This window comes from Nannobrachium achirus, assembly GCF_963921795.1.
Source record: "Nannobrachium achirus genome assembly, chromosome: 3".
In the NCBI taxonomy this organism is placed as follows: Eukaryota; Metazoa; Chordata; class Actinopteri; order Myctophiformes; family Myctophidae; genus Nannobrachium; species Nannobrachium achirus.
In genome coordinates, this window is record NC_137812.1 from 68787704 (window position 1) to 68931882 (window position 144179).

The window sequence follows — 144179 nt, forward strand, 5'->3', positions numbered from 1 at the left end:
AGCCATATTGGAAGGAAATTGGGCCTCTTACTTACTTCCTTCACAGGTCTTACTGTGTCTTATACTAATGAAGGGCCAAGAGGGAAGCACGCACAATCGCACATCTCCATAAACATACAGGTGAAGACCTGCATAGGTTGAAACGTTGTATTCCTAAATAAAGTCGTTGCTGGAGCTCTGGAACAGTGTGAGGACATCCATTTTATATTAATGAAGGCTTCGTTCCAGTCAGGGTGCTGATTATTGTTGCATGTTGGCTCTCTGGAAACACTCTGCTACACGGGTGGGTCTCAAGAGGAACCGAACACACACAGGCTGCGGACAGGGACAGCGCACGTCAAAACAGACGCCCCCATTATTTTTCAATGAACCTACCCACACCGGCGCCATCAGATGCGCGTTCATGCGTCGCCCGCCACTCCGATACACCACGTTTCTATTTTACAGGCGTTGCCGCACGGTGAAAAATGTCCGGCAGCCGGTGTGTGTTCCCTTTCAAAAGTTTACAGATACGAAAAAGTCTACTGGTCTTATCTAAAAAAAACTTCTGAAAATCCAATCTACAAGCTGAAAATGTGTCACGATATGGCACACTGTGAGCTTGTAGATCTGCCATTTTTAAATGTTTTGAACCTTTGTGAAACTATTTGAAGACATTTCAGAAAACTTAAAAAAATAGGGATGCTAGGGTTAAAATTAACCCGACATAGCAGGTTTTTTGGGGGCGGGTTTACAGCCTGTAAGGAAGGGGGGGAAAAAAAAGTTAAGACACAAGAGACGCTTCCTGCCATACTACTGTATTCCATCTTTCAAAAAAGAAAGACCAGATTTTAATATTACTTAACAATATGTTAAAAAGTAGCCAGTCTGGCTTCAGTGTTAATACAATATACACTCTATTATAGATCCACGGTGAGAGTTACTGTTCTTTTTTATCTTTTCCTCAATTTCATTCTGAAAGGATTCTTCTTCTGATACAAGCCGGCTACAAGTCAAAAAGAAAACAAAAATAATAATAATAATATAATATAATAATAATAAACTGTAACTGGTACACTTTTACTCAACATCTTTTTGTTAAAAAGAACTGAAAAAAAAAAAAAAAAAAAAAGAGAACATTGTCAAGTATTATGCTTCTTTCCTTGCGGTGAAGTCAGTTTAAGTTGTGGGAGGATGGGGGGGTGGTAGGGGGGTTTGGGTGACCAGCTGACCCCGTGTCATTTTTCATGGACGAGAAGCCGTGCTCAGTTTGGGGGGAAAACGAACGAACAGGATTGTAAAGCCACAATAACTCAATTATACAGCGGTTTGTTTTTTTCTTCTTCTCCATTTCGTTTTTTTTTTTCATTCTTAGAAAAAAAAAATCATAACATTTGTCTTTTTTTTAATTCATCTTTCTGTCTTTCTTCGGTTTTGTCCAGATCGTCGTCGTCGTCGTTTCCATCGTCGTTTCTTTCCTTCTTCCTCTCGTTTGGATGTTTTCCGACTCCATTCCGATGCATACGAACGTTGTCTTTTTGACTCAAGTGGGGGAAAAGCCAAATGATGGAGAAATAAATCACTTCAGGGACGAGGAGGATCCATTCCTCCTTCAGACACGGAGAGAGAGAGAGAAAGACGACGCAACGACTAGAAACCATGAAGCACACAGCATTAAACAGGAGCGATACATTTGTGTGATTTTTTCTTTTTTGTCCCAACGTGTGACGTGTCTGTGTGTGATATTTATTTAGATATTTATTCATTAATTTATCCATTTATTCATTAATTTATTCATTTTCTCATAGATTCAGCGAGAAGGGTTCGTCTCATTCAGTCCTTGGGTTGTGAAGGAACCGTACAGCGACGGTGGGGCAAAAGCAAGGCATCATGGGAAGGATTGTAGGGCACAGCAGAGTAGTGGTGGGTGCATCATGACGTTTATAGGTGGCTGTAGGTCGCATTAAAGTGGGGGTCCGGGGACCCCCAGAGGAGAGGGGGGCCTTCAGGGGGTCCCCCCCCCCAGCTTAAATATATGATTGATTAGTTAGGAAACCAAAATGGACCCTTTACAGGTCTGTAACTCCCAGAGTGTAATAATACACAAATTGGAACCAAGTGGACACACTTATACGGGTCTGTAACTGTAGCGCAAACAAACAGACCCTTTACGGGTACATTTGGTTCCATTTGTACGTTCTCAAAGAGTCATGGGGGTCCGTATATAGCCTGATGCATTCCAAACTGGGGGTCTTTGAAATGTGAAAAGGTTTTTTTTAGATCCATTGGTGTAAGGTGGAGGTGGTCTTGGGGGCACAGAGCAGGAGAACACAGGGATTAAGGAAGAGGAGATTGACAACATTGTTTTGGGGATGATGGATTTGTCAGATTCGGGGGCGCTGATTGATTGATTGCATCCTGCCGCGCTCAGTCAGTCCGTCCGTCCGTCCGTCCGTCACGCCATTAGACCCCGTTAGCCCCACTCTTCAATGTGCAGCGAAGGTGGCTTTCTTCAGGCTGAAGTTGGACCAGTTGATGGACAGTCGCTGGCGGGTCTGCCGGGCCGAGTCCAAGCAGAATCTGACAACGAGAGACAAGACAAAAAGCTCACATTGATGACGTATTATAAAGCCTGAGCCGTAGGGCTGTCACAATTATGACATTTTACATGACGATTATTTGTCCCTCAAATAATTGCGATTAACGATTTAATTGTGTTTTTGTCAATGACAATTACATTTCTGTTTGGCTTATAGGCTTTGAAGTTGCACATGGTAGATATGACACATAACCTAAATATACAGAGAAATTGCTGCCATATTTGACAACTTTATACTTAAAAAAGAACATTGATAGTGGAAATAGCCGATCTACAAGCTCACAACGCATATCGATGCGACGCGTTGTGAGCTTGTAGATTTGCCATTTCCACTATTTTTGACTCTTTTTTTAAATATATGAACGTTTTTCAACATGGAAACGATTATGACGATTATGAAAAATAATCACGATTATGTCAAATAATCACGATTAGACGATTATGTAATAATTGTGACAGCCCTAATTCATGGGTTGCATTTGTAGTCCTAGAGTGGCCGTGTTGAGGACCAACACAGGTGTTCTGATTGGCGTAGAACATTTGTTATATGTTCCAATCAGACACATTGAAACACCTGGCAGTGTAGGACTACAAATGAAACCCATGAATTAGATCGGTCTCAGCCTAATGGCTCTGTCAGGTGAAAACTGCTACTTTTCAGGACAAAACCAAATAACAATACTTTGAGTTTACCAGTAACTGCAGTAGTAACTTTAGACTTAGAGGAAACAAATCTTGCCATAACTTCAGTAGTAACCATAGCATTAACTTTAGTAGTATCTTTAGTTTGGAGGAATCTCTAGCCATAACTCCAGTAGTAAGCATAGCAGTAAGTCTAGTGGTAACATAAGTTCAGTAGTAAGCATAGCAGTAAGTCTAGTAGTAACAGTCAGTTGCTTCACTAAACCACATGCTGTGTGGGAGTGAGTCACCAGGAACCATGAAGTTCACATCCGCTATCCTCTGCCCTCCATTTCCTGTCTCTACCCTCTACAGTCTAAATAAAGAATAAACTGACACAAGATCATCTCTAGAAGATTAAACAAACTTTTCAGGAAATGAAAAAACAAAAAACTAACTACACTTGGGATCCAAGTTAGTCATGACTTAATAACATTCACAAGCTTTTGTTAATCCTTTCTATTGATTAACTATTTATAAAGCCTACAGATGGACTTTGAGTTTTACAATGTACAAGCTGTGGGCCAATATTTGTTAATTTTGTGGGACACTGTTGTGCAGTGAAGAGAAACACAGAGATACTACGATATCGTCAGCAACAATATTCATGTCATCTTCGCTGTATCCATAACGAGCCCATTAAAAGCTCTAGCAGTCTAGCTATTGAAAAATAGCAGATCTGCGTGCTGCAAGCTTGTAGATCTGCTATTTTCAATAGTTAAAGCACAACATAATGCATTCCCATTCATGGGGGGCCCGCAGTGAATCCTTGTACCCAGGGCCCAGAATTTGGTGTGACACCGCTGCTAGTTAAACATTCCCTGCCATTTGTAAATACCTTCGTACTCTCATATGCCCCTGTCTCCATAGACTTCCATGTAATTCATAGTGCACGGATCATGCACACCCATGCCTAGATCAGGCATTGACACTAAGGCTGGCCCACCTGCCCCCGGCAGGTAAATAAAACGTTCGGGCAGGTGAAGTTTGCTTTCAGGTTGCTCAACCGGGCAAGTGCTCATTTGAGAGGGGACGCAACCATCACAAACACAACACCAGATATCTATCTAAACACCAGAGGCTGTCTTCTGGTCTGTGGAATGTAAAATAAGAGCACTGTTTACCTATAATGTTCTGTTTTTACTGTTGCTAAAAATATGAAATAACTGTGTGAAACCACAGCCTATTCATAGCTATGTTGTACTTGTAGGTATTTGGTATTTGGAGGTATTGAGGTATGAATTTCTTTTGATCGCACAGCCGAGAAAGTAAAGAAATAAGTGTTAAATTGAGCAGTAATTAAAATCTTTCCTATGATTTTATAATGGACGATTTACTTTTCGGGCAAGTGGGCATGACCTTTGGGCAAGTAGAACATGTTCTGTACTTGCCCGACGGGCAAGTGCCTCTGATACCTTAGTGTCAACCCCTGCTAGATCATGCACCACGTGTATGTACATTGCTCACAGCTTTCAAACAAAAAAATCCGAATGGAAATCCGTTCAGGCATTCATGAACTAGCAGCCATTATGTTTTCCTAAAATGTAAACAAAGATGGCTGCCATGTTTGAAAGATGGGGTTGCTATGGGGGTTAAACATGCAATTTTGCGATTGCTATCATGCATACTACATTTTTTGGGGTAAAAAGAAAATGTTGAAAAAAATGTTATTTATTTATTTTTTCAAAAACGGGAAATTCTCGGGACTATCGGGCCTGGCAGGGAATGAGTTAAGGTTAGGGCCTGTCCTGGTGACAACACACATACTGTACTGTACATACCTTTTGAAATATTCCACTTCTCTTTCAGTCTCGTCCATCTCAGTGCTGTCCAGATCAATGTCTTTGGGAAGGAACACGTCATCTGCAAGCAAACGTGGAACATTATGTGAATACAAATGGCATGTTTTTATTTAGCATAGTCTTTAACAGTTGTTCCTGTTAACTATGGGGCTTTTAAGCCGTGACATCATTTTGTAGACCTCCAAGCAGATTTATTATCAATATCTGTCCCTCACTATTTCAACAGATCCGAGACAAAAATAATGACTAAAGTATAATTCTACCACTTTCCTTTCAACAACAAAGAGAAGAAAAATTAGTAAATAGTAAAAATATTCACAGGCGCTGGGGCCTTTTGGCCCCAGAAGTTCTCCTCTGCCTACAAAATGATGTCAGACTTAACAGCCCCATAGTTAATGTGCTGATATTAATATCCTACGGTGCATCTTTCTGTATTCCTATGTTTGTTTAAAGCCTGTGCATGTACTGTATGTATTGGTTTTGTATTTTTTATCGACTTGTTTCTGTGAGAAGTTACTGTAGAATTATTTGTGGGACACTTCCGGAGAACAGCAGACATACAAGCATACGTCACGTCGCAGATGCAACCGGCTGTGAGCTTGTCGATCACTCTTGGCTGCAGCACCGGAAGTGCAGCACACCTTCTGCGCAATGCACGATGGGACGTTGGAAAGTTGTGGATATTCAGACTTTAAATGGGTATGCTTGTATGAGGTGTGTTATTTTGGGGGTGAACTGGTGGGGTGGGGGCGGCTAGCTTTGGGAGAGCTACTGTCTGTCTGCATGGTTCATACATTTTGTGCTAAGGACCCCCTAGAAAACAAGACTATGAATCTCAAGGGGCTTATCCTTCCAATAAGAGGTACTACATCTACAATCCATTGTCATGGTCCAGTCGTAATTATTGTTATTATTTAAATGGGTATGCTTGTATGAGGTGTGTTATTTTGGGGGTGAACTGGTGGGGTGGGGGCGGCTAGCTTTGGGAGAGCTACTGTCTGTCTGCATGGTTCATACATTTTGTGCTAAGGACCCCCTAGAAAACAAGACTATGAATCTCAAGGGGCTTATCCTTCCAATAAGAGGTACTACATCTACAATCCATTGTCATGGTCCAGTCGTAATTATTGTTATTATTTAAATGGGTATGATTGTATGAGGTGTGTTATTTTGGGGGTGAACTGGTGGGGTGGGGGCGGCTAGCTTTGGGAGAGCTACTGTCTGTCTGCATGGTTCATACATTTTGTGCTAAGGACCCCCTAGAAAACAAGACTATGAATCTCAAGGGGCTTATCCTTCCAATAAGAGGTACTACATCTACAATCCATTGTCATGGTCCAGTCGTAATTATTGTTATTATTTAGTATTTAGTATTTAGTAGGCCATTGGTTCTCAAAGTGGATTCCAGGGACTCCATGGGTTCCTAGTGTGATCTAAATTGACCCATACAAGTCTGTAACTCTGACAGTGTACAAATTAGGGATGTGAACATTCCCATATGAAGTCCTGTTAGATATGGGATTAATATTGATGACATCAGGGAACTTCATATATGCCCATATATATGGATTCCGTTAGTGTGACATCACAGTGAAGCCAGAACATGATGTCAGAGCAGCAAACCCGTTCTGTTAAAAACTCATTTAATACCAGCCTATCACCACTAGAGGGCGCCCAGTGACCAGAGAATAATAGAGATATGCTGGTAATGCATGCCCAAGCCCTGGAGCCATGACTTGCCAGAACACTTTCCTTTGTGCATGTACAGGAAGAGGATGAAGTTAGCTTGAAGTTAGCTATTGGCTACCAAGCATTTTAGATTTAGATTTTCGTCAACTTAGCCATGATTAAACCTTGCACACCTCATGCATGGGAGAAAAAACAGAGAAAATGAGCTCTAAAGATCCTGGATTGCATTGGAGTGGATGGTAAATATCAGCAAATATCGTCCTCTGTAAACAGAGGACAAAAAAAAAATCTTTTTTCAATTTTTTTTTTTATTTATTAAAAAGCCGAACTAGTTCGGGATTGGCACTCTGGGATGCGATAATAAAGCCGAACTAGTTCGGGATAGGCACTCAATGAGTTAAGAGTGGTGTCCCTGACATCACAGTGACATCAGAGCATGATGTCAGAGCGCCAAACCCATAGAACCACAGTGTCGGGTGTGACAGACCGACAGAGATACACACATACGGACGGGTGCATCTCTCCACTCCGACATGTCTCCTTTCCGACATGTCTCCATTCCGACACTAACCCTATCTCTACCCCTACCCTAAACCTTAGGCCCATGGGGAGTGTCGCCACTCCGACAATAAGAAGTCCATTTCGGAGTGGCGACATATCGGAATGGAGAGAGCCTCCCCATACGGACAAGCCGTGACCGCTCACATACTAATCTGCGACCTATGGTCGCAACAATAATCTGAATTATTATATCATGTTTAGTTGTGTTTATTTCCATTCAGAGAGAGTTTGAGTGTTGGGCCAGGTGTATGAATGGGCGTAGGCTTTGATCGCCTGATCCGTGGAGTATTCATTCATGTTCAACGTGGGGAATTGATCAGCCCCATGGATTGGTCACTTCTATCGTAGTCTATCTATAACAACTACGTTTTTGTTTAGTTCGTTTACGAACGTTCAGCAAAAACAAGCGATCTACCAGCTGAGCTCACAACTTTTCGCAAGCCTTTAGGTCAGTGTTTCTCAACCACTGTGCCTGGGGACCTTTGGTGTGCCCCTGAGAAGGGTCAAGTGTACCCCTTGAAACTGCTTGAAAGCCAGTATTGTATTTATCATTTTAAAAATGATTTAAACGAGTGAAAACAGCCGATATACAAGCACACAACGCCTCGCGGTGCGAGGCGTTGTGTGCTTGTAGATCTGCTGTTTTCACTACTGTTGTGTGACAGTCTTGTATGATGAAGCAGGGCTTTACTTTGCGAAGAAACATAGAAATTTGAAACTTGGAGATTCTTCGGTCTCTTCCGACAGTGACGATATTTACACCCCCGTATTATGTTTGTGTGCCCATGGATTCTTGGGACATGTAAAGTGTGCCCATGCAGAAAAAAGGTTGAGAAACACTGGTTTAGATTGACTATTCCCTCTTGTGGAGGGAATAGAGGAGGGTGCAAACTCAGACCAGACCCCTGGGGAACTCCATTCGACTAATCATGTTATAATTATATGAGTGGTTAGAAGTCACACTGTAAAAGAAGTGTTATTTGTGATACAATCTCTCACCGGCATATCTTCCAAAACCACCATTCATTCCACATACGTAAGTGAAGTGTGACCACTTCTCCAAACACTATTTTAGTCCTGAGAGTGTACAGTACGCCCCCGAAAACTCCAGCCAGAATGACACAGGCACTGACAGGAACCAGATACAGTATCGTATTATTATTGTTGTGCTTTTTCTTTCATTTGCTATTTTATGTGAGACTAGAAAAGCCACAAAACAAGCACTGAACAATGGAATAACCACTGTGATACCAGAGGCCTCGACAAAAAACACAGTATGAGTTGAATGTAACACTTTCAAACTGTTGTACATTATGGGCAAATCTTTTCAAAGGGGTTCAGAAATGTTAAAGTGTGAACCAATGCTAAAATAAAGCTTGAAGGACCACACAACCCATCTTCATATAATTAGTCCTCACTAATTAGTGCTCATTGTAAGATGGCACCATTCCAATCTACTCGCTCTCAGAGGAGGATGGTTCAGGAACCTGCCCAGTAGTGTTGCGCGGATCGACCCGGTGCCCCCACCCGCCCGCCAACCCGCCCGCATGCGGGTGGGTGGGTCAAGGTTTTCAGACTCCATTGGCGGGCGGCGGGCGGGCGGGTTATCACCACTCTCATGTGCAAAACATAAATAAGAATAATCACCTGTTCTTATTTGCCCTTTATTCTTATATAAGAGTAGGCCTATAAGAATAAGAATACGACGTTTGAATACGAGCACGACGAGCGAGGAGCGAGGTTTCTCCTCCGCTCCTTGGTGCGAGGACCGTCCCAATTCCGCTCCTGTTGGGGCCGCGAACCACAGTTTGCCAACATTTGACACAACGTGAGCACAGCAGAGAAGATGCACAAACAATTCAGCGTGTGTCGCTGATCAGGATTTCACTTATATGTCTCTGTCATCCACACAAGTCCGTTTGTAAATACTTTGTGTCGGTTAAGTTATATAACCAGCCAGTCAACAGATACGATTTGAAACAACTTTCGCAAGTGAGACGGATTTTTTGACTGAATGAACCAACCACGCTCACCTCGAGACTCCAGTCGCTCCCATCTCTCCAATCTGGTGATTAATCAATAACCAACAGGATTTAATATTGTCCGTCTTTTGCTGTCTGTTTAAAGTGCGAGGCGCTGTACCTATAAATATGATTGACATAAAACCTGAAACGCCATTCTTACCCCGACGATACCCCAGAGAGAATGAACGTCTTTGAATGAATGTCTTTTAGGCTAAACCCCAATTTGAACAACACGTTTGTTTATTTAGCCCATGACAATATTGTGCTACGGTAGACCTTTCTGTATATAAAGCGACTTTGGGTACTTAGAGAGCCGTATATAAAGATGAGCTATTGTGGAGATGATATACCATCTTTTTTTTAAATGCGGGTTGCGGGGCGGGCGGATTCGTTGATTTATATATTGTTCTGCGGCGCGGGCGTGGGCGGGTTACGTTTCGTGCGGGCTGTGGGTCGTGCGGGTTATGAAAAAAAGCTGACCCGCGCATCACTACTGCCCAGCAGTGACATGTTTGGTCATTTCAAACAAAATATCAACTTTCTTTTTTCAAGCTGTGTAATAAATTATAATAAGGATGAAAATGGCTCTTTTAACGTGTGTGAAATAAACACATAAAAGCTGAAGAAATAAAACATGCCTCCAGATCCATTTGAAAGGAAAAGACACTGACCTATGGAGGTGTTCAGCTTGTCTCCTTTCTTCTTCTTGTTCTTCTTGGTCTTACTCTTGGGCTGGGGGGACTCCGCCTTGCCGTTCTGCTGCTCCTGCGGCTGGGAGGTGGAGGAGGGTGGAGGGGGTGGAGGTGGAGGAGGAGGTGGGGATGGGGAAGAGGAGGAGGTCACTGCAGGAGGACTCCTCCTCTCCTCCTTCCCCTGGCTGGGATGCTGTCTCTTCCCAGAGGAGACCTGTTGGTGGTGTTGTTGGTGTTGGTGGTGTTGGTGGTGGTGGTGGTGGCTCCCGTTCCTCTCCTCCCTCCTGGGGGGCTCGGGGGCGATGGGGGTGAGCGGGGCCTCGGCGGGCAGCCTGCCTCCGCTCGCTTTGGTGTCCTGCGTGTAGTGCTGTCAGGATTATGACATTTAATTCAGGGGTTAAAGCAAAAAAGAATTCCCAAGACTGTAGGGTTGCAACGGTACTAGGTGCTACCGGTGTTACCGGCGAGCGAGCACAACACTGAGTACCGGTACTTTACCTGCACACCGATAACACCGTTAAATAAAAAGAAACGCATCCGCTGCTCTGCTCTGCCCCGAGGCAGGCTGCAGACAGCGCAGTAGAGATGTGACGTTCGCGAACGATTCTGCTCTTTTGAACGGCTCTTTTAAATGAACGATGGGATTCGGTTCTCAATCGCGGGAGCTGTTCCTTGAGTGAGAGTGTCGAGAACAGATTCAGAATCAACGGATCATCCACAGGAGAGGCACAGCCCATCAGACTGATGCCTCGTCCCCACTCACAGGGCACGTTCCAGGCAGCTAGTTGTGGCTTTATAATGGCACAGCACGCAGTAGGCGGAAAAACAGCGATGAGCCAAACAAGAAAATGCAGTGCCGTTGTAACACTAACAGTGTTGTTGCTTTTTTACAAAGCTGGATTTTTAATATGGCCGGATGGTTGTTGGTAGCAGCTTGAGGTAGCATTGGCTGCTACTGAGTGCTCACAAGATGACAACCACACTGGTGGTTGAAACGGTGTTATTGATAACCGCGGTGCTGACACGGACTATATTTTCAGTGTTAAAAATCTCATACCGTTGCAACCCTACAAGACTGACATTTATTTTCAATATGTGATTTTTGAAACATGGCGCACGACACACACACACACACACACACACACACACACACACACACACACACACACACACACACACACACACACACACACACACACACACACACACACACACACACACACACACACACACACACACACACACACACACACACACACACACACACACACACACACACACCCACCCACCCACCCACACCAATATTTGGGGTGTTTCCCTGAAGTTCTGAACTGCCTTCACTGAATGTGTGTGTGCCAATCCATGCTTCATTTTATACAAGTATCTTCTGAAGTTCTGTTGTATTCTATGCTAGTCTGGCCAATTCAAATACTCATATCTTGAAATTATAACTGCTTTTTAGTTTGGACATCACTTGACTAGCGTTTTGACGACATTCACGCTACACCTCCACCTTATTTTACATTTTTATTTTTTGCCGATCTGCACTGATCTAAAGAATAGCCCGTATGGAATCCTCAAGACTGAAATCAGTCCCCAGGACTGAGAACTTTAACCCCTGCATTTTATGTGACGATTAATTGTCACACACAAATAATTGCGATTAAAGATTTAATTGTGTTTTGGAGCATAATGCATAATATTTACATTTCTGTTTGGCTTTGAAGTTGCACAGGGCAGATATGACAAATAACCTAAATATACAAAGGAACGACTTATCTAAAATGCTTATTTAATAACTTTATACATTTATAGTGGACATAGCTGATCTACAAGCTCACAACGCATCGCATCTGTAGATCAGCTATTTCCACTACCTTTTGAAAGTGTTTGGTACTATATGAACAATTATGAAACAATAATTGCGATTACCTCATTGATTATATGTAATAATTGTGACAGGTGTACCTGTGTGCTGGTGATGGAGGTTCCGTTGACCATCCTCCCCTGCAGCTCTGAACCTCTGAGAGCCTCCGGTGCTCTCTTCACCACCGTGTCGGTGCTGGTGGCCATCCTGGCCGACTGCTTGGCCTTACCTTCAGGGATGAAAAGAAGAATATATAAATAAACTAGAAAAGATGCAATAGGACATTGCAAGTGTGGTTGCCGTGATGTGAGTCACAATGCATTCCGTCCATTAGAATTTTCCCCATTCCAGTCAGTGGGTAAAATGTATTCACTAATAAATCGATTTGACATATGGCACTAGTGGGTGCCGCCTAAACTGTGGGAGGAGTCGCACGGCGAAATAAACTTCATCTGGAAAGATGGAAGGATGGAAGGAATAAAGTCAGACAAGTACTATAACCAGACTAATAATCTGATGACTGAAATGTTTTATTAAGCCAAGGTCCCAATCTGCGATTTGTGCAAAATGGTGTGAAAGAAATCAATAGCACCAGCTGTTTCCTAAGCTATTAGCATTATTTGAACAATTAGGATGGCATATCTGAGATCATTAGTGTTTTATGGAAGACGCTTTTGAGCATGTATATTCTATTGCTTGTGTAACCAATTCAAAAACTCTTTTAATTTCAACATGTATAATTACTGTAGTGACTTGACTCTACCAGCCACACAGTGCAGAGCAGCAGTGTTAAGAGCTACAAAAGCCAAGATGAACAACACATCATGGCCTCAGTCAAATCCAAACCACTGAAATCTGTCTGAAACAGAGGAACTATAATCCTACATACCTTTGAACTCGGGCTGATGTGCCGTCGTCGTGGTGGTGCCGTTGAAGAGGCTGACCGGAGGCTGGAGGAGGTGGTTTGGTGTGGATGTTGAGGTGGGTGGTGTATGGGTGGAGGAGGAGGTGTGTTTCTCCCTGGGGGCTTTGGGGCTGTGCTGCTGCTGCTGCTGCTGAGGCTGCGTGTGGCGCGTCGGCGCCACGGCGACGTCTCCGTTGGTCCGGGGTGGGGGAGGAGGGGGGAGCGGCTCGGGGTTGATGCGGATCAGGGAGTGGAGGAGCTGGGTGGAGGAGGAGTGGTGGTTGGAGGTCCTGCGGTGGAGGTTCTTCTCCAGGACGTTCTGGGCCGTCTGCCTCAGGGGCTGGGGGCTGTTGTTCTGGGGAGGAGGGGGAGGAGGCGCGGGGGGAGGAGCGGCGTTCTCCTTGGAGCTCCGCTCCTTCTTCTTCTTCTTGGCGGAGGCCTGCTGGCGGAGGTGCTGCAGCTCCTGCAGGCGGAGGAGCTCCCGCTGGAGCGCCGCCTCCTCCTCCGCCCGCCTCCGCGCGCGCTCCTCCTCCTCCTGCTGCTGCTGGAGCTCCTCGCGCTCCCGAGCCTCCGCCTCCAGGCGGGCCTTCTCCTCCATCTGGATAAACAGAGAACACGGACAATGACGACATGTTCAACACGCAAAAGCATGCAAAGGCTTAAAGGATAACTCCGCCCTAAATCACTTCTAGGCTCATTTTCATGCTTTTAGTGATCCAAAATGACTGTCCATGGGGTCTTTTAGGCAGAAATGCCCCTGTGGTCCAGCTTCCCCAGCAGAACCCAGCAGCTCTCATAGCATAGAGTGGAGCCTATTAATAAGCCTATCGCTTTTATACTATTTGTTGCGGTCAAAAGTGATTTATTTTTTCATGAATGTGTTACTAGTTGTCATTATAAATACATCCATGCCTTGGTTGTCCCACACAAGCTACCACAGTCAGTCTCATAAATCATGTTTTGGGGTGAGCATTCGGCACGACTGCCAATCAAAGTGACTGTACTGGCCAATCTTTTCCGGGACTTGGAGAAACACATAACAGCCCAACATCTGTTTAGCAGAGTGTGATGGCTTGTGTGGGACAACAATGGTATGGATGTGTTTGTAATGATAACTAGTAATACATTCATGAAAAATATAAACACTTTTTACCACAACAAATAGTATAAAAGTGATAGGCTTATAGGCTCCACTCTATGCTATGACAGTTGCTGGGGAAACTGGACAACAGGGGCATTTCTGCCTAATAGACCCCATGGACAGTAATTTTGGATCAGTACAAGTAGGAAAATTAATTAGCCTAGAAGTGATTTAGGGCGGAGTTATCCTTTAAGAGTGGCACACGACGATGCCATGAGGTTACGTCTCCGTGTTCCTAGGTGGCATAGTGCCAGTCAGTTGTTCACTTCTGATATATGACAGGGGTCAGCAACCTTTTTGAAATGAAGTGCCATGTTTTTATTTTCTAGAAAGTCAGTGTGCCATGTAAACATCCATTTTAATGACACCCCATCAAAATTCAGACATATTTTGATTGTCAGGGCCTTGTTATGACGATCATTGGAGCAATAACCTCCCCGACTCCCACCCCACGAAGTTCCGAATTTTAATGAATGTAGAATTGTGTGCAGGATGTCATTTGCTGCAAATTGGGTGACTAACTAGTTAATGTAATTGACCACGTTTAAAACAATATTTGATTTTAAAATATAAATCCTCTTTCTCAGATTTCTGCCAGTGTGCCAGTAATCACCCTCCCCTGTGCCAATGTTGGCACCCGTGCCCAAGGTTGCCTACCCCTGTGATATGATATAGTACTTTATAGTCAGTTCACACTGAAATTTGTCTTGCGACACAGCAGCCATGTATGCAACAACATAATATATACAAACAATTGACACAAAGGAACAAAAACAAGATTACATACATAAGTATAATACAGACAAGAGCAATGTCCACCGCCTAACATACCTCTGGCCAAACTCTTGATTACCGTAAGCCTTAAAGGGATATTTCACTTTCAAAAAAACCTTTGGTAATTTTATCATCTAATCAGGCTTTTATGAATACTCTGAAAAAAACACGGCCTGCTCGTGTATTAGGGTGGTAGTATGAGTCACCAGAAAAAATAATGTGTGTTTTAACCCATTCTGAGCCCCAGAAATTAACGGAATATAATGTCCAGAGTGCCTCTCGCTGGCTCCATTAACAGCCATTATCTTATTTTGAAGGCCAGAAGTCCACAGCGTAAACACTTCCGGTCTGACGTCATCGCGTCCTTCACCGGAATCGATCATTGTTTACGTGGTGTCATGGCGGATCGGATCGATGCTTTTCAACATGTGTTTTATAAGCGAGCATCTATTGCCATCTTCGCTTCTAAAGTGTTGTTTTGAGATAATGGACATTAAAGATGAGATCCCCCGTCTGCCTCAATGTTATGGGATTACTATTTTGTGCTTGTGGATCCGTGATGATGATAAATCAGCGACGGAGATCGGCTCGAGACCTTCCGCCATTGTACACGGTAGGATAACCGCCGTTACAGTAATATATTACTTTTCGCGAGATATCTCGGGATTGGCACTCGAGATACTCGAGTACATTTCACGAGATATCCCGGGAATGGCACTAAATCGGTTAATGAATCTATCATGGTTAAAATGGAGTTTGAAGTTACAATGGGTGTGTATGTGGAGAGAGGCCCTTCCACTGCTCCCTGTTGAAAGTGGAATATCCCTTTAAGGTTGACTGATGGACAAAGGACATTTTTACTCTGAACTTATTGTAAACTGGAACACTGTATCTCCTTCCTGAAGGCAGCAACTTATATTCTCTATGCAACACATGGCTACTGTTAGAGCCATGTGTTGCATAGAGACTTCTATTGACTGCTGTTGCTGTGCAAACTTGTGATGCACTGTTATGGCAACTGTTATGCCACCTGGAAGTGTCCAACTACAGCATCATAGTGGTGCTAACAAGTTTGACCACTTCACATACTCTTTAATCGTAATATGACTAAAAGACTATCTACATGCTAACGGCACCGGAGGTGCTCACCGTTGTAACCCCATTTTCAGGGCTGCGACCTTTGAAGACAAGCTGACGTCTATGGAATCCAAGTGACTGAAATAAGTGGCAGCGACTGAGAACTTTAATCCATGCGTCTATTCACATGAGGAGTGTTGCATGACCACTAGAACGAAAGTGTGAACCTAACATTTTAATGAAATGAACAAATTGTTCATGATTCTTTCTTGTGAATCACTCATGAACGACAACACTATTGGACAGAGAAAGAGACAACAAGTCCTACCTTCTTCTGTTTGTGTCGGGCCCGTTTGGCAGCCTTGGAGCTGGAGGCAGGCTTGGTCTCCTGGCTGTTGATGAACTGCAGCAGATCCTCCACCCTGCGGTGGTCCTCCACCCCTCCTGGTCCTCCTCCACCTCCTCCTCCGCCCGCCGCTCCGCCCGCCGCTCCGTCTCTGTCCAGCAGGGCGGCAGGCTCCTCCCTCTTGGGCTGCTGCTCCTCCTTCCTCTTGGTGAGGCGGAGGCGGAGCTTCTCCCTCATCTCGGCGTAGTTACGGCTGGTGGGTGCCGCGGGGGGCTAGTTTGAGAAACCAGTTAGATTGGGAAAGGAGCGCTTGTTTTTGTTCACCTGGATGTGGAAGAAGCCTAGCCTAATTTGAGACTCTGCGCTGGAGCTTGAGTCTGACAGATCCATGTTGATGATATGACTGTAGACATACTGTGTACCGATTTGCGTGATTTTAGGGCAAAATCTGTAGGATTAGTGTCCAAAAGTGTGTTTGAAAAATGATGGTGGCGCTATATGGGACAGATCCATGTTGATGACATGAGTGAAAAATCACCAAAACGAGTTGACTGGGTAAAAGTATTCCACCTGACCTGTTGTCTATTTAACAAAAAGAAAAAAGGGCCCAAGGATTGTCCCCTCTACTTATTATTTGTATTCATTTCATTACATTATTATTAATTCCACCAGGGGGAAATGAACCAGCTCAGGTTGTCTTGCTCAGGGCCACTATGACAGATGGACCTGGGCAGGTGGGCTTTGAACCGATGACCTTCTGGTTACCATACGGTACCCTTCTACCCACTGAGCCACTGAGTGGCATTTACTAATGAACGTGGGCGCATGGATGGTGTGACTGCATTACCATTTACAAATGAACGTGGGCGCTGTGCTGTGGTGTGCATGGATGGCGTGACTGCATTACCAGATGTGACACTTTCTCACACCCACCAACAGGAAAGACATTTAAAATAATGTGGTTTCTTTTACATGCTCATCAACAGCCCTTGTCTATTTAGATACATGAATTTTCTCTAAAAGGTACAGTAGCTCTCCAAACAGATTACTACAGACTGTAAAGGTAGCTCTCCACCCAAAAGACTACTACAGATTACAGTACTACTAATGAAGTTGGGAGATCAGATGGTTGGAAGGTGTTAAAAAGGATGTTTCTACTCTAAACAAATGTAAACGTTGTTCCAAAAACGTACAAAAAGATTACTAATTAGAGGGGGGAAAATACTTTAGTAGTGAAGATTTTTCACTAGTTTGGGGTCCTGGTAAAATCATAAAATGTCTCTTTTGAGTCTCGAGCTAAAAGGTTATAATGAACCAGTGGTCTACAACAGTGGTTCTCAAACTTTTCTTTTTTTCTTTTGTTCGCACACTGTCAAAGTTACAGACTTGTCAGGGTACATGTTTCACCCCATAAAGGAACCTAGAGAGTCCATGAAATACACTTTGAGAACCACTGGTCTACGAAAAACTAAAAACCTGAAAACAGGTGAACCAAGAGATCATAATAGTTCTCCTCCTCACCCCTCCATGTCCGAAGAACTCGCAGTAGCAGCAGTCACAGTACTTCCCTTCCTTCTGGTTGGTGGAGGTGGAGGTGGAGGAGCTGTGCTCAGAGCAGCTGTCCTCGTCCTGGCTCTCCTCCCCGTCGTAGGCCTGGTGCTCATAGGAACCACTGCCCTCACAGCGGTGGCCCTCGCAGTCTGGGTCACTGCATGGTACACACACACACAGGGTTGTATTACTGTGCATATAGGGCTGTCACAATTATTACATAATTGTCTAATCGTGATTATTTGACATTATCGCAATTATTTTCTCATAATCGTCATAATCGTGAATGTTGAAAAATGTCAGAAATAGTGGAAATAGCAGATCTACACGCTCACAACGTTGTGAGCTTGTAGATCGGCTATTTCCACTATCAATGTTATTTTTTAAGTAGTAAGTCGTCAAATATGTCAGTAATGTATGTGTGTGTTTAGGTTATGTATCATATCTGCCATATGCAACTTCAAAGCCTAAAAGCCAAACAGAAATGTAATTATCAACGACAAAAACACAATTAAATTGTTAATTGCCAATTATTTGAGTGACTTTAATTAATCGTCATGTAAAATGTCATATCGTGACAGCCCTAACTACTGTGCATACTGTGAGGACCAGGGTCGTCACGATCACACATTTAAAGTTGACAGATTGTGTGATTACCAATTTCGTTGTGTTTTTGGCATTCATAAGGATTCACGACATTGCGCAGGGCAGACCTGACAAACAAGTAGGTTGGGAGTGACTTATTGTCGGTATCAGCCGGTAACATGCGGGAGTCTGTCCCCGTTACAATGCACTAGACCCCTGGGAGATGGAGTCTGTCCCCGTTACAATGCACTAGACCCCTGGGAGATGTAGTCTGTCCCCGTTACAATGCACTAGACCCCTGGGAGATGGAGTCTGTCCCCGTTACAATGCACTAGACCCCTGGGAGATGGACTGCTGAGGTGGAGCGCCACACCTACAGTACCATCAGCTCCCAGTGCTTCCCGCACGACTTGCTGCACCCAAGCCGTGCTACTCATGCTGAGTTGGCGGTGCCAGGGATGACCTTGTGGTCCAAAGGTGAGAGCTCGACGGACTGAGCTACCCAGACACAAATAACTTGAATATATAAAGAAATTACTGACACATTTAATAATATAATTCCAGCTAAGGTTTAGGTCACCAGATCCAAAGACAGGTGTTTTCAAGGGGGTGTATCTGTTAAAATAACTAAATTCTGAGTGAAAACTGTCACAAAAGCTAGAGTAGTCATTAAAATGACCCCAAAACATTTTGAAAGTTTGAGAGTGAACTATGTCTTTAGAAGTAGAACCAACCTGCAGACACTGGGCGGGGCACTGACGGGGCCGTCGACCGAGGAGGGGGCGGGGGGCTCTGTGGGGGGCAGGCACAGACCCTGGTGGGAGGGTGGGACGTCCATGAAGCCCGGGGCCGGGGCGGCCATCTTTGGGAAGGGCTGTGGCGGGGATGGTCCCATGGCGGGGAGGTGGTGTGAGGGGGCTGACGGGGGTGCTGGTGGGGGCAGCGCGGGGCCTGACAGAGGGGGGAGGGAGGCCAACCCTGTGGGGCTGTTCCTGGGGACCCCCGGGACCGCCGAGGGCTGCCGGTGGGGGTCCTCTTTACCTAGGCTGTGAAACACGTCGTCTGGACGGGGACAGAGAGACGAGGATGGATGAGAACTCTGTACCACAGATACTGTCATTATTCAATGTAGTAGAGTTATAATCTTTGGTTAAACCTTTTTGTGAAAGTTATACATTTCAATAGTCAATTTAGAGTCAGTGGAGGTACTCACATTTCAACATTTTTATTGGCACACACCAACAAAGAACGCTACTGATGAAGGCTTATAGGCGAAGTGCGTAAGGGTTCTTTGTTGGTGTGTGCCAACAAAAAAGTGGAAATGTGAGTACTTTGTCTTCCACTGATTTAATGTTTTGGATGTGTTACCTCTTTGGATTTTTTCATTCCTAGTTTTTAATGTATACTGGACTTTAAGTCTAGCACTCCGAGAATACCCATTGCTGATGCGCAACCTCTTTTTCTTATTTAGTCAATTCAGATTTTGTTGATCCCTTGTTCAGTAACAAGGGGTCTACCCCAGTCTCTCCAGCTCTTTAACAAACACAAAACACAAGACTCTTACTAGACTGGACAGTGGTAGCAGTGTGTTTAAGGTGGAGGTGGGTGGTGTATCTTACTAGACTGGACAGTGTGTTTAGGGTGGAGGGTGGGTGGAGTATCTTACTAGACTGGACAGTGGTAGCAGTGTGTTTAAGGTGGAGGTGGGTGGTGTATCTTACTAGACTGGACAGTGTGTTTAGGGTGGAGGGTGGGTGGAGTATCTTACTAGACTGGACAGTGGTAGCAGTGTGTTTAAGGTGGAGGCCGGTGGAGGTATCTTACTAGACTGGACAGTGTGTTTAGGGTGGAGGTGGGTGGAGTATCTTACTAGACTGGACAGTGGTAGCAGTGTTTAAGGTGGAGGATGGGTGGAGTATCTTACTAGACTGGACAGTGTGTTTAAGGTGGAGGTGGGTGGAGTATCTTACTAGACTGGACAGTGGTAGCAGTGTGTTTAAGGTGGTGTATCTTACTAGACTGGACAGTGGTAGCAGTGTGTTTAGGGTGGAGGTGGGTGGAGTATCTTACTAGTCTGGACAGTGTGTTTAGGGTGGAGGTGGGTGGAGTATCTTACTAGACTGGACAGTGGTAGCAGTGTGTTTAGGGTGGAGGTGGGTGGAGTATCTTACTAGACTGGACAGTGGTAGCAGTGTGTTTAGGGTGGAGGTGGGTGGAGTATCTTACTAGACTGGACAGTGGTAGCAGTGCAGGACACAGAGGAGGTGGAGGAGGCGGTGGAGGCCATGGCCACGCGGCTGCTCTCCATGAAGGCATCCTGGAAGTTGTACAGACACTTCTTCTTGGCTCCGCTCTTCTTCTGCTCCTTGGCCTCCGGGGAGGAGGAGGAGGTGGAGGAGCAGGAGGAGGGTGGGGTGAGCGGGGTGGAGGGGAGGAGGGTGGAGGAGCAGGGGTGGTGCTCCCCTCCTCCTCCTCCTGCTGTGTGGGGGCCGATGGAGGTGCTGGGGGGGAGGGGCACGGCGGGGAGGGGCGGGCCCAGCATGTCACCTGACGGGGGAGAGAATAGGGGTGCGACGGTCAGTCAAACTAATTCATTATAATCAGTTTCAATAAAATAAACAGTTTTGTGGGACATAAATATATATACTAAGGCTGGGACTTTAACTGATTAATTGCGATTAATTAATTACAGAAAATTAACGCGATTAAAAAAAATTGACGAATTTTAATCACACTTAGTTTTTGCACACAGAACCTTCAGTTTCGGGCATACCGATCATAGCGATGTACCAACCAAGAAGAGACAACAAACGCAAAGGGAGAAGTAGCCGATCAGATCGCTTTGCTTGGCCCAGTGGATGCGAAATTTGGATTTAAAAAACACACTTTTTGATTCACTCGTACAACCAAATGTGTTTTACTTGAAAAAAATGCTTCTCAGGTCAAATATCGATGTGCGATTAAAATGCAATTAATTGCGATTAATTAATCACAGAGCCTGTAATTAATTAGATTAAAAAATGTTATCGCATCCCAGCCCTAATATATCTTACATCTTTTAATTGGAGAAGGGGTCCATGGAGTCCGTCCATGGAGTGGCAATGGCGTTTGCTCCCTATTCCCAGCAAACCACTAATCCTAGAGGTTCCACGCTTTGCATATGTACTGATCAGCACTCTGCCAACGTTATAGCCACATTTGCCACCATCAATGTACTTACATTAGCGTACAGTTAATATAAAACAAAATTATTCAGGCGCTTTTTAGCCAGCTATTTTGCCCGCTAGGACCACCCATTACCAACTGCGCATGTGCCAACAGCTGTTGTACTGGCAGAGTTATCGTCACACAGACACAACCAGCAAACAAAACAGGACCTGTTATTGTTAAAATTAAACACTCAAGAAACGACATCGCCTTTATAGGGACAGATCTTCCTTTTACACCTCCCGTGTAAAAACATGGGACGCAAAAAAAAGACATCCCTTGGCCGTCAAAAACGCAAACACTATTTACGCGTGGTTAAAGCAAAAGCAGCAGCAGCAGCAGCAGAAACGGCAGCAGAAGCATCAACAACAGGTGATTATTTACTTAATTTTGTTCACTTTCTTTAAATAGTTTGCTGACAGATTGTGATTTTTGCTTTATTCACTCACTCTCATTTGTATGACTGTGCACGCACGCACGCGCGCCGACCACACACGTCTGTGTACTGTGTCGTGCTTCTATTTTGTTCACTTTCTTTCAATACTTGCTGACAGATTGTGATGTTTTTTTTGGTGCTTTATTCACCCTCATTTGTATGACTGTGCACGCACGTACGCGCGCCGACCACACGTGTGTATACTATACTACCTAAAACAAACAACATCTATGTAGAAATGACATAAACATTATTAAAAACATCGCAGCCACCGTTTTCTATAGGTCACGCTTCGGTGTATAACACCAACGGCAACGTCCGTTAATGCTCCGAGTGGAAAAGTACTGAAATGTCTCAACTTAGGTAAAAGTACTGTTCCGCACGCACGCACGCACGCACGCACGCCGACCACACACACGTCTGTGTACTGTGTCGTGCTTCAATTTTGTTAACTTTCTTTCAAAACTTGCTGACAGAACACGTCTGTGTACTGTGTCGTGCTTCTATTTTGTTCACTTTCTTTCAATACTTGCTGACAGAACACGTCGGTGTACTGTGTCGTGCTTCTATTTGATTGTGATGTTTTTTTGGTTGCTTTATTCACCCTCATTTGTATGACTGTGCACGCATGCACGCACGCACGCGCGCGCGCCGACCACACGTGTGTATACTACCTAAAACAAACAACATCTGTGTAGAAATGACATAAACATTATTTAAAACATCGCAGCCACCGTTTTCTATAGGTCACGATTCGGTGTATAACACCAACGGCAACGTCCGACGTCCGTTGATGCTCCGTGCAGTGTGTGTCATTCGTGTAAGTGTTGCATTTGTGTGTATGTGTGTGTGTGTGTGTAGGTCTACTCCCCCACACAACATCGATGTGCATTGTTATGTTCCTACACCCTGCTGCTTGGTGTGTCATAAACATTCTCCCCCCTATAGCAAACTCACTTCTCCACCCCCAGGCGCATTCCTAACTTTGTGTGTGTGTGTGTGTGTGTGTGTGTGTGTGTGTGTGTGTGTGTGTGTGTGTGTGTGTGTGTATAATCAATGTAGTTTAAGCACTATTCAGAACAAATTCAGCACTAAATAATGACACAATTTATATATATGTTTTCAACATATGGTATATGATATATAATATATGAATGAATTGTTCTGCCTGCATGCACATTTTATTTGTGTATTAATTACTATCCATCTATTGTGTGTGCATTTTAAATATTATTTACCAAATGCGTTTTAAACACTGTCATGCCTGCTTATATTGTGGGTAATATACACTTCTCATTTCTAATCTCAGCTGGATGCCATCAGACGAGCAGCCACACAATCTCACAGAGTGACCCATTTGTGCCTGAGGCTACAGGTAAATAGGCCTATACTTAATTACTATCCACTAATTCCTACTGCATCATGTATATTACACATAATGTCATTGACACTATGCATACACAAACTATATTGTCACAAATACTTTATTCTACATTCTATATTCTATATATTACAGATATAGTATATTGTTTACAATATACAAATCTTTCAGTTGTGCATTGTATGGAAAGTCGGAAGAGAAAGTCAAATGACATATTTACCCAAACACTTATTTTTCTACATTCCAATTTACTTTTTTTTTTTTTTTTTTTTTATCCTCCTATTTAACTTCTCAGATAACCCTGATCAGACCAGTCAGCCGGGAAACAGCCACACCCTGTCATTGGAAGTGACCGAGGCAACAGGTACCCAGCACACTGACAGATTTTCTATCAAAACAACATCATTGTCACAAACACTGTCCTACACCATATCACATCAACTGTACACTATTTTTCCCCCCTGTCTTCACTCACTGCTCAGCTAATCCCAATGACAGCAGCCGCCACAGAAAGAGGCAGTCTCGCTCCAAAAGTAAGTACTTTTGCTATTTCAATTATTCCTCTATTGCATTATATCACTCATTCTCACATTTCTTTTTATTAAATCTAAATTACAATTACTATGTTACACATCCATTCCTACACCGACATGATCACGCTCTTGCAACTTCATGCATGCTCTGCTCAAACACCGACTATTTCGCTGTTGCAATACAGCATTTCAAATATTACCAAATACATTTTAAACACTGTGATGCCCCTTTATATTGTGGGTAATATACACATCTCATTTCTCATCTCAGCTGGGTGCAATCAGCCCAGCAGCCAGACAATCTCACAGAGTGACCCATTTGTGCAGCCAAAGGCCACAGGTACAGTAAATATACAAATTACTATCCACCAATTCCTACTGCATTGTGTACATTACACATAATGTCTTTTAGATCATGCATACACAAACTATATTGTCAGAAATACTTTATTATATATATTTCTTTAATTCTCCACTAATGTTCTTTTCAATTCTCAGCTACATGCAGTGACAAGAAACGCCTCCGAATGAGGGAGTCTCGATCATTGAACACCCCACCCACCAAAAGTAAATACTTTTCTTTACAAATGCTATGTTATTCACACATTTCACACTTTTCACAACTCCCAAAATCACTTTATTCATAAGTCATGCATGTTGTCCAATCTCACTTTGCAGAACGACGCTGTGAAGACCATCAATACGGAACACACTCTAATCCATCTCAAAGGAGAAAACTAAAGGACAAACACTTCAGGAGAGCCTCGACACTACCACAGCCGGGAAACAGCCACACCCTGTCATTGGAAGTGACCGAGGCAACAGGTACCCAACACACTGACAGATTTTCTATCAAAACAACATCATTGTCACAAACACTGTCCTACACCATATCACATCAACTGTACACTATTATTTCCCTAATTATTTTTCCCCCCTGTCTTCACTCACTTCTCAGCTAATCCCAATGACAGCAGCCGCCACAGAAAGAGGCAGTCTCGCTCATCAAAGACGCCCCCCAACAAAAGTAAATACTTTTCTTTACAAATGCTATGTTAGTCACACATTTCACACTTTTCCCCAAATCACTTTATTCATAAGTCATGCATGTTGTCCAATCTCACTTTGCAGAACGACGCTGTGAAGACCATCAATACGGAACACACTCTAATCCATCTCAAAGGAGAAAACTAAAGGACAAACACTTCAGGAGAGCCTGGACACTACCACAACAGCTCACAGAAATTGTTGCCTTTCATACACCTGCAATGGACAGTGTCTGCACTTCATGCAATGCCATCATGTTCCCCTGGGAAACATCCAAAACCTCTCACGGTAAAATAACCTTCAGTGCCTGTTGTAGTTATGGAAAGATCCAACTCCAGCCATTCAAGGATCCCCCTCCTGCACTAAAGACCCTGTTTGACAGGAACTCTGAACAATCCAAGCAATTCATGGACAACATCAGGCAGTATAATGGGTTAGTATCTATGGCTTCAAAAAGTGTCACTGGGAAGATAGTGGACTTAAAAGGTTTTCCAAAAATATTCAAGATGAGTGGCCAAATGTACCACAGCCTTCCCTCAGCAGTATTTCCTGACAGCATAAACAAACCAAAATTTGCACAAATCTTTGTCTTTGATCAACAGAATGAAATTAAGAACCGCCTTGATCAGGCTCTGGGAGACGGACTTATTCAGGAAGATACTTTGACCATGATTCAAGATCAATTAAAAACGGTTAACCCATTAGTCAAATTCTTTAAAACCGGAGCTGAAATATTCAACGCAAACCCAACTCAGGAACTCAAAATGGTATTCAAGTCCAAAAGCTCCCAGGGGGCAAAGAAGAAACACCATAACCCTGATGTCCCTGACGTTGTTGTTGTGGCACCAGGAGACCAGACAGCACCTAGGGACATTATACTATACCGAACTCCAGCTGATGCACCTAATCAAAGACAGACTACACGAATCAATGCACTCCACCCTATGTATGACCCAGCCACCTATCCCTTGATCTTGCCACATGGAGATGCTGGCTTCAGCATCGACAACCCCATCATGAAGGTTAATTCAAACTCAAGCAAACCCGTCTCTCAACAAGAGTTCTTCAGATTCCATCTACAACAGAGAACCAACTCATTCAACACGGTACTCAAGTCAGGGAGACTTACTCAAGAATACTTCTGTGATCAATACAGCAAAATTGAAGCCTCTCGGATGAGCTATTACAGGACTAAAGAACTTCAGGACAAGTACAGAACCCACCAGTACTCAGGTCTGCTTGACGTCATGAGTACTCAGCCAAACCTTCCAGAACATACTGTGGCAACCAGAGTTGGTCAACACCTCATTCTTCCATCTTCACACACTGGGAGCCCCAGATACCTCTATAAGCACTATCTAGATGCCCTTGCCATAGCAACCAAGTACAGGAAGTTTGACCTCTTCATAACGATGACTTCAAACCAAAACGGTGAAGGTGTACTCCTTAACATATTTCAAGGACAGCGCTCCAGTGACCGACCAGACATTGTCAACAAAGTGTTCAAATGGAGTCTGGATGGTCTCCTCAACGACATAAAGCAGGGGATCTTTGGGAAAATGAAAGCACGAGTACACACCATTGAGGGACAGACAAGAGGACTGAAACATGCCCACATCCTGCTGCTCCTACATGAGATCTTGACTGTGGATGACATAGATCAAATAATTCGAGCAGACATACCTGACCCAGAGAAGGAGCCAGAGCTGTATAGCCTGGTGACTAAACTCATGCTCCATGGCCCCTGTGGGACAGCAAACTCCAAGAGCCCCTGCATGGTCAACGGCGTCTGTAGCAAGAATTTCCCAAAACCGTTCTGTCACAGCACTCGACTTCCACATAACGGTCATGGCTACCCAGAGTACAGACGGCCCATTGACGGTCACACCTATACAAATAAAGATGGCTTTATTTTTGACAGCAGCCACGTTGTGCCTTACAACCCCTTCACCCTTCTCAAGTACAAGTGCCACCTCAACGTTGAATTTGTCGGCTCCTTTCACACCATCAAATACCTGTATAAATATATCCACAAGGGAGTTGATGTTGGCACTGTCAACATTGAAGATAAAGATGAGATCTCCAAATTCATTAATGCCAGGACCATTGATGCACATGATGCACACTGGAGAACAATGGAGTACAAGATCCAAGACAGAATCCCTGCTGTCAGCACTCTCGCCATCCACACAGAGGGCCAGCAAAATATCATCTTCAGAGAAGGCCATGCACAGGAGGCCCTAACAGCAGCCAAACCCACAACATTGCTGGCCTTCTTTGCCCTAAACAGCAGTGACCCCAATGCAAGACAATATCTCTACAAGGAGATTCCAGAACACTATACTTGGATGACCAACACCCATACGTGGAAGAAAAGAGTGAACCCACCCAAGAACAGAGACATTCCGAGGACAATAGGCAGGATGTCCAATGTGTCAGTGCACCAAGGAGAGAGATTCTACTTAAAACTGCTTCTGGCTCATATAAGGGGACCACAGACCTATGACGACCTTAAGGTGTGTGACGGCAACCACTATGACACGTTCAAAGACACAGCTTTAGCCATGGGCTTGCTTGAAGATGATGGAGAATGGATAACCGCCATGCATGAGGTCTCAACCTACGCATCCCCGAAAAAAGTCAGAGAAACTTTTGCCATCATCCTCCACTACTGTCACCCATCACAGCCCACACATCTGTTCAAAAAATTCGTGGAACAGCTCAGTGATGACTTTGTTCACGAGGAAGCCACTGCACAGAGGTGCCCCAAAGATGCAGTAGACAAGGTTTATATACAAAATCTGGTACTACTTGCAATTGATGATGAGCTCTCACAAATGGGGGGTAGTCTATCCAACTACAAGGACATGCCACAACCAAGAGCACTGACTGAGCAGGAAAAGCTGACAAAAATCTTCAGGTCTGAAGATTTCAACACAATGGAACAGGAACAAATTGTACACTTGCTGACACCTAAGCTGAATGTGGAACAGAAGGCGCTCTGTGATGCTGTCTATCAAGCAGTACACACACCAAAACAAGACAACATCACACGACAGTTCATTCTGAATGCCCCTGCAGGATATGGAAAAACCTTTACTTTTAAGGTTATTGCAGCTACGATTAGAGCAGACAATGGCATTGTGCTGTGTGTCGGCAGCACAGGCTTGGCTGCTCAAAACCTCGAGGGTGGCAGGACCGCTCATTCACGATTTAAGATCCCAATCCCCATATTTGAAGACTCTGTCTGTGCCATCAAAGCCGAGTCCTCCCTGGCAAAGCTAATCAAAGCCAGCAACTTAATCATCTGGGACGAAATCTTCAGTGTTAATCGTTTTAACATTGAGTGTGTTGAAAGAACACTGAGGGACCTGATGCAGTCCGAGCAACCTTGGGGTGGCAAAGCTATCCTATTGGGTGGAGACCCTAGGCAGACTCTCCCCATTCTCAAAAGAGCAAGCAGGGCCCAGATAGTTACAGCTTGCATACAAATGTCACCACTCTATCCACTCATCAAACAACACAAGCTCAACACCAACATGAGGACAGACACAGCTGAGAAAGAGTTCTCAAACTATCTCCTTGCATTAGGAGAAGGCAAACACACGCAAGGGGACACCGAAATTCAGGTCCACATTCCACCACACCACTTGGTTAAGGACCTGAATACACTGATTTCATACACCTTTCCTGACCTGCAAAATGGATGTGTCGACAAAGACAACCTTCTCAAAGGCACTGTGTACACTCCTCTGAACAACAACATCAGAGAAATCAACAACCGCTGCTTGACTGACTTCCCCGGAGAAGAGAGAGTGTACTTTTCAGCTGATTCTGTTCAGGAGGACAATTACAAGGACTCTATGCCTATGGAATTCCTCAATTCACTGACACCATCTGGAATCCCTGATCATAACCTGAAGTTGAAACTAGGAGCACCAGTCATGCTTCTTAGAAACCTGCAATCTGGTCCCGACCGCACTCTCAAAAATGGCACCAGAATGGTAGTACTGCAGATGATGGACAAAGTCATTGCGTGTGAGATTGCAGTAGGCACAAACAGGGGTGAAAGAATCTTCCTCCCAAGGATACCTCACCATGACAGAAGTGATGAGTTTCCCTTCACCTTTATTAGACGACAGTTCCCTATCAGATTAGCTTTCGCTGTTACCATCAATAAAGGTCAGGGCCAAGAGAATGAACGAGTTGGCATCTACTTGCCTCAACCAGTATTCGCTCATGGCCAACTGTACACAGCCTTCTCCAGGGGAAAGAGGGCCAGCAATGTCAAAGTATTCATTGAGGGTAATGACGAGGGAACAACTGACAACATTGTTTATACCGAACTCCTTTAATTTTCTTTTCTTTTAAATAACAGAACATTCACTCATTCGATCACTGTCACTCATTCAACATGCCAATAAACTGTTACAAACTCTACAATTCATCTACTTTTGCCCGAATAGCACCGCACTTTTAATGACAGACATTATTCACCTTCCCGGAGGGTGAGTTTTTATAGATGTTTTTTCTAGGAAAAATGCATTCCCCCGTGAGAGTGTATGTGTACCTAATTACTGTACTACCTATGTCACTGTTCATGGCCATGTCACTCACAACTATTACACCTTTTTAGAACTGAAATAAAATTGCCTACACAAAATATGCTGTGTGTTCTCTACAGTTACAGAAATATCCATGTTTAACCAAATTACAGATCGCCTATATATATATTTTTGCATTTTGGAAAAAACTGCATATTTAATGTTGAGCTATCCTAAATTTGTATTGCTTTGCTGCCCTCTGGACTGTATCCATCTCTGGGTACAGGGGACTTTTACATAAGGGACCAAGCCCCCGCAAGGGGCTTTTTTCTAGTACATATCATTACTGTCGGGCAGAAAACTCATCTATTTTTTTCATGAATTAACGCTCCGCTTGATCATACTTACTGATCATACTACACGGTCACACAAAAGTAGCAGATCTACAAGCTCAAAACGCGGCACGTAGCGGCCCGTTTTGAGCTGCTACTTTTGCAGTTTTTGAATCCTGAAAAGTAACAGTTTTGGACCTAATTATGAGGTTCCCCACTCAACAGAGACGATATATATTTCCCCCCATTTTCTTTTTTTTCTCTTGTGTTATGAATAAAATGTAAGGTTCCATAATAAATAACATGTTTTTTTTTCTTCCACTTTCTTTCTCGTAAAAGATGTACATGTATGTATATTTATGTTGTTTTCTGTTGCACAAACCAATAAAATAATACTACTACTAATAAACGACCGAATCTGATATACCCGACACGACATCACTGATACTAAACAGTGCCCAAATTTGGGGATAACTGACATCACTGATATGTCTAGGTTCTCCAACATTACTTCTGGGACTCCTACATTCAATCCCTCATATACTGTGTACAGGGGCGTCACACCAAATTCTGGGCCCTGGGTACAAGGATTCACAGCGGGCCCCCCATGAATGTTAACTAGGGGCCCCCCATGAATGTTAACTATTGAAAAATAGCAGATATACAAGCTCACAGCGCGGCACCGAGTGCCGCGCTGTGAGCTTGTAGATCTGCTATTTTTGAAAAATCTTGAAAATGTCAAGGACCCCCAAGATGATATGTATATCTGCTATTTTTCAATAGATAAAGTTATTAGGGCCCCTCCACCTTGGGCCCCAGTAACTCAGTCCCACTTTCCTACCCCTTGTGACGCCCCTGACTGTGTACATGGGCAAGGACTAGTAATAAATAAAATAAAACTAAACGTGTAAAAAGCCCTGGCTCACTCACCAGGCATCGAGTCGGGCAGCAGCACAGAAGGGTTCCAGCTCTTCATCATCGCAGCGTCACACAGGTTCTCGAACTTGAGCGAGAGGCACTGCAGTGAGTTGTTCCAGTCCCCGGCCGAGGCCGAGCCGCCCGTCGGCCCGCCGCCGAAACAGTTCTGGTAGACGTGGTCCGGCAGAGAGGGGCTGAAGGCCGGCTGCTTGGCCGCAGGGTGGCTGGACGTTGGGGTGGGAGGGAGAGGCTGAGGAGCACAGGACAGGACACCACCATTACACTCTGATGTGGTTCACACATTGTATTGCCATAAAACGAGTATCCTGAGTTATTCCCGATGGTCCAGGCCGCCAGACACGAGTTCCCTGAGTTATTGTTTTATTTCATTTACGGTAAACACTGTGGCTGCTTAAAGACGTTTGGGAACGTCTTTAACTCTGGCTGGCAATGCATTTATGTTTACCAGTTAACACCTTCTAAGCCACGGGGAGCCCCTTAATGTTAAAACCGTACTATATCGCACATCCCCCCAGGGACTCTCAGCCACGCCGTACATTCCCGGACTTTGTCTTTAAAACCGGAATAAAAGCTTTTGATCCGAAAATCGGCGATCGTCTAACCTTCCCTAGTCACCACTCGTGCATTGATAGCTCATGCAGACCGTGCATGAAGCAGAGGTGACGTCAGCGCCTCTCCTTCTCCAAGGCTACTCCCAGCCATCCGTTTGCTGTCTGCACACTCGAGCTCCTACAGCAGCCATGCTTGGGGCTATGCCAACGAAACTTTTCAGTTCTGTTCTTCAGTCACACATGGATTGTTTGCGGGGACATTTACGTGAAAGGATCGCGCACGCGAAACGCACGGGGACATCGACGATCGGCCAAAACCCCCATTCTATCCCAACGGAAATCGAGAAAATCATGGTGAGTTACTGAGCTGGGGAAAAAAAGAAAAAGAAAAAACAGCGGCGCTGTTCAAGATGGAGGGGCTGCGGGGTCATGTTTATAAACATAATATTATGTCTCAGATCACAATACAATAATAGAAATTTCACAGCTAATCTACCAACCACCATTCTATTTCGGACGGCAAGGTGTTAAATAATAATAAATAAGGCCTTTTTAGCGCCAGGCGAGCAAAAACACTACGTTTCCCATCGGCCTTAGCAGCCGATCCTGTCACAAGCACTTCCTGGTCAGCCCACGTGCACAGGATGGATGGGCACGGATGTGCTCGATCTTACTTGAGATGGATATGACTAAGGTAAGACAACAAAAAAATAGCTGTCAGGGATCGTCATACGTCAAAATGTTAATGTTGGCAGTCAATGAGTTGAGTGGTTCCCCAACCTTTTTTAACTCAAGACCCAAAAGAAAAATTTGACATTTGCCCGAGGTTTATTTAATTTATGTAATACTTTTGATTGATGAAAAGTTGTGATTTTGCATTTGTTTAAACTTTTAACAATATTTTGTATATGTATAGAATTATTTTATGTATGGAAAAAAATAAAAAAATATTTTATTTCCTTTATTTATTATTATTTCATAAAAATCAGTCTGCAATCCAAACATGGATCCTGACCCACTGTTTGGGAGACAGTGGATTAGAGTCCCACCGATGTATGGGTTTGGCCAACCTTTACCACAGTAGCAGTGACATCATCTGTCCAGCCAGCATTTTCTAAGATGAGACGTTATCTAGAGGTGTGATCTGTCACTGCTTAGCACTTCACACTGTGGTTATGGAACACTGGTTAAGGGAGTGTTCACACCGTCTCACTGTTATGAAGAAAAAGCGCTGGCCAGAACACTTTTTTCTGCTGAAAAAGCACTACACATTTTGTTCCCATAACCTTACTCACTAAGAGTCTCCTCAATACCTGCATATCTGACTAAACACCTCCAAAAGAACTAGCGATATCCACAGCCACAATACTAAGGGGAGAGCAAACAACGATCTGGTAACACCCACCTATAACACAATAATATGGTTAAATTCTCCTTCTATAGCACAGCCATATTTTTCAGGTCTAAATGGGTTAAGCCATTATTGCGTACTATTAATTTATGCTTTAACTATTGAAAAATAGCAGATTTATAAGCTTGTAGGTCTGCTAATTTTGAAAAATCTTGGAAATATGAATTTTGACCCGATTTTGACCTGATTCTATAAGTGTCTTCTGAATCCTTCTAAGGTTTTTTTGAACAGTCTATGTTTCTATGTCAGTTGTTCTCAATCTTTTTCATGTGAAGGACCCCCAAAATTAGATGTATTTGGCCAAGGATCCCCCATCTCAAAATATTTTGTTCCAGAGACCCCCGCCCAGAAGCAAAATCCGAGTTACAAACGTTCACTTTAAAAATACATAATATTCAAAGATTTGCAGACATTTTCACGACTTTTCAAAAATAGCAGATCTACAAGCTCGCAGCCGGCACACGGTGCCGCTCTGTGAGCTTGTAGATCTGCTATTTTTCAATAGTTAAAGCATTCGACAATAATCCTAGACCTAAATGGGTTTTAATGATATGATTGTTCAGCTCCAGTGCAAGCAGCTCTCCTGTGAGAGGGCTTTGGGGCGACTATGGTGACAGGTTGGTGTCACATTATATGAGGGAAAACACAACTACGTTATGTCATTGTGGTATTACTTTTCTGACGTTTATAGTCTCAGCGCTGACCAATTCTGTCTCTGGCTGGTGTCTGTGCAAACACTTGAACTGTCTGGGGGGAAAAACCCAGTGAGTGTGTTCTCAACCACCACCGAAAAAAGATGGTGCTGCCTTTATCAGCGTTTGTTTTCATTTAGTTTTTTTCCCATCATAATCATGTAATCTAATCTAAGAGAAGGGAGGATGGGGACTGGGGAGAAACAAATACAAAATACTGGGAAATATAGTTGGAAGTTTTTCAGGTGCAAAATCTAAGTGTGATACTTTTCCGATTCAGAATTGTAATAACGCATTAGACTTGATATTAATGCTCCGTATTTTTCCATGTGAATGTCTTCAGGGCCATTCCTACTGAGCACTATAACGATAAAACTATAAAAACATATGGTTTTAAAAATAGTTCTAAGTCAAGTGAATGGCAGTATTCACACATACTAAAATACAATGGTGAAAGATATAGTTACTTTCATGACATTTACAATTCCAGTAGGAGTCTAGGAGACACAAGTTAAAAGAATGTTTTCAACAATGCCAATAGGCAAAAGATTCTAATATCAGTATTCATTGGTAGAACATGTAAACAGCCTTGACCTCATTGATATGAAATGAACTGATTGGACTCTCTCTGCATCTCTATACTGGGTACAGGGCGACCCCTAGTGGCAGGGAAGCGCAGTTACAGCCGGGGTGAAACCTGATCAAAACCCAAAAGCTGAATCATCATCATCATCATCAACGCTTCCTGGAACAAGATGCAAATCTCCCCCGAAGAGGAGGAAATGAAAGTGTCATCTTTCTTTCCCAGGTAGAAACTACCCAAAACTACCTCACGTTCTGTTCCAGTACTAGTGGGGGAAAGCAGAGAAAATACCACCATACATGTGGCACGAGTGCTGGAATATTGTGACAATATTCCAATTGAGCCTTTGGGGAGGGCTTTGAAAGCACTGGTGGCTTTAATACATTTATATATATATATATATATATATATATATATATATATATATATATATATATATATATATATATATACATATACACGTGTATGTATAATTCCATTTGCACTATGAGTACCTGAGACAAATAGTCTCATTTGAATTTTTTTGAATATAGATATGTTTTTGATTTATCAGACTGTAGACCACAAACTAGTCATTTTAATCTGTTAAATTAATTAAATTAAATTAATGCACTCCCCCCTCATGTTGTTCAATTGTCTGTTTTAATGTTATCTGCTCCCTTTGTCTGCTGAATATTGCGGTTGTTCCACAAACTGTTGGAGATATACTGTTTTTCCACTTTCCATAAGTATTATGTCTTATAATTCCTAATATATATGTGTTAAGTAAAACAAATCTAATTCAACAAAATGAGGGGGGAATGTATTAAGAATTTAACAGATTAAAAACTGAAAAAAAATGGACTTGGACTGTTTTTCGTCTCAGGTACTCAATTATTGTGCTAATCTAAAAAAAAGCGTATTTTGTGAAATCTCGCTCTTTCGACAACGCAACATTTCGACAACGGAGCGTCGGCAGGATAGCGCCTCACCCCACGGAGGTTAGGTTTCGTTGTCGAAAAGATGACATGTAGAAACAGCGAAGCTATCCCGCTTATTTTATATCAATTAGACAATGCATGAAGCCTTGCATTCATGGATGTTTCTTTGTTTTTGTCTTATTCCTGAGCCAATCACGTGATGAACGGGTCATCGATCAATAGGAGACTCACTAGGCTAGAGACTCTGCCGGTCATCACATTTTTGGTTTTGCGACAAAAACTAAAACATTTTTTTTGGGTGATGTACTCGTTTAAAAATTGACATTTAAATGGGTAAAATAGCTGATCTACAAACGTGCCGTGCGTCACAAGCTTGTAGATGGGCTATTTTTTTAACCTACTTTGGGAGGTGGGGCTAATAGGGCTATTTGGGGTTTGGTCCTTGGCATGGAAAGTTTGGGGAACCCCCTGTGTCCATCACACACACACACACACACACACACACACACACACACACACACACACACACACACACACACACACACACACACACACACACACACACACACACACACACACACACACACACACACACACACACACACACACACACACACACACACAGGTGGAACCGGGTCACTGTGTGACAGCTAATACACCAGATGTTGTTGTGGTCCCGGGAAATGTCTGTATTAGAGATAGCCTGACACCTTTGACCCTAGCCTGTCATTAAATACCAACCACTCCTACAGTACATAACAGCTCAGGGCTGGGCTATATGTTCTGTTTTGATATATTTGGCAGCCTAGGACATGCCCACAGACTGGTTGTTAGAGGGCTTCAACAACTTGGGATGCCCAAAAAGGAGACAAAAAAGGCTGTCCAAGTATTGTTCTATAATTGTCAGCCGCCGCATGTGGCAGAGACGCTGTTACTGATACCCATAGAGTGCTGACTGACATGATTTTGTGAATGCAAACTTACTGTGCCTATAATATGTGGGTCCTTTGTGCAGACATAAACAAATGGTTAAAATGTGTGTGGGTGGGCCTTTCTGTGTGGAGTTTGCATGTTCTCCTTGTGTCCCCTAGGGTAGGTACCCCCACACAAAAAAAACATGCAGTAATAAGTAGTGTACAAATGGAACAAAATGGACCCGTTAGGGTCCATTTTGTCAGAGTTAAGGGGAGACCTTGACATTTGAAAGTTTGAGAAACCCTGCATTAGACCAGTGGTTCTCAACCTTTTCAGGCCGCGACCCCCAAAATAATCATATTTAACTTGGGACCCCCCACCCTGACGAACACTAAGAGTTGAGGCATTACATTTTGTATAACACGGTTCTATTGTGCAATTTTCACAATCTCTGCCAATAATATTTGACAATTTGGCCAATGTTTAATTTGTCATTTTAGAAGTATTAAAAAGTCCATAAATTGTCACTTTAGAAATGTGCGGTTTACTGTTGAGTGAGAAAACAATGTTGGCACATTCAGTTAATCATCTGGGGACCCCCCAAAAATAAGGGGGTCCCGACACACAGGTTGAGAACTACTGCATTAGACAATCGACATTGGGGGAAAATCAAACAAACAAACAATGGGTTTTACAAGGAGCCGTGTCTCACCTTGTTGTGCGCGCTGAGTGGGGGGCTGGGGGGGTAGAGCGTGGAGGTGGGGTGCAGCAGGGGGGGCCGGGGCGGCATGTGGTGGTGGTGGGAGAGGCTGTGCAGGGGCAGGTGGTGGCCGTGGATGTGGGGGTACAGGTGCAGGGGGGCCGGGTGGGGGTGGGGGTGGGTCGGGTGCGAGGAGGGAGAGGAGGGAGAGGGGGGCGCGAAGATCCCGTGGTGGGGGTGGGGTGGAGGAGGGGGCGGGGGAGGAGGGGGGGCGGAGGTGGTGGTGGTGGAGGTGGTGGTGTGGAGGCGACCCAGAGGTGGAGGAGGTCCCAGGGAGGAGGAGGTGGAGGTGATGGAGTCCTGGTTGGTGGTGTTGTTGCACACGTGACATTCACACGCATGCTGCTGCTGCTGCTGCACCACCTGCTCCACCTGGACAAGACACACACAATGACCGCTTTGATTTAAACTTTGTTCCTGACACACAGGGGGTCCCATAGAGTACATACAATTATCCTCAATAATACTGTTTTCGGGACTAATCCATACATACTGTAGAGTGCCTTGAGAGCCTCACATGTGTGGATTCCACACATCTATCTAAATATTAACTTACAGAATGTCCGCTGTCTGTCTACAGTACTCTGACGTCATAGTACTGACATCGCATACTGGCCTGGACATGGAACACCATATATGAGCATAGGACACGGAACACCATACATACGGATAATCGGGTGAAACAGTGCACGCATTTCTGACATCACTGACACCCGCCGCCTGTACTGCGCATGCGTTTACCGCCATGGTAACATCCGCCTGCTGAAACTATGCCCACATTTGGAGATGACTGACATCGGATTCTCCAGATGCTCTCTCTACACCACTCAGGAGGACAACAGTTGTTTGTGCCAATGCTCAACTCACTTTCCCCTACAATACAGCTCCTTAAAGCCAGGCAGATGTTGAGAAACAAGACAATGTGAGAAGAACCGACCTACTAATCCGCCTGGTTACCATAGCAACCTGCTAGTACGCCTGGTTGCCTTAGCAACCACGCATGAGGCATATAAACGTTATGATTTAAAACCACAACCCTGTAGCGTATGTACGCGGTCGGGGTAGGATATAGGAAGACATAGTGGCTACAAATCTACGACCCTAAATGAGAATTGAAGTCTCACCTTTGACCACAGGCAAGCTCTCACACATGCTGTGCATGCTTAAATAAATAAATAATTTTAAAAAGTCATCATTCAAGAGAGTGCGGATATTCCCTTCATTCTAAGCTCTCACACAAATCATTGCCTGACTTAGGGCTGTCACAATTATTACATAATCGTCTAATCGTGATTATTTGACATTATCGCAATTATTTTTTCATAATCGTCATTATCGTGAATGTTGAAAAATGTCAGAAATAGTGGAAATAGCAGATCTACAAGCTCACAACGCGTCGCATCGCGACGTGTTGTGAGCTTGTAGATCGGCTATTTCCACTATCAATGATATTTTTTAAGTAGTAAGTAGTATGTCAGTAATGTATTTGTGTGTTTAGGTTATGTATCATATCTGCCATATGCAACTTCAAAGCCAAACAGAAATGTAATTATCAACGACAAAAACACAATTAAATCGTTAATCGCCAATTATTTGAATGACAATTAATTGTCATGTAAAATGTCATATCGTGACAGCCCTAGCCTGACTGCAAGCAGTGAGTGAATGTTGAATATGTATGTGTATATATAGAAAGCATATCATGAATATTGCATTACCCTACGCTACACTGAACATGATAGTCTGCTAGTCCCTGTATGGATGGACTATACTGTACTGTATGCTCTGGTGCCAATCATGAGGACAAGATCATCCACATCTAGGGTCCTGATAACAACAGTATGTTCTTGTGGATATCAAACAGACTAAATCTGACCTGCTCCGTCCTAATAATGAGAAATAATGCTGAATCTTACAAGTAGGGAGTAAAGATTATAATAAAAAAAATCACACCCAATGTGAAGTGAGCGGTGGTCGTGCTTGCATAACGTCTTCAATTGGTAATTGGTGATGTGATACAGGCTACACACATGCACATTGCTAGGGCAAAACGCTGAGGAAAACACATTGCTATGGCAAAACGCTGAGGAAAAGTGGCTACAGACACACGCACAGCCACTCTTAGGAGCGGTTTACCACCACAGGGTCAGGACACTGGCACTTTGTCGTTTCAATATAAAGACTATGGAAACGTGTGCAGTGATGTTGCTAGGTTTTCAATGTAATGGGTCCCGGGACCCACAGGTGGTCATTGACATATACCTCAACTTTGACGCTAGTGCACTAGAGCCATTTCACAGATATATTTCTGTGATTTTTATGACCCTGGAGAAGATGATGTGGGGGAGTGGGAGAGTGAGTGAGGGGGGGGGGTGAGGATAACAGCTCATCTGCACTGCCCGCGATGCGAGCGATGTAATCTCATGAAATACATTTGTTTTGTCGAGAAGGCGCATTGTGAGCTTGTAGATAGGCTATGAGCCTACAGTACCTGTTGGTGGTTGTAGGATGGCGGAGGACTGTTGTTGTTGTTGTTGTTCCGTGAATGTAGCTCCCCCTGCTGCGCCGGAGGCTCTCCACCGCTCTCTGCTTCCTCCTCGTCTCCGTCTGATGAGCTGCTGCTGCTGCTGATGCCCTGTAGAGACTGTACAACAATACACCTTAAATATGATGAGCTGCTACTGCTGCTGATGCCCTGTAGAGACTGTACATTACAACAATACACCTTTAAATATGATGAGCTGCTAATGCTGCTGATGCCCTGTAGAGACTGTACCACAATACACCTTTAAATATGATGAGCTGCTACTGCTGCTGATGCCCTGTAGAGACTGTAGCACAATACACCTTTAGATATAATGAGCTGCTACTGCTACTGATGCCCTGTAGAGACTGTTCAACAATACACCTTAAATATGATGAGCTGCTACTGCTACTGATGCCCTGTAGAGACTGTTCAACAATACACCTTAAATATGATGAGCTGCTACTGCTACTGATGCCCTGTAGAGACTGTTCAACAATACACCTTAAATATGATGAGCTGCTGCTGCTGCTGATGCCCTGTAGAGACTGTTCAACAATACACCTTAAATATGATGAGCTGCTACTGCTACTGATGCCCTGTAGAGACTGTTCAACAATACACCTTAAATATGATGAGCTGCTGCTGCTGCTGATGCCCTGTAGAGACTGTTCAACAATACACCTTAAATATGATGAGCTGCTACTGCTACTGATGCCCTGTAGAGACTGTTCAACAATACACCTTAAATATGATGAGCTGCTACTGCTGCTGATGCCCTGTAGAGACTGTAGCACAATACACCTTAAATATGATGAGCTGCTGCTGCTGCTGATGCCCTGTAGAGACTGTTCAACAATACACCTTAAATATGATGAGCTGCTGCTGCTGCTGATGCCCTGTAGAGACTGTTCAACAATACACCTTAAATATGATGAGCTGCTACTGCTACTGATGCCCTGTAGAGACTGTTCAACAATACACCTTAAATATGATGAGCTGCTGCTGCTGCTGATGCCCTGTAGAGACTGTAGCACAATACACCTTAAATATGATGAGCTGCTGCTGCTGCTGATGCCCTGTAGAGACTGTACAACAATACACCTTAAATATGATGAGCTGCTGCTGCTGCTGATGCCCTGTAGAGACTGTACAACAAAACAATTCAATGTCATTAAGCGTCCCATATAGCATAACTTGGCCAATGTGACCCTGGGCGTACAACACACTTTGGGCACTTAGTGCAAAGATGTAGGACATATGTATGCCAGATGCAGATGTAGGCCAAACTTCATAAACTCTGGACAAACAAGCTTGAGCTTAGCTCCTTCCAGGAGTACCGCTCAAAAAGAACAAGCTCACAGCGCATCGCGCTGCGACACATTGTAGATCGGCCATTTTGGTTTCAGCACCCACACCAGCCGGGAAATAAGTCTAACTCTGGCTTTAGATTGTACAGAGAAAAAGGAGTTAGATTCATATTTCAATATTTTTCTCTCCAAATTCATTAGAAGAGAAATCGACTCACCCCGTCCTTTAGTGCCATGTTTTCCCCTCCCCCGTTCATGTCGCCGTGCAGACCGTTGACCGTAGCCGTGACAACGCCAGGGTCCTCGTAGCCACCCATGGGGTACATGTCCCCGAACTTAGATGACAGGGGAGGCACTTCATCATCATCACTAATACTGAGAGAGAGAGAGAGAGAGAGAGAGAGACAGACAGAGAGAAGAGAGAAAGAGAGAGAGAGGGGAGAGAGAAAGATGAGTCTAGAACAGTGGTTCTCAAAGTGGGGTCCTTCTGGGGGGCAGGGGGGTCATTTATGGTCAAAACAAAAAGTTTTTTTTGTTAAAAAGGTTAAAGCACTATATTGTGATAATAATCATTGCTACAGAGTATTTGTTCAGTAACAGATTCTCTCTGTCTCTCCAGCTCTTTAATAAACTGAAAATACATATTCCAGTTTCATCCAAATAAGTAGGGGGTTTCTGATTAGAAACGGCTTTAAATGTCTGCCAATTTCTTTGCGTCATCACTTGCAATTTCACTTGTTCATCCTGAATCCGGTGTGAGTTCTCTCCCTTTCCTGATTGGATAAAATCGGGTATCCCAAACCTGAAAACATCTGCAGCCCTAATGTGTAAATGGTAAATGGTGCATTTATATAGCACATTTATCCAAGGTGCTTTAGACAGATTGTGCATTACATTCACCCATTCACAAACACATTCATACACCGATGGCAGAGGAAACCATGTAAGGCACCAAAATCTGCTCATCGGGAGCAACTAGGGGTTCAGAGTTTTGCTCAAGGACTCTTCCACACCAACTCTGGGGGAGCCCAGGATCGAACTGGGAACCCTCTGTGTGTTCTAAGACGGCAACTCTACCCCTGAGCCACTGCCGCCCATGTGTGTAGTAGTGCTGGCTGGGTGATCAATCGAAAATGGATCGCGATCTCGACTCCTATGCGATCTCATTTCTGATGAGATTGCATTACGGCTATTCTATGACGTCATGACTCATAAGAGCACTTTTTGCCCGGTCTGCGGACTTCAAAATAAAATATTTTATTTTATTAAGTGTGCCTGCCATGCAATGCAATGGCAAAACACTTATTGTAATCCGCCATACTTAAGTAAGTAAGTCAGTAAGTAAGTAATGTTCTTGCAAATTTCTGCACGTAATAACTGCCGCACTTAATAATAAGTAATTCGCAAATAACGACACCCAAAAACCCCATTGACTTAGAATGGGGGAAATTTCGGCACGTAATAACTGCCGCAAGATTTACGCCACCCCGCAATATATACATCAAAATGTGCGGCTCGGCCGGGAATGGTGTGCTATTACTTTTCTTTCCGATCCGCGTCACCATGGCAACGTAATTCGTAAAAAACTACGCTCAAAAACCCCCATTATTGACTTTGAATGGGGGACTGAAAAACCCCCAGAAACTTTGGCCCCACATTACTCTGACATACTTTTGCCTAGCAACGTCACTTTAAAATGCACACATAACTTTGGTCTTTTTCCGGCCAATAGGGATGAGCTGTAATTGATTAAGCCCCGCCCCCTCTGTAATAGGAAGTGCCCTTCGCCAAACAGGAAGTGCCTCTATCTCGTGAACCGTTTGTCGTACATACGCGTGGGTGGTGTCATATGACTTTATTAAGAGTCCTTAACCTTAATTGGGGCCTATTTCTCTAAACAGGAAGTGCCCCTCGCCAAACAGGAAGTGACCCTTTATCTTGTGAACCGTTTGTCGTACAGACTTGTGGATGGCGTCAAATGACTTGATTAAGAGTCCTAAACCTTAATTGGGGCCTATTTCGCCGAACAGGAAGTGCCCCTCGCCAAACAGGAAGTGACCCTTTATCTCGTGAACCGTTTGTCATACAGACTTGTGGATGGCGTCAAATGACTTGATTAAGAGTCCTAAACCTTAATTGGGGCCTATTTCGCCAAACAGGAAGTGCCCCTCGCCAAACAGGAAGTTACCCTATATCTCGTGAACCGTTTGTCATACAGACTTGTGGGTGGCGTCAAATGACTTGATTAAGAGTCCTAAACCTTAATTGGGGCCTATTTCGCCAAACAGGAATTGCCCCTCGCCAAACAGGAAGTGACCCTATATCTCGTGAACCGTTTGTCATACAGACTTGTGGGTGGCGTCAAATGACTTGATTAAGAGTCCTTAACCTTAATTGGTGCTTCCTTCACCTTCGCCAAACAGGAAGTGCCTCTATATGTCATGAACCGTTTGTCGTACAGACACGTGGGTGGCATCATGTGGCTTTATTAAGAGTCCTTAACAATTTAACTGCCAAAAACGTTTTTATATTACACTAGTGTGTACTCACAAGTTGCTAGCGTCTGCATGGGGTAGGATGAGGCGGGGGTGCTGCTGGATGGTGATGGGGGAGCTGGAGTTGGAGCCCGAGCCGGAGCTCCCGGAGGACAGGCTGGGAGGGTGCACCTCCGTCAGGTAATCCCTGGGGGGATGCACCTCCGTCAGGTAATCCCTGGGAGGATGCACCTCCGTCAGGTAATCCCTGGGAGGGTGCACCTCCGTCAGGTAATCCCTGGGAGGGTGCACCTCCGTCAGGTAATCCCTGGGAGGGTGCACCTCCGTCAGGTAGTCCCTGGGGGGGTGCACCTCCGTCAGGTAGTCCCTGGGAGGATGCACCTCGGTCAGGTAGTCCCTGGGAGGATGCACCTCTGTCAGGTAATCCCTGGGAGGATGCACCTCCGTCAGGTAATCCCTGGGAGGCCCCTCCCCCTGCATGGGTAGCTTGATGTGCAGGTCCTCGGCCATGGGGGAGTCCATGATGCCACACGTCAGGATGTGGGAGAGACTGCAGTCGTCACAGGTGCACCTGGGGGGTAGATTAGATTTATGGCTTTAAGGTGAGTTCAAATCTGGATAGTTTCGAGCAAAGACGAGACATGCGACCGGGGCGCAGCACAAGCGAGCCAAACAGGGCGACGTGGACGACGCAAAAGGCCGCCTCGGTATCTTCGCCCCCAGCTGGAAGAATCCAACTGAAGCGACCTTCGCTTTCCCCCAACACCACCCATCACGTCCTGACAGCCTATCAGCGTTGATGTTGTCCTGGTGACAAATGTTTAGGATGTTTTTTTTTTTAAACCCCAGACCCTTCCTCACCAAGGAGTCTCTCCCAGCTCCTTATCCAGGTCTCAGTCAAAGCTTGACTGCTTGACTTACTGGTCTCCCTTCAACTGATCCTGAAGGCCGGCAGCCCGCCATATCTAAATGTTCACCTCCGACTCCCTTTTCTTTCCTTCACTGGCTTCTGGTTTGCTGCCTACATCCAAGGCACAGCGCTCTCCCTTACCTTCAGGACATGATCAACCCTTACACCAGTTCCTGTAAAATTAGGAGTAGTTCACCAAAAGAAGTGGGTTTCAAACTTTTTCATATCAAGGTCCATCATTTATCAGCCTGTCCCTCCCTTCCCTGCAGAGTGCACACACACTCCCAATTGTCCGACACGGTCTGAAAACTGGCCTTATCATGCTCTGCCTCACCCACCCTAGCTCTCCCTCATTCCTTGTATCCGGGGCAGGAGTTTCATGGAGGCGATGAAGGCCATGGCCCCTCAGTTTGACCTTCTGTCCCTCCAATAAATATATCGTCACTGTCAGGCAGAAACCTTGTATCCAAGTTTAGGAATAAAACTAAATGCTGTGTTGTTCCAAAGACTTTTTCTGTCAAAATTAAAACTGCTGCACACACTCCTGTCCCTTCCCTGTCAAAACAGATTTTAGACACCAGTGTCTTTTATTGATTCTGTATTCATTTTGGGTGATAAAAACAAGTCTCAAATACAAAAGCCTCGTTAGTAGTCAATGGTTACAAAACACCAGAAAAGGAAGGGACGCTGAACTAAACCGTCTGTGGAAAAGGATCACACAACTACCTTGAAGATAGTGTGCTGACAGGTTTGTGTACAGTGGAGTACAACATGTACCAGAGCAGGAATGTCATGGCCACTGTCTGTCCCCCCACAGTCTAGACTATTTTATGAAATATACAGCTTTTTAATTTATTTATTTATTACCATGTAAAATCTCCCTTAACCCTTAAATTCAATTCATTATTTCTGTGGACTTAAAATCACTGTCATGTTCTTTTCTTTGTCTTGCTGCCCTGGTACCCTAGTAAGAGAGAGCGCGCACACACGCACACACACACACACGCACACACGCACAGTTCCTGTGAACTGACCTCCTTCGGTAGTTGCAGTTTGGACAGTCTGGAACGCTGAGGCGCGAGGACAGCATCCTCATGGTCTCTGTGAAGTTGTTATCCCCGGGGATGGACTTCTTAGTGCTGCTTAACTACAAGGACAGGCAGGGAGGGAGCAGACATCATGTCAGCTGGAGATTAACACCCAGATCAGCAGAGTTCCTCAAATGCGGGGGTATATTTAAAGGAGTAGTTCACCCTCAAATTGACTTTTTTTCTATTGATTACTCACGTCATGGAGATATGAGTTCAATAGTATTTTGGGACCCAAATGCATTTGGGTCCCCATCCGGAATAAATGGGGATACATTTACAATAATCCATTTTTTGTCTTAGGAATGCGAAATATACAAAAGTATATTACTGAACTCATGTCTCCATTGCGTGAGTAATCAATAGAAAAAAAGTCAATTTGAGGGTGAACTACTCCTTTAAAGGGGCTACATGAGAGAAAGTAGAAGATGGAAAATAACAATAATGTTGCTGTTATGTTTAATGAAGAAACACTGCTGAACATTCTGTGAACATGCTGATCTGTGACTTCATAAAAAAAGAAAAATGTAAAAAAGAAAAGAAACATAAGTAGCGCAACTGTTATTGACTAGAACAGTGTTTCTCAATCTTCTACATGTCAAGGTCTCCCCTTAACTCTGACAGTATACAAAACGGGTCCATTTGGTTCCATTTGTATACTGTTACAGACCTCTATGGGTCAATTTGGACCGCTCTAAAGGAACCCACCTCGATACATCCAGGACTAGAAAGCAATATGCCTACTTAGCAATTATACTGGCTAACACATTGACATGAAATGTTACATTCTTCAAAAAGTGAGCCATCCAGTAGCAGATCCACAAGGTCAAAATGTGTCGCTTTGGGCCATGTTTTGACCTTGCAGATCTGCTATTGGTTTGTGCCGCTGACGTTCATTTACGGAAAAAAGCAAAACGTTAGAATATGGTGATGAGAGGTTTCTGGGCCGACAACAACATCATGCTGGCTATGGTTTAATCTCCTCAGAATGTTGTAGTCGAGTAAAGAGGAAACTTTCATGCGGAAAACAGGGAAACTGGAGTACAGATTCAGAAGCCAGAATGATTATGCAAAAATAAATGTGATTATCTAGAATAATTGTGATTAGGCGATTATGTAATAAATGGTGAAATAATAATGGAACCAGTAAGACTCCCTAATCGGGAGATAAGCAACCATCATCTCGCATAAACAAACTTTAGAAGGCAATCTTAGCCAATCAGGAGGGAATATGGGAAATGGGACAGATCCATGTTGATGTCATGACTTTAGAGATACTGTGTACCGCTTTGTGTGATTTTAGGCCAAAATCTGTAGAAGCAGTGTCAAAAATGTGTTTAGCAAAAATTGTCCTGATGGTGGCGCTAGAAGAGGGCCATGTGAGAAATCAGGGCAGGAAGTTGTGGTTTTCCACCCAAGGAGTGTGTGTCCCCACTGCCCAGATCCCACTTTTGAGGAACCACTGTTCTACAAGCATGGCAGCATCCAAGGACAAACAATGAGAGTATTTCAGAATACGCTACCTGCTCTTCTATGAACCTCCTCTGCTTAAAGAACTCCCAATCCTCTTTCAGCATTCGCTGTTTGGTTTTCAAAGTCTGGAAATGGGGAGAAAAAATAAGACCATAAGGGTGCCATTGTCCACACAGCGTTTTATGCAGTTCATTTTGACAGCAAATTTTCATTTAGTTTTAGTCATGGACTTTTGAATAAAGTTCCATTTTAGTTTTTAGTCTAGTAAACATTATACGTTTTAGTTATGACGATAAATGACTTACATTTTTACTAATAAGAGACTTGTGTGGCTCTGTTCGTTGATTGGAGAGATTCTGACCCTCCACCTTAAAAAGCAGCTGGAAAAACAAACAAAAACAAACAAGAAATTCACACGACAAGAAGATCCCAAACCGTCATACATCCACTAAATGTCATAAATTAGAAACATTGATCTCTCTCTGCCTCTTTTCCCATATCGCCACTTTGGTCAAAACGGCCTGTTGTCTAAGGACCATAACATACACACTACACACGGATCATCGCAGCTGTATATTTTCTTCTCCGCATGAAAGAAGAGATGTTCTGCGGCTTACCTGTTCATCTACGTAGTTGTCGATCCTCTTCTCACACTCCTGCCACTCTGCGGCCACGGCAGCCATCTCCTGCTGCAGCTGCAGGTAGCTGTCCAGCAGCGTCCCGTACATGTCCTCGCTGTACGAGTCATGGGACGTGGTGCCGTGCCTGAGAGAACACAGGGCCACCGTTAGGGTTGTCGCCACCGTCATGGCATTACCGTCAATGGTTTATCGTCACACACATAACGGCAAATAAGGATTTAATCGCGTTTGGCATTGGACGTTGGAACATAATTCACCCTTTGTCAAGTCCCGCCCGTTGGCCCGCCCCTCTCCACACCCATTGGTTGCTGTGTCTTGGTGGGGCAAAAGTCCTTTCTCTCCATCCACTACCATTGAAATTCAGTTGCTTCTTTTTGTTATTCTGTTTATTCAATTCTCATTTTAAACTTGGTTTCAGGCTTTCAGCCAGCTGGTTGGTCATTCAGAAGGCTGACAAAGGGTGAATTGCTGCCGTCAGGCAGATTCTACATATTCCAAAGTTTCCTTCATAAATTGACACCCTACCTGATCATACTACAGTGTCACACTAAAGTCCTAACAGTGTCTCGATATCAATAAAAAATATATTTCTGTTTAAATGTTACGCTTGGGTAAACCAGCTTTCACGGGGCAGATATGACTAATAACTTAAATATACAACGAGATGACCGACTATGACCGGTACCAATAATCTATATAAAATACGCTACTATGGCTAAAATACTTTAAAAATAAAAATAGAGTTATTAGCCAAATCTACAAGCTCACACCTTGCAGATCTGACATCTACACTAGGTTTGAACATGTATGAACCTTTTTCCAACAGATTAATTCACACACACACATAACGAATGGAAACGATATGTTTGATGATTATCAGTGGTCCAATGAGGTCCTGTACATGGTGTCCTGGCTATATGTACAGTATGAGTCCTGGCTGTATGTACAGTATGAGTCACGGGACTGAGAGCACACAGTCAGCATGACAACAGCAGAGGATGAAGACTGTGCCAAGCCTTCATAGCGCTGGCTCTGAGCCATCGCTATGAAGACACTCCTTTGTCAACCTCTTGAGTCCCGTCATGTCCTTCAATGTGTGACGAATACCGTTCCACAAGCTTTGTTTTCCTCCCCCTTCACCACTGACCTGCCTGGAACAGGTTATCATGAACACTGACCTAATAATACAAGTTATCGCCAAGAAGCAACCATGGGGTAAACTTTGTTCGCTGGAATCGAAGCCTATTTCCGGGTTCTTGCGGAGTAGGGATGGGACGATACACGATATTATCGTTTATCGTGATAAAAAACAGTCATGATAATCGTATCGTGGAGATTTGATTTATCGTGATATCATCCTCTGTCATGCATTGGGATCAATTCACCTTTTATTTGCAGAGCTGCATATCCGGTACCACTTAAACCCTATATAATTGGTAAAAGGTACTTATAATATACGTACTTGATACAGTCTTTTTTCACTCTCCATCAAATGTCTTTGTCAAAAAATAGCCGATCTACCTGCTATTGTTTGGCAAATGTTCCGCCTCAGGATAATGGATTTTGATTTCTTTTGTCACAATACATTTTCATATAGTAGATCGCTGTTTCACCTTCGGTGGTGTCTATACGTCATCATCTCAACGGGAGTCAATGAGGTTTTTGAGTGAACTTTACACTTGATTGTATTACCATAGTAAACCTTTTCATAAACACTTTGTTTTCAATGACTAGTTTAAAGTCTTTTTTTAAATGACATGCGTTTAGTATCGTAGTTTATGGTCTCATTCATTTTTAAATTAATGATAAAGTAGGGTTTGTTTCTAGGATTTCTACCGAGTATAGATCCGCCCTCGCTGCGGGTTGCAGCCAATAGCATTAATTTCCGTTTGCATATTTTTTTACGTCTATGGTTGCAAGTTTCATTTCAAGGCTGCTCAACAGCGCCATTTAAGCCTCAATCATAGTCCAAGGTGAAGAGCTATCACCTCACCACGGTGTAGTTTTCTAGCTATCACCTAGGCTTTGTTATACATTTTTAGGTGATAGCTAGAAAACGACACCGCGGTGAGGTGATAGCTCTTCACCTTGGACTATGATAGAGGCTTTAGCAGTAGGTTGCCGTCGTGGCCGTGCTCATACAGACACATGGACAAACACACTTGGGTCACTTGTTGGAGCGTCTAGCACAGGAAACAGGAAGAATGTGTGTCTTACTTGAGTTGTGAGACCAGTGCAGGTAAACTGCTGTGCAAGATGGGCTCAGAGAACACCAGGTTCTCAAAAAGGTGCTTGTTGTGCAGCTCCCACGTCACCTGGAACTTCTGGAGGTGCTCCTTCTCCTGGGGAACACATGGAGGTAGGGATGGTCAGAATAATGGATTTAAAAGAAATCAAAGGCTATATATTGTCATCCAAACGTTACCCAGAGCAATTACATTTTAGAGGATACCTAGTGAGGGTGTAGCCTCGCATCAGACTTTGCACCGCAGTGGAACGCCTAGTATTCGTTATAAATAAAGCTGTGTGATCCAGTTGGCTTTACCTTGTTGTTTCTGACAACATAATGCAAATGAATAAATTAATTTATTCTCACTAGTTGCGCTACGCGTTAGAATAAAAGATGAACACCAATTTAAACCAATTTTAGGGATATTTTGCATGGCCCCCAGTGGTTCCGGTTGGTGGTCCCGGCCGGGAGAGTATTTTTTGCAGGTCTTTCAGTCCGAGTGTATCAAAAAAGCAACTGGGTTAAGCACCGTTGGTCCGACCAGTTTAACATTCACCAGGTTAGCATTCACCAGCGTCGGCAGATTAGCATTCAACAACGTTAGTTTTACTGAGATTAGGGTTAAGGTTTGGTTTAGGTGTATCTCTGTCCCCCAGGCTTTCGTCACCTCCGTGCAGCCAATCACAAGCTTCCGCTGCCTTAAACCAGTTGCTTTTTTGATACACTCGGACTGAACGACCTGCAAAAAACACTCTCCCGGTTCCGGCCACTGGTGACTACAAAATGTGGTAAGAACTACAAAAGGTATGTCAGTTCTTGACCGGATCAGAAACCCAGAAATGGTATTGATACCAGGCTAGACGTTTGACAAGGCCGGATTCAAACCGGAGGTGGGAAGGCACTTCATCACTGCGCCACCCGAGCTCCCTGCACACACATTATGGATTACATTTCAATTGGTTGAAGTTTTTTCGTTTGTTTTTTTGCGTGTTGTAGACTGACCAGCGTGAGCAGGAAGCTGCTGATGGTGCGTGCAGCCTGGCAGAGGGCGCTGTACTCCTCCAGCAGCAGAGAGATGAACTGGTGGGCCTGGGGGGGTCCCTGGCCCCCCACCACCACCACGGGCCTGGGGGGGCCCTGGGGGGGTCCCTGGCCCCCCACCACCCCGGGGCCCCCGGCCTTGGAGCCCGACGACAGGTGCTTGAGCAGTCGCACCTTCATCTCCAGGACGTACTCGCGAGCCTGCTGCTCCAACCGCTGGTACAGCTGGTAGGGGTCCTTCTCACACAGCCTGGAGAGAGAGAGAGAGAGAGACATATGTAACCACTGGAGAGAGAGAGAGAGAGAGAGAGAGAGAGACAGACATATGTAACCTCTGGTACAGCTGGTAGGGGTCCTTCATACACAGCCTGCAGAGAGAGAGAGAGATAGATAGAGAGACATATGTAACCGCTAGTACAGCTGGTAGGGGTCCTTCATACACAGCCTGCAGAGAGAGAGAGAGAGAGATAGATAGAGAGACATATGTAACCGCTAGTACAGCTGGTAGGGGTCCTTCATACACAGCCTGCAGAGAGAGAGAGAGATAGATAGAGAGACATATGTAACCGCTAGTACAGCTGGTAGGGGTCCTTCTCACACAGCCTGCAGAGATAGATAGAGAGAGATAGAGATAGAGATAGAGAGATGCCTTTATTATCCCACAGGGGAAAATCAGTTGCCCAGAGGCAGCACAGCAGTTTAAGGTTACAAGTTACAAAGTAGTAAGAGAAAGAAAAAAAATCACACCCAATGTGAAGTGAGCGGTGGTCGTGCTTGCATAACATCTTCAGACTAGGATTTAAGTCTAGGATGTACAGGCTATGCTACACACACACATTTTGCTATGGCAAAACGCTGAGGAAAAAGGCTACAGACACACGACATATGACATCACTAGACAAACATGATGCTACGTACACACATTTTACTATGGCAAAACGCTGAGGAAAAAGGCTACGGACACACGCACAGCCACTTATATAGGAGCAATTTGCACCGCTCAAAAATATATGTTGTGTAATGTGAAAAAAAGAAAGGCACAATAAAAATATAAACATAAAGTGACAAAAAGCTGTCATAATAAAAGAAGAATATATACATAAAGTGTCAACGCTCATCAGTGTCACGTCACACACAAAAAGCAATACTCAAAGCACAACTTGACAAAGCAGTGCCAAACAAAAGTGTACATAACAGTCAATGCTAGTCAGTGCAACACAAGTATCTCCCGCCATATCAACACGGCACAACCCAATAGTGCAGGGCCAAAAATAAGTGTCCATAGTCAGTGCAAATAAATCAAGAATAAGAAAGCAAGAAAGGGTGCCACAGCAAGACGCCACAAGCAACCCTCTCTGGAAAAGTACTTGGAGGTCAGAGTCAGTACAACAACAGAGACATATAACCACTGGTACAACTGGTAGGGGTCCTTCTCACAGAGCCTGGATACACACACACACACGAACACACATGGGGACTGTTCATCTCAATGGTTCCAAAACGTTGGATCCTATATTTGGGTCACAGATCTATTTCAATGGGTCGGGAACAATTTTCTTCCTACTATTTTCTTTCAAAAGAAAACAAGTCTAACATATTTCAGAAAGATTACAGAAATGAATAAATAAAACATTGTGGAGAGAAACTGTTGGTAATTGTGTAGCATAAAGCGTGAACCTAACAGTTTTGGTAAGTGAACGAGTTTGTTCATGTTCGTGGCAATTAACTAGTTCTTCTGAACGAATCATCACGAACGACCAATCACGACCCAATATACACAGTCCCTAGTGACATTCTGGATGAGTTGTCAGGCACAATTCCCAGAGAGTGCGGTAAAAATATGTTATCTCTGTGTGTTTCTTTTTTTTTTTTTTTTTTTTTACGCTGGCATACCTGAAGAAAAAAAGTACAGGGCTGTGGGGTTGGAGCCAGAAAATAACATGAGACTCTGGTCCCTGTCAGCCAAGAATATACTCACAAAAAGCTGATCTCTGCTCATATCCCCACCGACCACTGCAGTGGTCCCCAGGTTAAACCTGAAGACAGAGAGGTGGTCCCCACTGCAGTGGTCCCCTAGCCTGATTTCAGACTCAGCTCACGCTTAAGTCTGAAACTGTGCCCTATTCTAAACGATTTACAGGGGAGGGACTTTTTTTGCAAGCGTGCACGCTCGCGCGACCGCAGGTGATCGCGACGCACAGTGATCGCGACGCACGGTGATCACGACACTCACCGTGCTCATATCCCCAACCGACCACTGCAGTGGTCCCCAGGTTCAACCTGGAGACAGAGAGGTGGTCCCCGGTTCAACACCCTGTTCAGTTGAAAAACTAACCCTGATCTAAATGTACACTCTGGACCACTGGTTCCCAAACAGTGGGTCTGGACCCATTTGTGGGTCGCCGACACATTTTTATGAGTGCCTTAATCTTTTTTTGTTTCCTACATTTTGTTTTGAATTATTTCAAAACATTAAAAAGAAAAAGAAATCCCCAAAAAGCTTTTATGATAAAAAATGAACTAATTTCATAGATAAATAAAGGAAAAATCTACAAAATTCCATAAACTGGAAAACAAACCTTAAGAAGTAGTGAAAATAGACGATCTACAAGCTCACAACGCAGCAGGAAGCGACACGTTGTGAGCTTGTAGATCTGCTGTTTTCACTAGTTTGGGTACCGGGCAAACGTTTCTCTTTTGGGTCACAGGCTAAAGAGTTTGGGAATCACTGCTCTGGACAAAGCTAAATGCTTTCCATTTTAAAAGGTCCAATTATCCATCTAAACATTTTAGCCACTTAAAACACTATACTTAGTGGACCCGTAAGAGTCCATTTGGTTCCAACTGTACACTGGCAAGACCCATAAATGTCCATTTGGACCACCCTGGGGGTCCCCCCTGTGCACCGACGCTGAGAAACGGCACTTCAGTGCACAGGTCTTCAGAGTGGAGGTGGAGGCAGCAGCTCACAGGAATACAGTAAAGTAAGACGATGTGTATTTTATTACAGTGCATTACAAAGGGGATTGCGTAAGGGTGTGTATATATAGAATGTTGCTCTAATAGCCTCTCCTGTGTTTATCTGTAGATCTGATATCCTGGCTGGTGTTTATCCTCGGCACACAGAGGCAAATCACTCACTAGCAAGGCTGATTAATGGCAATAAACTACTGATCAACTGAATCGTGAACCAGCAGTTTCTGAACAAAACCAATAGCTGCGTTGAACAACCACAGCAGAAAAAGTGGAGCCGACGACTGACGCCTCAGGTACAGTATAACGTTACAAAGGTTGTGTTTTAGCAAAGATATTTAATTTATGAAGATAGTTCACTAGAGTGTGACATGGTACACAAATCCTACAAAAAGCCTCCTAAGTGGGCGCCGGCTCTGACGGCAAATATCGCTCACGTCCTGTTGACTGGTGCTATAGATCCCGAGAGAGTGTGTTGCTGGGACAGCTAAAGAGCAATAATAAAGTTGATTATCTCCTTTGTTGTGTCGCTGAAAAAAGCCAATTTAGTATGACAATTTGGTTAATATTATGAGGCTTGTGACGATCGGGTCCAATATTTAGTACAGTGACCATACTGTAGCTTCTGAACTATTATTTTGCTCTGTGTTCACGTTAGCTCTCTCATTGTAAATGCATAGACTCCAAACATGCTTCCGCCTCCTAAAAGGGTATCCACCTACGTCACGCAGAAACGGGAAGTACAGGTCTGTTCCGCCCTCTTGAGTTTTAGGCATTAGGTTAAAGATGGTCTTGTTTAGGATTGAGGTAAGGATCTAGGAGGGTCGCTCAGGTGTTCAGAAAGTGACAATAGCCGTGTTAATTTTCCCACAGTTTGAAGCAAACACATTCAGCATCATGGTTTTGGTTTCCTGCTCAAATCTGCAGCCGAGCCAATCAAACAAAGGTGAAATTGAACTGGAACAGGAAATGGAGGTTATGCCACCTCCTGAACACCTGTGACTTATAGTTAGAGCACAGAGCCTATTACCTCTCTACTCTCCATCACAAGAGAGACAAGTAACAGACATCAAAATGAAGCATTGTAGCTTTTATGGTTGATCGCCACCCAGATAATTGAATTGATCTGCATAACCGTCTCATCGGACAGTCGTCATGTTTTGATGTCGTCGATATGCCATGGTTTGACTGGATCTGCCAACAACAACCTTAGGATAATCTCTACTCCCCAGTAACCGATAACTAACCTGACTTTCGCCAGATAGTTGCAGCAGTGCGTAACGCTCTGCCTTACATCTGGGCTCTCTCGGGCAGACTCGATGTAAGGGGCAGGCCATTTTTTGAATTTCTGTAGCAGGTGATTGGATGTGGCCGTTTCTATCACAGTCTGGGAGTGCCAACTCCAACCACTCATATTGGCCTGTCTGCATGACGTTGCACCCAGAATCCGCCTCCTGGGTTTCCACGTGGTCTGCAATCAGACTCTATTGGCTCAGAGCCGCTCAGAGCCCGCCCATAGCTGCCGCTGATTGGTCCGGCCCGGGACTTTACGAGTGTTATCAACTCTGGCCGAGCAAGCCCAGATGGTAAAAGCAGAGCGTTATATACGCAATGCTGCCACCATCTGGCGAAAGTCAGGTTAACCGATAACCATTAGCCCAATAAACCAATAAACTATCAAACTCACTTGACCGCTTTCGACACACCTGCCTTCTTGTCAAGTGAATTAAAAAGTTATTAATGCTTGTTGTGAAAGGCAGGACGCTGATTGAACCGAAACAGGTGCTTCCAAAGCTCAGCTGTGGTGGGAATCCCTTGCACACGAACAGAGAAAAACCAACATAAATGGAGATTATGAGTTTTCACGTTTGATGTGTCGATGACCACAAATGACCAACAATCGCGCGTTAATGAAAACAAGCGGTTCCTCACCTGTCCACCAGCTCCTTCATGCCCTCTCGGTCCCTCTCCAGCGGTTGGTCATGGTCGTCTGCCAGGGGAGTGCCCGTCTGCCGGTAGATGCAGCGCACCAGGTATCGAACCTCCGACCAGTGGTTCTGCAGCTGCTGCGACTCCCGCTCCGACTCGGCAGAGATCTCCCTGTAGGGGCACAAGCAACGGGGGTTCATTTGGTATTTATAAATACAGGTACGAGCAGCAAAATTATGTAAATTATAATTTATTTTCAGGTCTGTTTTGCAGGTAATTGTTGTTGATTCCACAGAGACTGAAATGTATTAATATTCATATTCAACTACAAAAAAGAAGAAATAAATTATACATTCCATAAAAAAAAGAAAACACAAGTTGGAAAACAAAGACAAGGTGTATTGTCAACAGAATTCAGGCTTCTTCAGTATCCAGAGTAGAATGAAAAGACTGTAATCTAGTTTATTGTATTCATTAAACCGAAACGTTGTTCCTCTCTTTAAATACATTTCAGTAAGTGAAGACAGTGTGTAGGACCACGTCTGTACTCTATGTTGACTGTTCTCTCCTGACCTTGGAAGTAGGTGAGGTGAGCGAAAGGACTTTATTGATTACACTCGGAGAGTGCACAAATGGACCCAAATGGGTTAGGGTCCATGTGGTTCCATTTCTGCCAGTATAGTAACCCACCTCTAAAAAACAAAAAGAATCATAAGGTATTAATATGATTAATAATGGTGATCAGAAAAAGAACAGCAGGACAATTATGCCCATAATCACATGGCTCTGGTTATAAACTCACGAAGGTCACAATAATATTGAAACGTTGATCACAAAGAAGATTTAGCAACTGTCACCTATTGTTTTTGTTTTTTGTTTTTACAGTAAATCATTCTTTATTAAACAAAAAGTTTGTTTTCAGCTGGCTTTCACATAGGGCTGTCTGACTGTCACAATTTATTACATAATCGTCTAATCGCAATTATTTGACATAATCACAATTATTTAACATAATTGCAATTATTTTGTCATAATCGTCATAATCATTGTTCAAAAATATTCATATTTTCAAAAACAGTGGAAATGGCAGATCTACAAGCTCACAATGCGTCGATGCGACACGTTTTGAGCTTGTAGATCGGCTATTTCCACTATCAATGTTCTTTTTCAAGTATAAAGTTGTCAAATAAGTAAGTAATTTCTTAGTTTATTTAGGTTATGTCATATCTGTCATGTGCAACTTCAAAGGCTAAAAGCCAAACAGGAATGTAATTGTCAACGACAGAAACACAATTAAATTGTTAATCTCAATTATTTGAATGACAATTAATCGTCATGTAAAATGTCATAATGGTGACAGACCTAGTTTCACATGTACTCCAACCAGAAGAGATCATCATGTTATCAGCTCTTATTTCAGGTCCACTTTTCATCACTTCCAATCTCACTTCCTCATATTCAGTATCAGTTCTCTCTCCTGATCATCTATGCAATAACATTCTATGCTTCTGTTGAACTGTTCAAAACGCACGGCTGTGAGGGTAAAATAAATGGCCGGTGACTGACTGGGTGAGCGTACTGGCACCACTCCTCCTGACTGGGTGAGCGTACTGGCACCACTCCTGAGACTGACTGGGCGAGCGTACTGGCACCACTCCTGAGACTGACTGGGCGAGCGTACTGGCACCACTCCTGAGTGGGCGAGCGTAGCGGGCCTGCAGAGATTTGCCCGCTGTAGTGCCAGGGACGCCTGATTTGGAATCGCACATGAGTTCTGGGCGGAGCCCGTCTGCAGGTTAGTCACTCACCAGCGTTAGCTTCACTGAGGTTAGGGTTAGGCATAGTTTTACTGAGGTTAGGGTTAAGGTTAGGTTGGTTGCACCTCCGCGCGGTCCAAGCGAACAAAAAGGAGCGCTCCCTAGCTCCGGTTCAGTTAATCAAAAAGCTTCTATGGGCGGGTTTGCCCAGAACTCATGTGCGTTTCCAAATAACGTGCCAGGGACCCCCATGAGAGAAGATTTGTCAACATTCAACAACGTCGCTAGTTTCAACAACAATGTTGAAACTAGAAAGATGCCGTCACGCTTGCAAATTAATTCAGTCTTAGCATTTGAATTATCCCCAAAATTAATGAACTAACTTAATAATAAATGAATGGCCATGATCTGTGTCAGTCCTTGACCCTTTTATGCCCATATATGGAGATCCTGGTGTCATCAATATTAAGCCCATATCTTAGAATGCCCATATATGGACATACTGTGTCAGTCTCATGTGGTCAAAGACGTCAGACATCTATGATGTCAGTCATCTCCATATCTGTGAAAAGTTTAATTTTGGCATTTTCCCATTCAAGTCAATGGAGAAATTTAATTCACATTACACAATACATTTATTGTGACCAAAGGCATAAAAGGGATGTAATATACTGTATACAGTACATGGATCTCCATATATGGGTAACTGGTCCGATATACATCACTGGCCAGATGGCCAAGAATTGGCACGACCTCGCCCTTTAGGGTAAGGTTGCATGTCGCCCTGAGGCATCTTACTAGTATAAATTAAACTATATATAACTTGTGTACGAGCAGACGATTCCTAATGAAGCCGGTCAATTTGACATACTGTATGTCCCAAGTGCGTGCCACCAAAACTGTGGGAGAAGTTGCGCAGCCAAATAAAGTTTATCTGGAAAGAAAGAAAGTTGGTCCTATGTTAGTTAGTGGGTTGTGGACTGTCTGACCTCCTCTTGTTGCAGGCCTCACAGCTGCACACTGTCTGTGTTAGTCTGTGTTAAGGCCCTCTTATATCTAACAACTTTGAAAAGATTTCTCAGTCCTAATAAAATCAAGATGAGTCGCGGCGCGCTCTCCGTGATTCGGTCATTACTCAATCGTTAAGTGTGAGTTAGTGGTCCGACTTGATTTTTACATGAGACCCCGATTCTGTGAATCGAGGCTGAGTCTGAATGAGTACAATGACGTAACAACCAAAACAGAACGCTTTGAGCCAAAAGCCATTAATTCCCCAAGACGCTGAGCTGCCAGCCTGGTCGCCACTAGTAGCTGTTGGTGCGGCTACGAGAGCCCTTTATTCGTTAATTAGTTATTAGTCAAATTTTATAGTGTGAGAGGGTAGTCTTTAAGAAATCTTTCCAAATCTGTCAAAAAATCTTATCGAAGTCATTAGGTGTAAGCCGGCTAGCTTTAGTCTGTGTTAGTCTATGTTAGTGGTTGTGGACTGACCTCCTCTCGTTGCAGGCCTCACAGCTGCACACCGTCTCGCTGGTGGAGGTGGCGGTGGTGGTCAGTTGGGTGGTGAGGTCCGGGCCGCCGGGGAGCATGGGTAATGTAGGCGGGGCGCCGCCGGGGAGCATGGGTAATGTAGGCGGAGGAGCGCTGATCAGCCGGTCCCCTGCGGAGGCCTCCTGTCCCAGGCTGCCGTTGGACACCGGCATGTGCAGGAGGAAGTCCTGGCTCTGTGGGACAAAAGGCAAACGATATATTGTCTCATAACCTCACCTTTCAATAAACCTTTCAAAGGAATACATCATTAAATGACACTATGCAAGCTCACTCACGCATGGCAGAGCGATAGGACCGTGTGACACGAGATAAGTGGTTACAACTTATCGATTTATTTTGGAAGATCACAAAAAAAAAACGGCTAAAATTGGTTTGCGTTGATTCATTGATATACATGTACAATAAAAATAAAAACAAAAATTCCTTGCTTCTTGATTATTCTGTTATTAGTCATTTATTGTAGGTTCTAAATATGGGGTTTTGATACATTTCTGGTTATGGTTATTATTTGCACTGCCATAGTCACACAATATGAAAAGTATGCAGGAGGACGCAAAACACAAAAGTTAAAACACAAACTTGAAGCAGCAATACAAGTGTATAAGCTTGGATTCCGCATTGATGATATGAGACTATGAGAATTGGGCCATTTTACAATTTACATTATTTAGGACCAATTATATGAAGATAGGTTGAAAAGTGGTGAAGCCGTCCTTTAATGAAGTTACTTGTAGCAGATATACTATGAAATGTTGAACAAATAAAGGCGGTGACAGCTGTGTGTGCATGCATGTGCGTTTGCTTGTGCACAACAATGTGTCACACCAGCATTATGTCACAGTTTGCCTAGGCTAATATGGCCAGTCACTTGGAACGAGTTTGACACACCTCCGCTCCAAAAGTTGAACTATTTTCTACTCGACAACAGAACGCTGGACAGTGGACACCGAGAGGGCTGAGAGGCAGGGTGTGGCACTGCGAGGAGCGGCGATACCCGCGCCAGCGGTGGAGGAAGTACCCTGATCATTGTGTTCTAGTATTCTGGCTGCTCCACTTCCTCCACTGTCTCTTATACCTAACTTTGTTAAAACCAGATATACAAGCTCACAGCGCGGCACCGAGTGCCGCGCTGCGAGCTTGTAGATCTGCTATTTTTGAAAAGGGGGCAGACCTCCATTCAGAAACACCCCCATTTAGAAACATCCCCATTCAGAAATACCCCCACTGAGGTTAGGGTTAGGGTTTAGGTTAGGGTTTAGGTGACACCTACATTTAGAATAATGGAAGTCAATCTTTTGAAAAAGTCATGAAAATGTGTGCAAATCTTTGAATATATGTATTTTTAAAGCGAACGTTTGTAACTCAAAATTTGCTTCTGGGTGGTTCCTGGAACTAAATATTTTGAGATGGGGGTCCGTGGCCAAATACATATCATTTTGGGGGTCCTTCACATGAAAGTGTGAAGGCCACTGACATAGTAGTCTCTCAAGAACAGACTAACTGAGCTCCAGTTAAGTGAAAAGGACCTTTTCTTTGACGATGGCTGGCCAGACTGCTGACATAGAAACACAGGTTTTTCAAAAAAAGAAGGATTCAAAAGACACTTATAGAATCGGGTCAAAATTCAAATTTTCACGATTTTTCAAAAATAGCAGATCTACAAGCTTGCAGCGCGGCACTTGGTGCCGCTGTGAGCTTGTATATCTGCTATTTTTAAATAGTTAAAGCATTAAATAATAATACGCAATAATGTGTACCCGTTCTAAACGGGTTAAACATAAAAAATACTGTCAGTCTGGGGATTCATTCGTTACTAAATAAATCACAGGACTTTTTTTAGCACAGCAATGGTTGTGTCGGGGTGTGTGTGTGTGTGTGTGTGTGTGTGTGTGTGTGTGTGTGTGTGTGTGTGTGTGTGCGCGCGCGGACATGCGTGCAAGAAAGAGAGCGCAAGAGAGAGAGAGAAGGGACGAGAGATGTTATGGGGCAGTTTATTAATATTAATTTCAAAGATTAGCTGAATTTATTCTCATGTAGATGTTATGTACATGAGCACAGGGTTCCCACACATTTTTACCAATGAATTTCCAAAACCTTTCCAGAATATTTAACCCAATTTCCAGGACTATATAACAATAATTCAGCGCAATAACGAGTCGCTTACTTCTACAGTATGTGCAATGCCCAAAGACAGGCAGCGTGCATGCAGATCGTGCACGATGGACACGCACGTGCCAACGTCAAAAGGTAAAAAGAATCGTGGCAGGGAACCCTCAAAGTTGATTTGTGGTGGCAGTAAATGAGTTAACAAAATCAATAACCAAAAACAATGAATAGCTATTTTTTTCTTTTTTCTTTTTTTTCCCAGGACCTTCCAGGACCCTTGATCAATTCCAAAACTTTTCCAGTACTGGAAAAATATTTTCCTAATTTTAAAATATTTCCAGGAATTTCATGACCGTGGGAACCCTGGCACATGTACAGAGATGGAGAAGATGGAAAAGGCATTTTGTACTTTCAAGGTCTGGCGTTTGGTTTTTCTTTAGTTTCTGAGAGGGCTGCCATCCAGATGACGTAGATTTACAGTACGTTAAGTCTGATTTTATTATACTTCCATCGCACAACGGTGTGCTGTGCTGAAAACAGTAACTCTACAAGCTCAGAGAGAGAGAGAGGAGAGATGGACGTCCCGTCTGTAACGCATCCTCCCACGTGTGCAACAGCACAGTTAATTCAGGGACTAATCGATTTAATCAATTATAAACAAAGGCAATAATTGATAATTTAATAAACTCGAGGTTCGGTCCGCTGCACGGCCTTCGCGTCTACGACGTCGATACGATCAACAGTTCTGAGTCATACGAGTCTGAATCTCGTACGTGTTATGCGTCAGAGACGCAGGACGAGCTCCTATACCTACAGCAGGAACAGTGACTGGTGGTTTTACAGTAAATATTAGGTCCGTGATGACATTTACAGTCATCCTGGACCTCATCTCTCCGGTGATATCAGCCTCGTTGATCCGATTATAATAAAAAAAAACAAGGAAGCCTGCCCTCCAGTCCATGATGAAACCAAATCAGGTTATCTGTTCTTTTTTTAAGGAAGACAATTCTGGAAAATATGAAACGTCTTTAGCTTCAGTCTACGTCTACTAATTGTCCCTGAGCAGGGTAGCAACTATAGATCAGTGGTTCATACTGTGAAAATAGCAGATCTACATGCTAACAACGCCTCGCGTTTGCGAGAAGTTGTGAGCATGTAGATCAGCTATTTTTCAAGTCTTTGAATATTTTTGACCCAATTAATTTCCAAAACCTTTCCAGAATATTTAACCCGATTTCCAGGACTATATAACAATAATTCAGCTCAATAACAAGTCGCTTACTCCTATGCACAATGCCTAAAGACAAGCAGTGTATGCCAGTGGTTCTCAACCTTTTTAGGCCGTGACCCCAGAAATAATCATGTTTTAACTGGGGACCTGGCACCCTGACGAGCACTAAGATTTGAGGAATTTTGTATAACATGGTTCTATTGTGAAAATATTATATTATATATATATTTTCACAATTTCTGCCTCTAATATTTTACAATTTGGCCCATGTTTAATTTGTCATTTCAGAGGTATTAACAACAATCAATAACCAAAGACAATGCATAGCTATTTTTTCCAGGACCTTCCAGGACCCTTGATAAATTCCAAAACTTTTCCAGTACTAAATTTCCAGGAATTTCAAGACCATGGAAACCCTGCTTCTAACAGGTTTCTGAAAAACCTATGTTAGTGGTGCTCAAACTTTGTCATGTCAAGGACATGACATGCATGAAATGATATGCATTTGGCCACAGACCCCCCATCTCAAAATATTTAGTCCCAGGGACCCCCAGAAGCTAAATTTGAGTAACAAATGTTTGCTTTAAAAGTAGATATTTTCAAAGATTTGCACAAAATAATGTTCACAACCTTTCAAAAATAGCAGATTCACAAGCTCGCCAGCGCAGCACTTGGTGCCGCACTGTTGAGCTTGTATATCTGCTATGCTTCAATATAGCTAAAGTATAACATAATTTCAAGTCTAAATGGGTTAGAAAAGAAAACTATTTTATTCTTTGTCAACAGCTGATTTCTCGCCCATAATGACACATACCCCACATAGGGATTGAAAGGGACTGCACACTGCAGAGAGGACAGAGATGGACAACTTCATACAGTGATTTATTTATTTAGCACGGCGCGTTTCGCTGTCAGCTTCCGTCAGAGCTCCCGTCAACCATTTATTTTCTATTAAAAGGGCAGGTGGGTCAGACGCAAGTTCTGCTCACACTCTGGGCGTGTAACAAATCACAGCCAAAAATCACACCATTCCATGCACACCACTAGAAAGAAAAGAAAGGCTGTGTTCTGGAAATAAAGAGAGAGAGAGAGAGAGAGAGAGAGAGAAACTGCCTTCTGTTGAATCACAAGATTTTTCCACACTTAAATTAGCCACGGTCTAATGAAGACATGCTGAGAATAGACGACTTTGATTACTACTACGATACACAGTACACAACAAGAGGGGTTCTCAAAGTGGGGTCCAGGGACACCCAGGGGTCCTTGAGGGGGTCCCCAACAACATTAGAAACAGTTTACAAACAGTTTGCTAAACTGCTTTTATGGGGCACACCATTTTTAGATCAGGGTCCATCCATGGCCATTTAGTGGTCTTTGCCATGCTTTTAAAAACATAAGATTAGATTTTACTTTCATGCGAGGCAGAAACTGTCGTGAAACACACTCAATTAATAATTAGTAATTAGGGGTGTAATCAATTTAATTTGATTATAAAAGAAAGATAATCAATTCTACTGAAATGTATTGAAATGTATGTTTACTATTGTTTTAATCAGTAGCAGAAACACTGAGAATAGCCACTCTACGAGCTCACAAGGCATCGCAAAGCGAGCTTGTAGAGATTCAGTTGCAGCTTCTGAGCTTCACCCAGCATATGGCTGATGTTCAGCGGCCCTTTGACATGTACAGTACAGTATTTTCTGGACTATAAGGCGCACCTGACTATAAGGCGCACTGTCAATGAATGGTCTATTTTCAAACTGTTTTCATATATAAGGCGCACGTGACTATAAGGCGCACATAATAGACGCTACCGTTGCGTTATGCATCCAACAGATGGAGCTGTGCTAAAGGGAATGTCAATGTCAATGAATGATCCATATATAAGGCGCACTGGACTATAAGGCGCACTGCAGTTTTTTGAGAAAATTAAAGGCTTTTAAGTGCGCCTTATAGTCCGGAAAATACGGTATACTAGCCAGGGCAGACCGGGAGGTGAACCTCTGACCTTCTGATGTGATGAACCAGACAGCTTCTAGCTTCACCACAATAGTTTTACCCCAAAACCAACATCTACCCGAGTGTTGAATCACGGTTTTTGTTTAACCGGCCGCGCCATCTGCGAGGTCAGCTCTGAGTGTGAACTGTCAGATAATCTGATTAACAAGTTGTACTCTGTGTGTACACTTACATCTACTATGTTCTCAAATTCAAAACATCAATCTGTGCGTGCGTGCGTGTGTGTGTGCGTGCGTGCGTGCGTGCGTGCGTGCGTGCGTGCACTCAGCTGAGCACATGAACAGAAAGAGTGGAGTCGCTTTACGCTGTCATACCACATAAGCGTGGCATAAGCATTAAGAATAGCATTGATTGCAAGGCCAGTGAACATCAACTGTTCCGTTTAAACAATAAATAAATGGCAAGAGAGGATAAGGCAGGCACTAATTGTTAGGTAGGTGGCAGGACACTGTTGAATGGTTGAATGGCTCTGTGTGCAGCGGTGTACTGTATGTGACTGACTGAGAGAGATGCACAAACATGCTTGATGTGTGTGAGAAAGATGAAAGAAATGCAATACTCCTGAATTAACTACCATGTCCTGGAAAATTCAAAACCTTTGACGGGGTGCCATGATATCATAGTTATAGTGCCTGGTGGGAATTGCTGCTTGAGTCTTTATTAAATAATGTATTTTGTTGCTCTTTACTTTACTATGTTCCATATATATAAATATAAGTTTGTTTCTTAACCCATTTAGGCTAGTCCGATTTGAATAAAGCCTTAAAGACCGATTTGAAAATTACTGTTTTTTCTGGAAAACGTATTACTCAGCCTCTGTAGCAGTTAGAAACAAAATTCCAAAACGATTTTATAGCTTACAGCTTTGGCTTAACCTTTGGCTTTCATAGGAAAAAAAATAAATAGAAAAACGTAAAATATATATTTTTTTAAATGACTGTACTACACAAAAATGTGTTCCCGGCCTGAGGGGGTAATACACTTTAATGTGTACCTGTCCAGAATGTATCTGAAATATTCCAGATACATTTAGTTATAACTATATAAGATCAAACATGAGTTAAGCACTGCAAAAAAAAAAACGTTTATTTGCATAGAAGATCTCTGGGACTCTTCCACGGGACCTCCTATACCAGTCCTGGGATGAATGAAATACATTGAACACAAAGCAACATCGCTGAACCGCTCCACCGCAGTCAACCTTACAGTAAACATCATTTTAGCAACCTCTTTAAGCCATTCAGAACGGGTGCACATTATTGTGTGTCATTATTTTATGCTTTAACTATTGAAAAATAGCAGATATACAAGCTCACAGCGCGGCACCAAGTGCCGCGCTGCAAGCTTGTAGATCTGCAATTTTTTGAAAAATCGTGAAAATTAGAATTTTGACCCGATTCCATACAGGTAAGTGTCTTTTGAGTCCTTCTAAGATTTTTTGAAAAACCCATGTTTCCATGTCAGCAATCTGGCCAGCCATCGTCAAAGAAAAGGTCCTTTTCACTTAAATGGAGCTCAGTTAGTCTGTTCTTGAATCTTGAGAGACTACTATGTCAGTGGTTCTCAAACCTTTTCATAAGAAGGACCCCCAAAATGATATGTTTTTGTCCACGGACCCCCCATCTCAAAATATTTAGTTCCAGGGACCACCCAGAAGCAAAATTTGAGTTACAAACGTTCGCTTTGAAAAATACATACATTCAAAGATTTGCACACATTTTCACGACTTTTTCAAAAAAATAGCAGATCTACAAGCTCGCAGCGCGGCACTCGGTGCCGCGCTGTGAGCTTGTATATCTGCTATTTTTCACTGGTTGAAGCATTCAATAATTCTAGGCCTAAATAGGTATTAATGATACAATTCCAAAGGATTGAGTTAACATTCACCTGCTCTCATCAAGTCAACAAATACAAGTTAAAAGCCATGCATACATAAAAGGAGTCTCTCCTTCTCTCTGGGTCTCGTATTGTTTACAGTGGAAAGGTCACACTGTTCCTTGTGTCAGCCTGCAGCAGGCAGAGCTTAGCGTGTTTTTAGGGCTCCGAGTATCAAAAACGGTAACAATGTTTCAACGTCTAACAACAGAGTGGCCTTTCCGGTGGTCTCATAGCAACAACATGACCAGAATGTCCTACAGTACATGCATCCGTCTAGTGCTGCTTAAAATAATTAAAACCAGTAAGACTCCCTAATCGGGAGATAAGCGACCGTAGGTCGCTTATCTCCACAAATAGGGCAAAAATGTGTTTTTCCAAAATCTTCCTGATCCATGTTGATGACATGAGTGTAGACATGCTGTGTAGTGATTTTCGTGATTTTAGGGCAAAATCTGTAGGAGCAGTGTCCAAAAATGTGTTTTTAAAAATCGACCTGAAGGTGGCGCTATATGGGACAGATTCATGGTGATGGGATGAGTGTAGACATACTGTGTAGCGATTTGCGTGATTTTAGGGCAAAAACTGTAGGAGCAGTGTCCAAAAATGTGTTTTTAAAATCGGCCTCATGGTGGCGCTAGAAGAGGGCCATGTGAGAAATGAGAGGTGGGGTGTCCGCGTTGCCTTGGCGGACGAATAGGTACCGGCGCCCGAGTTACGGCATTTTATGTGAGCTGCAGTGGAGGGGGTCCTCCACTGGGGGCGCCACCACTTTTGCATCCGTTCTGGAGCACCAGGAGTCGGTGGTCCCCGGGAATTCCCCGTGAGCAGCCCCGTTGGGGTGGTCATTTGGTCATTTTTGCACATTTGGTCATTTTTTACATCTGGGGGTCCCCCAGGGACCTGGGGGTCCCTGGAGCTCCGGGGGTCCTTGGAGGTTGTAGTTTGGCAGCCAAGGAGCGTGTGTGCAAAATTTGGCATGGATCGGGGCAACGGTTGCGGAGATATGAGCAGGGCAATAGTGTGACGTGTGAGGTGTGACAGACAGACGGACAGACAGACAGACTGACTGACTGACAGTTTGTGGAGGTTTTGATAGTAAGTGCGACCTACGGTCGCAATAAAAAGTGCCCAGTGGATACCATCTCATCTATTGTCTGACTGGACACAGCGGCATGCAGTGTTGATTTTGTTTAAGAAAAATGTTCAACTACCTTTTCACACTGAAAACTAAATTAAACTTAGCTATGATGACTAAAACTATAACTAAATATACTGGCATAGACTCAAATACTTGTGATTTTGTCTGCTGATTCAAGCTAATATGTCAATGTTTTGCAATTGTAACTACTATTGTATCCCTGTAGGGGGGTTTTGCTTTAAGTTCCATGATTTTGCATAGCGAGCAAGCATGAACCAAATTCAAACACGGAGCCCTTTAACGGCAAGTTTCACTGTATTCCATTTGTTGCAATAAATGGTTGAATCTACTTTGACGTGAGTGTTCCTGACTGACAAAACGTTCAGAACAGCGACAGCCCCGAGTCACTCACCCCCAGCGACTGCTCCAGCGTGGCGTGCCGGTCCTCCTTCTCCACGGTGCGGCGGCAGTCGGGACACACCCACAGGGGCAGCTGCAGGGCGCTGGGCGTCTTGGCGGGCCCCGACGAGCCGTTCTGGCCGGGCAGCCCGCCTCCGGCGCCGTCCGCCTGGAGCACGCTGTCCTTGCGCTCGCACCGGCACAGCAGGCAGCGGTCCCCGGCCGTGTAGGGAGCCCGCTGGTTCAGGCCGAAGGTGAACGGGGTCTGTAGGAGGAACGGAGAGAGAGAGAGAGAGACAGGGGAGTAAGCACTGCAGCAGTCACTTTAGCTTCATCTACAGTAGGTAGAAGAAATGATATGCACTGCAGCCATCAAATATGCTGGTGCTTTGTGCAACGATGATATAGTCGCTGGTGCTAACTTATTCAGGTTTTTTTTTCATAAATTAAAGGGATATTTCACTTTCAAAAAATCTTTTGGTAATTTTATCATCTAATCAGGCTTTTATGAATACCCTGAACAGTTTTTAATTAGCTTGATTGAATATTTAGATATTTGATGTAAATTTTACCAGGCCCTCTCCCCACACACACCCATTGTAACTTCAAACTTCATTTTAAACATGATAGATTCATTAAAAACACCCATTATTTTTTTCTGGTGACTCATATAACCCTCCTAATATGTGAGCAGGCTGTGTTTTTTTTTATTTTTAACTCACTTAGCGCCGAGCGACTTTCGGGGCGACTAACTAATGATGGCGTTTAGTGCCGAGCGACTCGGAGCGACTTTTATATAAAAGCATTGTTTAAGCTTTTAATTTGGGTTGATAGACGGAGCGGAACGGTTAGCTTACCTTCGACTAGCATACAGATGAAAACCGTGAAAAAAAAGGATACGATTATGACGTCACCTTTAAGCCATAGCTTCCTGTTTACGTAGGCCTCTGTTAGCCGCTAGGCTCAATGCAAACCATCCGACCCTCACGTAGCTTCACTAGGTCGGATTTTGATTCGGAAACTTTCTGTGTGGCATCTATATACGTTCCGATGCCCATACCAATGGTGGTTTGAGACGATCAAGCACGAATTGAGCAGTATTGAGCTCAAATGGCGGCCCGCGGCCTGTCCATTGAATGTCAATGGAGAGCATGTCATTGTACCATCCTGTTATGTCCTGAACCTCTTTTTTTATTCTGACTTAACATGGGACCATGGAAAGTCTATGGGCTATGGCTCACTCTAGTGGTCATCTTGTGGCATTCGCAGGCACGTGTACCTGGTTATGTAATGTGATTTTGGGGATTCAATATAGCTATTTCCTGGCGTTATAAGCGCAGATTCATATTGAAATCTGGCTCGCTCGGCGCTAAGTGAGTTAATAATTATTTTTTAGTATTTCATGTTTTCCCAAATAATTATTAAAAATACACGAAAGAAGTTATCGAAAAAACACGGCCTGCTCACGTATTAGGAGGGTAGTATGAGTCACCATAAAAATAATGGGTGTTTTTAATCAATCAATCATGATTAAAATGGAGCTTGAAGTTACAATGGGTGTGTATGTGGAGAGAAGCCCTTCCACTGCTCCCTGTTGAAAGTGGAATATCCCTTTAACGCCCTACTTGATCCTTCTACAGCGTCACACAAAAGTATCAAGCGTCGCGTTTTGAGCTTTTAGATCTGCTACTTTGATACTTTAGAATTTGAGCGGTTTCCACCCGACAGACGATATAATATTGACATGAATACTATGACAGAAGTACGTCTCTCAAGCCAGACCAAATATTCCACAATCTTCTAACGCTATACTGTATACGTAAGTCTGTAACTACATCTCCCGAAAGCAGTCATCTGTTCCGTCATTTCCGTTCATGAGAATACATTTTAAAATATCTTTAACATATAATGTATTTTAATGCCAAGCAGCAATATATATATATTATAAATACTTTTTTACAGTAGGACAAATTTACACAACAGAGTAGGAGAGGAGGCACACATCCGCTAAGGTTTCTTCACATTTTCAGTGTCTCCATTGCACAGACTGTATGGCAGAAGTCAATATCGTGCAAGCCAACGACTCTCTTTAGAGACTACAATAAAGATATATTGAACATTGCATTTAGTATACATAACACAATGCTCAACAGTCGCTGCATCTTGCCAATCTTGGTGATCTCCATATTACCACAGTTGGACATTGAACGCTTGACGTTTGCATGTCTGCATTTGCAGTAAAACAACGCTCATAAAACATCACACCGTGCAGGTAAACGAGGACGGGGGAAAATAAGTAATTTCTCCTACAACCAGCTGTCATGTTTTGTTTGCAGCTTAACCCACTTAACCCATTCAGAACGGGTACACATTATTGCGTATCATTATTTTATGCTTTAACTATTGAAAAATAGCAGATATACAAGCTCAGATATACAAGCTCGCAGCGCGGCACAGCTTGTAGATCTGCTATTTTTGAAAAGTCGTGAAAATTAGAATTTGGACCCGATTCTATAAGTGTCTTTTGAATCCTTCTAAGGTTTTTTTGAAAAACGTATGTTTCTATGTCAGCAACCTGGCTCGCCATCGTCAAAGAAAAGGTCCTTTTCACTTAACTGGAGCTCAGTTGGTCTGTTCTTGAGAGACTGCTATGTCAGTGGTTCTCAAACGTTTTCATGTGAAGGACCCCCAAAATGATATGTATTTGGCCACGGACCCCCATCTCAAAATATCTAGTTCCAGGGACCACACCAGAAGCAAAATTTTAGTTACAAAATGTTCGATTTAAAAATACATATATTCAAAGATTTGCACACATTTTCACGACTTATTTCAAAAATAGGAGATCTACAAGCTCGCAGCGCGGCACTCGGTGCCGTGAGCTTGTATATCTGCTGTTTTTCAAGAGTTAAAGCATTCAATAATTCTAGGCCTAAATGGGTTTTAAGCCCCCTATATCCTTCATTGTGGGCCAAATAGCGGGGAAAATAGCCGATCCACAAGCACACAGGATGTGCCACGCATTGTGAGTTGGTTGATCATCAGCCATTTTCTCAAGAGGGGGAGAAAATAAAAGTCCCAAAGTGGGGATTATTAACGTGCGGTTAAGGAAAATAAGATTACCTGCAGAACGCCGGAGAAGTCAGCGTTGACGGGTCCTTCCGTAAACTGTGGCGTAACGTTACTGTTCATCTGAACCTGAAGGGGAGAGATACACACACACCTCACCGTTAAGACCACAGCCACTACTTACTCATTAGTACCAAAGGAACAGATCAATTATCCGTCGCAGGAATGTCTGCCTTTGTAGTACGACTGACTTAGGAAGACACAAATTATCCCCCCACCGTGTGTAGAGCACAGGGTTTGCATTAACTTGTGTTTGGTTCATTTCTTTGAGCTACTTATCCTATATGGTGAGCTACAGGTCAAATTCCTCATAGTTTTTAGCGTTCTAATGGTCTGGAGTTCAGCAGTGTCATAGCAATGCAGGGAACTAGGGATGGGAAAACAATCTCCATTATCGTTTATCGTGATAAAAACACACAATAATCGTATCGTGGAGATTTAAATGTATCCGTCATGCACTGGGATCAATTCGCCTTTTAGTTGCCAAGCTGTATATCCGGAACAATCAATTTAACCAAACATAAAAACTCAGCTTTAAATTCTACAGCTGTGCCGTCATACAAATGTTGTGTCACCTTGACAGAGAGGTTAATGCAGTCACTGAGGAAAGAACTGTACGTTGTTTAACACTGTCTGCCCCTGACCTTGCCGATAATAACGAGGCCATAAATTCAATTTTGCAAATATAATCCAACTCTATGTCTATAATTGGTAAGATGCAACTTAATACTGATTGTTATTCTGGCGCATATTTGTGCACGTAAGACTGGGTGACCACACTAACCAGACGATTTGCTGAAGTTTACTTTGAACTACTGTACATGTTTGCTATCCTTACATAGGACAAAAGAGATGAGGCCTACACCAATATTGAAGAGGTCAACCATCCATGGTGAATAAAAAAAAACACAGGTAAAAGTGAGGTCACAGCTCATAGCCACAGTGCAAAAAGAGTAGCATTTTCTTCCATTTTAAATATGTGTCAGATATCTTCCTCAGAGTGTGCTATCCTTATATGATCATGTATGAGAACTGCTGGGATTGCTCTCTGAATGATGGCGTCCCCCCTGAGGTGTACAAAAATAGCACATCTACACAACATGATGCATTGCGAGCTCGTAGACGGGCTATTTTAGGCAAAGACATCGATTAGTAAGAGACAGGTAACCACCGGCAGCAGACAAGACTTTCAAGCACAAACATCATCAAAGCTATAATAAATGGCATAGCGTAAGATGTGACATATAAAGCAAAACATGACAGGGCTATGTTTAGTCATCACTCCTCACTGAAGTACATTGTGTTGCTGTCGGCCAGAAACCTCTCGTCTCCATATTCAGGGACGTGCTGGCCATTGGGAAAAGCGGGCCAACTCCCGAACGGCCAGTTCATTCCCAGCCGGTCCAGGCGGCCATTAGGAAAAAAATAAAAATAAAATGTCGTTCCATTTTGGGGGCTGGGCGGCCAAGTAAATCGTCACTGTTGGGCAGAAACCTCGTATCTCCAAGTTTCAAATGTGTAAATTTTTTCGCAAAGCAAAGCCCTGCTTCATCATACAAGGCCGTCGCACAAAAGTAGTGAAAACAGCAGATCTACAAGCACACAACACCTCGGGGTGCGAGGCGTTGTGTGCTTGTAGATCAGCTGTTTTCACTAGTTTAAATCATTTTTAAAATGATACAAAACAAACGGTTTTGGACATACACGGTTTCCATCCAACAACGACAAAATATAACTCATGTACAGTAATTGGCCCACTGGCTTGTTGTCACTTGTCATGATCTGAAATGGCAAATCTTTGAGTAGCAGCAGTGCTATAGAGAGAGATCTCTCTCTCTATAGCGCGCAATGAGGGCCTCTCCAACTCTTTTTCCCGGGCTGAATCAGGGGCCCACCATGTCCCTGTCCATATTTTAACTTTGTATTTTTTCGAAGAAATGCCTGTCCTACTTGATCATTCAACAATGTCACACAAAAGCATCAAAAGTAGCAGATCTACAAGCTTGAAATACGCCGACACATTTTGAGCTAGTAGATCCGCTACTTTTGCTATTTTTGAATTTGAATCCAGAAAATGTTTGACCGATGAGGTTTCCACCCGACAGATGGGGCTGTCAGAATTATTACATAATCGTCTAATCGCGATTATTTGACATAATCGCAATTATTTTTCATAATCGTCATAATCGTTTCCATGTTGAAAAATGTTCATATCTTTAAAAAAAAAAGTCAAAAATAGTGGAAATCGCAGATCTCAAAGTTGTGAGCTTGTAGATTGGCTATTTCCACAATCAATGTTCTTTTTTAAGTCTAAAGTTGTCAAATATGTCAGTAATGTCTTTGTATATTTAGGTTATGTGTCATATCTACCATGTGCAATTTAAAAGCCAAATGCCAAACAGAAATGTAATTGTCAACGACAAAAACATAATTAAATCGTTAATCGCAATTATTTGAGTGACAATTAATCGTCATGTAAAATGTCATTTGCTACTGAAAACACTGACCCAAGTGACGAAGATGCTCTCTAATCCCTATCAACCAAAATATCAAAGTACCTATATTATCATCACGATCACTATTATGTAACATCATTTAATTGTATCATAATGTATTATTATTGTATTTTTTATATTGTTCAGTCCATTACATTGGTGCACACCTCCCTACGAACGGCAGGTAAAAATGAGCTCCATCTGGTACAACGGTTGAAATGTGCATGTTGTGCATGTCAAATAAACAGAATGAAGTCAAACTAAAAGCATTGTCAGTGTACATTGGTAAACCTGCATTTTTCACAGCACAAGACAAGGCATTAAAACACGAGTGATTAGGGCTGTCACGATTATGACATTTAACATGATGATTAATTTTCACTCAAATAATTGCGATTAACGATTTAATTGTGTTTTTGTCGTTGACAATTACATTTCTGTTTGGCTTGTAGGCTCTGAAGTTGCACATGGTAGACATGACACAAATATACAAACCCTAAATATACAAAGAAATTACTTACATATTTGACAACTTTATACTTAAAAAATAACATTGAAAGTGGAAATAGCCGATCTACAAGCTCACAACGCGTCTCAACGCGTTGTGAGCTTGTAGATATGCTATTTCCACTATTTTTAACTATAAAATATATATGAAAATGTTTCAACATGTAAACGATTATGACAATTATGAAAAACTAGTCCTTACCCGTTCAAAGATATGAGCTCCGAAATGATGTGCAGTGTGTGGGTTATGGGGTGTGCACTGTGCAGACAGTATATGAGGGATGGAAAGTAACTTTCTGGTGCTTGCATGATAATATGTAGGAGCATCAATGTAAGAAATACCCGTTTCGTTTAAAGGCTACAGAGATACTGTGTACCGATCTACATGACAACATCTGAAAGAGGGCCAGCCAACACCCCCCCCCCCCCCCCCCCCCCCGCCCACCCACACACACACGCACACACACACAGAGCTGGTTAAACATGTTGCCCCATGCTAGATGCAGAATAGATATGCCTCATGCTAGATGCAGAATAGATAGTAGTTACACCATAAAAATGCTAATATACAGCATATGATTTGTGAAAGTGACAAACGGGCTTCACAGTTATGTCAGGTGTGTTCATATGCTAATGGTGATGCGATTTCAGATCAATTGCTCCAGCCACTGAGGAGAAACGCTGTGACAGACAGACACTCAGACAGACAGACACTCACTCAGACATTCCGAAAATTATATGTTAGATAATCACCATTATGTCAAATAATTGCGATTAGACAATTAAATAATTGTGACAGCCCTACGAGTGATGCCAGACGAGAGGGACCACCAGGGGTCCAAAATGTACCTTTAGGGTCTTCATTTCTGAGAAGTGTTGGCTACAAATGGACCCATTGAAACACATAAGGGTCCATGTGGTACCACTCTCCATGTTAAATTGCGTATGGGACGCCTAATACAGTCTAGATTGGGATCCCAGACGAAACAATGTGAGGGTCTTAAATAATGCACATATCAAACCGGGGGTCCTTGAAATGAAACAGGTTGATAATCACTGATAACAGACAGACTAGCGTTGCAAAGGGCCTTCGTTCTGGCTCTTTATCAGACTATGAGCCTGAAGATGAAGACCTTGAATCACTGGAGCTGCAGTACAGTGTTTCTTTTTGTCTTTCATAAATATATTCATGAAAGCCGTTCAAGAAACCACTAGGTCATCAGCACGCCATTTCAGTCAACATGTCCAACATCCTTGACCAAGTTATCAATAGCAAATATCTTGCAGGAACAATCCCCATCTATATGACTTGGGCTCATGATTTAGGAATATTACTAGACTTCTTTGCAGCAACCATATTGTGGTCACTGCAACTAAACCTACTGGTAAAGAGGCTGAATTTGAGCTATGAAAATGCTTAGTTTGAACACACACACAACAGACAGACAGACAGACAGACAGACACACACACATCATGTCACTCCTAAAGAGGGAGAAACCATTTAATAGCTAATAACCCAGAGTAAATAAGTCTGAGATACCATCACCATAAGAGATGTCATGATGACATTTTCATAATTTTTGTATAAAACATTTAGCTGGTGAAAGTTACAGGAGTTCACATGGTGTGAGACATGTAAGCTTTAAAACACAGTAATCATTAATTATGTCTTCCGAGGGCTTTAGGGAAAGACTAGAGCAACATCAGTCGCTTCACTCTCAGCGTAGCACAGCAGCGCTAGGGGGGGGGGGGGGGGGGGGGGGGGTGTACTGTAGAGTACATCAGCTGCAGTATGAGCAGGCTACTTGCAGGGACGTGCAGGGCCCCTGATTCAGCCCGGGAAAAAAGAGTTGGAGAGGCCCTCATTGCTGCTACTCAAAGATTTGCCATTTCAGATCATGACAAGTGACAAGCCAGTGGGCCAATTACATGAGTTATATTTTGTCGTTGTCGGGTGGAAACCTTGTATGTCCAAAACCGTTTGTTTTGTATTTATCATTTTAAAAATGATTTAAACTAGTGAAAACAGCCGATCTACAAGCACACAACGGCGTTGTGTGCTTGTAGATCTGCTGTTTTCACTACTTTTGTGCAACAGCCTTGTATGATGAAGCAGGGCTTTGCTTTGCGAAAAAATGTATACATTTGAAACTTGGAGATACAAGGTTTCTGCCCGGCAGTGACGATTTACTTTGTTGGCCGCCCAGCCCCCAAAATGAAACAAAGGCTGACATTTTATTTTTATTTTTTTCCTAATTGCCGGCCTGGACCAGCCGGGAATGAACTGGCCGTTCGGGAGTTGTCCCGCTTTTCCCAATGGCCAGCACGTCCCTGGCTACTTGATAACCAAGACAAAAGCATAAAGAGTTGAAGTCAGTTTGCCTACTTCTCTACGTGATAAAAATGTCCAGCGCTGAAACTTGCCGTCTGTCGCCAATTAATAGCGTCATGTAGCATCGAGGTAATAATGTGTTGCATTTAGCATGATCCAACAGGCCTACATTTAATGTAAGACATCATCAATGCCAAGGGTTTTACAAGCGGGCATAACATACAATACATGTTATGCCCATACATGGAGATCCCTGTCTGAACCAGCCACACCACTGTCATGTCACCTGTTTATGCCCATGTATGGAGATCCCAGCTCTGAGTATCTGACAGTGATGTCACCTGTGATGTCACAGTGATGTGTCAGGGAACCACAGTGTCAGGTGTGACATGCAGACAGAGATACGTGGACAAGATGTGCCGGTTTCCATAGTTAACTGCGACCTACGGTCGCAATTATTATTATAATGTTTTCAACCTGCTGTGTTGGAAACAAAGCAAGGTTAAACTTGGTTGGTAAAGTTGAGATGACCACATGACTGATCATCCCTGATGGGATTTATACTTAAATGCAGTATCGAATCGATTCGATCATTTTGTTGCTGTCGGGTGGAAATCGATACTGTTACTTTTCAGAACTAGAATTCCAAAATAGCAGACCTACAAGTTCATAACGCATCGTTACACGTTTTGAGCTTGTAGGTCTGCTATTCTTGCTACTTGTGTGTGGTACTACTGTATGATCAAGTGGGGCTTTCATTTATGACAGAACATAAAAAGAAGTTTCCGCCCGAAAGTAACAATGTATTATTCCAGTGTCTATCCGACCTCTGGGGAAAAAAAGATAATGGTTTCATTTGCGCCTTAAAGTTGTATCAATGTTATTTATTTTTTGTATGTGCACTTTGATTTTGAAAAGTACTTTATAAAAGTGTAATAATTTATTGTCAACTCAGATTTCCATTCCATAGCAAATGAAAGACGATGTGCAGGCCATGTCGATAATATTTCATTCTATCGTTATCGTGAGCCCAATAGTGAATCATATTGTTAAATGAGTGTATCATGATTCATGACACTAACTAAGCCAATATAAAAGTATTTATCCGACACCGGATTAGTTAAGTCATGTATCTTGTTCCTTATGCTACAGATGTGCAATTACCAACTATTTTCTGGGAGCTTTAGATGGCTCTGTGTGTCATTGTTTGGGAAAAGAGCTGCCAGCCTTGCTCATCAGACACAGTTCATACCAGGAATGCTTTCTGGCTTTGATTATCAGCTGGTTCTACAATACCTCAGCACTGCGGTCAGCTGTAATGTTTGTAAACATTGGAGTAAAAACAGACCAGGTTTTTGATTTACAGCGAGGGTTAAGAAAGTTGCAAATTGGATATTATTTTCCATCCACAAATCAAAATCTAAGTGTTTGTGTGTGTGAATTGTTATAACCCCATTATACTGTATCATGTTCATAACAAGTCCCAGATTGGGCCTTTTAAAAAGCCATATACATACATTAAAAATGCCTTGATTAGTTCAGAGACATAATATAATGATGGTTTATAAACACTGGAAGGGCCGTTCATAAGTCAGACTGGTGAAAACGGTCCAAACAAGCAAAAGGCCTGAACTAAACGTCAACTAACTAATAGTAGCCAACATGCTAGCTTGGGTTTTTTTTCCTCCCTGTGCAGCTGTAGCCAGCTGTAGGCCGGTTCCTAAACAACCCAGATGTTGAGATCAACAACACAACAAGGTTAAATGGTTAAATAAGGGACGCATAGCATGTCGAACTAAGGCGTTGGCTCGTTTAATTAAAAACACATACATGAACGTCTACAACAACCTAAAGTTGTGTTGGTTTCTAGCTTTAGCTGTAGCTAATTGCAGTGGCTAACGCCTGCAGTCACATTATATGGTTTTTATAGGCCAGGAATAAAGTCGACAGTCACCGGCTTGGACAAAACCAGGCTGGTTTTAACTGCATAGATAACTAGCAGGCCAATGTACTGCTCATTAAAGTGTAATTAACCAGCTATTATAGGTCAAATAAACTGCTAGTAGCTTTAGTGGTTAGTTAGCTATAGCTGCTCTATACCACCACCTCAGCTGTTGGCATATCAAGGATGCGTCCGTGATGTCACAACTAAGCGTCATGTAGCGGAAGATCTGCATTCTGCACTGATACTATCATCATTGTAACTTGCTCAAATGATTGATTGTAAAAAATAAAAAAATAAAAATGTTTTACAGCAACAATAATGTCATAATTTACAAATCCACCGAAACCATAAAAATAGAAAAACTGGGAAAAAAAGGGGAAAAATAGGGAAAAAATAGGGATGGTCAAAATAGGGACGAAGTGTCCCGATGATGAAACAGAATGATATATTATTACTACTATGGCCTGAAACGGGTTTAGACACATGCACACTACCGGGTGCAATAGTGTGACGTCACCGCCTCCTCCTTGCCAATGTGTCCGTGCTGTCGTATCCCTCAGCCCAAAGGCCCGCTGCTTGGCTGCATCAGTGTGTATGTATGTGTATGTGTATGTTATCATGTCGTGGTTGTGTGCGGGGTGGACGCGGTGTTGAAGCCCCGCACACACGCACGCACGCACACACACATACACAGTGGCACCGCAACCGGCCCCGCACACACACACTGCCACGCACCGCACGCACGCACACACACACACGTACACTCTCTTACCTCTCCGTTCAGGCCCATGAGGGAGCCCCCCACACTCCCGGTCCCCCCGGCGGCGGCGGCGCTGCCGCCGGGCAGGGCTGCTGCTGCGGTGGTTCCCCCTCCATGGTTGTGGTGCACCAGCAGGGCCGAGGCGGCGCCCACACCGCCGGCCTTCAGGCCGGCGCCGGTGCCGCACACGGCGGACACACTGCCGCTGCTGCTGCCGCTGGTGCTGCTGCTGCTGGAGCTGCCACCGCCCCGCTTGTTCTTCCTGCGCTTAGCTCCTCGCTTAGCGTCGGTCGGACTCATCTCTTCTTTCTTTTATTTTTTTAATGTTTTCTGCCAACGAGAACAACGGAGACAACTCGCCGCCCGGTGTTGGCAGGGTCTCGGCTGGAATGTCTGGCCGGAATCCTCGCGCGCAGTCGGAGGATAGCGGTTTTATTTTTATTAGAAAAACAACGACAGACACTCTGCTACTAAAGTCTAGTGCAAAGCTCCCGACTTGATAGATTCCAATATGGCCTCTTCTGACTGGACTCTTCGGTGCTCGAGCGCTTGCGTTGCAAAGCCCCCCCCTCCTCCTCCTCCTCCCGGGGCTTATGGGAAATGGAGTTTGTGGCGGTGGAGATACTGTTAGGCCAGGGGTCTTCAATATTTTCAGCCCAAGGATCCCTTAGCTGAGAGAGAGATGAAGCAGGGACCCCTACAACCTGTTAATAGATTACGTATATTTTCATCTTTTGGCAGCACAATCATCAGTGTATTTTGGATTCATGTCAATTTGAGTTTTCAGATATTTGTAACCACTTGAACCGTCAATACTTATAAAACTTGACCTTTCACTCTGTATTTAGTCTGCTCTTTTTCCCCTCTACAGTACACCAAAGCTGTTTGCTGAAAATAGCAGATCTACAAGCTCTGCGAGGCGTTGTGAGCTTGTAGATCTGCTATTTTTGGCTAAAGTTCTCAGAATATGGATGCCACGGTTCAAGTGGTTAATATAAAAAAGGAGAAAAAAAGGTTTCTATCACACTAAGATTTGAAGGACCCCTTGTAGTAACTCGAGGACCCCCTTGGGGTCCCGGACCCCCTGTTGAAGACTGCTATAGGCCTACTATAATATTATTAGTATTAAAAAGTAGCTACAAAATAATAATGAGAACACCTTTTTGGGCAGTTGACAAGCCTTTAATATGTGTTGGAAATGTCAAATGGTTTACAAAATAATAATGAGAACACCTTGTTGGGCAGTTGATAAGCATTAATAAATATGTGTTGGAATTGTCAAATGGTTGTAGTACTGTGCAGCTGACATCTATATATAAAATAAGAACTTGAGTACATTTTATCTTTAATATCAAGGCGACACATATTGTGAGCTTGTTTTCAAATAGCATAGAGAAAGCAGTCTATATTTGGACATAATTGGTTTATGTGCATGTGTTTTGTACAAAAGTAACTTGTACCTTAACTTGTAGGCTACTAAGTAACTTTGATCGATTGAAAGCTTTATTGAAGTTGGCATAGGAAAAGGTACAGTTTCATGACAGTACAGTTCACTGGTACAAGGTCAACTAAAAGGATACACCCAAAAAAAAAGCCTATGCATGGCTTTTCAATTGAGGTCATTTTTTAATTCATGACGAAGTACTCAAGAAAAAGTATCTGAAAATTGTACTTGCATATGTATAGCTACAGTACATATCTAGTCAAACTATTAATTTAACGAATGTCTGTCTGTCTGTCTGTCTGTCTGTCTGTCTGTCTGTCTGTCTGTCTGTCTGTTTGTCTGTATGTCTGTACTCTGACGTCATAGTACTGATGTAGGTACTATGATGTACTGAACACCATATATGGGCATAAAAGAGCCAGACAAGACAGCGGTAAGAGATCTTCTCTATATAATGCATGGGCATTAAAGGGACACAGACAGACGAATACAACGGGTAGGCACCGTAGGCTAGATTGCACAACAAGCCTGTATGTTATGATGTTATGAAGTTATGTAGAAAAAGTCAGCTATTTTCACTTCCTTTTGGAGTAGGAAGTTTGACGCTTTGCCATGGTCACGCCGTTTAAAGAAAACTCCCGTTTTTGATAACTTTTCATCGTTAAGATGTCTTGTGTATAGAATTTGAGGTGATTCTTCCACATGTGATGTGTGTGCAAGGTTTCACAACTTTTCGAGTATGTTAAGCGCCTCGAAAACGCGATACTGTGCAGTGCTCGGGTAGCCTGGCTCAGCCCCTGAATCGCTTGCCACTCCCATTAAAACATTTGTTTAGGCGATTCAGGGGTCTGGTGACTCTCTCAATGGAGAGGCTTGCAAGGTTGAAAATCTGTACGGCAAATCAGCGTTGTTTTGACTCGATGGCGTCGGGGCACGTTTATCTATTCACTCGCTTCAGCAACTGAATGCTAATTTAGCATTATACCAACGGTGACGGAGCCCGAATCACCACTTCTGTTCAACTCTACAGCCTGTTGTCAGGGTTACGGTCCGTTCCTCCAGGCCATGGGATCTGTAGTACCCTGATTTCAGACTGCGGTGGAGCTTGAGTCTGACATTGTCCCATTGACAAGAGATTTCAAAGGGTCTGGTGGGAGGGGTTATGTTTGACTTGTGTACACAAAACATTCCCCCCTCCCCCTCCCCTGTATGACAGGCATCAAACAAGTCGTTGTCTTTGATGTTTCATTGATTAGAGAGAAGCACTAACAAGCTATTGGCACTTGTATGGCTCAATCAATTACTACAGTTCAGAACCCTTTTGAAGTTCAAAGGGAGCAATTAAGAGCTCTGGTGAGCCACCCCTCCCTCCACTGTTTCTGTTGATTCTCAAAGGTTAGACCCACCCCTCCTCTGTCTTGCATTGATTTCATTGGTTGGTTTGCCAAGATACCATAGAAAGAGGCGCGTCATATGCCAATTCCAGACCAAGAGAAGCAGTCCACTCAGAGAGTGGGCGGGTCTATCGGGTCTAATTTCTGTGTTCTCACTGCTGTTTTATCCTACTGACTCACCCTCCAGTGAGGAGCCCCCACTGGTAGGACGTAGGGCCTTCTCCTCCCGCCCAACACTCCCTGCTGACGGGTGCCGCCCCAGCCCGTAGGAGTACGTTCAGGCTATTATTACCCTCCCAGCCCGGCTTCCCTCCCACAAACACGAGCCCATTTTGTTCGCATAGACGCATAGACGCCTGACAAAGCCGGTTGGTGGATTTGAACCCACACAACCTCCGTGGTGGTGGGAAGGGACTTTATCACTGCGCCACCCGATCACTATAATTTTTAAATGATTAGGATTTGTGTGTCCAGCTGTTTTGTAGTGTTCTGCCATATAGGGTATTTGGGATTACCAGTCTGTACAGCATATTTATGCTCTGCAAATCTGTCTTTGAGTCTGCGCTTTGTGTGTCCAATGTAAAAGCAACAACATTCACATTGTAGTCTGTAAACTAACTTCTAACCTTATAGGTTTTTTGACTGAACTGCTTGATTTAATCATATTGGAGCAATGGTTACCTCTAGCAATGGTTTCCCACTGGAGGTGGTTGAAGCCAGGACTCTTTGGGGGGGCTGCAGGTAACTCCTTAAAGGTAAATCTTAAAACAGATTTGCAGAGCATAAATATGCTGTACGGACTGGTAATCCCAATGACCCTATGGTAAATAGGATTACCAGTTTTAATAATTTAAACATTATGGTGATTGAAGAAATTCCAAAGTCTGTAAGAGGGGGGACAGATTAAAACAGCTTCTCCAAAGAGAAACATTCTGGATAATCACACTAAAAGCTGCAACCTACCCTGGTCTCACTCTCAACGATGAGATTGATTTCTTTGGTTTCTTTGATTATCTGGCCATTTAGCCTTCATAATGTATTTTTATAGTACATAAATACATTATTAATATTACTTGCTGTGGTTCCAAGTTTGAATTGTTGTATTTTTTGGTTTTCTATTTGTCTATAGAGTCCAACCTGATGTATTTTATTTTATCTTTTTTCAATTCTGTAGTTTTCGAATGTATTATTATTATTGGTTAAAGGTGAGGTCATGTTTTGTATTATCTACGAATCACTAAGTGGTGAAGTCCTGTTGCTTAATGATAGCGGGCGCTATTTAATGACGTCTGTCATTGTCATTTCTAGCGGACCCTGATAAAGGCCACACTTGGCCTAAAACGTTGGCCGTTTTATATTTGTATTTTGCTGCCATGAATTAAAATAAAACTTGTTCTACTTTGAACTGAACAGAGCTGCCTTGGATCCTTTCTAAGTTCCCCACCTTATCTTTGCACCTTTTTGATACCTTATGTTTTGTCCTAAATATTTATACCCTCTCCAAAGAGCACCTGTTTACAGTTTAAATTACTCACGGACCCACGCAGCACTTCTTCTTTTATCTATTTGTAGAATCTACTTGGAATTTCCCTCCTCGACAATGTAACAAATGCTATTGGGTGGAAGGGGAGTGAGAGGGCGGGTCTTTCTTGACTCTTCACTCAGTAGAACCCAATCACAAAGCCCCCAAAAACATAGCCCCAACTATTTGAAACACAACAGGGCCATCTAACTGGCCTGGACACGGAACACCATATGGGCATAAAAGAGTGCAAGCCAGACAGAGGATAGGATACAACGGGTATTGCAACAACTGGACATCGATGGTGACTATTCTGCCCAACGGTCACCGGTCTGGGTTCTCCAACATTACTTCTGAGACTCCTACATTCAATCCCTCATCGCACTGATTCGCACACCCCGGGCACAGGACATTCACTGCCGAATGTAAACTTTTTGTTTGGCTAGTATTAACTAGTTTTAGTAGTATTAAGTAGTAGTATTTGCATCACTTTTCTCACTTTTTTCTTTTCTTTTGTCCCACCCTGTTTTTCTTCCCAATTTGGTCGTTATTCCACACACAATTGTTTTTGTTGGCACAATATAGCGATTCAAAAACAGCAGATATTTTTTATAAAATATTTTCGAAAAACATAATTTTTATTTTAGCGTCCGTTTTTCAAGAAAATGTTGACTATAGCTCCTTTAAGCTGAAGTAAAACAAATATAGCTTATATTGTCACTTGTTTGGGTCCTGTGGATGGATATCAAACTTCTCCTTTGTGTCACAGGTTAAAAGGTTTGGGAACTACTGAGAACCAGATTGAGGATCTTGTTACATTGTATTTATATTGTTGTTAACGGTGTTGAGGATATGTCCACGCTAACATTTCACCACACTCTCTAGAGTTGATCACTTTCTCAGTTTTCCCTCTTCCTTTTGGTCCTTGGCCTGGAGTTTGTTATCTGGTGTTGTCGCGTGTTGTTGTTGTTGTTGGTTGCCATGGCTGCCAGCTCCCACCTGATGTTGTGTGGGAGTTGTGACTGCTTCAGACCGTACTGAATAACTGCTAATTTACACAAGGTCTTCAGGCTAGGACTCAAGTCTAAGATGTACAACTCATGGTTGACTTTGTTACTTGCGTTATATATGAGGACGACGCGATCTCCCACTACACAACAGTGCACACTATGATACAGTGCAGTGAGTGCACGCGGGCCTTTCCCATTGGGCTTAACCTTCTTCATACAATCCAATTTCCACAGATCATTGAAGGTCCGGCAACGGGACGGGCAAGGGATACCAACAAATGTGTACAGCTCGCCATTGTAGGCAAAGGCTGAGTGAAAAATGCGACCTTTGGGTGAGCAAGGTGTGCTCAGCCAGCAGTTTGTCTCTGTGTCAAACACGCCGATGTAGTACTCATGAAAATGTTCTCCAATTAGAAACATCTTTGTCCCGATGATGAAGGCAGAGTATAAGCTCCTGAAAAGTGCATTTGGTGGGGTTCCCCTTGGGTTAATTAAAGACCAGACCATTGTGCTGGTGTCCAACTTGCATATGTCATTAGTAAATAATCCAATCAGCTTGGTGAATCCTCCAAAGACATACATGACCTTCCCCAAGACACAGGCTGAGTGGTTGTGCCTCCCCTCTGGAACAGTCCCAGAAACATCGCGCTTCAACCATGCGTGGTTGTCAACTTCAAACGCATAAAGCCGGTTGCGGTAACGGTAACCTCCCCAGATGTAAATGACACCTTCTACAAGCACAGCCGTGTATCCCCAAGGCAGGGAGGGAACCTCAGGGGGACGTCGTTCTCCTCCGGTCGACACTGGAGGTAACTTCGTCCAGCACAAAGACACTGTATTGAAGACACGGATGTTCAACTGATACTTGTTGGTGCTGTCGGACAGGCCTCCAAAGCAGTACACCTGGTGCTTCACCGCAACAACAGCATGCAACACCTTCCGTCTTCCTCTCTGATGAAGTGTCCATTGGAACATTCTGTATGATGGAATGGATTCAGATCAATCGCTTCCCTTCAGCTCTGCGATCAACACTTGGGGGAGTGTGTGGAGACAAAGGAATGCACGGTCCAGGTAATTCAATATAAGTCGATGTTATCTGTGATTTCAAATACAGCTCTTTTCTTTTAGAAACTTTGTCATCCAGGTCTACTGATTGCTTCTTGTGAGCTGTGAGTGCTATTTCACCTTCCTTTTATACTATTTTTGTAGTGATATAAATGTCCATATTTGCATGGGTGGGTCACATGTCGTAAGATGTCACAGATGTCCATATTTGGCCAGTGCAGTGCATGAACATAACAAAATCATCAATGGTGTCATGAGGTAGTCCTACTAACCTTGATTCCACCACCAACACTTAAAGTATATAATTGTTACCTTAAACGTGTTAGGACAATTGTTTGTCACAAAGAAGAGCCAAAAGCTAACACAACTAATTGTTAGACACAGGGAATTGTGCATGTCACCCATGGGTTTCTGGGTCCGCGTCAATATGCCGACGGGCCGGTAAGCTGACGACCTAAACCTAACCTTAACCCTAACCCTAACCTCAGTAAAATTAACGCTGGTGAGTATCTAACCTGCCGACGGGGGTGAGTAGCTAACCTGCCGACCCTGGTGAGTAGTTAACCTGCCGACAGGGGTGCAACTAACCTGCCGACGCTGTTGAGTAGGGGGACGGGTCGACATTCACCAGCATTAGTTTTACTGAGGTTAGGGTTAGGGTTAAGGTTAGGTTTAGGTGGTCGGAATAGCGATGTGTAACCAGTGAGTAGCTGCCGACGGTCATCCTACTTGGACCAGCGGACCTGTGGAACAATGAGTTCTTCCCGGGTTTCTACCATAGACTGTAAAAAAAGAAATGGACGCCATTGGTTTCTACAGCCCATAAATGGTAAAGACCTATTTTACACTGATTTCATATCCGCCTTCTTTCTATATCCAATCCTGTAATGCAACCGGAAATGATTCAAATGAATGCAGGCTGCAACTGCAGTGAGGGGGCGGGTCTACTCTAGAAGAACCAGTAGAAAGCCTGGAAACAGCCTACTTTATCATTGACTAGAAAAATGCAGTTGGAAATTGCAGTTGCCGTGGTGGTTCCTCTTTCAAGTCAATGGGGGAAATGAATTCACTAATATTTTAATGGCCATATATGGAGATCTCTGTGTCAGTCCATGTGACATGTCCCTTTCATACCCATATACAGTATGGAGATCCCTGAGTAATTGATTTTAAGCCCATATCTTGGAATGCCCATATATGGACATATAGGCCTCTATTTTCTGTCACCCTAAATGCCATATCCTCACCCTATACCGAAATGTGGTTAAGACAACTTGCTCTATCCCTAAATGGTATTCTGGGGATGCTATACCCGTTACCCATTATGCGACTCCGTTATTTGCGCATGGAGATGTGGTGTGGGTGTTGCTATTTCCCTAAAATTCGTATTTTGGCAACACAGATTTAGGAAAGCGTAGGCTATTTAGGATCCTAAAACAACCCGCTACTATGCTGAGTCCCGAGTCCAGCCGGTTGGACTCGGAAGCCCCATAGACAAATAGAAAACCAGAAGATACAATAATTCAAACTTGGAACCACAGCAAGTGAACCCTGCAAGTGAACCACTTGAACCCTGTAGGCCAGTCAATCTAAGCTAAAAAAAAAGGCCTGACCCAAAAGAAATTTAAATAGTAATCATTCAGGTTTTTTTTATGATCCTAGGGTCATCCAAAAAACATGTTAAAAAGTTTTCCATTATATTCTTAGTGCAGTGTTTCTCAATCTTGTTTGGCTTGAGTACCCCCTTTCCATGATTTCTGAATCCAAGTACCCCCTTTACCCGACATCATTTTGCTTATAAAACTGTAATTGAAATATAAATAAATGGTATATGATGCTATGATAACTCCCCATTTCAAGAATATAAAATAACAAATAAGAAATGGGGTGAAAGACTTTCAAACTCCTTTTCAACACTGGGGTCATAACATTTCAGTCAAGTTTTCATGTCAATAACTTCCAAACAACTTTAAAACCTATTCCAGTCCCCTACTGTAGTACCATGTCATTTGGGTTAACAACTCAGGTTCATATCAAGTTTCTCCGTGTGTCATCATTAAACATAACAGTCAATGTTTTTTTTCCCTCCTAATTCTTTAACTATGAACAAGCATGATTTATACTAGTTTTCTTTTTTGAGGGCATTTTCTGAGTACCCCCTGCAGTACCTCCGCGTACCCCTAGGGGTACATGTACCCCCATTTGAGAAACACTGTGTGGATCAAGGTAAATTCAGGGGGTTCAAGTTTGCGTCCCTTCACTTACAATAAATGGAGAAAAAAAAGACCCCATAAAAATCTTCTTTAAGTACTATGTGAGGGGTCTAACTAGGGATTTTTCATGATTCTGAATCCATTGCAAGCATTTGTTTTGCACGAAAAACATCCCTCGGCTAGAAATGGACCCACAAACTATGGTTTAGTGATAAGTCATCACTTTTCTGGGGTCAGCTCAGTTTTTTGGGGCCCGTTTTTTGCCCGAGGAATGTTTTTCATGCAAAACAAATGCTTGCAATGGATTCAGAATCATGAAAAATCCCTAGCTAGACCCCTCACATGCTACTTAAAAGAAGGTTTTTTGGGGGGGTCCTTTTTTCCAGTATTGTAAGTGAAGGGACCCAAACTTGAACCCCTTGAATTCACCTTGATCCACTAAGGATATAATGGAAAACTTTTAACATGTGTTTTGGATGACCCTAAGGATCATAAAAAACCTTGAACCCTTGAACCATTACTATTGCAATTTCTTTTGGGTCAAACCTCAGATTGACTGGCCTGCTGGCGTTCAAGTGGTTAATTCTTTCTTTTGTTTTCTTCATGAATGAAATTAAAACCATTAAAATAAATTCCATGAATTCCACAAGTAACCCTTAAGCTGAAGTAAAACAAATATATTGTCACTTGTTTGGGTTCCGTGGATATCAAACGTATCCTTTGTGTCACAGGCAAAAGGTTTGGGAACCACTGAGAACCAGATTGAGGATCTTACATATCTTGTATTAACGGTGTTGAGGATATGGCCACGCTAACATTTCACCACACTCCCTAGAGTCCCTACTGGTTGTTGATCAATTTCTCAGTTTTCCCTCTTCCTTTTGTTCCTTGGCCTGGAGTTTGTTATCTGGTGTTGCCGCATATTGTTGTTGTTGTTGGTTTTCATGGCTGCCAGCTCCCACCTGATGTTGTGTGGGAGTTGTGACTGCTTCAGACCGTACTGAATAACTGCTAGTTTACATAAGGTCTTCAGGCTAGGACTCAAGTCTAAGATGTACAACTCATGGTTGTTTCTTACATTATATATGAGGCCAACACAATCACCCACCACGCAACAGTGCACACCATAATGATACCGTGCATGTGGGCCTTTCCCATTGGGCTTAACCTTCTTAATACAATCCAATTTCCACAGATCATTGAAGGTCCGGGTACTGTTGCGACGGGAACCACCAAATGTGTACAGCTCGCCATTGTAGGCAAAGGCTGAGTGACAAATGCGATCTTTGGGTGTGCAAGGTGTGCTCAGCCAGCAGTTTGTCTCTGTGTCAAACACACCGATGTACCGGAAGTAATCTCCAATTACAAACATCTTTGTCCCGATGATGAAGGCAGGGTATAAGCTCCTGAAAAGTGCATTTGGTGGGGTTCCCCTTGGGTTAATTAAAGACCAGACCATTGTGCTGGTGTCCAACTTGCATATGTCATTAGTGAATAATCCAATCAGCTTGGTGAATCCTCCAAAGACATACATGACCTTCCCCAAGACACAGGCTGAGTGGTTGTGCCTCCCCTCTGGAACAGTCCCAGAAACATTGCGCTGCAACCATGCGTGGTTGTCGACATCAAACGCATAAAGCCGGTTGCGGTCAGGGTATCCTCCCCAGATGTAAATGACACCTTCTACAAGCACAGCCGTGTATCCCCAACGCAGGGAGGGAACCTCAGGGGGACGTCGTTCTCCTCCGGACGACACTGGAGGTAACTTCGTCCAGCACAAAGACACCGTGTTGAAGACACGGACGTTCAACTGATACTTGTTGGCGCTGTCGGACAGGCCTCCAAAGCAGTACACCTGGTGCTTCACCGCAACAACAGCATTCAAAGCCTTCCGTCTTCCTCTCTGATGAAGTGTCCATTGGAACATTCTGTACGATTAAATGGATTCAGATCAATCGCTTCCCTTCAGCTCTACGATCAACACTCGGGGGAGCTTGTGGAGACAAAGGTCCAGGGAATTCAATATAAGTTGATGTTATCTGTGATGCCAAATACAGCTATTTCAAATACAGCTCCTTTCTTTTAGCAATTTTGGTCATGGAGGTCTATTGATTCCTTCTTGTGAGCAGTGAGTGCTATTTCACCTTCATTTTATACTATTCTTGTAGTGATGTAAATGTCCATATTTGGATGGGGGAGTCACATGTAAGATGTCACAGTGCAGTGCATGAACGTAACAAAATCATCAGTGGTGTCATGAAGTAGTCCTACTAGCCTTGATTCCACCTCCAACACTTACTGTAAATAATTGTTACCTTAAATGTGTGACACTCTAACCTCAAGTTTGGCTTGCTGTTGTATGTGAGTCAATGACACAACGTTCTCAGTGATTCTATTTTTCCCATAAACAGCAGAAGTAATGTCAGTTCCTTCCGTCCCGATAATGACCGAGAACAGCGCACGGCAGTGGACAGCGCGAGCCCCGGACACGTACACTCCCAAAAACAGGACCACGCGTGTACGGGTGTACAAAACAGACTTTAAACAAGCGATTGAAAGCATGAAGTGTTCATGAAATACTATATAAAATCAAGTGTAAAGTTTTACCCATAACCTTATTGAGTCACATTGAGTTTATTGCGACCGAAGGTCGCAGTATACCACGAGAAATGTCGTAGCTTGTCCGTCCTTCCTTCCGTACTGGAAGTGATGTCACGTGACATCACCTCATCAGAGATCAAACCCTGGATATTCATACTGTCGCTGTGACATCACAGGTGATATCACAGTGACAGTCCATTTATGGGTATCCCTTTTATGCCCATATAGGAAGATCCCTGATGTCATTAATATACACTGCTCAAAAAAATAAAGGGAACACCCAAAAAAACTAGACCAGGTCAACCTGGTTGTGCCAGACCCCCTGTCTGTCATCATCATTTATGACATCATGCCTTTTGTAGGCATGTCATCATCATGTCATCATCATATATACCCTTTATATAGAAAACCCGGACAGACAGACCGACATTTGCTTATGTAGGCCTACCCATTTCATGGGTCTGGCAAACAACATAGACCTGCCAGTCCATGTGTTCTCTGGCAAATGTCAATCGGGCTGCACAGTGTTGGGCTGTGAGCACAGGCCCCACTTTTGGACGTCGGGCCCTCATACCACCATCATGGAGTCTGTTTCTCACAGTTTGAGCAGAAACATTCACATTAGTGGCCTGCTGAAGGTCGTTTTGTAGGGCTCTGGCAGTGCTCCTCCTGTTCCTCCTTGCACAAAGGACCAGATAGCGGTCCTGCGGCTGGGTTGTTGTCCTCCTACGGCCCCCTCCACGTCTCCTGGTGTACTGGCCTGTCTCCTGGTATCGCCTCTATGCTCTGGACACTGTGCTGGGAGACACAGCAAACCTTCTTGCCACAGTGCGCATTGATGTGCCATCCTGGATGAGCAGCACTACCTGAGCAACTTCTGTGGGTTGCAGATACCGCCTCATGCTACCTCTAGTGGTCAGGGCACTGGCAAAATCCAAAACTAACCAAAAATCTGCCAGAAAGGATGAGGACAGGCAAATGGTCTGTGGCCACTACCTGAAAAAATATTCCTTTTTTAGGGGTTGTCTTGCAAATTGCCTCATTTTCACCTGTTGACTTTTCCATTTGCACAACAGCAGATGAAACTGATTCATAATCAGTGTTGCTTCCTAACTGGCCAGGTTGATATCCCAAAAGTGTGATTGACTTGGAGTTACATTGCAATGATTATGCGTTCCCTTTATTTTTTTGTGCAGTGTATATCACTGGCCAGATGGCAAAGGCATGGCCCATATCTGTGTGGCTGTTAATATCTTTAATAATCATTTGAAAAAATGGAAAAAATGAAATACAAAAAGTAATATGCTTACATATTAGGAGGGTAGTATGAGTCACCAGAAAAAAATAATGGGTGTTTTTAATTAATCTATCATGGTTAAAATGGAGTTTGAAGTTACAATGGGTGTGTATGGGGAGAGGCCCTGGGCCTGGAGGGCCTGGTAACATTTACATCAAATATCTAAATAGTGAATCAAGCTAATTAAAAACTGTTCAGGGTGTTCATAAAAGCCTGATTAGACGATAAAATTACCGAAAGTTTTTTTTAAAGTGGAATATCCCTTTAAGCCCGGCAGCGTTCACCTGCCATCATCCATCGGTGCACAGCATCTCGTTGCCAAGCAACCGATGGAACCTGAGTAAACATAACAAACAGCAGCACCTGTGGCTCCAACCTTCTCATTGTCTGCATGAGAACAATCACCTCTCTCTCACCGACTGTAGGATACACACACTCACACAGTCGCACACAGCTCCATAACCACCACACAACACTGCTACTCCAACAAGGCCCTTGGTTTAATTCATACTTTAGTCATCATTATTTGAGCTGACCAAGAACATCATCAGAACTGAGATGCCCTCTCACATCATGCTGTCGTACCAGTGGGACCAGCAGGCCCTGGTGAAGAGGATCTACGACCGGCTCACGGACGACGGTCTGCCCGTCTGGATGGACATCGAGGGAGGGGTGACGGGAAACGTCAACGATGCGTGAGTACAACTGTAGTCCATTATCTTCCTTTATGTGATTATTACATCAATTACTTTTTTTTTTCCTTTAGGGGCCGATTCTACAAATGTCTTCTAAATCCCTGAGAAACATGTTTCTATGAACAGTGGTGCTCAAACTTTTTTCATGTCAAGGACCCCCCCCCCAAAAAATTATATGTATTTGCCCGCCGATCCCCCATCTCAAAATAGGTTGTTCAAGGGACCACCAAGAAGCAAAGATTTGAGTTACAAAAGCTAAAAAAAAAAAAAAAAACAGGAAACAAGGAGAGAGAAGTCGGGAATGGGACTCGAACCCGCGATGCGCTGTCAGGCAATATTTAGAAATCCTTGTGATTCAGGACATTTGGCACCATGCCTTCACTAATGATTATGATTATCCTTTGTGTCTGCATGCTGTGTGTGTTAATGTGTTAATGTGTTGATGTCTGACTTGTGTCAAACATAGTTTGAAAAGGAGAAGCTTCACATGGCTGGGAACAGGTTGAAGGAACCACATGCTATATAAAGTATTGCAGCCACCTTTTCTTTCTTTCTTTCTTTTTTGAATACATTATAATGATGTACAGCCTTTCCCTTAATAATCCATGTGTTGTGTGTGTATGGATGTACTGTATAACTAGTATGATAGGATATTGTAATGTGATCAGTCCTGTCTGTCTGTGTGTAAAGGCCTTGCCGAGCCATGAGGCCCAGATAGGACAGAAGCCCATCTCCTGTTTCTGTACCAGTTCACCCCCTGGACATGCATGGCTCTAGTACCGTTGTTTCCTGTTGAGATTGGCACATTTCACAGAGGTTTTTTCATCTCACTCACATCACTTTGTCTGCTGACCTCCCTAAGCAACGAAATAAACAGAAAATAAACGAAAATAAAACAATGCACAGGAGGCAAGCAGTGATCACCCCATGATGTGCACTGCAATGTAGTTTAAAATTGCAGGCGCTTTTTGAGAGTGAAAAAAGAAGACGGCGCATGTGACATGTGTGATTTGGGCAGCTTGCCTCAGGAAATGTGCCAAGCTCAATAGGGCACAACGGTATGTTGCAGGGACTCTGACCCTTGAGTGCCAAGCAGGGAGGAATTAGGCATTGTTGAAGACAATTTTCCCGGGCCTCAGCATAGAAATGGTTATTGTTTTATGGTTAAGAAAATGTGGGGAGTTAGGTTTACAATTCACCCTTTGTCAAGTCCCGCCCATTGTCCCCTCTCTCTTCACACCCATTGATTGCAGTGTCTTGGTGGGACAATCGGTGGGACACTCCATCCACTACCATTCTAATTCAGTTGCTTCGTTATTGTGTGTTCAATTCTAATTTCAAACTTGGTTTCAGTCAAATGGAGCTGCTCAGTGGCAGTATAGTGACTCAGCATGTTCTTAATCTTTTTTTATATCTCCAAAAATTATGTTTTAGCAAATTCAACATCAAAAAGGCGGAACCAGGGCGGGACAAGGCAGATAGAGCCTGCTGGTTGGTCAGTCAGGGACCAACCAGAAGGCTGACAAAGGGTGAATTAGGAAAAATCACACCCAATGTGAAGTGAGCGGTGGTCGTGCTTGCATAACGTCTTCAGACTAGGATTTGAGTCTAGGATGTACAGGCTATGCTACACACACACGTTTTGCTATGGCAAAACGCTGAGGAAAAAGGCTACAGACACACGCACAGCCACTCTATGGAGCGGTTTACCACCGCTCAAAAATGTGTTAGGTTTAGGGGTGGAAGTATTGATGTATAGTAAAATAAGCCTCTGTGTACGTGCGTGCGTGCGTGTGTGCATGCATGCGTGTGTGTGTGTCGTCAGCATGGCTGCGGGTGTGGAGGGGGCCGTGGTGGTCTGTCCCTTCATGACTCCGGCCTACCAGGCCTCTCGCAGCTGCAAGAAGGAGCTGAACTACGCGGACAGCAGGGAGGTGGTCATGGTGCCCGTCATGCTGGCCAAGAACTGGGAGGCCAGCGAGTGGCTGGGGCTGATCACTGCTGGCCTGCTATGGGTGGACTTCAGGTGAGTGGTCTCTGCTCTGATCACTGCTGGCCTGCTGTGGGTGGACTTCAGGTGAGTGGTCTCTAGTCTGATCACTGCTGGCCTGCTGTGGGTGGACTTCAGGTGAGTGGTCTCTAGTCTGATCACTGCTGGCCTGCTGTGGGTGGACTTCAGGTGAGTGGTCTCTAGTCTGATCACTGCAGGCCTGCTATGGGTGGACTTCAGGTGAGTGGTCTCTAGTCTGATCACTGCTGGCCTGCTGTGGGTGGACTTCAGGTGAGTGGTCTCTAGTCTGATCACTGCTGGCCTGCTGTGGGTAGACTTCAGGTGAGTGGGCTGATCACTCCTGGTCTGCTATGGGTGGACTTCAGGTGAGTGGAGAGTCTGATCACTCCTGGTCTGCTATGGGTGGACTTCAGGTGAGTGGGGCTGCAGGGGTGTCGCACCAAATGCTGGGCCCTGGATAGTGGATTCGCTGCGGGCCCCCCATGAATGTTCTTCATAGGGGGAGCGGGTTTAACGCATTTTAGACTGGGAACGCACTATTACGCATTATATTGTGCTTTAAATATTGAAAAATAGCAGATACAAGCTCAAAGCGGGTTAGGGTTAGGGTTACACTGCGCGCTTGTAGATCTGCTATTTTTTTGAAAAAGTCTTTGAATATTTCAAATCCTTCTAAGGTTTTTTGAAAAAACCTGTTTCTATGTCAGTGGTGCTCAAACCTTTTCATGTCATGGACCCCCAAAATGATATGTATTAGGCCACGGACCCCCATCTCAAAATATGGTGCACTGCTATACACACAAAATCCAAACATTGGTTCAAGTGTGACCCTATTCTGACCCTCTCTGTAGGAACGCAGAGAGCAGTGAGGAGCACTTTGAGACGTGTCTGCAGTCTCTGGAGGAGGAGATCATGTTCAACGCAGGGCACCTCCTCTCTGTGGAGGAGGAGACCTGCGAGGAGGAGGAGGAGGAGGTGGTGGAGGAGGTGGTGGAGGAGGAGGTGGTGGTGGACCAGCAGAAACCCTGCAGAAAACACCCCTGGCCCAAACACCCCGTCCTGAAGAAACATCCTGGGAGATGCTTCCGCCACGCTCTGTCCCTGCTCTACCTCTGCGAGTCAGGTCTGTCTGACCAGGGGCGTCACAAGGGGGGGGGGGGGGGGGGGGAGTGCATGGACTGAGTTACTAGGGCCCAAGGTGGAGGGGCCCTAGTAACTTTAGCTATTGAAAAATAGCAGATATACAAGCTCACAGCGCGGCACCGAGTGCCGCGCTGCGAGCTTGTAGATCTGCTATTTTTTGAAAAGTCGTGAAAATTTGTGCAAATCTTTTTAAGCGAACATTTGTAACTCAAATTTTGCTTCTGGGGGGTCCCTGGAACTAAATATTTTGAGACGGGGGTCCGTGGCCAAGTACATATCATTTTGGCGGTCCTTGACATGAAGAAGTTTGAGCACCACTGACATGGAAACATAGGTTTCTTGCACACATTTTCACATTTTTTCCAAAAATAGCAGATCTACAGGCTCGCAGCGCGGCACTCGGCGTGACGCCCCTGTGTCTGACCATGTTCTGTGTCAGGGGTAGGCAACCTACAGGCAAGGTTGTTAGGGCTGCAGGATATGGACAACATGTCATATCTCTGTATTCATGCCAAATATGTCAATATCGATACGATATATGATATTACCATACACATTTCATATTTTTATTACCATATTTTATGTGTTGCAACGGTGAAAACTAAGCATTGTTCAAAAAACTGCCAATCACTAGATTTTCAAATAGATTTTTGCTATTGGGTTCCCACACTTGTTATTTTGATATTCTAAGTGTAGCAAAAGGCAACGATATATATAGGCGATATGGGCAACGATATGGACAACATATTGCCCAGGACGATATATGGCAATATTGTTGCCTTTCACGATACTGATATTGCGCATGGTCATACCTCGATAACGATACGATAACGATATATTGTGCAGCCCAAGTGCCAATTCAACATTGGCACAAGGGAGGGTGATCACTGGCACACTGGCAGAAGTGTGTGAGAGAGGATTTTTGGTTTAAGATAAGATTGGTTTATAAAATATCTTTAAATTTTTAATTAAATGAAGTCCAGTCAAATCTGAATGCAAATGACATCCTGCACATAATTCTAAATGGAATCTATGAGAAGGTGGGGGTCCCTGCTTCGTCTCTCTCAACTAAGGGGTCCTTGAAAACGTTGAAGACCCCTGCTCTAAACATAATGATCATTACAATTTCCAGAAAAAATATTTCAATAGGAGAAAACAAAATCCAAATCTGACGGCAATATTATATTTTGATGTGGTGTCCAAATTGAACCTAAAGTTGACATGGCACACTGATTATCAAGAGAATGAAAACATGACAAGTAGGTCGGGAGTGGCTTATTGTCAGTATCAGCCGGTAACACGTGGGAGTCTGTCCCCGTTACAATGCTCTAGACCCCTGGGAGATGGACTGCTGAGGTGGAGCGCCACACCTACCATCAGCTCCCAGTACTTGCCGCACGACTTGCCAAGCCGTGCTACTCATACGCTGAGTTGGCGGTGCCCGGAATCGAACCCATAACCTTACGGTACAAAGGCGAGAGCTCTACCGACTGAGCTACCCGGGCACAAAACATGACACTTCACGTGAAAAAAGTTGCAACAGTGGTTCTCAACCCGTGTGTTGGGACGCAATTTTCACAATTATCTGTGGAACCAACTCAAACTAAACAGAATGCATCAACTCCTACGTGCTTGTCAGGGTGGGGAGAAGCACTGCAGCGATGGGATACTTGAGGGTGGGGGGTCCCCAGTTCAAATATGATTCTTTTGAGGTGTCACAGGCACGGCCTGAAAAGGTTGAGAACCACTGCTCTCCTATATGAGACAGTTCTGTCACCGTGAGCGTGACAGGTGAAAGTTTTTTGTTTAATCGTCTCCATGAACGCTGACAAAACAATCGACACCATTTGTTTGAGTGTAAGGATTATGCTGAGGCTTGAGTGCAGGCAGCACAATGACAATAAGAGGCCTCCAAACATGCAGTATCTTGGCTGCATATTAAACAATACTGGGAGTTGTTAAACAGGAATTATAACCACAATGCATTTGAACTATGAACTAGTCTTCAGTGTGCTGGTATTCCCGTCAGTGGTTTGTTTGGATATTAGGTTATAAGATGTGTCCTAATCTTCTGTAACCATGGATGCATCTTATTATCCATCCAACAGGTGAGCACAAACTGCACCCAGAGAGCGAGAGGAGGAATACCGTGGAGCTCCACCAGGAGGCAGGAGAGAGCAGCTACTGGGAGGAGGTGAAGGGGAGTGGATGTAAATACTACCGCAATGTGGTCACCAACGGATACCTGGGTGAGTGAGGGTTTAAATACTATCACAATGTGGTCACCAATGGATACCTGGGTGAGTGACTGAGTGAGTGAGTGATGGGGCTTTCTGGAAGATTAATTCCCCCTCATTAATGTTTAATGAGTGTGGGAGGTTCCTTACAATCACAGTTAATCAAAAACAAGGTTCTTAAGGCCGAAGACCACTTAGGTAAGAGAAAGAGGAAGCGGGGACCCCTACCACGTATTGTATACAGTTGTTTTAGGTGGTCTGCTCTTTTTCTTCCTCTGCACCAAACCTCTTTAGTGAAAATAGGTGATCTACAAGCTCACGTGTTGCTTCTTTGAGTTTGTAGATCTGCTATTTCGGGCAAATTAATTAGAGATGCTACGGGTTCTAGTCTGTGGTGGAAAGTCTGGTGATGTGAGGTTAGGGTTCAAATGGTTAATGTAAAACAAAGGAAAACAAGTTCCCCCTTGTAGTAACTCTGGCGACCCCCTATTGAATACCCATGATCAAAACCTCAGTCTTAAGCCTAATTTACACCTAGTTTCATATTGGTGTCGCTCCTCAGACAAGTCATTTAGCATTAAAAGGCACACAAGGATGATAGGATAGTTATCCAGGTTGAGTTGATTGAGAACCAGTCTGGGACATGACATGAGGGATGAACCTACAGCTGTCCCTGTTCACCAAGGGTCTTCAACAGGGGGTCCCTAGGGGGTCATCAGAGTTACAGGGGGTCCTCAAAATCTTTGAGTGATAGAAACTTTTTTTTCTTCTTTTTTATATTCATAAACAGCATCCATATTCTGAGTACTTCAGCCCAAAACAAAGAGGCAAAGAGGTTTGGTGTAGAGAGGAAAAAGAGCAGACTAAGTACAGAATTAAATCAAGTTTTGACAGCTTAAGTGGTTAAAAATCTGAAAACACAAATTGACCATGAATCCAAAATACACTGTTGTTTGCCGTCAGCTGTAAGTGGTAAATGGTGGTTTGTTTTCTATACTACAACATTGTGCAGGGGTCCCCGGACCCCCACAAGAGACTACTACCTCAACAAAAGAAACAGGAAGGACTTTGGAGGAACAAAGTGTTTATTTTAACACTGATGTAAACATTACGTTTTAGCCTATAGGAAAAAAACAGAACAGGCATCTTTATTTCTTTTCTTTTTATATACAATTGGGAATTCTGTCAAAATAATGAATCATCTTATGCTAGAGGAAATGTATTACTTGTCCTACACAGTAAAATCTCATTGTAAATGTAACCTTTTGTAACTCCAGAGTTAGTGTCCACTATAAAGAAACCAGTTTGAGCCTTATGCAATACCTCTTGCAACCAGTAGGTGTCCTCCCAACACCAACAATAAATGTAGAGCAGGGAGACCAACTTCAACCACTGCACATCTACTTGTAGATAAAACATACTCTCACAAGGGTTTAACCTTTCAGGACGTGACCCCCAAAATATTCCTATTTGAACTGGGATTCCCCCACCCTGACAAGCACTTGGTATTGTATGAATTGAGGCATTACAGTTAGACTCAGTTCCACAGATAAATATGAAAATAGCTGAACTACAAGCTCACAATGCTAGGCGTCGTGAGCTTGTAATTCAAAATGTTTGCCTCCTTCTTGGGTAAAATGTTACAATTTGGCAGATATTTGACCATTGTTGGTTACTTTTGATGTAGTAGTAGTAGTTTTGAGCTATTTGTTCATTGTATATTGGTTTGTTTACTGTTGAGTGAGAAACCAATGTTGCACATTAAGCTTATCATCTGGGGAACACAAAAATCGTTTGGGAACCATTGCTCTACTACCACAAAGATTCCTTAAAATGTTTCATTCATTCACTAAAAGAAAATAAGTTGTGGATTAATTATAAAGGCCTGTCCATACTTTCTCCGAAACCAAACACTTTGTTGGAGAGTTCCGACTTTCCGAACTCTAATTTGGTGTTTTCAGAAGTTGCGAGTGACGTCATTTTGTAGTTGAACCGGACGAAAAGTTTGGTTTTGGAGAAAGTATCGACACGACAGGCCTTTGTCATTACCAATTGAGGATTTGACTCTGGGAGACGGTGTGTCATTGCAGGGTTCGGCCCCCATGGAGAGTTCGCCTACACCGTGGTCAGTCCTGGGGGGCCAGAGGAATGGCTCCTCCTAGTGGACGAGAGGGACCAGAGCTCTGAGAGAGCCGTGCTCATCAAGAACAAACAGTCCGGCAGATTCCTAGCCGTCCAGAACGGCAGCTTCATGGGACTGACGTCGTACAGCGCAGACTGTAAATGGTATCTCAGATAGAAGAGAACAACCTGTCCTGCACCCCTCTCTGCCAACATCTTCTACTTGTAAAGCTACAATTTATACGTTTTGTCAGTTGTCATTTCAACAATGTCCGAACTACAATAAAGATGACGAATCCAGTGTGCTGTAAGCTTCAATTAACTTCATGACACCATGATCTAGCCTCATATCATAATTGCTAAAAGGCATATTTTTAAGGTTTCCGGGAATGAAGAAATACGTAATCACTTTCTGCCCAAGTCATCTAGGTCAGTGTTTCTCAACCACTGTGCCTGGGGACCTTTGGTGTGCCCCTGAGAAGGGTCAAGTGTGCCCCTTGAAACTGCTTGAAAGCCAGTATTGTATTTATCATTTTAAAAATTATTTAAACTAGTGATCTACAAGCACTAGTGATCTACAAGCACACAGTGCGAGGCGTTGTGTGCTTGTAGATCTGCTGTTTTCACTACTGTTGTGCGACAGACTTGTATGAAGCAGGGCTTTACTTTGAACGTACAAAACGTACAAATTTGAAACTTGGAGATAAAAGGTTTCTTCCCGACAGTGACGATATTTACACCCCCGTATTACGTTGGTGTGCCCATGGTTTCTTGGTCTTGCTCAGCACCTGCCCAACTAGGGTTGGATGTGCATGTCTTCTCCCCTTTTTCCCATGGATTCTTGGGACATGAAAAGTGTGCGCATGCAGAAAAACGGTTGAGAAACACTGATCTAGGTGACTTAGGCAATGCTTCATCTGCCTTTATTCATATCTGCCTAACTGAACTCTTCCTATTTTTATCTATGTTTTACTTGTCCCACCCTGCCTTTAGGACGAAGTCCTTGTCTTTGGACGAGTCCCCTTGAAATGGGTGATGGTCTTCCTCTGTGTCCTCCTGAGTCTAAGAGCCTTCCTAGCCATGGACAGGCAGAGGAGCTCAGACTGGACACTTCTTCCTAAAGCTGTTGATCCACCCTGCCTTATTGCCAATGTTCTCAGACTATCAGAATGGTCGTTACATTAACCCATTTAGGCCTAGAATTATTGAATGCTTTAACCAGTGAAAAATAGCAGATATAGCTGCGAGCTTGTAGATCTGCTATTTTTGAAAAAGTCGTGAAAATGTGTGCAAATCTTTGAATATATGTATTTTCAAAGCGAACGTTTGTAACTCAAATTTTGCTTCTGGGTGGTCCCTGGAACTAGATATTTTGAAATGGGGGTCCGTGGCCAAATAAATATCATTTTGGGGGCCCTTCACATGAAAAGGTTTGAGAACCACTGACATAGTAGTCTCTCAAGAACAGACTAACTGAGCTCCAGTTGAGTGAAAAGGACCTTTTCTTTGACGATGGCTGGCCAGATTGCTGACATAGAAACATAGTTTTTTTTCCCCAAAAAACCTTAGGAGGATTCAAAAGACACTTATAGAATCGGGTCAAAATTCAATTTTTTCACGATTTTTCAAAAATAGCAGATCTACAAGCTCGCAGCGCGGCACTCGGTGCTGCGCTGTGAGCTTGTATTATATATCTGCTATTTTTTTATATTTAAAGCATAAAATATTGTGTCATAACGTGTTCAGGCCTAAATGGGTTAAAAAAAATGTTTTAGCTAACCCTGGCCACAAAAGGCGATGTGAATGGCATGAACCTGTAGACACCAGAAGTGGCGGAAGTGCTGCGGTTAGCGGAAGTTACGTCATGCGTTCCAGTCTGTTTACATACGCTAGCGAAACACACCTAAATAGATTGTAGCTCTTAATAGGTGTCCTTTGTCAGAATCCAAGTTTTTGTTTGGATATTGTTTATTACGAGCGCAACTGAAGGATCGGGAGAAGTAGAACAGTTGTTTTCGCCAGTAGCACCGTTCAATGCCGTTTCAGCCTATGGTCGTAACCAGGCTTTTCTCTTCACAGATGAGTAAGCCTGGCTACGCGAGGCTAGTTTTAGCCCAAGTCAAAATAGTTGGGCTTAAAAGCACCTAGTGATTTTGGAATATGACAAGCATTCAGAATAGGTTGGGTACGTGGCCAATGAGGCACAATGAAGCAGCAGTGTTATGAGAGTAGAGCTGTGCAGAAATGTCAATTTGGCCAAAAAATACAAAATAAACAATGCATGAAGCCCACCTCCCAAACCACTGGACATGTCCTGTATTCACACACTATACCATATACCATACAGATTGGTTAAAATGACATTTTTATTCATTACAATGAGTCCCGGATTGGAGTTTTAGCTTTTGTGGAAAGTTGACGTTCTGGGTGTGATAAGAATTGACAACTTGATGGATAAATAATTATCTATACCTGATGAGGGTAGGACTGGTAGGCACAGTACCAGGATGGTTTCTATGACAAAAACAAAACAAAAATAGTACAAAATAAAAGGTAAAAAAAAAAGCAAAATGGCTCAGAATCTTTTCCTCTTGAGGATCTCCGGTTTCCAGTTGACTGGATGGCTCTCTTCCGTCTGTACAGAGAGAGAGAGAGAGAGAGAGAGATGGGATGAGCTCATGTGTTATGTGGGTAATACTGCAATACACATCAATACACTGGTGAAAAATACTAAACCTAAACTCAGTAAAACTATGCCTAACCCTAACCTCAGTAAAACTATGCCTAAACCTAACCCTAACTAAATTCGTACTAATGAGATGTCGGACTTATGGGCAGTCCCTGCCAGTCCAGGGGTGCCGCAGGATAATCTAATAATATTTGAAATTCATCAATATCACTTCACTATGCTTAGTAAAAACAGACCCGAGTTGCACTGCACTTGATTCTTTTTCCATCTACGGCCAACTCTCGTCACCAAAAATAGCCAAAAAATAGATCGGCTATTTTTGGTGAACCTTCCCCCCCGGTTTAGGGATGCTGGGGTTCAAGTGGTAACCGTTAAATGTCAAGTATACAATTATTTTCAGTCAGTTCTGAAAATAATAGTTCTAGGTCAGTTCTGACGAATGTTCACCCCGATGATGGGAGGTTGGGGGTTCAATCCCCGGCCAAGCCATACCAGAGACTATAAAAGTGGAACCCAATGACTCCCTGCTTAGCACTCAGCATCACGTAAAGTTCCTGCAACAAACTACGTTCCCTCCCCATGCTATGCATTTACTTAAATTAGGGTTGGAAATTACTGTGCAAATCAGTGTTGATTTAGACAGCACATTTTTATTTAGTTTTAGTCTTTTGAATACAATTCCATTTGGTTTTAGTCATATTTTAGTCATCTGGAAAGTTTTACTCGAGTTAATGTACAGTTGACTTTGTCGACACAAATGTATTTTGGTAGGCCTTGGTGGCGTCATAATGCCTGACGTCACACTTGGTTGCATGCTGAAAAAAGCCACTATTTCCAGAGCACAACACCCGAGCGCAACCAAACATAAAATTACCTTTCGTTTAGTTCTCTTCTTGACTAGTCCCTCCCTGACATGTTAGTATAGTTTTTATTTGTTGACGAAATTGTCAGTATATTTAGTCTTAGTCTTGGTCATCATAACATTATTTTTATTTTGTGGAAAAAGCTAGTCGACGGACATTTTTCGCCATAGTTTTAGTCAATGAAATCAACACTGGTGCAAATGAAATGGCAGGGAACAGCATCTCTCCCTGATCCCTGTATTTAATAATAACTGGAAAGAAGCCATGATGTCATGTCTGTTCCAGCCGGCCACACATTTGTTAAAACTAAATTGGTAACCTAGCGAACTCTAATGACTCTAATGAGGGGGTCTGCCTTTTGGCAGTTTCGTTAGATTTTTATTGAATCTAAAAATGACATAATTGATCCGACTAATTCCTGTATGGCCCCAAGGCGTCCATCTGACCTGTCAACACATTTATGATTTGTCTGGACATCAAAGTAACCCCGACCTGCTGGCCCTGTGGATTATGATGAGTCAACCCATCAATACGGGCCTCACTATGACACTAATGATCACATCTAATTATGATGAGTCAACCCATCAATACCGGCCTCAATATGACACTAATGATCAAATGTAATTACGTTGCTTTTAAGACGGATCTGTTGGTAGTAAATAAGAGTACATAGCATTTATCGTCTGTCGGGTGGAAACCTCATATGTCCAAAACTGTTACTTTTCAGGATTCAAATCCAAAAATAGCTAAAGTAGCAGATCGATGCAAGCTCAAAACAAGTCACATTGCAGTTTCATTGCAGCTTGTAGATCTGCTACCTTTTGTGTTTTTATTGTATATTAACGTCCTACTTTATCATACTATAAAGCAGTGGTTCTCAACCTCTTCAGGCCGCGACCCCCAAAAGAATCATATTTTAACTGGGGACCCCCCACCCTGACGAGCACTACTTGGAGTAGGAAGAGTTGAGGCATTACAATTTGTTTAACACACCTATTGTGAAAATCGCGAGGCGTTGTGAGCATGTAGATCGGCTATTTTCACAATTTCTGCCTCTTAAAAGTCCTTAAATTGTCACTTGTGCAGATAACCTTCTATACACTTAAACGTTATGTTGGTTTGTTTACTGTTGAGTGAGAAAACAATGTTGCACATTAAGTTAATCGTCTGGAGACCCCCCAAAATAATTTGGGGACCCCCCTGGGGGTACCGACCCACAGGTTGAGAACCACTGCTATAAAGTCACACACAAAAAAGTATAAAAAGTTAAAATACAGAGATACTGTAGATTGCCTGACAGCAACGTTATAAGGATGCACATATGGGGTAGCAGTCCAACTTACGGCCGTGTCGTCCTCCTTGTACACCTTGATGGTCTTGTCGGCCTCGGCGGTGATCAGCCTGCTCTCTGAGTGGTCGAACAGGCAGGAGAAGATGCCCGACTCGCTGTCCAGGGAGCCGGGCTGCACGGCGGCGTGGATCCTCTGGAAGTTGTAGCCCGTCCTCCAGTCCCACATGTGGATGGTCCCGTTGTCCGCTGGTGACACAGGACATAGTATTTATTATTTAGGAGTTCTTTATTAGGATTAACCGCTTGAGATGCAGCATCTTGTTTTTGAGGGGGTCCAAAGACAGCAGTATACAATACTGCTGTAAACATACAATACAAAACGATAAGCCAAAAACAGACAAAGAAAATATCAACCAGACCAAAAACAACACATTAGGAGGGAGGGCGATCTCTTTTGGCGTCCCAGTCCCGGATATGCGTCCCAACGTTGGGGACCCGTCCCCACCTGAGTGCTGGCAGGTAGCACCTGGAGATGCGATTCTCCCTTGGGGACGCAAGTCGGACTCACCCCGTCCCCTCCCCACGGGACGGAAGGACGGAGCACCAGCAGGTAGCACCTAAACCAAATCTTAACCTCAGTAAAACTAACGCTGGTGAAATGCAAAACTACTGAGAGCAGTGATAGCTGAGTGGTTAGTGTCCACACCTAGGACTCCGGAGGCCCCAGAGGTCGCAGGTACGATTCCCCGCTCCAGCTATCACTGCTCCCCTCTCCCCCGTGCTCCTTGTGGGCAGCACCGGGTTCAGCTGGGTTAAGCTGGAAAACTGAATTTCCCTCGTGGGATGACGTAGGTAAATTCTTCTTTCTTCTTACTGTCACTCCATCCCCCCGCGGGTGAAATTCTAACCTGCGTCCCCTATGTGTGGGAACAGGGACGCGAATAGAGATCGCCCTTGCTGCACATTAGACAACACAAAAGCAGGGTATTATAATTTAAGAAAGCTATGAAGTACCTCCAGACACCAGCACGCCGTCAGAGTTGACAGCCAGTGTGTTGATGATGGCGTTGTGTCCGGGCAGGTTCTGGATGAAGTTTCCGTCTGGGAACATCCACTGCTTGATGTTGTCAGCAGAACCAGACGCAAAGGTGTATCTGTGGACAAAACACAAGAACAACTTCATTTCAAACCAATTGTATTCCAATCTCGATGGTTCAAACACTGATTGATGTGTGAACTGTGGTCAGAACACATGTCTTACTGTCTAGGATGCAGCATCAGAACTATCAGAACACATGTCTTACTGTCTAGGATGCAGCATCAGAACTATCAGAACACATGTCTTACTGTCTAGGATGCAGCATCAGAACTATCAGAACACATGTCTTACTGTCTAGGATGCAGCATCAGAACTATCAGAACACATGTCTTACTGTCTAGGATGCAGCACCAGAACTATCAGAACACATGTCTTACTGTCTAGGATGCAGCACCAGAACTATCAGAACACATGTCTTACTGTCTAGGATGCAGCATCAGAACTATCAGAACACATGTCTTACTGTCTGGGGTGCAGCATCAGAACTATCAGAACACATGTCTTACTGTCTAGGATGCAGCATCAGAACTATCAGAACACATGTCTTACTGTCTAGGATGCAGCATCAGAACTATCAGAACACATGTCTTACTGTCTGGGGTGCAGCATAAGAACCATCAGAACACATGTCTTACTGTCTAGGATGCAGCATCAGAACTATCAGAACACATGTCTTACTGTCTAGGATGCAGCATCAGAACTATCAGAACACATGTCTTACTGTCTGGGGTGCAGCATAAGAACCATCAGAACACATGTCTTACTGTCTAGGATGCAGCATCAGAACTATCAGAACACATGTCTTACTGTCTAGGATGCAGCATCAGAACTATCAGAACACATGTCTTACTGTCTAGGATGCAGCATCAGAACTATCAGAACACATGTCTTACTGTCTAGGATGCAGCATCAGAACTATCAGAACACATGTCTTACTGTCTGGGGTGCAGCACCAGAACTATCAGAACACATGTCTTACTGTCTAGGATGCAGCATCAGAACTATCAGAACACATGTCTTACTGTCTAGGATGCAGCATCAGAACTATCAGAACACATGTCTTACTGTCTAGGATGCAGCATCAGAACTATCAGAACACATGTCTTACTGTCTAGGATGCAGCACCAGAACTATCAGAACAAATGTCTTACTGTCTGGGGTGCAGCACCAGAGCTCGGACAGACTTCTTGTGGTTGGTCAGTGTGGCTCTGGTCTTCCCAGCGATCAGATCCCACAGCCTGATGGTGGAGTCATGGCTTCCTGTAAGAGACCGCAATAACGGAAGAGTTTTAACACTGCAAACTACAGTATTCATTTAAACTGATTACATGCCGAGTGTATAATGACTAATGACCTTAACCTCTTTAACGCTAGCAATCTGGGGGCGAACATTATGAGGGAAAATAGTGGCTCTACAAGCTCAAAAGCTCTGTGAGCTTGTAGATCATCTGTTTTTAAGATATTTTATGTCAAGCTAAAACAGGAGAATACCTAGTACAGAGGGTATGCGACGTGTGACATCATCATACCCAGAAGTTATGCGGGAACGCCTACTGAGTGGCAAAAAACTACTTTCTAGCTTTGACAGCCCATGATACATCCAAACAGAAAGATCCTAACTGATTGCATTAAACAACGTTATAATCACTTTGCCATTGAATTTATGCATGGGCATACCCTCTATAGAAACCTGGGGGACTGTACAGTAGTTTTTTTAAAACATTACACTAGTATCCACGTTACTTTATCAACTGGCATTACAGGAGAACAAGTATGTTTCATTGCTTGCTTTGCCACAGCGACAACCAACTGAGAGAAAGAGACAAATAGTGTGTGTGTGTGTGTGTGTGTGTGTGTGTGTGTGTGTGTGTGTGTGTGTGTGTGTGTGTGTGTGTGTGTGTGTGTGTGTGTCTCAGGTACCTGTGATGATCTGTGGCTCTGCTGCCTGACATCTGACCGTAGCCACTGTGTTGGTGTGTCCGGCCAGCGTGTGGACGTTGGCTTTAGTGCGGATGTCCCACACCTTAAAGAAAAACAAAAAACACACCACATGAAATCCAAAACGAAGCACATGAAGACTGAAGTCTTGGATTCGCTTCGATCAGCGGGGATCACACCGCCATCATTGTGGTAGCGCGGGGAAAGAAATCTGTCCACAATCCAGCTCTTGCAGTGCCCGCGGGTCAACTTCTCTGCGCGTCCCAACTTACCGCCCGCCTCTCATTGAAAATTAATCACTAAGGTGTGTCAATTGCTCCCCGTCTGAAAGGGCCCTGATGCTGCGTTCACAACGGCAGTGACGAAAGAAGCCCAAGCTACAAAGTAACGCAGCAGATCCGTCGCCGAGTAGCTGTTCAAGTGTTGAACGACTCGCTTGTTGATTCTGCACAAGGATAATTTGGAACTTTATGTCTATTATTTTCATGCCAATATGTACAGTATGTATGCATGAAGATGGGGGAGGCTTATTGTCCCGGTAACCCCTGTTACAATGAGCCAGACTCCTGGATGATGGATTGCTGAGGTGGAGCACCATCATACCCACCCACCATCGTTTTCCACCTCACAGTACTTAACGGCACGACCTGCCGCACCCAAGCTGTGCTACTCATAAATATATATATAACTTGGTTGGTGAGACGAAGGAGAACTCCAGGCAGGAATAACCCCACAGTACTGGAGAACTCTACGCACCTGTCACCTCAAGACCTCAGGAGGGACCCACCCAATACCTCCCCAGAGGAGCCTCTTGTTGGGAAAAAACAAATAGAGCAGGAGAGGGGAGTTTAGCCTTGGCCAGGAGGAGGAGATGGGCAGTGATTTGGCCACCACTGCCGAACCGGCCATCAGGAGGGTGTTGTGGTTTGCGGTTCGAAACACCTTATGATCGATGGTTACCACCTGAAGACATCAAATTTTCCTGGCCAAGGCTACATTCACCAAACGTGAATGGAGGAGAAGCATCGTTAGATGTAATTATAATCATACCTTTGCACTTTTACCCAAGTAAAATGTTCCACACAGGAAGCAGACTATATTGTTAGGTCAGGTTAGGCGGCAGTGGCTCAGGGGTAGAGGTGCTGTCTTTAAACACAGAGGGTTCCCGAGGGATTCCCGGTTCGATCCCGGGCTCCCCCAGAGTTAGTGTAGAAGAGTCCTTGAGCAAGACTCTGAACCCCTATAGTTGCTCCTGATGAGCAAGTTGGTGCATTGCTTGTTTCCCTCTGTCATCGGTGTATGAATGTGTGGGTGAATGTGATGCACAATCTCTGTAAAGCGCCTTGGATAAAGGCGCTATATAAATGCACCATTTAGGTAAAAAAAATTGCTTCTTCCACCACTGAATACAAGTTGGATTTAGAGTCATCTGTGTCAATTGTTAAACTTTGCAAACTACATTTACACGATTTACAAGCATTTCTATAATGTTTTGATGAGTGCCTTGCTAAGGGACAGACAGATGACCTTCCAGTTGTCAGTCAGTCTCTCTCTAAAAGCATGTTTTTATCTGGTCGGAGGAGGACTGCATGCAGACATCAATTTTAATTTAATGGCATCGTCGCTGAATCACAAACTCAGGAGCCAAACAAAAACAGTGTTGACATGACATGTCCAAAGATTCCAGCCAAGCAGGACGGGGCAATATGACCTCAAGTAATACGATTATCTCAATCTTTTGCCTCAATCATGATGAATCATCATCATCCGTTCTTACATCTGTACAGCCTCCTCAGGAGATATTCTTTGGGGGGCTTTTACGCCTTTATTGACACGACAGTAGACTGACAGGAAATGGGGAGAGAGATGGCAGGCAGCAAAGGTTGTCAGGATCGGGACTCGAACTGGGGAACCTAACGTTGCAACCGTAAAATAATAATATAGGAAAACAGCACCATTGCTTAACAAAGTACAAACCATGACAGGGGTTTGATCTGACTAATCAATTTACAAAAAATCTATTCGATTTCTTTTTGCTTTTCAATACTAATTCATTCAATCTAATTCATGGAATTTCTTCAATCTTTCTTTTATTTCTTCATGAAATTAATAATTTTAATTTGTTTTTTAATTCATGAAGATGTTTGCTTTTTTTGAGAATGTTTTTTGAAAAGGGTTTGAAATGACAAAAAACTAAATTTAGGAAACAAAAAATAAAAAGGGACCCATAGTAATGTGTCTGCAACCCACAAATGTCTAAATCTAAAGTATGTCACCTGCATTGCCACTACACGTGTGTCACACACACGTGCGTGCGTGTCTGTGTTCGTTCTTACCCTGGCGGTGGCGTCTCTGCTGCACGTCACCAGCACATCGATGGTTGGATGGAGGTCAAGGTCGTACACTGCACTGAGGTGACCGTGGTAGTGCCTGATCACCTGAACACATTAACATAAACACATGACTGAGGTGTCGGTGGTAGTGCCTGATCACCTGAACACATTAACATAAACACATGACTGAGGTGTCCGTGGTAGTGCCTGATCACCTGAACACACACACAACAACATGACACTGGTGAATGGCAAAACCTTTTCAGAGCATGTACACACAAAGGCATCAACAGTAACAGATCATCAAGTTAGAAAAATTGCACTTTTATGCTTGCAGATCTGCTACTTCTGCCATTCTCGAATTTTAATCCTGAAAAGGTTAATGATGAAGTATTCTCTTGCTTCATCTCATGCGCTCATGGCTTCGTGCCCTCTCTCCCCCCTCTCGACATGCGTGCACGTGCCACGTGCACACGGTGTAACCTTGCATCAGCTGATGCCCTTGGCCATGGCAACAATGTATGGTAATGTATGCTAAATTTAAGAATATTTAAAAGGAAATGCAATCATGTCGTGGCAGCCAGACTAGGGGAGCTGCTGATTATGTTTCATATTCAGTTCAATCATGTGACGACGTTTCCCCGGCCGCCACTTGCTTTTATACATGGAACGACGTCACTCAAGGACAGGGGTTCCTCTTTTTTGGCTCAGGGCACCCCTATAAATATTGTTTTAATTCGAGGCACCCCTACATTATATTCATAATTTTCACTCCCAGCAACTTAAAGGTGTATTCAGTGATAATGAAAGTGGCCAGGGGTCATCTTTTCCCTTACTGGCCTACAGCGTGGAAATGTTTAGTTTTTTTATAGATTTTTTACTCGTTTTGATCATTAGACCCAATCACTGAATATCTGTAGGCCTATGTCTCCAGCTTCAGGATATGTATGATACTGATTTACTTCGAGACTGTGGCATTTTATGAGTTCAGTAGTTTACAATCTAGGCATTTAGCAGACGTTCTTAATTCAGAGCGACTGTGGTTCTCAAAACTTTTATTTTGACCATCATAACTAAACATCATAACATAACTACAGCAATACTCTACCCTGATTGGTCGAGGACTGGCTGGCCACCTCTGAAAACCGAATCTAGCTATGCTCGTAACACGGACCATGGTGGAAGTCCTTATATGGTAAGCACATATTCTAGTGAGGAGAATGAATGGAAAATGTACCAATTATATTTTTATTTGAATGAAATACAATCACTGAATATACCTTTAACGTGTATTTATGCCATATTTTACTATTACCTTTTTTTAATATAACATATTAAACTTGTTATTAATTAAGGAGGCATACTGGTTCCGAGGCTGGTGGCATAAATTCCAAATATTATCACATCATCTGCCATCGGGGGCATCCCAGGGTGACTGGGGACCCACTTTGAAAACCCCTGGTCTAGGACAGTGGTTCTCAACCTTTGCAGGCCATGAATACCAGACAAGCATTTGGAAATGTAGGAGGCATTCAAAAACGCAATCTGGGAAAAGAATCTGAGATACATCAGTTGTTCTAAATCTGATAACCTGAAGGCGGACGGGACATGGCAAAAAAGTACCTTGTTGTACTCCAGGTCCCAGCACTTAACCTGCTTGTCCTCTCCACAGGAGAAGAGGTAGGGGCTGCGGCTGCTGACCGCCACCCCGCGCACCGTGCTGATGTGACCGGTGAGGGACAGCTTCAGCTTCCCACTGGCCAGGTCCCAGATCTGAGACAAACACACATTTAGGATGCATTATAGTCAATGCTATATTATGTATAGGCTAGGGTTGTCACCATACCAGTATTTAAAATGTTGATACAATACTAGATAGCTGTTTTTTTCTTTCTTCATTGAAAGAGAAAGTCCATAATTCATTTGATGGTATGATTTGTAAATGGTTTAGCACTGATATTTATGTAATACTTTTCTTTGAAGGAATGCATTTTTATTTCAATAATTCATCCAATGCAATGGCTGGATACAAACAATTAACAGTGGTAGGACCGGTTTCGTAAGAAAGAAAGAAAGAAAACATCCGTACAGACAAACTGAACCACATCCACAGTTCATTGTTCTGTAAACAATAACTAGATGATAAAAGAAGTGAGAGGAACTGACCTTGATGGTTCTGTCAGCAGAGCCAGTGACAAACCACTGGTTTCCAGGCTCCACAGCGATGGACCTCACCCAGCCCAGATGACCACTGATCACCTGCAGGAACATAGCAGGAGAAACATGGTTAAGATCTGATCAAGTCTAAACGCTACACTATTCATTTTGTGTAAGTGTACAACATGACTGAACCATTTAACAGTTCTGCTGCCGTTGACATTCCTCACCGTCATTGAAAGGGTTAGTCATGACGCCGTTGACGGTGAGGACTGTCAATCTTACTGTATATACAGTAAAGGTATAATTACTTACTGTACGTCGCTCCACTCCCGCCCGCATCGGTAATGTCCGCGATTTGTTTACAACGCACATCGGGCGTGCACGCGAAGTGAACGTCCTCCATAGTAAATCCATTGAGAGGCCCATAAAGAGACTTCATTTACTCAAAAGATTTTTATACAAAGAGTGGTCTCCATACTGTACACTATAGACTCAGGTTGGGCGCAGACATGTTTCTCTTCTGGGCTCACACTGTCATGTGACTAGATGAAGTAATCGTTGCCATCAAGTGATAATCCAAAAAAACAAAAACAACCCCCTTCCGGCCCTTCAAAATAATAGCGGCGGCCTACGGAGGAAACGGCGCGGCACCAAGGCACCAAGCATCCCTTCAGATTAAAAGGCAGTAGATGTGTTAAGCCAGGGTTCCCCAATAGGCGGCCCGCGCGCGGGGGGGGGGGGGGGGGGGGGTTCTGTCCGGCCCCCACCAACCAAATATTTTGGGGGAATCACAGTAATCCTTAATCATTTTCAATCATATTCAAGGTCTTTTGGAAAGAAATGAGAGACACAGAGCACTTAGGTGTGTGTGTCTGTCAAGCTGATGCCAGTTAGTAGTTGACGGCCCCTCGTTAATGGATCAATGGAAGGCAATTATGTCTCTGCACTGTCAACTAGTTACTGTTGTACAGATGCATACTTTTCAAGCAGACTGGTTAATTGTTTCTTAACTTATTTTGTTTCAACTTTAAGTGAGTGCATTGCTCATAATAATTATAATAATGGTGGTATAAGAGCAGCAACAACACTAGTATATCTGAACTGTTGCCCCTGACTTAAGCCCTTTATACTTTGACATATACCGTATGTTTGCCTATAATGGCATGCCCAAAGTAGAGATGCCAAGGTTATAAAAAGTCAATATTTCATTCCATTGTACTCATACCAGTTGAACATAAATTATTGCCAGACTATATGAATCCAGTCAAAGGTAATAACCTTGGTTATGGACCACAGCTACAATATTAAAACAATATAATCATCACATGCATGAATTAAAAACCACAGCTGAGCACTTCCAATAAGCACAGAGTTCAGAAGGCACATAGAAATAAAATAATGTACATTAAAATAAAACATGCTTACCCTGAACAGCTTCCATGGGGGATGCCACTGTGGCTTGGGCATGGTTGGTGCTTTCCTCACCAGGGCAGACGTTTTGGTGCCTCCAGACTCTAGCAGAGACTGCAGTAAAAGACAGTGAGAAACACATACATCATAGCGCTGCTGTCAGGCGGAAATCTCTTATCTCCAAATTCTAACTTGGTGTTTTTTGGTTGATGATCATACTACAGCAGGGGTCTTCAACAGGGGGTCCGGGACCCCTAGGGGGTCCTCAGAGTTGCTACAGGGGGTCCTCCAAATCTTTGAGTGATAGAAACTTTTTTTTCTTCTTTTTTAAATTAACCACTTGAACCCTAGTGTCCGTATTCTGAGAACTTTAGCCAAAAATAGCAGATCTACAAGCTCACAACGCCTCGCGCTGCGAGGCGTTGTGAGCTTGTAGATCGGCTATTTTTTGCAAAGAGCTTTGGTGTAGAGGGGAAAAAGAGCAGACTAAGTACAGAGTGAAAGGTAAAGTTTATTGACGGTTCATAAATATCCGAAAACACGAATTGACATGAATCCAAAATACACTGACGATTGTCGACGAAACTCTATGGAATCTATGAAAAGGTTGTGGGGGTCCCTGCTCCATCTCTCTCTCAACTAAGGGGTCCTTGGCCTGAAAACGTTGAAGACCCCTGTACTACAGCCTCACACAAAAGCATCAAAAGTAACAGATCCACAAGCTCAAGCTTGGTGAACAGCTGCTTATGCTATTTTTGCATTTGAACCGTGAAAAGTAACAGTTTTGGACAGAGACGTTACGCAAATTCCTTTGTAACTTTATAACACCAGTTTTCAAAGTTCAAGGTACATTTTATTTGTCAAATTTGAACTTGTGTTTTTTCGTAAATGAACGCACTACTTGATCATACTAACAGCGTCAAATCATCCAAAGTAGCAGATCCACAAGCTCGAAACGCGATGCGAAGCGACACATTTTGAGCTTGTAGATCTGCTACTTTTGCCATTTTCCAAAACATTTGATTAATTCCAAACTTTTTCCAGGCATGGAAAAAGAGTGTTTCCCGATTTCAAGATATTTCCAGGAATTTCATGACCGTGGGAGCCCTGTTGGATCCTGAAAAGTACCCGTTTTGGACAAAGTGTATGAGGTTTCCATCCGACGGAGACGATAAGGTGAACAGAACCTACCATGCTAGAGGGAGGGTGGATTCTCTCAGGTCCTCCGGCGTGCCTGTGGATGTCCCCAACACTGGCTGCTGTCCGGCTGGCGTCCTGTCTGGAAGGGAAGCACAGGGTTCTGTTACACTGATCACCATGGAACTGATGAGAAATGCACGGCAACACACACATCCCATTACAAATGAGAGGACTGAGTGTCCATAATAGCCGGAAATTCGTAAATAAGAAAAGCAACACAAAATTAAAGCGTCATTATCATTAAAAAAGTTAAGGTTCTTCAACACCATTTGTTTGGCAACAGGGCTCTCTCTCTCCAGCACTTACAAATCTCATCCAATCAAGAGAAAGATTGTTTATTCGCTTGTGTTTCAGTTCCAATTGTGTTCCATTTTTTACACTTCCAATTTCACTTTTTTTTTATCCTGTATCCCTAATGATTTCCCTCTCCTGATTGGATAAAATTAGCATCCCACCAGATCTACCAGCTCACAATGCCTCGCACTGCGAGGTGCTGTGAGCTTGTAGATCGGCTGTTTTTGGCGAAGAGGTTTGTAGACGGGAAAGAAAAGTATACTAAGTATTGACAGTTCAAGTGGTTAAATGTCTGAAAACACACATTAACCCAACATACACTGATGATCTAAACACAATTTTAAACAATATGTAGTGGGGGGGGGGACCCCCCACTACATATTGTTTAAAATTCATATCTCTCTCAGCTAAGGGGTCCTCGGCCTGAAGACGTTGAAGACCCCTGCTGCTCTACAACGATGATTGCTAAGGGAATATAGTGCGAGAATAGGGGGTCCTTGGCATGGCAGAGTGTGAGAGCCACTGCAGTAGCAGGTCACCTGGCTTGTGAAGGGGGCAGGGTCAGTGCCAGGGCATTTATCCCTCCCTCGGTGGGCAGTCTGTGGAGCTTGGTGTCAGCGGTCAAGGACACCCCTGTGGAACAAAACAGCATTGGTATTTAGGTGTGATTACATTACAACTGATCATCAAGTAAACTTTAATAATAGTGACAGCCCTACTGGTATTAACTCATTTACTGCCTATGACAAGTATGACAAACTATATAAATGCGTCCGTTCTGCCTATGACAAGCATGACGAGTTGTCAATAAGCTGTAATCGTTATAAAATAAGTATGATCGCCGATCCGCCATTATTCTTTCTCTATAGAGCCGCATTATCCATGAAAAACGGATACGGATGTTCCCAGACCGGAAACAGGGGGCGGGACAACAACCCCCTGTATCCTGTCTCCGAAATGCATTCACTTTACTTCCTCGTTGCGCTACACACACAAGGCATACAGACGCTATCGCTATGGATAATGGAGGGCTGTTGTTTTTTGTTGCTTACCATGGCTGGATCGTAGAGCGAACGCGATCCGTGAACCGTCGCCCACGATGTGCACACACGCGCCCACGATGTGCACACACGCGCCCACGATGTGCACACACGCGCCCACGTTAAAGGTAAGCAAAATCCCGGCAGTGTGGAACATTCAAAGGGTTTCAAAATTGCAGTCAATGAGTTAACTAGTCTTAGTGAATACACACATCATAGAAACAATGTTTTAGGCAGTGAGTCATTACCAGGTCAATGAGTTAACTAGTCTTAGTGAATAAACACATCATAGAAACAATGTTTTAGTCTGTGAGTCATTACCAGGTCAATGAGTTAACTAGTCTTAGTGAATACACACATCATAGAAACAATGTTTTAGTCTGTGAGTCATTACCAGGTCCAGATGGATACGGATGTGTCCCTGTGAGCAGGTAGTCGGGGTCATCTCCTGAAACACACACACACACACACACACACACACACACACACACACACACACACACACACACACACACCAAGAGTATTGCTGAGCTCCAGTTAGCTGCGTGGCATAAAGGCCAGGGTAATAATACTGTATATCAATATCACAAAATCGCAACGAAGTACAAATCCAGCTTCAAGATCATAATTGTTTTAAAGGTGATACACCATGAAATTTCACTTTTTCTATTTTAAAACCTTTTTTTGGGGTCCCACTAGCACCTTCTATCCTCACAAAGTCCCATTTCTGACCGTTGTGTCTTTCTCTGGTTTTGAGAAGGCAAAGGTTAAAAGTATCCCACGGGTTCTTAAAACAGGCTGTCCAGATTTTCTGCCGATTGTGACGTCATCATCGGCCGTTTTTTTTTTCTTTTTTCAAAAAAAGATTTTTTTTCAAAAGATTTTTTTTTTTCTAAAAAAAAATTTTTTTTCAAAAAGATTTTGGGGGGGGGGGGGGGGTGGCGCAGTTCAGGCCAAAGGTGGTACTGCAGCTGAAATGCTCTGAGAGCCACTCAAAAATGAGAGAGGCTCTCTATTCAGGAGTGGTAATTTAGCCTCAAACCTTTTGAAAAACGTTTTTGGGACATAAACAATATGACATAAATACTTTTTAAATGCATGGTGTATCACCTTTAAATATTTAACTAGGAATGGCTGTTAGGCCTTCTTACATACTAAATATATTATCGTGGGGTTGGTAGCGTGGGGTGGTCATTGAGCATTGTTCACTACACACACCTGGCTTTGTTTAAGGGAACATGCACTGATCATGTGTGTATCACCTGGCTGTGTGAAGGGCAGTCCAGGCATCTGGACTCGGTCCTTGGTCTCCTTCAGAACTGGCATGTGTAACACCGCGGCGTAGTCGGCTCTGAGCTTCGCAGCCATCTTCACCTTGTGGCTGTAAAAAAGCAAACATTAGGATTATCTTCTGAAACAAGCCTTAGCAGAGGGGTTCTGAAAAGAAGTGGGGTCCAGGGATCCCCAGGCAGGATTCCCACACATATTTACCTATGAATTTCCAAGAATTTTCCAAAATATTTAACCCAATTTCCAGGGACTATAACAATCATTCCGCACAATAATGTGTTTCTTACTGCTATGTGCAATGCCCAAAGACAGGCAGTGTAGTAAATACAAAGCATAGAATGGTATAATTCTATTCCAAATGTCGTGCCAAGTTCTAGGCATAGGATCAGACTGTGAGCTTGTAGATCTTTTTTTTTTTTTGTCTCATCCGGTATACATTAGGCTGCAATCACGCGGCAAAACACTGCACACACACACACGGCAAAAAACAACTTTGTTACATATTTTGTGTAATGCTATAAATGTTTTGGAAAATGTTTTTATTTTTTCATTTTGCCAGGAATTTCATGACCGTGGGGAACCTGCCCAGGTAATTTGGGGGGGTGAGGGAGGTTCCAGGGGGTCCCCAGCAAAATGTGTTAATAAAGCATCACATTGCCCCTAAATACGGGTTAAAAGTGTACCTTTGTTCGTCCAGCGCTATCTGCTTGGCGTGGTCCGACACGAACATGTCATGGGTTCTTTTGAGAGACCTGAACACCAGGGTGTGGACCGAGTGTTTCTGCACGTCCTGCAAGACAACAACAAACACATCACGTAATTAAACCACCAACATCACAAATAAAGAAATATCCATCTTCAACCCGTGTTTCATGAGTGGAAAGTTTTATACGTTTAAATAACAAATGCTTAATTCATAATCTGTTGGTTTTTATGTGTAATAATTATCTCCAATTATTACACAAATCCCGAACCTATGAAACTAAGCACAATGTAATTCGCCGCTGTTCAGACGCAGCTCGTATCTGCTGCATCCAAGTTGCAATACCCTCCAACTGACAGCCCATCCATCAAACAGAAAAGTCCTATCTGATTGTATTAAACGATAATAAACGCACCAATATGGTCAGCTTAAGTTATCCTCTTTGTCCCCGTGTCAGGTTTTCATTTCATTGAAATTCACCCTTGTCAATGTCATGATGAGCAGCTTTACTGTCAATGAACTCAATGCGGTCACGATTCTTTGTAGTTGGAAGCACTCCACGACCTATAATGTGCAGAGTATGTTTCTAATTTCTTAAACAGATGGTACACAGGACGGACGTGGAGTGCTTTACAACGAGTGTCCTTCCAAACCCATCTCACACACATTGAGGCTGGCTGCACAGTTTATTGACAGAAAGCTGGTCATAAATGACACTGTTTTCCTCCCAAACAAAGTCAAGTATGAATTAAACCATCTATGAAATGAAAAAGTTTAAGCTGCAACACAGTTTTGTGCTATATGTCGCTGGTTCTAAAAGTGGGGTCCAAGTCCTTGAATGAGTTCCAGGGGTCCCCAGCTAAATGATAGCCAGGAACCAAATGGACTCTTATGGGTTTAAAAAATGGAACCAAATGGACCCTAACCTAGGGTGACCAGACATCCCGGTTTTGCCGGGACAGTCCCGTTTTCAAGCTACGTGTCCAGACAAATATCTCTAAAACACTAATATGTCCCGGTTTTCAACATTCACTACAAAATTGTCCCGGTTTTCGGCAGAATTAAAATAATTGTAGCTGTTTTCAGTGGTTGCATAGACATTTATCATGTTCTTTTCATGAAAACATGTCCACCTAACCAATCAGAAAACATGAACAAATACATGATTGCATGTCTGAATTCAACACTGAGGCTGTTTGTCAATTACTCACTGCCTGTATGCAACCCTAAGGTGTGTACTGTATGTGCGCGTGCACCAACGTTAGAGAATGGACGCACACGCGTGCACGGTGACGTGCACATTGCTTTTAGGGTCCCGGTTTTAGGCAACAGTGGTTTGCGTCCCGGTTTGAGGGGCTGAAAATATGGTCACCCTACCCCAGGGGTCTTCAACAGGGGGTCCGGGACCCCTAGGGGGTCCTCAGAGTTACTACAGGGGGTCCTCCAAATCTTCCATTTATTTTTATATTAACAACTTGAACCCTCGTGTCCATATTCTGAGAACTGTAGCCAAAAATAGCAGATCTACAAGCTCACGTTGTGAGCTTATAGATCGGCTATTTTCGGCAAAGAGGTTTGGTGCAAAGAGGTTTGGTGCAGAGGAAGAAGAAGAGCAAACTAAGTACAGAGTGAAAGGTCAAGATTATTATGTATTGACGGTTCAAGTGGTTAAATATCTGAAAACACAAATTGACATGAGTCCAAAATACACTGATGATTGTGCTGTCAAAAGATGAAACACATGGAATCTATGAAAAGGTTGTGGGGGTCCCTGCTTCATCTCTCTCTCAACTAAGGGGTCCTTGGCCTGAAAACGTTGAAGACCCCTGCCCTACCCTAACCCCCAGAACGGGGACCCCCTGGTCCTTGAGGGTGTTCCAGGGGGTCCCCAGCTAAATGATAGCCAAGAAAGAACCAAATGGACTCTTATGGGTATCATTAACTCATACAAATTACTCGTACAAATGGAATACAAATAAAATGGAATACAACGGGTCCATCTGGTTCCATTTGTATACTCTCAGTTAAATTAACATTGATTACAACGTGATTGATCACACCGTTGTACTTTACAATACAAACCCCAAAATCAATCCTCCAGTTCTAGGCAATACAGAAGAGGGGGAACTTTTTTTTTTTCGATTTCCACACAACTCCTATAAGCCAGGTATATTAATGACATAGTTCAATATTGAAAATGGGTGGTCTTCCCCTTTAAGAACTTTTCAAAAGCTGAAATGGGACATTCTGCATAATGAGCACTATATTTTGATACTCATACTTTACTCAGGTAAATTTAGAATTCCGGACTTCTAACAGAGTATTTCTATTGTAGTATTTCTATACGGTATTGATACCTTTATTTCAGTAAAAAAAACATAAACTTTACTTTTCCCCAACACTAAATGAGGGCTGAACAGTGAACACAGTACGTTAGCTTCTAGCTACAGCAAGCTAGCTGGACGTTTTCACAACAAAACAACAACACCGTGCATGTTTCTTTACCTCCGTCATGATGGCGTCCGGCAAGAGGCTGGAAGGCAGCTCTCTGTGCTCCGAGAAACACCTTTAATGCTGCTTAAATGTGTTTTAAAGCTTATAAATGTCTACACTCGACACTAAACAACTCAACACTGCAACGATGTGTGAATGGAATGAACGCTCCGGATATAAACAACGAGCGACAGAGAGCGGCACGGGCTGACTCCTTCCGGTTCACAATACACTACACTGGTTGTTAATTTGCGCCATCTAGCGGTCAGTGGTTCTCAGACTTTTTCATATGGTCAAGCTCAAGGACCCCAAAAATTATAGGTATTTGGCCGCGGACCCCCATCTCAAAATATGTTGTTCCAGGGACCCCCAGAGTTATGAAGGTTTGCTTTGAAAATGATTTATTAAAAGATTTGCACACATTTTCTCTATTTTTTTTTATTAAGCTAACAGTTTGTACATCTGATATTTCTCAATAGCTGAAGATAATGTCAGGTCTTAATGGGTTAGGCTGGTGTTTATTTTTATTTGAAAGTGAAATATCCCTTCAAAACCCCCAGCATTCATAGGCTATTCTTGGGCAGTGGTTCTCAAAACCTTTGATTGATTGATTGATTGATTGATTGAAGACTTTATAAGAAGTTTGCATAGAAAAAAGGTAGTTTCATGAGTCGACGGTACAGTTCACTGGTACAAGGTCTACTAAAAGGAGATCCTAGAAAAGAATAAGCTTATTTCCACAGGAAACCATTTAAGTATCTCATATAACATTGAATGACAGACGAATAGAACACAGTACTATGCAGTTATAGTCAGTAAAAAAAAAAAGAAAGAACAAAAAAACAGTAAGCCTATACAAACAGTAGCCTAAGTAGCCTATATACAAAGAAGGGGCATGTCTTCTTTGTATATACTGGGGGTCATGTAAGGACCCCCAAATTGACACTCATTATTAGCCTGTGGACCCCCATTTGAAAAGATATGCCAGGGACCCTCATAAGAGAGGATTTCTACGGCTCTAGCAGTCATTCACAACCATTTTAATTTCAAGGACCCCCAGTTTGGCATGCAATAGGCTACGGACCCACATTTCTTGGTATTTCTATATGACCTCAATTTATATTGTAAAATCAATGTTCATTTAACTCTGAGAGTGTACAAATGGAACCAAATGGACCCGTTAGGTTCATTTAGCTGGGGACCCCCTCAAGGACCCCTGGGGGTCCCCGGACCCCTCCTTGAGAACCAATGATCTAGCAGTCATGCAGTGTGAATTCAAATACACCAATGCACCAGAATACAACCTTCAAACTATTCCAGCACTGTTGAAAATGAATGTTCTGCATTGTGCAGTGTTTCAATATAATGATATATAATGGGCATAATTAAGTGTAATTTATATTTACCGGTATACGTGAGACGGACAACTTGATAAAGGTTCAAAGTGTATATTTGCATTCTGTTGTAGCCTGCTGCGGACCTCTGAAAATTGGCGTAGGCCTTGTTTGTCTTAAAAAAAGGTACATAGATTAATGGTTATCTAATGCTTCAAAGCCACGATGTTACTCACAGTCAGAATAGCTTTCTAAAAAAATATATTTTCATCTGGATTTCCCTTATAACATTTCTACCGTAAATATAATATATATTATCTTCTAGACAAACTAAACAGCATTGTATATAGTAAGTCATAGTAAAACATTAGCCAGATAGGCCCATATGCAGCTATTAACAATTTCAAAATGTGATTATGTAATTCAACCCTCCTTTAAAATCACAGTTTTTGTGAATTGAATGTCCTGATCACACTCTGTAAGGCTGGTCTTTTTGGCACATCCTTGTACAGCCAGCCAGAGAGAATAGTTGGGCAATATTGACTCAATTGGTCAGTTAAGGGGAGTGTACTGATGATGCATTGTAAGACAAATACACCCACATACCGCGTGTCAAACACCCACGCATCCACCCACACACCTCAATCATCTACCACTGCTTGCATAAAATAAGGCCTAATTCGAGACTCAATTTTGGAATGCTATATTGGTGTTTTTTCCGTAACCCTTTTCCATTTCAAGAAAATGTAAATAGGCTACATGATGATTGTACATCTCTGTCAAAAGGATAAAACATACAAAAGAAGATTGTTGTCCTTTGAGTGCATATGTCATATAAACTGAGTGCCATGCGTTGGGGGAAGGGGAGGGTAGCAGAGATACTGTACAGAAAGATAACATCAATAATAATAACTAATGCAATGTCAATGTGTTACATCTCAACTCATGTATGGTTGGGTCAGAACTGCAGCTTGTTTTGGGAGAAAAGGTCTTGCTCAAGAGCTTTGTGAATCACACGAACATTTGGCTGCATGTGTTCCTTCCTGTCCAGCACTGTATTGTGTAAGCCGGGATTACTGCATGTCTCTGCTCATAATGTTCATCACATTCTCTCCATATTGTCTGCAGTGGTGGAAAAAATTGTAGATCTACAAGCTCGCAATAAGTCGCATCACAACGCATTGTGAACGTGTAGGCTAATAGGCTATTTTCAAATGGGTGATATGTATAGGCTAATAGGCTAAGTCTTTTTTTTTTTTCTTTTTTTTTTTTCAAATAATTGTAGTGGAGTAAAAGAATAATATTTGCCTCTGAGATGTAGTGGAGTAGAACTAAAAGTACTGGAAATTGGAAACGCTCAAGTAAAGTACAAATGCCTCAGTATTGCAGTCAGGGGCGTCAAAAGGGGTAGGAAAGTGGGACTGAGTTACCAGGGCCCAAGGTGGTGGAGGGGCCTTAATTATTTTATACTTTAGCTATTGAAAAATAGCAGATATACAAGCTCACAGCGTGGCACCGAGTGCCGCGCTGCAAGCTTGTAGATCTGCAATTTTTGAAAAGTCGTGAAAATGTGTGCAAATCTTTGAATATATTTGTTAAGCGAACATTTGTAACTCAAATTTTGCTTCTGGGGGGGGTCCCTGGAACTCAATATTTTGAGATGGGGTTCTGTGGCCAAATAGAAATACATACCATTTTGGGGGTCCTTCACATGAAAAGGTTTGAGCTCCACTGACATACCTATGCTCCACGGAACATAGGTTTTTCAAAAAACCTCAGAAGGATTTGAAATTTTTCAAAAATAGCAGATCTACAAGCTCGCAGCACGGCACTCGGTGCCGCGCTGTGAGCTTGTATATCTGCTATTTTTCAATAGTTAAAGCACAGGGCCCCGCAGTGAATCCTTGTACCCAGGGCCCAGAATTTGGTGTGACGCCAAATTCTGTTACGTTCCACCATGTGAATCACAACAAACACCAACAGCATGTGTTCCTGTTCACTACTATTGTGTAAGAAAAAGGTATCACTGCATGTCTAAAGCTGCTGGAAGTGTTCAACACAGTCTCTCCATATTTGTAAGTAGTCGTTATATAGCACCTTTATCCAAGGCACTAGGCCTACAGAGATTGTCCATTACATTCACCCATTCACACACAAATCCATAGCCTACACTGACGGCAGAGGAAACCATGAAAGGCACCAACCTGCTCACCGGGAGCAATCAGGAGTTCAGTGTCTTGCTCAAGGACACTTCGACACTAACTCTTGGGGGAGCTCAGATTCAAACTGGGAACCTTCCAGTTGCCAAGCGACCACCACTCTGTAGCAGCTACTCTACCACTGCCACCCATGTATTATAAAGCAAACCTTTTAATAACAGATTTTCTTCAACATATTTGGTGCCCGCAGGGAGGACCCCACAAGAGAAGATTAAGCGTAGAACAGAACGAATATATGCATTTGCCTTAAAATACAACAATAAATAATAAAATAGTGCTTTACTGTTACTGATTTTGCAGGAACAGTCTGGAGGATAAATCAGGAGTTGGTTGACAGATAGGCCTATATAATATGATGTTAGCATTTAAAATACTACTACGGGCATCTTGCCAACTCTGCTCAAATGATTGATTCCATCATCAGCTAAAAGCACCATTTTGTTTCATATAAAGTATATATTAATTAAAGATATATATAAAACTTCTCATGCCGCATAGATTGAATTGAGCCTGGCTCACTATTTCATCCTCCTAAAAAGTTTGGTTTTGAAAATAATCATCACGGATGGACACATTCATGAAGTATTACTCTGAAAAGAATATTAATATATGTTCTAATTGCATACAAAGCCTAGCATGGAAGAGCTCCATTAAACTGGGTGACCCCAACCATAGGCCTACTGTGTCTTCAATAATCACACCAAGATCTTTTAACAGATCAAGAGAAGACTGCTCCTATTAGCCACATAGGGTCCCTATTCTGGGGCTTAACATTAGGTGAAAAAGTGGGAAAAGTAAAAATGTAAGTAAGTCAGAATTTAAAAATGTACTTTATTAAAAGTACAAAACTATCGGTATCAAAATATACTTAAAGTACCAAAAGTACTCATTATGCAAAATGTCCCATTTTACAAGTTTGCAAATTAAATGTATAAAACGTCTTTTGAAAATAGCAGACCTACAAGCTCACAACTCGTTGCGTTGCGTTGCGTCGCGTTGTGGGCTTGTAGATCGGCTATTTTCAAATGGCCGAAATGTAATGCACGTTTTGTAATGATAATCAAAATCTACAAATCGTTTTCAAATAATTGTAGTGGAGTAAAAGTACAATATTTGCCTCTGAGATGTAAGTGGTGGAGTAGAAAGTAAATACTCCAGTATATTGAACTCTTACAGTACCTGAGTAAAAGTACTTAGTTATTTTACACCACCGATAACAGATCTTATTATTATTTTATATATTGTTTTCCCTTTTTGCTGCAACATTATCATTCAGAAGGCATCGATGCCTTACAGTAAATCTTTTCAGTTAATCCCTTAACAAAAGAAGTGTGCCATTGCCTCTAGTCTATAACATGGTTTAGAAGAGTGTAACGTGTGCTAATGTGTCCATGCAGGGGTGTCACACCAAATTCTGGGCCCTGGGTACAAGGATTCACTGCGGGCCCCCCATGAATGTTCTTCATAGGGGGAGCATTTTTGTGCTTTAACTATTGAAAAATAGCAGATCTACAAGCTCACGGTGCCGCGCTGCAAGCTTGTACAGTAGATCTGCTATTTTTGGAAAATTAAATCCTTTATAAGGTTTTCTTTTAAAAACCTATGTTTTATATGTCAGTGGTGCTCAGGCTTTTTCATGGAGGACCCCCAAAATGATATGCATTTGGCCACCGACCCCCATCTCAAAATATCTAGTTCCAGGGACCCCCCAGAAGCAACATTTGAGTTACAAATGTTCGCTTAAAAAAATACATATATTGAAAGATTTGCACAAATTTTCAAAAAAAAAAAATAGCAGATCTACAAGCTCGCAGCGCAGCACTCGGTGCCGAACTGTGAGTTTGTATATGTGCTATTTTTCAATAGCTAAAGTATAAAATAATTAAGGCCCCCTCCACCTTGGGCCCTAGTAACTCAGTCCCACTTTCACCCCCCTTGTGACGCCCCTGGTGTAATGTGTGCTAATGTGTCCATGACAGGACATTTGTCCTTCAAAGTGCCTTCGGGCAAGGCATTGAAACCTTGGTGGATCTATTGTGAGTGAGGGGGGCTCTCCTCTCCTCTTGACAGAGAGCGTAGATTGCTAAATGCTCTCTGGTCTTTTCCAGGTCTGGTATTTAATATCGTTAAAAGCTCCTTTGTGAAGCCACGCTGTCCATTAGTCAAAAGCCTGCGCGCAGCGTTATGACAAATATCGAATCCCATTTATCACTGCCTGAGTGTGTGTGTGTGTGTGTGTGTGTGTGTGTGTGTGTGTGTGTGTGTGTGTGTGTGTGTGTGTGTGTGTGTGCGCGCGTGTGTGTGTGCGCGCGTGCGTGTGTGCGACTGTGCGCGCGCGCGTGTGTGTGCGCGCGCGCGTGTGCGTGCATGCGTGTGCGGTGCGCGTTCATGCGTGTGTGAGTGTGTGCGCAGCACATGTGCATGTGCGCATGCATGTGTGCGTGAGTGAGTGTGTGATTGCGTGTGTGAGCATGTGAGTGCCTGTGTGTAGGCTACACATTTTTCAGTTTTTAATCACGAATAAGAAATGACTTTGCGTTACTGTAATCGTAATAACAGACCAATATCAATAAATCAATTCCAAAGCTCATCTCATTTGAATATGTCTCAACACGTGTTATAATGAAAAACTCTGATTGTGCTTCTTTATTCCTATAATCCCTCTGCGTTACTACCTGTCTTCACTCCTTGCTCTGTCTGTCAGTCTGGCTAGCCGTCTATGTATCTAACATAACCGATTTCCAGGGACGTGCAGAGAATGTTAAAGAGGCAGGGGCTGACATTTCTAAAGGAGCCTTTTGGTGAATAATAGCAGACCGATTTCTACTGTATAAATCAAACCCAAAACAACATCTTTAGAGAAAGAAGAGACATTTATTTAGAGGTCAAAACATTTGTGAAGGGGTTTAAAGACTGACAGATCAGAATGTCAAGCACACATCTCACAACGTATACACAAGACGCACATTTTACACTTAAGGACACGTCGCACGGAGTCAACCACCCGGGATTTTTGGAGAGGTGCTTTTTGATGCTCTCAAACACTTGAACCTTTCGTGTCCAAATTTTGGGGTTGAACCTTTGGTGAAAATAGCAGATCGACTTGCTTGTGAGCTTGTAAATCTGCTATTTTCGAGAGATATGGTGTATTTGGGGGAATTACTATAGTGGCAATGGTTCTCAGATATTTTACATGTCAAAGACCCCCCAAATTGATTTGGTCACAGGCACCTATTTGAGCAGAGTTTGGGCCAGGGACGCCCATAAGAGAATATCTTCAACATTTGTCAACCTTGTTCGAAAAGAGCCGACCAATGTGATAGAGCTTTAAGAGTTTAAACTGTTCCTCATTTTGCTGGGGATCCTCTGGAACCGTGGACAGTGTACAAATGGAACCGAAAATGGACCTGTTATGGTCCATTTGGTTCCATGTGTACACTGTCAAAGTTACAGGTCAATGTAGGCCCCCATAAAGGAACCTAGAGAGACCCTGAAATCCACTTTGAGAACCACTGTACTAGTGGACCTAGAATAGAGCCCTGGGGTACCCCCCAGTCAACTACAGTCTATACTGTATAGGTTTTACGTTTTTTTAGCACTAGCCATAGCAATTGCCCCAATTTGTAAATTGTTCAAGATAGATCAGGTGCAACTCACTGAACTCTACTTCCACCGACAACAGATGACCGTTCAGTTTTGCCACCCGTGTGTTAAAAACGATTAAAACGAGAGCAGGTCCATGTTCTTCTTAGAGGCCTAATCCTGCAAACTGTTTGGCGCCGCCCGCCTGCTGCCCGCTGCCCGGCGTGATCCTGCTGATGGGGATGATCTTCATGGTGGTCTCCTTCAGGGAGTACCAGCGGTTGTGCCACGTCACCCAGATGATGCCGTTGTCGTAGCCGAACTCGCCCGCGTCCTTCTCCGTGTACTTTCCACCTGGATGGATGGAGAGAGAGTTTACAATGAGGGTTTGTTTTTGAGCGGTGCTCCTGGAAGGAGATAAGCTCCAACATCTGGCTTTAAAGTGTGGCCTACATCTGTCTGGCCTACATCTGGCCTACATCTATCTGGCCTACATCTGACCTACATCTGGCCTACATCTGGCCTACATCTGGTCTACATCTGGCCTACATCTGGTCTACATCTGGCCTACATCTGGCCTACATCTGGTCTACATCTGACCTACATCTGGCCTACATCTGACCTACATCTGACCTACATCTGGTCTACATCTGGCCTACATCTGGCCTACATCTGGTTTACATCTTGGCACAAAGCACTCAAAGTTTGTTGTACGCCCAGGGTCACATCGGCCAGGCTTTGCGGGACGCTTCATGAAATAAACTCATAAATAGCACAGCTCACTTCACACTAGGTGTGAGAGTTTCCCGGGACCCAAACTACAGTGAAAATAGCAGATCTTACAAGCTCACAGCACGTTTGGGAAACAGGGCTTTGAAGCACACATGTCCAATGTCCAAAGTACCGAAAATAGCCAACCTCCAAGCTCACAACGCGTCGCAGCACATCGCGTTGTGAGCTTGGAGGTCTGCTACTTTCTATATTTTCACCAAAAGGCCCTTTAAGAAATGTCAGCCCCTACCTCTCTAACATGCTCTGCACGTCCCTGGTCTGGAGGACTGGAGGTGCAACAACAAGTAGGCAGGTCAGGAGTGGCTTATGGTCGGTATCAGCCGGTAACACGCGGGAGTCTGTCCCCGTTACAATGCACTAGACCCCTGGGAGATGGATTGCTGAGGTGGAGCACCACACCTACCATCAGCTCCCAGTACTTGCCACATGCCTTGCTGCACCCAAGCCGTGCTACTCATACACTGATTGGCGGTGCCCGGGGTCAAACCCATGACCTTGTGGTCCAAAGGCGAGAGCTCTACCGACTGAGCTACCTGGATAACGTCTATTACTAGCAGGTTAGCTCTGACCGGAGGTGACGTGAGTGCATGGGATTTAGCAGCAGTTGGCCTCTTTACAGCAGCTACACAGAGGCCAACCTCTTTGGAGACATTTCTGCCGTTATTAAAGTTAAATACATAGGAAAAAATGTATTGTCAAGCAACACAAATAAGCAGTTTTGTGTAAAATCCCAAGGCTTGTGGTCAGAGCTGCTGAAGACTCGAAATAAAAACTAGACGGATCGTTCATGGATATCATAGCATCAGATTAACGTGGTGAGACGGCGAGTCCGGAATTCTCCTTTGGGAGAACTAAGTTTTGGTCAAAGCATAAGCTTTGTTCCAACCATAAGGTTGTTCTAATAAGGCTATAGGCCAACGATAAGGTTATAGGTCTAACCATAAGTTTTGGTCTCACCTTGGTAGTATTTCATAGGATCAGGTTGTGTTTTGGTCTCACCTTGGTAGTATGTCATAGCATCAGGTTGTGTTTTGGTCTCACCTTGGTAGTATTTCATAGCATCAGGTTGTGTTTTGGTCTCACCTTGGTAGTATTTCATAGCATCAGGTTGTGTTTTGATCTCACCTTGGTAGTATTTCATAGCATCAGGTTGTGTTTTGGTCTCACCTTGGTAGTATTTCATAGCATCAGGTTGTGTTTTGGTCTCACCTTGGTAGTATTTCATAGCATCAGGTTGTGTTTTGATCTCACCTTGGTAGTATTTCATAGCATCAGGTTGTGTTTTGGTCTCACCTTGGTAGTATTTCATAGCATCAGGTTGTGTTTTGATCTCACCTTGGTAGTATTTCCCGTTGAGGTGGGCAGCGTGACACCTGTTCATCCACCACCCGGAGCCGTCCTGAAGGGCACAGTTGCCGTCGAACTTGTCGTTGTCCTTGTCGAAGGTGCTGAACTGCATGCCGTTGTGCGAGGTGAAGAACTTGTCGCTGGGGTCGTCTCCGAAGTCGAAGCCGTTGAAGGCGTCTCCGGCGTCGCCACCGAAGTAGTAGGCGTAGGTCAGGCGGTACATGTCTATCTCAGCCCCCAGCCTGAACATGGCGTAGTCAGCATACCTGTGGAGACGACAATACCCTGAGATGAGAACTGATGTGTGGATTTGGCACACAGGCAATCTTTTTTCTCTCCCCTATTAATTTGCTGCCATTTCCCCCCTGTCACATGCTGACCCCTACTCTTGGGTCTTGGAGAGGGTGTAAACCATAGACATAGACACATCGGTTGAGAATTCAGCGAGTTATAATCATTTTAAATGTGGAGAGACATCCTGCTTCATGGAGGCCCAGTTAAACACATCCCTCATACAAGAGGCAGCAGCCAACGCAGTATCTACAGTTTGTACATACGTATACATATACATACAGTACACAGCAGCAGTAGCATCTATCGTGTAGACCAGTGGTTCTCAAGCTTTTCAGGCCACAACCCCCCAAAATAATCATATTTGAAGTGTGGACCCTCCACCCTGATCAAGCACTTGGAATTGTAGGAGTTGTGGTAGGAGTTGTACAGGAGTTACTGTACATCTAGTTTGACTCATTTCCATAGAGCGTTTCGAGAATCGAACTGGAATCAAACCCTGGTCTCCAGATCAGCAGACGGACAGGCAACGCCAAGAGAGCTATAGCTCCCTTTGAGGAGCGAGTTACGGCCAAGTCTTTTCCAGGGTCACTATAATATTGTGACATTATTTGACAATTTGGACAATGTTTGAACAGTTGTTATAGTATAGTTTGTTGTTTACTTTTGAAGCTGTAATGGGAGTTCTTTTAATATAATTTTTGTCAGGTACTTTGCTCCATTCCACTCAGATGCCCAGATCCAACGCACTAACGTAACTTTTAGCCAATTAAGTCAACATGTCTGTTTTACAAAGTTAGCCCACAATGAACCCTGACAGGGTTATGTTTGCCTTGTCTCACAGGTCTTTGCTCTCCTCTTGCATAATCCGACGCAGTGCTCTTTCAAACTCTTTTCAAGGCAAGTCAAAATCTCAAGGCACAATGTATGTACTGTGAAGTTGACATACTTTCTGTTGCCGTCCCAGTCGACCAGCTCGATCCTCAGCACGGTGGGGATGTTGGAGTGGGCGGTGAGCTGGTGGACCTTCTCGTTACCCAGCCAGAACTCGGTGGTGTCGTCGGGGGAGAGGTAGCCGAAGCCCTCCTTGTACTGGATCCAGTTCTTGTGGAAGTCCACGCTTCCATCCCGTCTCTGTGTGGACAGAGAGAGACACACAATGTTCAAAGGCTCATACATGCCGATACCACCCAAAATGGTATCGGTATCAGCAAGTATGCCAGTCTATGCTATTCCCATTCCCATATCACCTACTGTAATTTATCTATCTTGTATTTTTAATACTTCAGTTGATGTTGCACTATTGTTTTAAATATATTTATACATTTGTATTTATTCCTAGATCAGTTGTTCAAAAACCTTTGAATTTCAAGGACCCCTATAATTCTGAGTGTACAAATGGATTCCAAATGGGTTCCATTTGCACCAATAGTACCAATAGAAGAAGAATAGAAGGCATTGTCAACCGAATCCTTGCGTCCCTCTTCTGGGGGCTTACATTCGGTTAAAACTAGCTGATGCTTGGTGTAGAGGTAAAAAGGAGGGAGTCAAGTATAGATAGACCTATGGGGACACCGTGGTATATAGGGTTTAAAGGATTAGTTCACCCCAAAAATGACGTATTTTCTATTTACTCGCCCCCATGAAACAGGATTTTTAGTCACATTGTCGCATTTCTAAGCCAAAAATTTGATAACCGGGTCATCATCAGTCAAGGAGACTCAGTAGGTGACTCTTTGAGTAGGAGACTCCGCCAGTCAAATTATTGGCTTAGGAATGTGACAAAAACTAAACAATCTCCAAGACTTCATGGGGTGTGTGAACTTGACTGTATAAATTGTAAGAGGACAGTTACGACACAGCAGCATTGTTATTACAGGAAGTGTCTCCTACCCTCTGCAGGACGGTGAAACCACGTCCAAAGTTGTCGATCTCGCAGTAGACCAGGAACTGCTCCATCTCTCTGCTGGGCTTCACGTAGTACAAGCCGCTGGTGGTGGCTCCTTTGTTGGCGATGTCCTGACAGTCTGAGAACCACAACACATGTCGTCTCTGTCAAAAACGTTTACTACGAAACTGATCTACAAGCTTTAAACACGTCACTTCGCGCCACATTTACAGCTCGCAGATCTGCAACTTTTGATACTTTTGGTGTGACTCAGTAGTATGATTAAGTATGGTGTTAATTTGTGTCTGTGGGATTGGGATTGGGATCTATCTGAACATTAATTTCAATTGGGTATGGCAGGGGTATGCAGCTGCCATACCCTGGGTCCAGGGGGGAAATTAAAAGTTACTTTTAAATATAAATCCATGAAAGTCTCTTTGTCTATCTGTGCTGGTTATTATTACAGTAAAATAACTAAAAATGCAAAATTTAACAAAATGGTCACTTTAACAAGGTATTATAATTATATTCTCTGCACTTGTATTCTCCCCATAATGACAGAATGGTATATTCCCAGGTTCCACAGGTCAGCACAGGTGCAATGCATTATTGTTAATTGTGGCACGTTTACTAACATGCCAAGTTTAGCTGCACTTGAAAACCATTCCCGGCTGCCATATCCAGCCCAAGAAACCGTAGAAAAGGGGGGAAAAATAGAATGTACTTCTTAAAATAAATGTATCATGCCTGTTGGCAACATGACTGGTGTATTGCACGCGAGCGAAGACACCAGTCATGTTGCCATACCTTAGCGTTTTCTGAACTGACGCCACTGCTGTAACTCTCAGCCCACTCAGTGTACTCATGGCTGCTTATTGATCTGTGTCTGAACTTAAATCAACAAAGGACAAAACGCTGGGTCTGATGGGTTGAGAAACCCCTGGTGAACCCCTGGGGACGACGGACGTCCTGTGGGTCAAATAAAGTGCTGTTTGTTTACCCGTCCCCGTGGTGGGTTGGATCTCCACCGAGTCCTTGCATGGCTCGTCACATCTCTGTTCCAACTGCAGGGCCAACTGCTGGAGGTCGGCCATGCGTCTCTCGTTGGACGTAATCTGATTCTGAAGTTCACTGGTTGCAAAGAGACAAACAAAGATTTGTACAATTTAGCAGATCATGCCCTTAATCCAGAGCGATTTACAATAAGCCAGGACAGCAAAAGTTAATACGTCAAATTGTCGTCGTCGTCGTCGTCGTCGGGTGGAAACCTTCTATGTCCAAGACCGTTCGTTTTGTATTTATCATTTTAAAAATGAACTAAACTAGTGAAAACAGCAGATCTACAAGCACACAACGCCTCGCACCGCAAGCACACATGTGCTTGTAGATCGGCTGTTTTCACTACTTTTATGCGATGGCCTTGTATGATGAAGCAGGGCTTTACTTGGTGAGAAAACATACAAATTTGAAACTCGGAGATACGAGGTTTCTGCCCGACAGTGACGAAATGCAAATGGTAATAGTAATAGTAATAGTAAACATAACTGGATATGGATTGGTTGACAGGACACATTCATATCAAAACTGTCAGTGACCGTATGTAACTACTGTATGCATTGTTCTTCAACTTTAGTGGGATAATCCTAATTTAATTACATCATTGTGTTGAGTTTTTAATGCAAACTACCATAGTTAAAGACTTATTGTAATGTATTTTGAAGTACAGAATATCCAGGGCTATTCATTTCATTTCAACTTACTACATTTGTGTTTCCTGAGTGATGATGGTCTTCTCGAAGCGAAGGACATCGTCCAACATGCTGGACGAGCGTTTGATGTAAACGTCTGGAAGACATGATAATAGCAACCATCTGCATCAGTACAACTATATTGATATGTACTTAAAGTACAAAAAGTAGAAAGTACCCCCGACGCAGTGTCCCATTTCACAAGTTTTCAAATGTTTCAAATGTATAAACAAATCTTTTGAAAATAGCAGATCAACAAGCTCACAAGCTTGTAGATCAGTTCAATTTTCAAAAGGCCGAAATGTATAACGGGCTGAAGTGGTTGATGTATGTTTTGTAATTATAATCAAAATGCACAAAGTAACTAGTAAGTAAAGTTTTCTGATAAATGTAGTGGAGTTAAAATATTTGCCTCTGAGATGTAGTGGAGTAGAAGTAAAAGCACTGAAGATTGGACATACTCAAGTAAAGTTAAAGTACATCAAAATTACTTGGATGTGTACACCACTGCTTATGTTTCACAACATTAAAACGGTACCTATACTGTGAAGAAGGAGTTTTGCCTAGTAGCCTACCGTGTTTTATTTGTCTGTCATTTAATGTTGTATGAATTGAGAAGAAATTTACCCCAATTTAAACAAGCACAAAGGCTTTCTTGTGGTCTTATCCTTTTAGTTGACCTTGTATCAGTGAACTGTACTGTCATGTACCTTTTCCCATGCAAACTTCAAATAAAGTATTTAATAAATCAATCAATCAATCTCCAAAAAATCTATATATTTTCTGCTCTGTGGTGTGTTCACCTCCTTGGCCGCTCTTCTGTGCGGCGGCTGCAGAGTCCTTCATATAAACCACCTTCTCCTCAGCCTCATCCGTCAGGTTGGCGATCCGGTTCAGCTCTTTCAGCATCTCCTCCAGGTCGTGGTCCACGGACGGCTGGTAGGTGTACAGGTAGTCCGCTATGCCGCACGTCGTGGGACAATACTTTCCCTGGATACACACAGAGAGAGAGGGGGGTTAGGTTATAGTTAACGAAAACTAAAGAAATAACAAAAACTAACATTTAAAAAACTATAATTACAAAATAAAACACAACTAACTAAAACTATTGTGTGTTTACAAAACTAACTAAATCCAACTGAAATTATCGACACAATGTCCTATAAAGTAACACTAAAACTATAGTAAAAACTAAACTAAAACTAAGCATTGTCACAAAAATAAATAAATTAAATAATTAATTTCATAAAGCAAACCAAGAAGAACAATGTGCATTATTATATCATCATTTACATTCATACAATTTAATTTATTAATAATGATAAAATAAAGAAAAGTCAAGTCAGTTTTATATCCTGAATGTGTCCAAACATAATAGTCAAAAATATTGTATTTAATTTATAATAGGCCCATCAAACATTCGTACAAATGTGTCGTCTGGCGTGCATGGGTCTGAGCTGTCCCCTCTGCGAGTCGGCGTGCCGTCTCCTCTCATGGGAGACATCATCTCCTGCGGGAACAGAAACAGTTTAGGTTATTCCTGTCGCTTTGTAAAACGCTTCGCTTCACAAAGAACACCTGCTGAAATATAGCTATAATATAGGGCTGGGTAATTAACCGTAAATACTGTATTCCATGAAATGAGTACAAAGGACCCCAATAGAAATAAGTAGTCATATAGTGCTTTCTTGGGGTTCAAATCCTCTTAGCAGACCGTTAATAAAGTATTTAATCAATCAATCAATCATATATCTAATTTGTAGAAGCATAAACCCTCTTAATCTTGCTAATGTTGGTCAATCGAAGAATGGAGAATCTATGTGTAACATTGTGTTGTACTTGCAATGGTGGTGTACACAGCGAATCGGTCTGTTATGTTCTTGTTCAATATATTTTTCATTTGTTAATCGTATTCCAGTGCAAAAGCTTGTGATAATAGTGATAGTGATTTGAAGTCACAGTCCTATTCTCCTCCTATTACCTGAGAGCACCACACAGTCGGTTGACACTTTTAATCCATTCCTTATTTTATACTTTATACTTTAGCTGTTGAAAAATAGCAGATATAGGCCTACAAGCTCACAGCACGGCATTAGCATGTAGATCTGCTATTTTATTTTTAGGTGAAAATGTGTACATAGCCTATCTTTGACTATATATTTATTTTTAAAGCAAACATTTGTAACTCAAATGTTGCTTCTTGGAACTAAATATGTGATATGGGGGTCCGCAGCCAAATAAATATAATGTGCGGGGGTCGTTGACATGAAAAGGTTTGAGAACCACTTATTTAGAATAGACTAGAATTAGTCTATTAGTCTATTAATTAGATTAGAATAGAATTGGGTGAAAATATTCAAAGACTTGCTCAAATTGTCATGATCTTTTCAAAAATATCAGATTTACAAGCTCACAGCGCAGCACAAAAATAAAACTACCTTTTTAACCAAGCATTTTGTTTCTTTTTTTCTTCTTTTTTTTATGCTCCCATGTTTTAAACGCTTTGTTTCTGTTTCTTTTATAGTGGTGGTGTGATGATACTTTCTTGTATGCGAATGCTTATTGCAGCTCTTTGAGACTTACAAAATTAAAGTTGAATACCTAGGACTTCCGACGTAAAAAATACTTATTTGGGATGTTCCTTTTAGGCAGGGTGTTTAACTGTACTTGTACTGTAGCCTACTACATTCTTTTAATGTATTGACTATACTTGTTATGTTCTCCACTTTTGTCTAATTAAAATACTCAACCAATCAATCAATCAAAACAAGTGCATTATAAAGTAATGACTTACAACAGACGAGAGGCCCAGCAGTAGGAGAAGTCCCACCACTCTGTGTAGAGTTAGTGTAGGAGCCATGGTTAGTGTTCAGGTGCACCGCTCTGGTCGCTGTGCTGCCGAGGGGTCCTTTATGGAGAGAATGAGAAGACCAGGGACCACCAGCGTATATTTATCTGAGCAAGGTCCTCTGCACTGCCATGGCTGATAAGGGACTCTGTGTGTAAACAGCACACACACACACACACACGCACGCACGCACGCACGCACGCACGCACGCACGCACACACACACACACGCACACGCACACGCGCACACACACACACACACACACACACACACACACACACACACACACACACACACACACACACACACACACCGCCTGACTCACAAAGTTATGATGAGTCAAATGTCCCTGTTTGTTGATCATTTCCCGAATATACCGTAACAAATAGGTCAAATAGACTATGGTGTGTTCCTCGTTTTTGTTGTGCAAAACAATATGAAATGTACATTTAAAAGGATTGAAAGGATGAAATTGTACCCATTCATTTCCTGTTAAGCCTGATTAATACAGTATCTGGCCTTTACTCCTGTTCGCAATTTGGTGTGAGGGGAGTTTCTCACCTGAACTGAGTCAGTGGGTCCCTAGACATGAAAAATCACAGAGGTGCTCGTCCGCCATAGTGGCACGAATGGTGCAATGGCCAAATCAAATATGGCCGCCATCAGCTATAATGAAAATCCAACTTTTGTGTATATGCACATGCAATACCTCCATTCTGACTAATTTGGGTGTGGGGAATTCATTTCTGATATTGTTTTGACCATTTTGGGTGATTTGGACCTTGAAAGGTCATGATCAAGGTCATTTTGTAATTCCGAAGACCATGGCCACAACTTGGCCATTGTTAGGAGTAAAAACAGGTGCTGTAGGTCTGAATCAACTAATTCTGACATGTATAATTCATTTCTGGTATTGTTTTGACCATTAATGATCATCTTGTCTTTGAAATATCAATATCAATGCCATTTTTCAAAAACGATTTAGTCTTTACTAGCACTTTTATTGTATTTTTTCATAATAGTTTGTTTTGTTAATAACAAAAGACATACTAGTATAAATAGAAGTACACACCCCCATTTAACTTTAAATAGGGACTTTAAATGGGTGTTTAAATGAGCAAATAAGGCTATTTACGAATAAAAGTGACAAATAAGATCACATAACAAAATCACACACAAAATTAAATAACAATTTCCCTCAAAGTGCACCATATTGTGATTGTGTATTATGATGCAAGTTAGTATGATGTGTTTTTACAGGATGGATTTGCTATTGTTCCATGGCAAAATATGATGCACAGAATTCCACCAGCCCAGCAACCATATCGACGAGTGTCACGCTTCAGACATGGGAGTGTACTAAAGTCAAAGTGTTCCTTCCATCCATCGATGTTCCATTGGTTCTAGTCTTTCCTCGGATTCCTTGGCTGTTGCATGCAGGTGGCAAGAAATGCACTAGGAAGGTGCCCTGATGGTCTCAGCAGTTGTACTGTACTTTTCTGCTACCATGTACTGTCAAGGTATTTGCTTTTCCAAAGTTTTTAAGATATTGTACTGTACTCGGTCAGAAGCCATAGCTGCATGTTTAGTCCCCACCTGGCTCATACAGTCATCTCCAGTCTCCAAGGCATATGTGCCTTGATCACTGTCTTGGCTAGTGGTGCTCCAAGATGAGAGACTGATTGATGCAGTGGAATCATGTGCCATAGTGCACCCCTAGTGCCATTCTGCAGCCAGATCTCCTTCATCCCCAGTGCTTGAATGTTTAGGGTGTAGTATAGCATTAATGCGAAGGAGACTACGACAACTCTTAGGGTTATGGATAGGTTTAGTTATAATGGGGCCAATTGACTCCACATGTAACACCAGCCTCCTCAATCTAGATCGAGGTCTGGGATCTCTTCACCACCAGCCCCTCATCATCAGAGACAACAGAGCTGACAGACACACCCAGAATGCTCTGATGAAGGTTCATAGCCGAAATGCTTAAGCTTTCTTGTTGGTTTGTGCCAATAAAAAAGTGTAAACGTGAGTACTTTATTCTCCACTGATTTAAAGTTTTGGATGTGCTACCTTTTTGATGCGTGTTAGGGTAACCCCTCATGCTCATATATGGGGATCCCCAGACATCAAACCCAGGCCCTAACTCGCCAAGGCCCTGCTTGGCTTTTAACATATGTTTTATGCCCATATATGGAGATCCCTGTCCCAATGTCATCAATATTAAGGACATATCTGGCATGTTTTTACATAACATTGTTGACCCCTGATCATGCAGGGGTCTCCATTATGTGTAACTGTTCCGATACACATCACTGGCCAGATGGCCAAGAATTGGCACGCATGTCGCCCTGAGGCGTCTTACTAGTAGACACATCCATCCCTCAGCAACTTTCCAAATTCTGGGTGTCTGAGGAGAACAAACAGTTCTCCAGCTGTGTGTTCGGAATATGGTGTCCAATCAAGCCTGTGGCAACGTTACCATCATTGTCGGACGACAGTGGCTCAGTATAGAGCGCCTGCCTTGAAATCTGAAGGTTCCAGGTTCGATTCCCAGCTCTTCCTGGTTATGTGTCGAAGTGTCCTTGAGCAAGACACTGAATCCCTTACTGCTCCCGATGAGCAGGTTGGAACCTTGCATGGTTTCATGGTGTGTTAATGGGTGAATTGTAAAGTGCTTTGGAGAAAAGCAATATATACTGTAAATGCAGTCCATTTACCATTGTCTCTGATGAAGATGACAAAGGTGGAGTAAGGTGGAGTAGAGATCCCAGACATCTTGAATAGGATTGAGGAGGCTGACACATGGTGCATGTACTGACTCCATTATAACCAACCCTAACCTTCACTAACCTAATGGTCGGAATAATGGGATGTTGGAATTATGGCGGACCCCAGAGAGTTGTTGTCTCCTTCGCGTAACTGCTATACTACACCCCATATTTACAAGCACTGGCTGCAGAATGGCACTGGTGAAAATTGGAAATGCTTCCACTGCATTGATCTTGGAGCACCACTAGCTAAACAGTGATCAAGGCACATATGCCTTGGAGACTGGAGATGACTGCATGGGCCAGGTGGGGATTAAACATGCAGTTATGGCTTCTGACCAAGTGCAATATATCTATGGAGACTGAGAGGCAAAGACTTTGACAGAACAAGACACAGCATTGGTAGCAGAGAAGTACAACAGCTGAGACCAACAAGGCACCTTTCTAGTGCTTGCAACAGCTAAGGAACCTGAGGAAAGACTAGAACCAATAGAACATGGATCAGGTCATGACATTAGGCTTGTCCTTTGTGCTGTATGCAGACTATGGACTGCCCATATACTATACTATGGAGTGGAGGGAGCAAGGAGGGTCATTAGCAGTCCTTTTGTTATTCATTCTATTTCAATGTCTGACTCAGTTTAACCGGACAAGTGACTTTTGTGCCCGGACAAGTGGACAAGTGAATGAGAAATGTACTTGTCCAAAGGACAAGTGCCTCAAAAAGTCAATGTCAAGCCCTGATGGATGGATGGAACACTTTGGCTTTAGTACACTCCTGACATGTCTGAAGCGTGACACTCTAACGTTATGGCTGCCTTGCTGATGGAGTTCTGTGCATCATATTTTGAGATGGAACAATGGCAAATCCATCCTGTAAAAGCACATCACACTAACTTGCATACACAGAATCACAATATGGTGCACTTTGAGGGAAATTGTTATTTAATTTTGTGTGTGATTTTGTTATGTGATCTTATTTGTCACTTTTATTCGTATTTAATAGTCTTATTTGCTCATTTAAACACCCATTTAAAGTCCCCCTTTAAAGTTAGATGTGGGTGTTTACTTATATTTATCACTATAGTATGTATTTTGTTAAACAAAACAAACTATTATGAAAAAATGAAATAAAAGTGCTAGTAAAGACAAAAACGTTTTTGAAAAATGGCATTGATATTGATATTTCAAAGACAAGATGATCCTTAATGGTCAAAACAATACCAGAAATGAATTATACATGTCAGAATTAGTTGATTTAGACCTACAGCACCTGTTTTTACTCCTAACAATGGCCAAGTTGTGGCCATGGTCTTCGGAATTACAAAATGACCTTGATCATGACCTTTCAAGGTCCAAATCACTCAAAATGGTCAAAACAATATCAGAAATGAATTCCCCGCACCCAAATTAGTCAGAATGGAGGTATTGCTTGTGCATATGCACAAAAGTTGGATTTTCATTATAGCCGATGGCGGCCATATTTGATTTGGCCATTGCGCCATTCGTGCCACTATGGCGGACGAGCACCTCTGTGATTTTTCATGTCTAGGGACCCACTGACTCAGTTCAGGTGAGAAACTCCCCTCACACCAAATTGCGAACAGGAGTATAGGTCAGATACTGGAGTAGATAAAAGTATCAAACTCACAAACTTCACCAGAACAACTCTAGTTTCGGGGGGGAAGGACCCCCGGACCCACGGCTTGGGGGGTCCCGGGAGTCCAAGATACTTGTACAAGATACACGAGATACAAGATGCACTACACCAATAAGATACCCTGCATGTACCTGATAAAATACTTCCAAAACATCAAGGATGTCCACAACTACAACAGCAGAGGCAGCTCCACGGATCACGTACAACCTAGATTTGGCTCAAACAAAGGGTTAAATTAGTTCTCCTGCTATGTTACTAAAATGTGGAACACCCTACCGAAGGCCTTAAAGGAGTGTAAATCCCTACCTTCCTTTAAAACCAATCTGAAAAGCCACTTAGAGGCGGCTGCTACTCCAAACTGGTAAAAGAAAACAAACCTATTATCCTTACTTCCCCCCTGACCAATAAAAAAAAGACCCCATTTGAAACAAGCTCAAAAGCTTTCTTGAGGTGTTTATACTTTTAGTTGACCTTGTACCAGTGAACTGTACTGTCATGAAACTGTACCGTTTCCTACGCAAACTTCTAATAAATTCTTCAATCAATCTATCAACATGATGCACTTTTTATAACCTTTCCAGGTGAAGAAGTTTAAGTATCTCGGGGTCTTGTTCACGAATGAGAGAAAGGGGAAGACGGAGAAGGAGATCAGCCAGAGAATCGGAACAGCAGGAGATAGGGTGAGAAGTTCAGTCACCCGAGAGAGACTTGGAGTAGAAGCGCTGCTCCTACACTTGGAAAGGAGTCAGCTTAGGTGGTTCTGGCATCTTGTACGGATGCCCCGCGAGCGCCTTCCTAGGAAGGTCCTCGATGCACGTTCCACTGGGAGGAGGCCCCGTGACAGACCAAAGACCAGGTGGAAGGATTATATCTCCACACTGGCCTTAGTCGGGGGCCTTAGGGAGATAGAATGGTAATTTCATGCTAATCAGTCTAAAAGCGCCAAATTTTGCACAGATGTAGCCCAGGGCATGCTCTAATGATTTAGCTGGGGCGTTTTCTGGGGCCATTTGTAGCCCAAGGAATGTTTTTTGTGCAAAACAAATGCTTGCAATGGATTCAGCATCATGACAAACCCCTAGTTAGACCCCTCACTTCCTACTTAAATACCCAGAAAATAAATGTTTTTCTGGGTATTTTCCTCCTGTATAGAAAGTCGATGGGAGCCCAACTTGATTTGGCCGCTGTGGCGACCCTGAAGGTCGCCGACTCGGGCGCCCTAGCTAAATCATTAGAGCAAGCCCTGGGCTACACCTGTGCAAAGTTTGGCGCTTTTAGACTGATTAGCACGAAAAAACCCTAAGACCTCCGACTACCTGGGAACGCTTCGGTATACTCCCGGAGGGAGTGGAGGAAGTTGCTCGGGATAAGGAAATCTGGCAATCTCAGTTGGTTACCCCCGCGACCCGATACCGGATAAGTGGTTGAAGATGGATGGATGGAAATGCATATTTTCAAGTCAGTGGGCCCTAATCCAGAGAAGGTTTAGAACCACTGAGCACTGAGCACATGCCTTTAAGGCTCAGTATTGCAGTATTGTGCAGCCTGCCCCGGGTTCGAATCTGACCCAGGCTGTTTGGCAGCATGTCCTTCCACATCTCTCTCCTTGATTCATGTCTCCTTCTAATTGTAGAGAGACTCATCTGAATAAAGCATGAAAAGCTGCACTTAAAGCAGAAGCACATTAATTAAACCTGCCCTATGTAACTTTTCCTATACCCCGGATCTGAACTTGATGTCCCACGTAAGTGCTGAAATTTAGACCATTGAGCTAATAGAGCCGGCCTGCTTGCTTATAGGTTATGGCAGGGGTCTTCAACGTTTTCAGGCCAAGGACCCCTTAGTTGAGGGAGAGATGAAGCAGGGACCCCCCACAACCTTTTCATAGATTCCATATAGTTTCATCGTTTGACAGCACAATCATCAGTGTATTTTGGATTCATATCAATTTGTGTTTTCAGATATTTAACCACTTGAGCCGTCATTACCTAATAAACTTGAGACATTTCACTCTGTACTTATTCTGCTCTTTTCCCCCTCAACACCAAATCGAGGCGTTGTGAGCTTGTAGATAAAAAAAATAAAAACATTTTTAAAAAAAAGGACAAAAGAGTTTGGGATAAGGGGTAAGGAATGGACGGTTCATTTGGTGTTTGTACATGATTTGATACTGTTTGATACTGGTGACCCACATCCGTTTGTGACTTTGACTCTATTGGCACACAGACACACATGCACACACTGCCATACCAGCATACCCACCCACGCACCTTAGATTTAGTCTTACTCATCATGTTTTTGAGCACAGCATGGCAATAACAGTTGAGCTGGCAGTGACTCAGGGGTAGAGTTGCCGTCTTAAAACACAAAGGGTTCCCGAAGGGTTCCCAGTTCGATCCTGGGCTCCCCCAGAGTTGGTGTGGAAGAGTCCTTGAGCAAGACTATGAACCCCTAGTTGCTCCCTGTGAGCAGGTTGGTGTGCCTTGCATGGCTTCCTCTGCCATCGAATGTGTGTGTGAATGGGTGAATGTAATGCACAATCTCTGTAAAGCGCCTTTGCACCATTTACCTTTGTGATTATGAAGTAGGCTAATGAAATACAAGAAAGTGAGAGATTCATTTATAGACATTTCTCCAGGTCCAGCAGAGTTATAGGCCTGATCAATACGGTCGCAATCATAGATGTTAAAACATGACCATCACACGTTAAGTGCGTAAAATAAAATATGTCCAGACTCCAGACTGAACGTCTGATCACTAGACTGAAAATAGAATGAGTCAGCATGAGTCACTCTTCACAAAATAATGCAGTGTCATGACTTTCATCATCATTAGTGTGTGTCCTACTAAGTTAAACAGAGTGGTGGTCGGTGGAAAGTAACTGAGTACATTTACTCTGTACTGTACTTCCTTATTTCCAGATGTCAATACTTTTACTTCTACTCCATGAAGGCAAATATTGTACTTTTATACTCCACATACAATTATTTGAAAACTTTAGTTAGTTTGTAGATTTTTGATTTATATTATTACAAAACCTCTCCAGACTTTTTTGGTCATTTGAAAATAGCCGGCTATTTTCAAAGGATTTTTCTTTTCTTTTCTTTTTTACATTTGAAAACTTTTAATGCCTATACTTTTGTACGTTTTACTCAAGTAAATGTTGTATACCAAACTTGTATTCATTGAAAATGAACCAAAGTAATGAAAACATAGCTAGGGGACAAACAAAGGACTCTGTTTCTGTCATCATCAGTAAACGTTGTTACTGTGGTTAAAGTGTTTGGTTCTGAGACCTTCCATCTGGGTCACATTGGCTGCATTTCTTCACATAGCCACTAGTGGGCGTGATGCCTCTTTGGACTAGTTCATTTTGAGAGCATTTAGATGTAAACCATGATGTGACCCATGCAGTGATGGAAGAATACTGAGATTATTGACTTGAGAAAAAATAGCAATACCACAATGTAAAAAGAATATTCAGATTTCAACATTTGACACAAGTACAAAAGTTTACTGCCATTCAAATATACTTGAAGTATATTAACAGAATGTAGAATGGCATACTTCTACAAGCTTGATGTGAGGTGGGGTTGTAGATTGGTTATTTTCGAATAGACAAAGTATAGGGCTTGATTAGTAAAGTATGTTTAATAGGCTAATTATCTAAAATCAACAAAGTAACTTTTCAATAGTTCTTGTAGAGAAACAATATTTGCCTCTGATTTGCATCAATGTTGGTACATTTTACAGTACAA

General features: G+C 43.1%; 3 protein-coding genes across 3 annotated transcripts; all 3 read right to left on the bottom strand.

The window, feature by feature from the left end:
• Positions 1–918: 918 nt before the first annotated feature.
• Positions 919–78867, bottom strand: fam193a (family with sequence similarity 193 member A). Its single transcript, XM_080722753.1, has 26 exons — positions 78398–78867; positions 70340–70414; positions 67230–67481; positions 58386–58618; positions 55141–55308; positions 50197–50485; positions 49182–49306; positions 46941–47088; positions 46629–46703; positions 46374–46448; positions 44797–44909; positions 42908–43423; positions 40576–40732; positions 39015–39167; positions 36743–36895; positions 36476–36556; positions 30683–30920; positions 20499–20819; positions 19007–19334; positions 17658–17844; positions 16119–16409; positions 12784–13396; positions 11996–12123; positions 10007–10394; positions 5041–5122; positions 919–2559 (listed from the first exon to the last, which is right to left on the bottom strand). Exons 1-26 carry the CDS (start codon positions 78683–78685, stop codon positions 2466–2468), a joined length of 5571 nt encoding a protein of 1856 aa, XP_080578879.1. The 5' UTR covers positions 78686–78867; the 3' UTR covers positions 919–2465.
• A 22089-nt stretch (positions 78868–100956) lies between these two features.
• plrg1 (pleiotropic regulator 1) lies at positions 100957–120092 on the bottom strand. The gene is made up of 15 exons (XM_080722269.1): positions 119954–120092; positions 117429–117535; positions 116718–116836; positions 115850–115903; positions 114955–115048; positions 114113–114200; positions 112937–113035; positions 111518–111610; positions 110975–111124; positions 109355–109456; positions 107001–107103; positions 106232–106340; positions 104996–105135; positions 104034–104227; positions 100957–101773 (listed from the first exon to the last, which is right to left on the bottom strand). The coding sequence occupies exons 1-15, from the start codon at positions 119960–119962 to the stop codon at positions 101714–101716; spliced, it is 1521 nt and encodes a 506-aa protein (XP_080578395.1). The 5' UTR covers positions 119963–120092; the 3' UTR covers positions 100957–101713.
• A 6256-nt stretch (positions 120093–126348) lies between these two features.
• Positions 126349–136096, bottom strand: fgg (fibrinogen gamma chain). The gene is made up of 9 exons (XM_080722011.1): positions 135937–136096; positions 134569–134652; positions 133946–134132; positions 133155–133239; positions 132395–132525; positions 131400–131533; positions 130456–130640; positions 129204–129481; positions 126349–127430 (listed from the first exon to the last, which is right to left on the bottom strand). Exons 1-9 carry the CDS (start codon positions 136000–136002, stop codon positions 127243–127245), a joined length of 1338 nt encoding a protein of 445 aa, XP_080578137.1. The 5' UTR covers positions 136003–136096; the 3' UTR covers positions 126349–127242.
• Between the last annotated feature and the right edge of the window lie 8083 nt (positions 136097–144179).

Bases quoted from the DNA above. Each gene is read 5' to 3' on its own strand.
- fam193a (XM_080722753.1), bottom strand. From the start codon at position 78,685: ATGAGTCCGACCGACGCTAAGCGAGGAGCTAAGCGCAGGAAGAACAAG. The intron at 49,307-50,196 runs GTCAGTCTACAA...TGTGTTCCCCAG, and splicing joins GCAGCTTCCTGCTCACGCTG to GAGAAGGAGCACCTCCAGAA. The intron at 20,820-30,682 runs GTGAGTGAGCCA...CTCCCCCGTCAG, and splicing joins GCTGCCCGACTCGATGCCTG to GTGACATGCTGGGCCCGCCC.
- plrg1 (XM_080722269.1), bottom strand. The intron at 111,611-112,936 runs GTAAGCATGTTT...ATGTTCCTGCAG, and splicing joins CCCCATGGAAGCTGTTCAGG to GTGATCAGTGGTCATCTGGG. The intron at 111,125-111,517 runs GTCAGTTCCTCT...TGTTTGTCTCAG, and splicing joins CTGCTGACAGAACCATCAAG to ATCTGGGACCTGGCCAGTGG.
- fgg (XM_080722011.1), bottom strand. From the start codon at position 136,002: ATGGCTCCTACACTAACTCTACACAGAGTGGTGGGACTTCTCCTACTG. The intron at 134,653-135,936 runs GTAAGTCATTAC...CTGTTCCCGCAG, and splicing joins TGCTGGGCCTCTCGTCTGTT to GAGATGATGTCTCCCATGAG. The intron at 133,240-133,945 runs GTGAACACACCA...CATGTCTTCCAG, and splicing joins ACAGAAGAGCGGCCAAGGAG to ACGTTTACATCAAACGCTCG.